General features: G+C 49.3%; 4 protein-coding genes across 4 annotated transcripts; 3 read left to right on the top strand and 1 right to left on the bottom strand.

Annotated features, from left to right (window-relative positions):
- Positions 1 to 54,798: 54,798 nt before the first annotated feature.
- PCBD1 (pterin-4 alpha-carbinolamine dehydratase 1) lies at positions 54,799 to 59,128 on the top strand. The gene is made up of 4 exons (XM_084264803.1): positions 54,799 to 54,879; positions 57,577 to 57,708; positions 58,071 to 58,151; positions 58,668 to 59,128. The coding sequence occupies exons 1-4, from the start codon at positions 54,877 to 54,879 to the stop codon at positions 58,764 to 58,766; spliced, it is 315 nt and encodes a 104-aa protein (XP_084120929.1). The 5' UTR covers positions 54,799 to 54,876; the 3' UTR covers positions 58,767 to 59,128.
- A 3,540-nt stretch (positions 59,129 to 62,668) lies between these two features.
- On the bottom strand, positions 62,669 to 93,347 carry SGPL1 (sphingosine-1-phosphate lyase 1). Its single transcript, XM_084264800.1, has 14 exons — positions 93,343 to 93,347; positions 84,651 to 84,816; positions 82,077 to 82,144; positions 78,705 to 78,852; positions 76,653 to 76,732; positions 75,028 to 75,156; positions 68,194 to 68,282; positions 66,892 to 66,997; positions 66,326 to 66,424; positions 65,160 to 65,309; positions 64,700 to 64,938; positions 63,895 to 64,041; positions 63,330 to 63,450; positions 62,669 to 63,241 (listed from the first exon to the last, which is right to left on the bottom strand). Exons 1-14 carry the CDS (start codon positions 93,343 to 93,345, stop codon positions 63,101 to 63,103), a joined length of 1,686 nt encoding a protein of 561 aa, XP_084120926.1. The 5' UTR covers positions 93,346 to 93,347; the 3' UTR covers positions 62,669 to 63,100.
- A 16,491-nt stretch (positions 93,348 to 109,838) lies between these two features.
- On the top strand, positions 109,839 to 120,866 carry LOC311192167 (microsomal triglyceride transfer protein-like; the record flags this gene model as incomplete). Its single annotated transcript, XM_084264591.1, has 18 exons — positions 109,839 to 109,905; positions 111,016 to 111,197; positions 111,399 to 111,542; positions 112,007 to 112,114; positions 112,533 to 112,640; positions 114,171 to 114,310; positions 114,496 to 114,649; positions 115,199 to 115,356; positions 115,950 to 116,115; positions 116,583 to 116,690; positions 116,808 to 117,020; positions 117,154 to 117,371; positions 117,991 to 118,088; positions 119,009 to 119,130; positions 119,307 to 119,534; positions 119,825 to 119,949; positions 120,270 to 120,440; positions 120,722 to 120,866. 18 exons carry the CDS (start codon positions 109,839 to 109,841, stop codon positions 120,864 to 120,866), a joined length of 2,655 nt encoding a protein of 884 aa, XP_084120717.1.
- A 5,702-nt stretch (positions 120,867 to 126,568) lies between these two features.
- LOC311192168 (steroidogenic acute regulatory protein, mitochondrial-like) lies at positions 126,569 to 129,809 on the top strand (the record flags this gene model as incomplete). Its single annotated transcript, XM_084264592.1, has 6 exons — positions 126,569 to 126,632; positions 126,894 to 127,016; positions 127,679 to 127,824; positions 128,418 to 128,576; positions 129,047 to 129,231; positions 129,464 to 129,809. 6 exons carry the CDS (start codon positions 126,569 to 126,571, stop codon positions 129,807 to 129,809), a joined length of 1,023 nt encoding a protein of 340 aa, XP_084120718.1.
- Positions 129,810 to 132,447: the final 2,638 nt, after the last annotated feature.

Here is a 132,447-nt window from a genome sequence, read left to right on the forward strand (position 1 = left end):
CCCACCTAAAACCCATGGCCAGAAGCTGGGACCAAGCCAAGTGCCAGCACCCAGCTCAGCTTTTTTGACCAAGACATCCCTTGGAACACAGAGGGAAGAGCCAATGAAGAAGGAACAGTTTCTGGTTTGAAACATTTAGAGAGTCACCACTTCCACAGGATGTATTAATTGAAGTTCATTTTTCAGTAAAATAAAAATAAAGATTAAAAAAGGTGGGTTTTGGAGGGTTTTTTTTACTTTTTTTTAAAATAATTATTGAAACTTAATTTTTGGTTCCCTGCAGCCCTCATGGACATGCCTCAGCTGAAAACACCATTTCAATGACACATCATTCATCCAGGGCCTGAGAGGGAGCAAAGGAACTGTTTGCTCTATCCTCAAACAAGCACAGGAAAGTCAATATTCCTTCCCCATTCCTGCTGTTTCATTAAACTAATTTTATGCATGAGGTGAGATCGCATCTTTTCTAATAATAATAATTTAAGAAAATATATATATTTTTCTCCAGCGACAGCATCAGAGATGGGGTTTAACTTTTCCACAGAGCAGACGTTTCAAGAGAGAACAGGTCAGAAGCCACCTGATTAAAAACCGCACCGTGAACTGACAGAATTAGGGTCTAGTGGAATTTATGAGGCTTTCTGGGTTCTTCTGGTGGAAGACACGCAGGCAGCATCCATCCAAGGGTGAATCCAAACCCACCAAACTAAGACCACCAAGGCTGAGGTTGACAGATACTAACTTTGTAGGCATAATCATTCCCAAGTCAAAAACATGACTCTCAACAAGGATGCAGGCAAACCCTACTGAAAAAAAACAACCATAATGAATATATACACAGTGAGTAGGGGATCTAAAATGCTCTACCTGCCCTGCAGGGAGCTCAAGGATAACTCTACCCAGTCCTCTTCCCGAGCCCTAGTTATAAGGAAGAAGGGGAGATGGGAAGATAAATAGATGAATCGAGTCCTTGCAGACACACAAGGGGGAGTGAAAGAAGCTTTTAGCACCTGTTTGCTTGTGCTGATAAATAAGGAATGATCAGTCAGAGAGGGCAGCAGACACCCATCTCCCCTTGAATTCTGGCTGCTGTCCCCTCAGTGAACTCCACACTTCACCAGGAAAGCACCAGCAGCAAGAGGAGGGGAAAAGTGAGGGGAATCACATCCCGCTTCCTAAAGGAGGTGGGCATGGAGGAGGCACAGCCCTAATCACACACGCAGGCAAGTTTCCCAGAAAAGAAAGCTGAGGGCACGAGGCATAAGTACAGCCACTGAATTAAAAGCAGAGATAAATCCTGAGCAGAAAAGCAGAGCTTGAACACAATCAAATCGATGTCCTCGGCTGCAGTACTTGGACCAGCCCTCAAACCCAGTCTGAATTGCCATCCCTCACTGGATGTGGTCAGGTCACAAAGCAGAGGTCCCTTTAGACAGTGGCTGGAATAAAGCAGCTGTTTGACATGGAAAGGTGCCCAGACCACCTTCTCTGCTCATCACCAGGCATCCCAAGCACGCAAGACTTTTTCTTGGGCAGTTACAAGCCACAACCACACTGCAGAGAGTCTGCAGATACAGCCTCCAGACTTCACTGCTGAATCAGCAGAGGACACATCAGCTCGGCCATCCTTCTCAGAGCCCCATGTCACTTGGCTTTGCATTATCTAGAGGGAATGCCAGTGAAAAGAATGACATCATGAACAAAACCAAGCAAGAAATAAAGGCACGGAGAGGGGAAAAGCAGGGGATTTGCAAGCCCAGATCTGTGGTCATGCAAAGGACAAAAGACCATTGCAGCACACAGAGCAAGTTCTTGGTTTCTTCTCTCCTGCATGAGAGCGCTCCAGAAATTCTTGCCCTGCAGGAGAAAGTTAAGGGTGTTCTCACCCACCATCAGCCCACAGGTAAGGAGGAGGAGGGCCATGCTTCAGGCAACAGACAAACCGGACCCAGCTCCTCACTCCCACTTGAGAAGAGCAACAAAGCTGGAAGATTTCAATCCCTCCGACAAGAAGTTACGCCTGTCACCTCTACTTATCCAGCACAGCTGGGCCAAAGACCTGACACCCCGCCTGCCAAAGGCAGCGAACACAACGGGTGCTGGGAGAGCTGACTTGCCTGTCAACGCCTGGTTTCATAGCATAAGAGGGAAACTGCCTCCCACTGCCTTGCAAGCCCAGTGGTGAAGCTGTGAAGCAACACCAGGGTGCCGTGATCTCCTGGTTCAGAAGACCAGCACACTCCTGTCCTTGATGAGAGGGACAGGGGAGCAGCCGGCAGAGAAGACACACCATCAGCTATTCCCTGGTTATTTTTAGTACTCAATGACTTCTCTGGAAGTGGGCCATAGCAGCAGGTCTCATAGGTCTGGACCCAGGGTGAATTGGCAGTGGCACTGCAGCACCTGCAAGGAAATCACACCTGCCAGCCAAGGTGACCACTCCCCATGGCTCTGACTGATCCCTAAGTCATCTTGGCATCTCCTGGACTGCTGCTGGCCATTAGGAGAAGGAGCTCAACGCTTCAGTAGGGATGAAGTTGAAAATTAATGACATTTTCCTTTACAGGCCAGAGAGGCACAAAGGGAGGCCGCTCAGCCAAGAGCTCCAGCAAGGAGTTCAGCCTGGTTTTCCACCTCATCTAACATATTCCCCCCAAACCAGTCTTCAGGACAGCCTATCTCAGAAGCAATGCAGCAGGGTAATGGCAGCGGGAGGAGATGAGAATCGGACCAGCCACGCATGGAAGAGCAGATGGAGTTGAGGGCAGCATCGCCTTTGGGTTTGAGTTACAGGAGGATTATCGATTTAGTCTCTGCTTGCATTGGGGGGCTGGAAGCAGAAAGGCTCCCATGCATTGCACAGCAAGGCTTGGCTGGTAAAATCCAAGTGTCAGGGCACCTTCGCTGGGCAGAGACAAGGTAATGCTAAATAAAGAAAGAGGAGGCACCAGATTTTCAATATTCCATTTGCTACTTTAGGACCCAAACCACAAAAGGCAGGAGTTGAGGGGTGGGGGGAACCCATGATACACAGCGCTCCAAAGTCATCCTACAGTTGCATGAGGGATTTGGGGTGTGGGGGGATGCACAAGACGCAGCCCAACTGCCTCATACTTGGCATATAAGGTTTGAAGGGGGTGGGATGAGAACATGTACAACACTGACAGTCATAAAGCTGCCTTGGGACCATACCCTCCATGTCCATGCAAACAAGGACCTATAAATGGGGTGGCGAGGAGTTTTGCAAATTAAATTCTTACCAGTTCACTCCCTTTAAGGTCTCCCACCATCATCGAGAAGTTTGACCAGCCCCACCCTGCAGCATCACCCCACCACCAGGATCTACCCCCAGCAGCACCCCATGAACTCAGGACCTCTCAGCCCACATCCCTCCATGGTGCTGCCAGGGAAGCTGGGACCCAAACCCAAAGCAGGGGGAAAGCAGCTCACATGGCTCTGCAGAGACCCACTCACCAGGTCTGGGTGCTCAGTTGCCCCAGCAAAGCCCGACTGCACAGAGGCTTCCTGCTCTGCTGAGAAACTCCATGGTTTTACCCTTCCGAAAACTATTTCTTCAACTTTACCTGCACCTCAACTATACGTCAAAGCACTGAGGGAACAAAAAAAAGCCTCGATGCGTGCAAACTGCTGCTTTGCTAATTTAGCTTGGTTAGTTGCATTGTTTAGGATTATTTAACACATTCTGATTAGATATCCAATCTATTTTGCTTTACGAAGAAAAGAATTGATAAGAATGAATCCAAAACCTGCAATAACGACAGGGAGAGGGAATAGAGTTTTACAAAAGACAGGCATTAACGGGGTTAGAAACGCGTGCTTCTGAGACGTGAGGCGGTCGGTTAGGAAATTAGGTGAAGCATCACAGAGAACAGGTTTTATTTTGGCTCCCCAAGAACTCCTGCATCCTCCCCCTATCCCCAATTTCCAGACGTGATAAGATTGATAACGATAACTAAATACATAATTGAAAGGAAACGAAGGGAGCGTCGCGTTCAAACAGATGCGCTCACCAGTCCTTTGCAGGAGCTGTGCGTATGCAGAACAGAAGCCTGGGCGCAGAAGCTTTGCTCCTTCATCAAGAGGAATTGTTTGACTATCTGATGGAGCGCGCGTGCAAGCTAAGGCTAGTTAAGCACCGACGCTCTGAGAATATGAATGCAGGCAGGCGTTTTTTAAGGCCCGAGAGGAATTAGGTGCCCAAAACACACACAGGCATTTAATTCCCCTGAAAACCCGGTATTTCAACTCCCTTGCTGAAGAGATTTCTTCAGATAATCCAGAAAGCTTACATAATACCTTACAAAGATTTTCTTTTTTTTTTTTTTGCCTTGCAGACATTTGGGATTCAACGTCATGGCTGGGTTGCAGGAGGAACTTGGTCTCCAGGCCTTTCAGGAAGTTCCAGAGTGTGTTTCCTAGTTATGGTCATAAACGAAAAAAAGATCCAGCCCAGTGTAAGGGGTACTATCTGCAAGCAAAGAAATCCGTTTTCTTCCTCACCCCTGCTCCCATCCATCCTCTGCCTGCAGTTTTACAGAGAAGGCAACTGAAATGTACAAGCTATGTTTCTGCATGTCAATCAAAGAGACACAGCCAGTCCTGTGATCCAAGCGCATCACATCCTGGAGACGCCCCTGTAGATAAGGTGAGCTCAGCAACCTCTCTGCCTGCATCCCCTCTGCAACAGTTTTGTAGGGAAACACGAGCACCCAGAGAGCTCATTAGTGTATTACGAAGCATCTCTGTTCCCAGTCCTGGAAAAGACCTGTGCAAATGTGGTGTCTCCTCCCAGATTGCAAAATACTGCCATCTGCCTCCTGTAGCTCCTGGGCATGCAGGTAGGAGTGACTTGGATTTCTAAAAGGGTCCTTCTCCAACAAATTATCTTCAGGGCCACATTGTGCACAGGCTGGACATCGTCTCCGCCCCCCATTTTATGGCTGTTTAAACCAAGAGCAGAGTCCCCACCAAGGAACCACTTACCTGTGGGGAAAGGGGGTGGGGTTGGCAGAGCCACCTTGGCTGGAGGACACCATCTTCCATGCAAGAAGGACAAATGGACAAAGGAGGACTGAGCCCAGAGATAAAAAAATTAAAAAGCACTGAGGATACTGCAGGCTCCTGACCACGCGGGCAAGTTATTACAGTGAGAAGAAAGCCACCTGCATCAGAAAGGAGCGAAGCCTGCAACCGAGATCTGTATCAGGGGACAGGGAGGAAGGTGGGACGTGATGAGAATTGCCATAAATAGAAGGCTGAGGTGGAAGCGGCAGGAAAATAAGGGAAGGAGAAGGAGCATCAGGCTACATGGCATCCCTGGGCATCAGATCCAGCCCTCCCGCAAGCACTGGGTAAAAACAGGAAGGGTTTTATCCCCTTCGTTCCCGTGAGGAGGCTGGTCCAAAGCCTGATTGCCCTCTAATTATGAGAAACAAACTTCCAGTTTCCAGGCTGAATTTATTCTGGGCCAGCTTATATACATCTGTTCTTGTGCTGACACTGTCCTCCGGCGTAAATAGCTCTCCTTCGCCAAAACACTCCCCTCCCTGTCTTCCACCCATGTATTTATAGGCAGCTATCTTCCTCAGCTTTCATTTCCCTAATTTAATTAAGACAGGCTCTCTTTGCCTTCCCTCCGAATGCACAAGCTTCCTTTCACTTATCGTGTCGGCAGCCCTTTCCCAGCCCCAGGTTCCTGGGGCAGGCTCCGGTGTCCTTTCGAGGCAAACACGAGCCGCAGGATAGCCAGCAGCAATCCCTCCTAGAAAACAGACGCTTATGAGCAGAGTGCCTAATTGCAAACTAACAGTGACAGGCTCCTCTTTTCCCCATCAGCTACTTTGAATCAGATAAAGATACCGAAACAGCGTTGCGAAGCTGTGGTTCTCTGTAATGTTACTCAGCTTACCTTCAGGCTGAAGCACCTCGCTGTTATCCCAGCCCCTTACTCTTTTTTCTGCAATTATACTACACCACTCTGTAAAAACCCCACATAACATCCGTCAGATTAAATCTTATCTTAGGGGTTCGCTCGTATTGCCAGAGAAAGCTACGGCCAACAGAGCGGAGGCTGGAAAGAGGTTTCATTCCGGCTTTTTCTCCCAGAAAGAGAGAACTCGACAGCAGACAGCACGGGGCCTGAGTGCTGCTATTTCCCTCAGCAGCTGGGGAAGAAGTCAAATCCATGGCCTCCCTGACAACTAAAGACTATGCAAAAGAGGCAGAACGCAGCAACTACAAGAGCTGGACACGCTTGAGTGATTGAGGCTTGGGAACTTGGACACAAGAATTTAGAGATAACCAGCCAGGGAGATGCTTGGACCATTCAATGCTCATTTTAGCAAGGGCCAGAACACCAGGAAAGCTTTCAAAAGATGAAGGAAGTTAATGTGGCATCACTATACATACACAGGGTATGGTGAGCAAACCTGGAGAGCTTTAACGAAACGAGACTTTACATTACTCAGTTTAAATATTTGATTAACAACGTTACCAGCATTAGATCCTTCCATGCCACTGGTATTTCTCCGAGTTTTAACTCAATGCCAGTACTCAGCCGGGCGTTCTTTCAAAATGAGTGAGAAAGAGACAGATTAATAACTGCAGCCGACTGCCCGAGGACTCACCCAGGGCACGGCTCGAACCCACAGCAAGGCAACTGCTGTCCAAACTACTCCTGTGATACAGTGAGCTCCCGGTCACAAACGCTGTAAGGAAAGCCGAGGCATGCAAGCTCCGTGTCTTTGCAGCTGGTGTTAGGCTGACATTTAAAAAATGATTAATTATAATAACAAAAAGGACCCTGGCGAAGAGCGGCTCTGCTTTTCAACCTACCCAGAACTGTTTGGTAGCCCAGCAAACCCTGTTTTCTGCTTGTCTCCCTGTCTCACCCATGCCCTGTGCCAGCTCTCCAGCTCAACTGCAGCTCCATCACACTCCACACAGAGCAACAAGCTTCTTGCACTCCATCTGAGCCTCTTGACAGCAAGGCATCCTCCATGTCACCAAAAGCAGAGCTGAAGGGTTACTTCGCTCAGGTTCGGTGGCCACTGACACTGGGAGGTGACAGATCTCTATAAGGCAGTGCAGAAGACAACGATATTGCCCACATGTCATCGCGTCTCTGCTGAGTAAGGCGTTATTTTAACACCATATGCTCCCATGGCTCATTGCAGGGCTGGGTACCATTCCGTGGCCTGATTTTTGATCAGCCCAGCAAGCAAGACAGGCTCCCTCCAGCCAAAACGGAGGAGAAAAGGTGCAACTGGAGACCAATTTGCCATAGTGCAACCAGCAGAAAGAGCAGAGAAAAATGTAAGTACCCTCACAGAATCCCTCGCCTTTTGATAAAGAAGGAAAGCTGTTGTGAAGGTGTAAAACAGGCAGGTGCTGTCCAGAGGACAGCAAAGGGTACAGGGTGCAATCAGGCCATAGGAACAGTTGTTATCTCCAGCCGCTCTTGCATTTCTTCACGGAAATCGCATTCAGTGCCACCCAAAGACAGGAAAACCAACACAGACAGGAAGATAAACACAACCGAGGCATCAACAATTTGTCAGAATGACAGAACTAGCAGGGAAAGAGAAAGGGAATTACGTTCATTTCCAAGCATCTCCATGGGGAATTCGCAGAGATTGGGTGCTAAAACCAAAGCAAACGGCCAGCATCCTCCACCACAACTCGCTTCGCTTGGGATTTTACAGTTCTGGGTTGCTGGGGCTTTTCTGAGCAAACAATTTCTGCTAGAAGAGAGAAGTGCCTGCTCAGAGGGACTGGAGGTGCTCTTGTAATGGGTTTTCTTCCACCTAGAAACGAGCAGTTCTAGCACAAACAGAAGATTAATACCAAGACAGCGACCGCAAAGCATTCGGCGCTGCTGAAATAGCAAATTTTAATTGCAGCATAATCCGCACCCCTCTCCTGCAAGACACTGGTGGGGAGCCCAAGCTCAGGCTGCCTGTCATGCCACAGGGGTGGCCAGGCTTCCCCCAGCATCTCCAGCACTGCTGAGGAAGAAGGCTCAGAGCTGGCAGAGATGGATAACTGGCCCCGGGGTGGCGTGATTGATTTCCCTCGTTAGCCTGCGCGATTAAGTGGGACAGAAGGGATTGCGGGCCAGGAACGGGGGTGCGGGGAGAGCAGTTTGTTTTGTGGGCAGGAGGAGGTGCAGAGGAGCAGAAAGCCCTCACTCGCTGCTTGGAGCTTAACGTGTTTGTGGCACAGGTTCCGTGTTGCACTGCAGCTGGAGAGCCACATGGGATGCACCTTTCCTTGCACAATACACTGGGTTTTACTGGTGTTCCTTCTACAGCAAGCTTTCCCCTTTGTGCCCATGGAGCATGGGTGGAATCAGGGCTCAAACACTGACGTTGGCCAGGCACAGCAGAGCTGAAGGACCTCTTGGTGATGAAGCAAGACATGCCTTCGAGTCATCACCCCAGGTTAACGCATACACAGCCTGGCTCAAAGGAAAGAAAAACCTCAGAGAAAAGTTTCTAACAGACACAGCTCAGTTTAGCTCACGAGATCAGTCCTTATTTCTCATTTCCATGTTGCTCTCACCCCAAAATAAAACATCCCCCTAGAACTCAATGCCCATGATGTTGAAACCAAGTCTAAGGGCGACGCTGCAGAAGGGAAGAGTAAGAAATCCCTAAAATCATCTCCGAAGCTTCCTATGGAGAATGAGTGCTCCTGCAGCATCAGCTGCAAAGGCAGGTTCAAACTGGTCTGGTTTGGAGTTTAGAGTGGGGAGAGGGGGCTGCAGAGGGTAGGGAGAAAGTTTTTGGGAAATCACAGGCACAGGCCATCACACCAGCGTGACGAATGTAGGAAGCAATCCCTAAATGCAGCTGCTGCAGCCCACGGTAGAAATGAAATAAGGAAGATGGTAAATTAGTGCAGAGAGGAGGAGGAGAGCGCACCGGAGGGCTACCGGCCCCATGGCCTCGGAGGCAGGCTGTCAGCTGCAGCAGGGTGCCCCTCACTTAGTGATGGCTAATGAAAGCAGAGCAGGGCGACAGGCTCCGTTTCTCATTGCTTCCTCCAAACCCCCTGCCATCCTTCACCCCAAATCAACAGGAGCTCAGCTCACTGCATCTCTCCAACCCCACCAAGTCCTTCCCCTCCACTGACACCCCTGGATCCGTGGGGGTTACATGAGGAAAAACTCTGCAATGAGTGTTTTGTTTTGTTCTGGCATTTGGCCGTGCCGGGGCTCGGCATCCCTTGCTCCAAGGGGAGGATGCAGGCATCTGCCTGTGCGTATAATTGGGCATGTATATAGGTCAGCGCCAGCTCGTGGGTCCAGGGGAGACATGTATGCATTTTCCTTGTAACCTCAGGCCAGCTGGAAAATGTCACTTACTCACTAGGTGATCACTAAACATTTTGGTGCCCAAAGTGACCACCTGCTCAGCACACACAGCTCCACTGCAGTGGGAGTGGGCTGAAGCACAGTTGTACAGCTGCAGACAGCCTTCCTCTTTGGTTTTCTTTTTAGAGATACATTTTGCTTGGTTTAGGGGCATGCAGAGTGATTTAGAGCCCCAAACTGAGGCAAACATCCCCACGCACATACTTATCCCTGTTCCCATCCACACCTCCGCAGTATCCTTCTCAGCCCTTTTTGGGTTAAGCCTGTAAGGGAACCCCTGCCTGCTGCCTGGCTTTCCAGCACCATAAAGCTTTCCTCTGAGGTGGGGCTGACACCAGAGCAAAGCCCACAGAGCAGAGAAATGCCAGAGAAGCCACTGCGCATCCCAAAGTCAACATCCTGACTGTGGCGTTGAAGGGGGTTCCTCACACAGCCCGTATCTACATGCAGAAGGACTCACACATGTGCCAGAGGGGCTAATTTTTTTCCTCAATCCCTGCTTGGGGAGGAACATCAACATCTGACATGGGAATGGAGTTCACAGACGGGTGTCTGCTGAAGAATCCCATGCTAATCAAAATAAGTGTGTTTGGGGAGCAGTCTCACAGCATGAGGAGGAACATGGTGATTCCTTCTTCCTTTCTTGCTACCGTGGAGGCAGGAGGAGAAAGGGGGACTAGAAGAAAGGAGAGGGGAGACTGTGCAAAGTTGAAGTTCTCCAGGAAGTTAGAGGGTATCTGAAGATGCTTGAAAAGGGAACGTGCTTTCCATCTCCTAGCAACAGAGGCCAGCAGAAAGCCAATGGAGATGGTCAGAAGATAATCACTGTTGAGAAAACAGAAGCTTTCATAGAATCACAGAAACCTACAATCTCCTGAGTTGGAAGAGTCCCATAAGGATCATCGAGCCCAATTCCTGGCTCCACACAGGGCCAGCCAAGTCAAAGCATGGGACTGAGTGCAGACACTTGTTGACCTCAGCCAGTGCTGTGACCACTTCCCAGGGGAGCCTGTTCAGTGCCTGACCACCCTTTCAGTACAGAGCCTCTTCTTAATCTCCAACATAAACCTCTCCCCTGTTGCAGCTTCATGCTGTTCCCTCAGGTTTTATCCCTGGTCACCAAAGACAGGAGATCGGTGCCTGCCCCTTTGCTCACCACTACCACCATCACCCCTCCTCGCCCCAGCCAGACTGCTTTTAGCCCCCAGGTAAGAGATTTGGGCATCTTCAGCCCCACTCAGAGCATCTCTCTTGTTCTCTTACAACCCAGCTTAACTCGGGGCAAGACGGCAACAGGTAGCCAAGCAGCTCACTAGCTACAAGGGGGACCCCAAGATTAGGCATAGGATGGTGCTTAGCTGGGGACAAGCTCTCTGCCCCTCAGGATCTTCCACTGCTCGGTGTTCTGGACTCCATGGGGAGGAAAGCTTTGCATCTGCGGAAAAACAACACACCCTCCCCCCACTGCTGTATCAATTACAGAAGATGCATTAAGAGGTTTTAGTAACGATTTCTTGTCAATAATCTGGATCTTCCAAGTCCCAGCGCCCTTATTCAGGCTCTCCTGGAAGCAAGACCTCCCGGCAAAAGGGACGCACCACAGATGCACTGGCGAAGGCAGAGGGAAGATACTAGAAAAAGAGATATCTGGCAGAGAAAAAAAAAGATCAGAGACAGCAATCTGTATGAACACAGACAGATCGCAAGTGCAAAGGAAGGTGATTCTTCACTCTACGCCTATACAAATGATTTCCTTCCCGTCGCGGCGCTCCCCTCCCCTCTCCCCTGATGATTTGAAGGCTTTGCAGTAAGCGTGACTGGTTTTTCTGTGCAAGCCAGCCAAAGATTTAAGCAGGCAGGGGAAAGCATTCTCTTTTTTTCCAATTGATGTTCAATAGCAAGACAGTAAAAAAACCAAAAAAAAATAAAAAATGAAAAATCAGGGAAGAGTCCAAGCTGAGACTCGTTAAAAGAAAACGCAAACAAGAACATAAAAACCAGAGAGATGGAGTGGAAAAATACACACAGGTGATCCTTCCAGCTCTGAGCCAGCCTCCAACACCTTTCAGGTACGTTAAGGTCTTAATGCAGAGATTAATCTGCAGGAGATGGGCAAACTGGGCCGGGAGCAACCTCCTTTACACCAGGCAAGATAGTCTGATAATCCCCAGTAGAGAGCAAAGGAGCAAGTTGGCCAAGGCATTTGCTCAGTCCTTGGGTGATAAAGAGCTAGCTGGGGAGCAGAGGGCTGTTGCCGGTTATGATAAGGCTGCCCCGTGAATGCTGATTATCAGCATGGCCCCGGCTTGCTAATCCAGATCTCCAAGACCATAACCCTTTGCCTGACCCTGCAAAACCCTCATACAGTACTGCTTGAGGCAAGTGTTTATGGTACAAGTAGGTGGTGACAGCATCCCAGCACACTCACTAGCCCGGTTCCCTAAGGAAACAGGGTACAGGCGGTCACTACGTCCATCCCTTCGCTAATCATTTCTGACCCTCTCAGTCTATAATCCCAAAAGAACAGAAAGAGATGGCCTCCAAAAAAAAACCTGGGTACTATAGATGTCATCCTTGCTGGTGAAAAGCCAGAAACTGGGAATTTCTCCTATGTGAAACTGCAGAGACACCACACAGGAACTTCACGCGAGCAAAAAGCAGGCTTTTTCATCTCGGAGATGACGGAGGGGACGGCTTGCTTTCCTTAGGTAAGGAAAACTCAATAGGGTGGAACGGAAGATGCTATTCCTGATGCAATCAAATCTAAGCCACAGACACTCAACGTTGCAGTACCTCATTTGTTCTGTCCTTCCCATGCCCAGCTCCCAGGAACGGGAATATCACGGGACGAGGGCTCAGCCGACTTTTTATTTTATTTTTTCTTTCCAAGACCTTCATTTTCCTTTGCCACCAAACACTGCCTGGAGCCCATCCAATGCTTTCCAGGAGCACAGCATCCTAAGCGTGCACCGCCTTGCAGCTTTTCCATTCTTCTTGACGTTGTAAAACTGTCTTGTAAAAGCAAAATTAAAGGCTTGAGTGCTGGCCACAAAGCCCTGACCCTGGACGTGTTTTCTGTTGTATGCAACTCCAAGACTGAGACAGGGGGGTGGAAGGGAGAGAGGTTTATGCATTGAACTTCTTTATAAATCTACTGAAGGTATTTCATCACTTTCCGACGTTCCTCTATAAAACCCATTCAGCTACGTTTACAAATTATAAAATTAGCTTTATGGGCAAGGTTCAGCTAATGGCACAGTTAAATCTAGGGGAGCAGGAAGATTAGATGCTTCTCCCTTCCTCCCGGTGGAATTTATTTCACAGCATCCCTGCACAGGGAGCAACATCCACTCTGGGGTGGAAGGTTTTTCCCCTTCCAAAGCAAAGCTGGATGTTAACCAAAGAGTTTCGGAGAAGCTGTGTATGTGGGGAGCAAATCAAGCGGGATGACTCAGGGCAGTGTCTGCGCTCCACACAGACAAAGCGCTGAAGGCTTTGACGTTGCTTAGCTGGTCCGCAGGGATGACACCGGCTTGCCCATGGTAGGCCAGGCCTACAAGGAGGGATGCTACAGCAAAGCAAGGTTGCCTCATGCTGCCAGCAGGAAACATTACAGGGCAGGAGGGGAAAACAACCCCACAGCAGTCCCCCCAGTTAAGGCCGGAGGAAGAAACAAAAGCTAATTAGCCTCAAGCATGGGGGACATGAAGGGAATAAGCTTCTTGAAGGTACATTCTCAGCTTTAGTTCTTCACTCCTTTCAACAACAAACATTTCCCTCTGTAGCGTATTAATCATTGCAAGTCAGCCTCAGAAAGAGTCCTTGCCCTGGTGCCACACAGGGGCTGCGAGGACACTGGTGTAGCAAGATTACTTGCCTTTATAACCTTTACAGAAACAAGAAATCAGGAAAAAGAACTAGCTCACAGTCAACAGCAGCGACCACCTGATTCATTCCCGTGCCCTCCCATTGCCAAAAAGGCTGACATTCAGCTTGCCACCATGAGAGTCTCATGAACTAGACCTGCCACCACACACAGGGTGGCTTTGAAGGGTGGCTTCTTCTTTCAGAGGAGCAGGGAGTAGCTGTCTCTCATCCCACATGGCAGCGGCACTCAAGGGCTCAGGACTGGCAGCCGCCCTGGGATGCCCTGTGCTCCAGGGATGTGGCACGGCAGAACAAGACCAAGCGGCTTGTGCAGCACGACCCTGGGAGCATCCTCATTGTTCCCCTTGGGTTTCCCTCTCCAGCAGGCACGGGTCACCAGCAGAAAGCCTCCTAAGGAGCTCTCAGCCAGAAGCTTTCCAATGGCTTGGCTCATTACAAGCCAAGAGCAAGCCTGCAACAAGCCAAGCTCCCTCCCCTAACAACCAGCCCATCTGACCTGCCACTTCAAGCGCAGTGCATCCCTCCAGCCAACACACAAGCAAGCTCTCTTCCTCTTCTTCCTGCCCTGTGATGCATGGCTGATCTTTGCTCCATGCATGGTATTTCCTTTCCCAGTGGCTGGCAGACAGGATCCGTACAGGGCAGCCTGCCCCACACTTCCCAGCAGGTTTTCATTCGAGGGTTATTGGAGATGGGGAGGTTTCCTATATCCTGCATGGTGCAGCTATTGCACCTCTCCATGTGGCAAACTTCCAGCAAATTCACCAAAACCAATTGCACCAGCAGCAGCTTTACACCCCCTACACTCCTAATCCAGCAGTGTGAAACCTCTCCAAAAACCAAACAAAACGGTTACCCCTCCAGTCTCTCTTTCGATGAGCCAAACCTCAAAGCAAAAGTGCTTTAACATCCCAGATTTTCATTTGCCCCTGATCCCATCTTGCACCCTCTGGAGCTGTCTCCCATTTCCACAGGGCTGTCTGGGTGACATCCTGATCTACAGGAGTATAAAGGAGTCTTTGTTTACAAGATAAGAGCCACCAAATGCAAATAAAGAGCCCCAAATAGCACAAGATCAAACAGGGGTTGTATCTACCCTTTCAAAGGCACCCAGGCTGCAAAGTTTGCTGCAAGCAATGGTTTTGTTTGCAACAATAAATACGATACTAAAAGCATCTTCCATGCGAGAGCAACATGCATATTAGTTTGTTTATGTTATAACTTTAATCTCTCCAATAACAAGTCTTTAAAGCTTATTTTAGGCTGGAAAAATAATACTGAGTAATGAATCAAGGCCTTAAGAGGTTGATAAGCAGCGGGGAACCATCACAGAGAGCGCACTTCTGATTTAATTAAAGTCTTAAACATACTCCAAGAAACAAAATCCACCCACCCATCAGTATGATGAAAAGACTGCAAGTTCCCTTAAACTCACCCAGTCACCTCATGAATCTCCTGGTGGGGAAAGCAAGGAAGACCACGGCCTTCTTTCACTTCATTCTTCAAACTAGCGATTTACAGACAAGCCCGAGAGATTTCGCTGCTCCTAGGACATGTTATACCTGTGCAGCAAGCAGGAAGGAGGCTCCAAAGCCTTCTTGCAGCAGGAGGATTTCCCCAACTGGACATCATCACAGATATTCCAGGTGAAGGAGCCTCCAAGTGTTCCCGGTTCAGGGTGAAAAAGGGCCCAAATCACCTGGAAGAAGAGACACCAAAGGGATTGAAGTCTGTCCCCATCATTAGGCATGCAAGTAGCATTTTCCCCACATCAGATCAAATGAGAACAGCAAATATTTGCTAGAACAAAAACATCAGTCATTGGGCAGCTTTCCTTTTGCCTTGTGGTTTTGTTCAGAGGTGGGGGGGCTTCAACCAGATAATAACCAGGGAATTCACTGCCACTTCTTGATTATTTTTAATTTTTGGTCAGGGAGGTGGGGTCATTTTGAGACAAAAGATTTGCTTATTTGATCCTAACAAAAAATTAAGTCAAAGAGAAAAATGGGGACTGGGAATATTCACTGGGAAGTGCTAAAAACATTTATTTACACACACACAGACCCCCTGCCACAAGTTAGCATTAGCTTCATTTTAGTCTCAAACGTGCCTTCAAAAAGCAGCAGTCAAAGCATCTCATTCCAAAAACGCACAAAGAAGCGGTTTGACTTTTTCAAAATTGCTACTCTCTCCAGCAATTTTTTTGTTGAGTTCAAACACAAATCATTCCAGCTGACCCAAAAACCTGGGTTGTTTTTTTTTTTCCAACAAATGCATTTATGTACGCTTAAGGGAAGAGAAAACTAAAATAAAGAAAGAAAATGCCAAGATCTTCAGCCTGTATTTGTGCAAAACCACTAATTTTTAGTTGTTGGCTTTCTGCTAAAGATAATAACACTGAAGAAGAGGCTGAATAAATGATTCTTCTCACAGGTGTATCAAAAGGGCTGATGGAAAGAAGGCAAAAAAATAAGAGGGTGTCTCAAAAAAGGAAAAATACAGTGTGCATAGATACAAACCACTAGGAACATTTAGAGAAATGGAGCAGCAGCATCACTGCTTAAACATTCACACTCCCGACCCCCTGCATTTGAGTTCCACAGCTCGTGGCACTGCGTACATACACCCTACGGTCTGCAAGCCTCAAATTAAGGAACTGAATTTTCTCTGGAAAAGCTTGGAAGGACCTCAAGAACACTCAGAGCTGGAGTTTTGAGTTTCTTTCTTGCCAAAAGGAGCGTTAGCGTCCCCCCCCTCCGGGGAAGCTGGGTGCAAGGCCTGGGGGATGGTTGCTTCATTTCCTCATTAAATAATTCTGAGTCACGAGCACATCAGAACACTCACATTGCTGGCCTCTGACAGTGTGCCTCTATAAAGGCAAAGTTTTGTCCAAGAAATCATTTTCTGCAAGTCACTCATGCAGCATTAGTCATGTTTGCCCGATCCTCCCAGCCTCACAGAGACAGCTCCGGTAATATGAATTATTTTCGTTGCCTTCGCCTACACCTTCATCTTGACCAAGGGATCTCACAACTTTTATCTCATCCTCCAGATCAAGACAGAGCTGCTTTGTCCTGCCCAAGAGAAATGCTAGCCAAGCTAGCATCTCTCATGCCCACAGGCAAAGTGGAATATTGGGGGAAAAAATCCAAACAAACAAACAAAAAAAGATGAATATGATAAAGGCGATCTTAAAAATAGTCTTAAAAGTTGTTCAACCTTGCACGCTTCTGGGCCCATGAGCATGTCACAGAATCACAGAATGTTAGGGGTTGGAAGGGACCTAGAAAGACCATCTAAGACCAACCCCCCTGCCAAAGCAGGATCACACAGACTAAATTACACAGGAACACATCCAGGCAGGTTTGGAATGTCTCCAGAGAAGGAGACCCCCCAGCCTCTCTGGGCAGCCTGTTCCAGGGCTCCATCACCCTCAGAGGGAAACAGTTCCTCCTTACATTCACATGGAACCTCCTCTGCTGCAGCTTGCACCCACTGCCCCTGTCACTGGTCATCACTGCAAAGAGCCTCACTCTGACACTCAGCCTTTACATATTTATAAACATTAATAAGGTCACCCCTCAGTCTCCTCCAGGCTAAAGAGGTCCAGCTCCCTCAGCCTGTTCTCATGAGGAAGGGGTTCCACTCCCTTCATTATCTCGGTGGCCCTGCACTGGGCTCTTTCAAGTAGTCCCCTGTCCTTGAACCGAGTGGCCCAGAACTGGACCCAGTATTCCAGGTGTGGTCTCACCAGGGCAGAGTAGGGGGGAGGACCTCTCTTGACCTCCTAACCACCCCCTCCTTCTAATACACCCCAGAATGCCATCCGTCTTCTTGGCCAAGAAGGCACATTGCTGGCTCACAGTCACCCTGCTGCCCATATACTTTCTTGGGCTACATCCTGGGGTAAGAAGCCAGTTTGAGAGCTTTTCTGTGACAATAAAGAAATAACTTAAACACCCTGGCATTCCCTCCCACCTGCCCCTCCAAACCCTGGCACATTTCTATCTGGCTGCTTAGCAGAGAAATGCTCTTCCAGAGCCATCACCACTATTTATTACCCACCAGTGGTTCATTATTGCAAGTTACTTTTCTTCCAGATGTAGAATTTATTCAATATATTGGAAGGGGAAAAAGAAAAAAGCACCAGGAAGACGTTAATTAAAATAATTAGAGTAATAAAAGGGGACAACATGACAGAGGGGCTTGACAGAGGAATCTCCACTTACCCAACTCCACTGGATGAATCCAAATACCCTCCTGAAGGGCATGGAGGCCAAAGGGACCAGAAGGAGCCCATGGGGCAACAGATCACGCTGCGTGAGAGAAGACGACATGGATAAAATATTACACCTGCCAGAAAATGCTCAAGAAAACAAGGAACCCAAGAGCTAGCCCATCTCCCATTGCGTGTGGCAGATATAGCAGTATCCATAGAAAATCCGTGGTTAAGGAAAGATCCGCTCCTCCCAGCAGCCAAGGGACATCCCATACACAAGCTCATTAACTAGTAGATTTGAGGCAGCTTTTTTATTCCCACCTTTGCCCCACTGCGAGGCAAGAAGCACATCGGTGCAGAAGAAGGGGTGGTGGGCTCCCCAAAGCATCACCACTCACTCCTTTCCCTAAGCCCTGCAGGGAAACCAGGGACAGCAGGCAGTCACAAGTCTTTTCCAGCTCAGGGGAGAGACCTCACAAGCCCTAAAAAAAGCCTCTTCTCATTTCATTCTATGCTTTGCAACCTGAAACTGAGTTTCTAAACATTTTTGCAAAAGGGACTTAAATTTATTTTTGTTCCTCTGCACCTATGTGATTCAAATAAAATAAAACCCCAACCAAACTGGAGAAAGAGGAGCTTGCACTACGGAAAGGAAAGCTCCTCAAACACCAGGCTGAGAGAACACATCTGCTTCCCGGCTTTTCTGCCTTGCAGACAGCACAGTGCCCAAGACAGCACAGACCTCCCCAAAGCAACCCCCTCCCTCCAAACATCCCCACATCCGTAGGGCTGGGAGAGAGAGACGTTGCCAGAGCCTCTTCCCAGTTACTACAGGGCCTGTGGTACCCACTCCCTTCCCCTAAGGGACCAAAACCTGCCCCAAAGGGCCAAGAGGCTCCCATGGGCACCTCTCACACTACCTATAGCGGAGGGTCCCCGGGGATGAGCATCCCGAATTCTCTGGAGGAGGCCAGCCAGCTGACAGGCTGCAGCTGCAAGGTGTGATGAGGCACATCTGCCATCCTGTTAATCCACAGTATTGGCAGCACCTAAAATATTAATGCCAGAGAACACCGAGCTCTCTTTCACGGGATCGATTTGCAAAGGTTGGGAGCAGGTCCTTCACCTCACAGAACAGGTCAGGCAAAAAGTCATCTCGGGTTGAAGGGGTATCAGGGTGCCTTCTACTCCCACCAGCCCGAAACAGGAAGTTCTCCACCGGTCCAGCTGCTAACACCTCCCTTAAAACACCACCCCATGCCATTACACTACTCCCCACCTCCATCACCCACCGGGATACAGGGGACACCAGCCCAGCTGAAGCCTACCTTTTCCCCAAAAAAACAAAAGTTCCCAGTTGCATCAGCTTCTTTATTTGCTCCAACTTCCTTCCGATGTTCTGTATTCTCCACACACCTAATTAATGATTCAGATCATTAATACTTTCGGAGCAGAATTCTCTTCCCATCTATAACAGAGCCGTGCCAATTCCTAGCCCTAATTTTAAACAACATATTTTGTTTAAGCTTTCCACGGAGAAAACAGCTTGAGACCAAAGACTTTTCTGTCTCTTCACAAGACAATTATTCAGAACGTTATCAGCAGATCTTAATGCACCTTCATCTGCGAGGAGGATGTCTCCAAAAGCTGCTACACAGCCCACCCACCTATAGATGAGCACAGGACTACAATCAATACATGTTAATTAAACTGTAAGCCCACTCCAATTAAAATTACAGGATCTGAAGGACAGACATTTATTTTTGTCAGTAAATTAATTTAAGCGTTCATTAATTTTAACTTTAATTTTTAAATTATATATGGCTTTAATGATAAATAATTCCTCTCATTACAGAGGAAACATATGGAAGAGAAAGATAAAATGGGAGAGACTTGGACACGGTGTGGAATATGTTCTCCAGCAATTCCTTCTCCTTCAGCACATCAGCAACCCCGTTTGTGTCAGCAAACTGGGCTCTTTGGAAAAATTTGGCTGGCGAGCGCGGTGCCGAATTAAGAACAGAGATTCTTTGAGTATCTCACCTCCCTCTCTGCTGGGAACATGAAAGCTTGGCTGTGAAATCTCAGCAGTTCAGAATAGCTGAAACTTTGTACATGCTACCAAAATAAACACTTCTCCACGGAAATTAAAATATTACCGTGTTAACAGGGTTTTTTAAACTTATATAGAAAAAGGGCACGGTGTTTTACAGCTTAACCCTTCCTGCACAGACCCCCAGCACACAGCGCTTATTTTTAGGAGCGAGGCTCGTGTGGCATCCTGCACTCGAAGATCATAGAATCATAGGATGCGTAAGTTTGGAAGGACCTTTAGAGACCACCTAGTCCAACCCCTCTGCCAGTGAGCAGGGACATCTTCACTAGGTCAGGTCACTCAGAGCCCTGTCAAGCCTGACCTGCATATCTCCAGGGATGGACCCTCCACCACCTCTCTGGGAAACCTGTGCCCGTATTCTCATAGTGAAGAACTTTTTCCTAATATCCAACCTAAAACTACCCTTTTCTAGTTTAAAACCACCACCCCTTGCCCTATTACTCCATGCCCTCGGGAACAGTTCTCCAGGTTTCCTACAGGTACCTTTCAGGGACTGGAAGGCCGCTATAAGGTAAAATAAAATAAGATCTTTTAAAATCTTTTGAAAGATAAACCTTTAGCTTAATCTTCTGGAAGATAAACCTTCCCTGACATGGGAATGGCAGCTAATTAAGTACAGAGCAGACCAGCAATATTTTGGGCCTTCCTTTCCCAGCAGGAGCTACACATCCAATAATCTGGGCTAGTCTGGAGAAGGGCTTCAAACCCTCCGCATCTACATCCCAACAGCTCACCTATCAGCATCATCCGTGCCGTGAATTTTCTCCTTCTCCACCTCAGCGTACCACTAATAAACATCCTGAAAGTCTGTCTGTCGGTCTTTCTTTCCTTTTTCCTTCTGTGTGAAGCAGAACAAGAGTGTCTGGCATCCTAAAACCGCGCTCCCTGTGATTGCAAGCTCCTCAACCCCATGGAGCAGCACTTCCCGTACCCGGGATGCTGTATAAATAGCAGCGCTGCATACTGAGACTCCTCCACACAGTCCCATACCCTGCCAGGGACCCGCCAAAAACCAAACATCAAAATAGATTATAACTGAATAAATTATTCAGGGGAGAGGAGAGCGCCGTCACTCCTTGCGCGCTGGTAAGAATTTATCAGTTTCGCGGGCGATGGTGGCAAACAAATAGCTGAGCCAGAATTGCTCAGTGAATAGACTAACTGACAAAAAAACGAATTAGAAGAGCGCCAGGTCTCAACCTTGGGGGACCTTTAGACCCGCAGTGCAATTACGGTCTCTTTTCATCATATTTCTTCCCTTGAAACAACTACTTAGCCCTCTTCCCAGCCCGGTTTTGCAAAGCAAACCATCACGGCTGCATTTTTAGGACCCCACATCTACAGGGAGACAAGGACAGCACATCCCTCTCTGCGCTCCGTCACAGGCACCGGTCAGACAGACACATCTCCGCTGCTTCTGATCCAAGACGACCGCGAGTCTGCAGCACAGCTCAGCCAGGACTTCCAGAGACAGCCCAGGACTCCCAAAAGCCAGACGAGTCATGACTACTCGTGGGCACAGAGCATCCCAACCTTCTCTGAGCCAAAATTCGCTTCTTCCAACTCCTCTGCCTCCTGACCGCTCCCCATCTTGCAGTGCGTCACCCTTCCATAGTGCCAAAATTAACTCTAGGCCTTTCTCCAGATCCACAGCCCTCCCCCCTGTGGAGGGCCATCCCAAGGCAGGTGGCTTTGCTAGAGCCAAAGGAATTCCCCCTGCAAGGAAGAGCCCTGCAGCCTGGAAAAACTCTTTAGCAGGAAGATACAGGTCCTGCGTTAAATGGAGAAGGTTCAGTCGAAAGGGGGATGGGGCAGCAAGAGAGAAACTATGCAAAATATTACTTTACTAATCATCTTCTGCTTACTTGACTACTGCAGATATTGGAGCTTTTTTTGGGGAAAAAAAAAAAAAAGCCTTTCTCCCCATTTATCTATTAGCTCTTCTTCCATCCAGCCGTGCCGCTGAATTCCCATATTTATGACATCAGCGCATGTTGCTATAGAGATAATTAATTAATGCAACATAATAAGTCAGCAATTTTACTACTTTGCAGGTTAACGCAGGACTGGAAGTAAGAGTGGGGAGGATAGAAAACATTACTTCTAAAAAGCAGTATTTTTAACGATTCTCCAAGCGCTGAAAGCGAGAGTCAGGCCAGAAAATCGCTTCCACAGTACGTGAAATGTGCCTCATTTGGTATAATCACCGTCATTAGAGGCCCAGAGAAGAATTAAGAGTAAGAGCAGTAAAGACAAACGAAGGTTCGGCTGAACAGTTGCGGGCGGAGAAAGAGTACCTGGCGTTCCCAGCAAAACTCTTCCTCTCAATCTGGTGAGAATGCACCAGCACCAGCTCACCAGGTATCTGGCCAAAGGTGTGACAAGCCGGGATGTCCTAGTAGCTAATTCCAGATAACCTTTTTCAAGAGCCCTCCAAAACAAAGTGCCCAAACAAACATCTTTCCAGGGGCAACCATTTTCTGTGGAAGAGAAGGTGAAGATGGGCTACAAGCAGCTCCTCCTTGTGGGACCTTCTGGGCAAGTTCTCAATGAGAAGTGGGCTGAGCCAACTTCTTTGCATCCCAGAAGACTTAAGGTGCTCAGCCAGGACACCCATGAGCCAGCAGCATGCCTAGGCAGCCAGGAGGGAAAGCTGTATCCTGGGGTGCATCCAGCATGGCACTGCAAGATAGTCCAGGGAGGGGATTGTCCCACTCCACACCAGCCTCAGCTCGTGTACTGGGGGCAGTTTTGGACACCACAGTACAAGAAGGACACAAAACTATTGGAGAGTGTCCAGACAAGGGCAATGAGGATAGCGAAGGGTCTAGAGGGGATGTCTTATGAGAAGCAGTGCTGAAGTCCCTTGGTTTGCTCAGCCTAGAGAAGAGGAGGCTGTGAGGAGACCTCATCATGCTCTGTGGCTTTTTGATGAGGGGGAGCATAGGGGCAGGCGCTGATCTCCTTTCTTAGGCAACCAGGGATAGAACCCAAGGGAACGGCATGAAGCTGTGACAGGGGAGGTTTAGGTTGCATGTTAGGAAGGGGTTCTGTACTGAGAGGGTGGTCAGGCACTGGCACAGCCTCCCCAGGGAAGTGGTCACAGCACCAAGCTGGGCTGAGGTCAAGAAGCATCTGAACAATGCACTCAGTCCTATGCTCTGACTTGGATGGTCCTCTGTGGAGCCAGGAATTGGACTCGATGGTCCTTATGGGTCCCTTCCAATTCAGCAGATTCTAGGACTCTATGATCAAGACAACCTGATTTGCTCAGTAGCTTTCTGAGCTGCTTATCAACGCAAGGTATTCCCAGCCTGGACCACACAAGGAGGCACTAGGTGAGACCTGACCCCTTCACCTCTCTCATACGAAGCTGCCTCCTGACAGTCAGGTTGACATTTACAGCTGACAATGACATCAGTGACTTGTCAATGTGTCCAAACAAGACAACTCTTTGATGAGCCCTCTACCTTCAACAAGGAGCTTGCCTTCCTACCAAGAACTAGGCCAAATTAAAAAAAAATACAAAATGGGAAAAAAAGGATACTGTGGAGCATTCAAGTAGGTGCCATGATTGTGCTTTGGTCTAGCTCCACCCTTCTGTTAATTTAGAAAAATGAGGCTCCATTTGAAGCAAGGCCTTGTTTTATTATTTGTCCTGTGCTAATTAGAATCTTTTTATATACTTTTCAAGTTCAGGGTCTCTGCCTTCTGAGGTTAGAAAGAAAAAAGGAGCGCAGATGAAATTAGGTCACTTAACCCTCAGGACGCTACCATTGCTCTGCACGCAACGAAGCAAAGGGAGAAATGCTTTAAGAGAAAGACATACATGGAGTAAAGGAGCAAAAGACTGCATTTTGGGGACAAGAGTGACATCATCAAGCAACGCCTGCCTTCCACAGCCAGTAAGGCTTTGTCACACTGATATTTTCATGGCAAGCTTCACTGCCATGCCGTAATCGAAGACACCCACACTTCCCAGAGAAGCGCCCAGTGAAAAAACAAGTAACCAAATTACTGAAAAATTTTAAAATTAGCAGGGGAAAAACCCAATACAGTAGGCTGGGGTGCTAATGCCCAATTTATAAGCCATCTCCACAAGACGCTATTTCAATAAAAAGCATGGGAAACCACACAGCTTTTACACTGCCTGGTTTTACACACAGCCTGGTTGAGGAAAATCAGGGCCAAAAAACCCCAATAACTACCTGAGTATTACATGCCTTATGATGCATTTGGAGACTTGAACATCAGCTACCAATTCTTTAACAGGCTCAGCTACTTCCAACAGGATGAACTGCACTGGAGGCGCTAAACCCCAGAGCTTACTGCATACCATCTGCAGGCGGAGGAGACGGTTCCTCTATTCCCAAGCCGTCCGCTGCTTCCCTGGCAGGCTGCCGCTCTGACCTGTTGCAAGACTCCTCCGCGTCTGTCTGCAACACGCTCCCCGAGGAGACGGGTTCCGGTGTGGAAGGGGTCAGATTAGCTGCAAGAGGGAGATTGGCAGAAGCCTGTTATGATGATTTTTCAAGGGAGACAATTGGAACAGCAACATCCGAGCTGCCCAAAAAACATTCACTTGAGCTGCACAAAAACCCCAGCACAAAATCCTTGCAGCCACCAGCTGCCACTTCAGTTGGTAACCAGAATAAAAAGAGAACACGTTTTTACCACCCCCTAGCCCCACACACGCCCCCCAAACCCAGACAACCACCCAACTCAGATACCAGAGGCAAGAAATCCATCTATGGCAAGAGCGACAATGTGCAATTTAGCTTGATTATATCCTCGCAGATCTTCCTATTTATAACATTTTTTTCCATGCAAACAGGTTATTTGTTGGTTGGTTCAGGGGGTTTGTGGGTTTTTTCCCCCCCTGCCCATCAGCTCTCGCAACCAAAAGTTGTCATTAGCTCCTGATTAAAAAGAGGCTTTAAATAGAAAAAAAGGGAAACAAGTCCAAACAAAAGAGCGCTGCTGCATTCCCAGTCCCATCGTATCAGACTGACTGCTGCAAATATCAGGTTTATTTACTGTTTGGAGTCGGCTAAGCTTTTTCTCTTGTAGGAGAGGAAACACTGAGAATTTTGGACCAAACGGGAGAAAAGAACAGAGGTAAATAAATAAACAACCACAGGGTCCCCCCATGTGTCCAGGAGGGTCCTGGTAGTTCGTACCAACAACATACATGCAAAGTCTACACACAGATACAGCAAACAAATTAAAGGAGTTTCACCAGCGAGAGCCTGACCTTTTCCATCACCACCACTCCACCCCCCCACACCCCCTCCCCCCCCCAGAAATCAAGCTCTGTTGGAGACAGAAAGGAGGGTTAGAAATCGTAAAGATAATCAAGTCAGCCATAGGAAGCACAGAAGACCAAAGGGGAAGAGACAAGGCAGGTGAAAGGACAACCTCAAGGAAACCTGAAACAACCCAAGTCAGCCTCAATTGCCGAAATTCCACAAGACACCACCCATCCCACTAACACATCAGCACTGGAGGAAGCGAGCAAGTGAGGCTGGAGCTCAGCTTCGACACTGAGAGGCGCCTTTCTCTGCTTTCTACAGCGAGCAGCTCGTTTCAGTGCACATTTGCTGTGTACCTCTTAGCAGAACAGAACTCCCCTCTAGCAAAGTGCAGGCAGACACCAAAAAACAAGATTACTCAAATTTTCCGCTCTCGATGGCATCCGAACTGCAGGAAACCGTGCTGATTATTTTCAAGGGGCAGGTTCCTAACCCTGGTGACAGCAGAGCCACAGCACCACTCTGGATTGCCTTCCCCTCCCCAAGAGCACAGGTACTCAACCCTGGTCCAAGCCCCACGAGCAGGAAAAGCTAACTTTGAAAACCACCAAGCACTTCTGTTCAATTCCACCTTTTAAACACGCCACTTAATTAACTCTACCGGGGCTTCTTTTGCTCTAACTGCTTGTGTTTCCATGCCACCGAGGTCAGGGAAACACCTTCTGCCTTCGCACAGAGGGGCCCTGGCTTTCCCTCCCTGCTTCCTACCAATATGACATCACCCACGAAGCAGGCCCTCAGGGGCACAAGACCCCAGTCCCAAACAGAAAGAGCTTCTCCTTCAGAAACCCATGACCAGCCAAGCAAGGTTGTTTTTGTACCACCCTGGCTGAGGCTCCAGTGATCGAGTAGAAACCAAGCTGTCAACCCACTAGATCCAACATTTAGAGTCAGTAATGCTAAAGTCCCAAAAAAAACCAAGAGAAAGGAAGAAAAGCAAAAGTGGGGACAGAGGGAGAACCACCCAAACCAGATGTTTCTAAGCAGCTGGCAGCTCTGATACTCTCAAGATGCTGATGAATGCAAACTCTGCGACTCGACAGACCCCCATTGGCTGCCCTCTTCCTGCTAACAGAGAATTCAAATCAGCTCTGCTGGATTTAATCATCTTCTCTTAAATAATAAACTAGAGGGAGGAGAGGAAAAGACTTTATTCATGTCACTAGCTGTCAAAAAAAAAAATTGTTTACTGTGCTAAAATAACCTGGACTTGAACTGCAGGGAGGGGAGAACAGAAGAAAAATAGAGAGACAAAACCACCCAGGAGGAGAGAGGGAACAGGGAGAACATCATCTCTAGGCACACAGGGCATGGATATGCCCAGGTAGATGGTGAGTTGGGACATACGTGAGGTCTGTCAGCAGGTATTCACAGCCTTGGCTGGCTTAGCTCAGCTGGTTGAGCTGAGCTCTGCTGCCTGGATGGAGCTGCATGTACATTTCTTTAAGCAGAGCCTTGTGGGACTCACACCAAAGCCCGGCACTAGCACAACAGTTTGCACGACAGCTCCCCCAGCCCTTGGCCTGCTGCCCTCCTCAGTAGCACATCTTCTCCAAAACTCTTCAGAGAGGAATAAAGAGACATCAGAAGCAAGGCTGTGAGGTGCTCCTCCTCCCAGAGGAAGGTCAGGGGATGCAGGAGGCCTTATGAGTAACCGCAAAAACTCAACACGTGGGGGGAAATACAAAGGCTTTGGAGCAGTGCTGAAACCCAGCTCCAGGCCCAGCAATGCGAGGCTGAACTGCAGAGCTCCTTGCAACAGGGTAGGTCACAGGCTCGTACCACAAACGTTTAAGCAAGCTGTGCTTGCTTAGTCCATTAAGGACTATTAAACACTGAGTTAGAGATTAAGCTTCCAGCTCAGGAAGCCCTGGAGCTTAAGAATGCCCCAGACTGGGAGGGAGCAAGACAGGGGCACAGAGTGTTTCTCAGGCACACCATCAGATCCCACCTCTTGCCTGAGATCTACCAGCGAACTCAGGACAGCCAATGGTTTGTACCAGCTGTAGATAAAACAGCTGATAGCCGCATTTTTTGGGTGCCAGGGCTGTAAGGCTGCTGGTGTGGTCCCTCAAGAGAGAGCTATACCTACCCATATCCAGAACCCCTTCATCACCGGCAGCATGTAACTGGGGGCAGGCACAGAGCAAACCCCACACTGAGCATCCCATCCTTTAACACATGCTAGCAAGAGCATCATAGTTGTCACAATAGATTTTCCAGAGCGGACATATGATATTGTTCCTGGATGATGATCAGCTTGCAGAGAAAATAAACATTTCAATTGATTTCCATCTTCTCATGCAACCCAGCCTGCCTACTTCCTCTCCCACAAGCTTCCATCCCTTTATACTGGTGCCCACAGCTGGAATCCTGCATTTTGAATGCACTCCCAACCTTTTGGAGCTCTCCTGTGCTTTTGCAAAGCTGGGAGACACACCGTTGGTGGGATCTAACAACCTAGAGAAGGTGCAGTGGGAGCCAAACCAGGTGCTCACCTCTCCAGTTTGAGGTTTAGAGGCAACAGCCACCTGCAGAAAACAGTCACCACGAGAATTAACCCCAAACAGCACACCCAGACCTTGATTTCCTTGCTCCCACACCAGCATTTGGGGAAGCTAAGAGGCCTCTCTAGATGAATGAGCACAAAGCCACAGTGAGACAACCTTACCATGGGCAATACGGATATAGCTGATCCAGTAACAAGTTGCTTCCCACTACACATCCTGCCTTTCATCACACTCCTTAGGGGGCAAGCAACAGAGCAAGATTCGCTCCTGTCAGCATTCAATCAGGACGCCCGTCACAAGAAAGTGGACTCAACCACTGCATGACATCCTTTTGACATCCCAGGTTTGCAATCTGGAGGTGGTCAGAACCTCCACGACTTAGCAAGCACTGAATGGCAGACTAGCCACCTGCTGCTCAGGCCGCCTGCGGACCACAAGGACGAGCAGGATGCTCCTGCACACACAGGCGCATTGAGAGCAAGGGCAAGAGAACCAAGAACCACAAGGAAGCAATTGCTCTGTGACAACTTACTCCAGCAGCAGGATGTCATTCCAGCTCCACCTGCAGGAATCTGTGCTGGGGAGAAAGCCTGGAGGGTTAGATGGGAAAGGTATTGCTTGGGGAGGCAAGGGAAAGGAGGATGCTGAGGATGGTGGGGAGAATCCAGCTAGAACAGCAGGCGAGGGGGTGAGTCTTGTGGGCTGCATAAAAATACCCTGAAGCAGCTTAGAGAAACAAGGGGTTGGGGTTTTTGGTATAATTCCATGGGCAAACACCAAATGCAGCTTCCCAAGAGCGCCTTCGAGCAACCTTTATCAGTTCCCTGCTCCAGCACGTACCCTTACCCGCGTTCGGTCTCCCCGCACGGTTCGGCAGCTGAAGTTTGCAGGAGGAACATTTGCTGAAAGCGAATTTTACAGGGATGTCGGAGAACATTCGCCAAACGAGATCTGAATTGACAGAAGGGGACATTTGCGATACAAATGCCATTCCTAAAAAAGTTACTCCTCTAAATCAGGAAGCAGACAATCGGTACCATCCTTTGCAAAATTATCCACCTCTCCAATTAGCGGTTTTCAATATTAGGAATTTATCACGACCATCTCCAAAGTGCTTCACCTCAAGAAATTAAAGAAATACTCCATCATGTAAACTGAGACGAGGCGTATGCCCAGCAAGCACATCATCAATGGTCACAGGGAACAAACTTCCTGCAGGAAACAGCCTTATTTCCCAGTGGAGGAGAAACCAATGTTGATTTCATTGCCCAGTAGGAATGGTTTCTGCAGGAGGCTTCTTCCCATCACACAAGAAGAGCAGCGGAGCTCCTGGAGAGACACATTTCCACGGCAGAGCTGCAAATCCCCATCTTCAGAGCGCCTTGGAGGCAGCAGATAAGCCTTTGACTTTGAACTGGAGACAAAACCGAAGGGGGTAAGTGAGCAACCCGTGGTGGGGGTCAATGAAGTTTCTGCGATGCTTCGAGCGAGCTGACGTGATTTGGGCATCAAGCTTGGGCTAAAAGCAGCAGCAACCCAGGCAGTTCTGTAAGTAACCCACCCTGTTAACTGGGGAACACTATTAAGGGGTACAAAAAGAGACCTTCAGTGCTTTCCCTCCAAGAGTAAAACTCTAACTTAAAGACAACCTCCCAATCTGCACGATTTAAATAAAAAATCCAGATTTGAATGTAATCTGACAGCAAGGAGGAAATGTATGGGAGCACAATGGCTCACAGGAGAAATCCCTGCAGATAAGAGACAGCAAAACTGGACCTTGAAGTATGAGAACTGAGAGTTCACAGCCCAGATCGCCGGTCCCAGGGCAAGCGTGAGGCACAGAGAAGCAGCAAACGAGCTACATGTGAGGAAGGAAGAAAACGGCGCCCTTGAGCAGAGAACATGTTTGTAATAGATCTATAAACAAACCAATCTCCCATTCCTAGAGTGGATAAACCCCTGTGCAGCTCCCCAGGAAGCCATGCATAGCAATTCTGCACCAAGCTCCTGAGAAAAACCCGAGCCCAAGACTTCACTGCTCCCATCTCCCTATCAATCCCCTGCAAAGGCATGCTAAATGCCTCTTTCCCTCCTCACTGCTAACAACACAAGGCCACAACACCGTGCATTTTATCTGAATTATCAGCCTTCGCCAGACCTGGCTTTGCCTATACGGACAGCAGTCCCAGAGGGGAGAGGAAAAAAACCCAAACAAGAGAGGAAAATTCCCATACAGCCTATTAAAAAGCTGGAAACTTCCCAGCCCTGGTTGTTACAGGGTGATTTTTCTTACATCTCTCTTCAAACGGAAAAGCAGCACGGGAAGAGCTAGAGATCTGAAGCAGCAGCCAGACTGACCGAGAAAAGGGTTTCGTGGAAAAGCAAAAGAGACTGAGGGCCAGGGTGATACACGCTGAGCAAAGCCAAGAGCGTCCTCTGTGGGAATTGCCCTAAATTGAATTGGTTTTACCCGCTTGCTAAACCAAATTTAGGCTCAGATCTCTAGAGAATAGTGGTGATTCAGAGTTCGAAGTGAGCCTTTTACCCTGTACTGGCCAGGGATAGGCTGAAGGGGATTCTCAGATGCTACCACCTCCACGGGGTGTCTGAGTCTTCCCACCACTTTGGAAACAACCAACTGTTTGGGTGTTCCCACAAAAAGAAGTTGGAGGAGCCCAAAGGGCTAAGATTAAACTTCCCGCCGCACCCCCCCAATCCCCCCCCCCCCGATAGCTTGCTATTATATCCTCCTTCAGTAATGAAATGCCTTCTGAGAAGCCAGGATTAAGGCAGTCTCAGCCCAAAAAGGCCACTTTACCTGAAAGAGTCCAGCACAGAGCCACTAAGATTGTTAAGGGAGTGGAACATCTTCTTCCTTAGGAGGACAGGCTGAGGGAGCTGGAGGAGACTGAGGGGTGACCTCATCAGTGTCTATAAATACACAAAGGGTGCGAGTCAGGAGGACAGAGCCAGGCTCTTCTCAATGTTGTTCAATGACAGGGCAAGGGGCAGTGGATGCAAGCTGGAGCAGAGAGGTTCCATGTGAACATAAGGAAAAACCTTTTCACTGTGTGGGTGGTACCCCCTGGAACAGGCTGCCCAGAGAGGTGGTGGAGTCTCCTTCTCTGGAGACATTCAAACCCTCCTGGATGTGCTCCTGGGTAACCTAATCTAGGTGATCCTACTGTGGCAGAGGGGTTGGACTAGATGATCTTTCAGGGTCCCTTCCAACCCCTAACATTCTGTGATTCTGTGAATTTCGACAGGTGTCTCAATACCCCTCACAACACCCACCTTTCAATTACCACCAGGTCTACCCCTTTAACATTCCAGAAGCACCAACAGATGACAGATAGCAGAGAAAATAAATTTTAAAAAAGCCAAGAGAGGCACTTTACAAAGGCAGAAACAGTTCTGGGAGAGCTGCCTGGGGAAAGCAACCCAACCAAACACCCAAGAAACCACCACTCCTCTGCTCTGCTCCAGCTTGGTTCCCCCATGCTCTGGGTTCAGCCAGAGCAGCTGCTCGCAAACTCCTGTCACCCTCCCAAAGTCTCCCCACACAAATAAGCACACATCATTATGAAGAATCCATTAAAACCTGCAGGAATGGAGAAGATGCAATTCCATCCAGTGTTTAACTTCTCTATCCCAAGGCATTTTTTTCCTTTCCCCCTCCCCCCCCTTTTCTTTGGATCAGTACCTTTTTCCTGTGAGCAATGATAAAATTACTGATTAAACTTTAAAGTGGGAATATCTTTGAACCAGGAGGAGAGGCACAGCAGGGAAGGGATACATTATTTAGAGGGGGGTTTGTGTTTTCCACCCCAGCAGCCACCATGAGATTGCCAGGCAAAGCACGGTACCACAGAGTCAAAACCCAGGTGCCCCAAGATGAACGTTATGTGGTAATGCATGCTTAAATAATCTGTTTATTACATCTTCCCATTGTAACTTTAACAAGGCACAAGTTTTACAGCTAATATTTTGGAGAACTGCGATGGAGTTTGTGGGTTTTTTTACAGCAAGCCAAGAATTTGGAGGAGAACAAGCCTCACCTAAGTTTACTTCTTCCATCAGGGGACTAAATAGATTTTTTTTTTCACATAAAATTACCTATCACACAGTGTCTATAAAAAGAAGCAACTGTAAACATCCCGGTTTCAACCCCACAGCTGAAAGTCAGCATCACAAGGAGCAAAAACAAAACCACAAGGATAGACTAATTCCTACAGCAAAATGGCTAACTGCAATAGATTCTACACCTGCCTGGAAAGCTCTTCCCTCGAAGCCGTGTCATCCCATATGCTACGGCCCCCCACACACACACCCCGCCCCACCAGACGCTGGAGCGCGGCTGTGCTGTCAATGCGCAGCACAAGCCGTCTGTGTTTTGCCCATCGTTTCAAGTCAACGTTTCTCAATCGTTGTGGGTTGTTTGGTTGGGGTTTGGTTTTGTTGTTGGTTTTTTTTTTTTTGTTACAATCAAATAAGGATTAACCTTGATGGGGAAGAAAACACAAACCAAAGCCACACTGCATGGACCACCACCTCCTGCATGGTTGACAAAAGTTTTCATTTGCAGGCAAATGAAAGGTGAACTTACACCGTCAAATACTCAGCTCTCAGCATTTAACCTAGTTCCCCCTCGCCTCTCACAGGCTTTTTTTTCTTCCTTGTTTTGTTTTAAGCTATTTTGTTCCTTTCCCTTTGAGAACGCTTCCCTCCGATTACCCCCTGAACTCCTCCCAACCCTCTATCTGTCCCCCTGTTCTCAGCAACAGTTACTTAAAAGAAAAAGCAAACAACCCACCACAAAAACACAACCCCGCCGCACAAAATGAGGCTTTCAAAACGGCTCCCATTGACGGAAATCCATTATCATTAATGGCAAGCCTCCCAGAATCTGTTCTTCGCTTCTTTTTCATTTTAAAATGTCAATGCATGTTGTCAGAATGCAATTGTTTTCCTTAATCATCCGCAGCAGCCAAGTAGAAAGTACTCATCTTCTTGGTGTGGAAAAGTCACTTGCTTTATTCACACCACACTCAATTTTGAGAGGATGTTTCCCAGGCTGGCTTTGCCCTCAAGAATCAAGGCTTACACACTCACCTTCCGTAGAAGCCTGCAGGAGCGATAAGGATCCTTCTTCTTTCCGTCAGAAAATTCGGGTTTCTTTGCAGGCACAGGTATGAGGACACGTGTCAGGAGGTGTCGGTGAATCCTTAAGGGAAAGCCAGCTAGAAAGCTGGGTATCCTCTTACTTTAAAGCTTGGGAACTAGGGAAAAAAAAAAAAAAAAAGAATTGGGGCATTGTTGTCGGCTCAATTCTCATCAAAACCGGCAAAGAGAACTGCCCGTCCTCATTCCGCTCCATTATCGCTTCTCAAGAGTCGCTCCTCGGCACATCTCCCTCCATACAATCTTTTCAGTTTGGTAATTATTGTTGGGTTGGGGTTTTTCCACCACCCCACCCCCCTCCAGGAATCACAAAGAGAAGCTGCTGAAAGGTGGAGGCAACAGACTTCTTCAAGAGCTGTTGACAACTCCCAAGAAACTTTTACATTTCGAATGCATTCTGCCCACATTTCCTATATTTTCTGTGGTTCTTAAGTTCCTCAATTTAGCACACAAAGCTATTTGCATGAAAATAGCATCTTGAGAGTTTCTTCTGGAAGACTTACAATGCCTTTCTTTTGAAAAAACACCACATAATTGTAGAATTATGTGTTGAACATCTCAGGTAGCTGGGGTAAGAGGAGAACGAAGCGCAAAACTGATTGCAAACATTTTTCTTTCATTTTAGATCCCATCAAGTTCTCATTCTCCAGCTGCCACTCACAATGGTACTCCTGGATACATTAATCTAGTGCCATTATCATTCTCTAAAGGCAAGGAGAGCTTTTATTAAAGCAAAGACAAGCGAATTTAATGGTCTGACTGTCTGTGTTTCTAAAAATACACGCAGACTTCCTCTTGACCTGCAGGTAAGAAAATGTTATATTGATATATTCTTGAACTAAGCCCACTTTCCTCAAAGAAAAATACAACATCCCATCCTGTAAACACCCCTTTCCTGTAGGCCCAGAAAAATGGCTGGAACCTATGATGCATCTGACACATCAGCAGAGAGTTAGGCAAGGGATGAAGCCTGTTTCCAAATGAGATGGTCCAACACAAATCCACCAGACCACGACCTCTGCCAAGCCTGTGATCTGCTGAGAAGTGGTAAGCAAGCAAGGAGGTAACCTCTGAGGTAGCCACCAACCACCTTACCTAAGGATGCCACACTTCCAATCGGCATCTTAAGTCACAGGAGATAGCAAAGAGGCATTTAGTCCTTCAACACGCTCCAGAGATGAAAGAAACCAGTATGTTTACCAGGTCTCATGCTTGCCAGGGCTCAGGAGCATGTTACAAGGGCAGTCTCACAAAGAGATTGCTCCCAGTGCTGGATGCTGGGATAAACAAGGACAGGGCAGGGCTGGCAGCCAGCCTGGGCTCCAGGGAGATGGCTTTGGCCAACAGGAGCTCCCTAGACCTTTCTGTAATTTCTCAGGTCACATGCAAATACAGGGGGCTGGGGCCAACAATTCGGTCAGCCCCACCTACCTCCCTGTAAAAGAAAGGTCTTCAAGGCACAACCTCTGTCACACAGTTGATTGTACTGGTGTGTCATGCTGCATCAGGTAGTTCAAACACCAGAACTGAAGGAGAAATACCAACTACGTGCCTTAGCCACCTACAAGCTCAAGTGAAGTCATCTACAGTCATTTCACTACACTCAGCTCCATTACCATCAATGGCTGGGTGAACCAACTGCAGCTACGTGGGTGATGTTGGAGCAGTTATAGGAGGCAAGAGGAGACGGAGCGCAATGCAGTGTACCTAGCTGCAGTCTACCTACCTTTTATCACCCATGGGCAGACAATGATGACGTTTCAAGTTGCCCACAGCTCACACAATCACAACACTGGAGAAGACAGCCAAGGAAGAGGAAGACAACCCCCACAAATGTGGGCCTACAGTACGAACAACCCCAGAGACACCCTGCAGCCTATTCGCTGCCTGTCTCAGCTCACAAGTACCTCCACATGGTGACCTGCTCAGAGAGCATGCCTTGTGCTCCCTCTCACCTTGACCTGAGTGCTGGAGGCATTCCGGCAGGCAGAGACCAGTAACCACCCCACCAAGGGCTGTCCCACTTGCTGGCTGAAGTCCTCAATTGAGCTCCGCGATTCTGTATCAAAGCTCCTGGCAGAGGAGACTGTTCCTGCATAGAAAACTTGAACTCCAATGGGGAAAAAAAATCATTGTGGGAAGGCAATATAATATACTATAATATACTATTTACCCACACAACCAGATGCTTCCAGAAATGAAGAGAATGCTTTGGGCATCCAGTGGGAACGTGATCTGCCATAGGTTGATAGCAAGGGAGAACTGCCAATGAAGAAGATAATCAATATTCTAAGGCAACCATTCCATTTAAGATCATTGGAAAGTCCTATGAAAGAATCATTGCCACCACCTTCCAGAGCAGACCACAGGAATTGTGTATGACGTTGTGTTTCAAGAGAGAAGGGTAAATGGCATTTACCCCAAAGTCTGAATCACAACAGGGATAGAGTGTTCAAAATCCTTCCAGGATTTTAAGGTCTAGCCTCACTGTCATTTGATCTACAAGATTTCTGCTGCACCCACATGGATACCCCCGAGCAAGACTCCCAGAGTTTATTCTAAGCAGATGCCAGAGGCTTTACAGATCCCCATGAGCGCTCAGATCCACTCCAGACAACACACACACCTTCAGCAGCACTGATACAATTATGAGAGGCCATCACAGCACCAGGAAACTGGAGGAAAAGAGGGAACAAAGAAAAAAAGAAGGAGAAAAAAAAGCATAGGACATCACTCCAAATAAACCCAGGCAGCACCTGGACTTCCCTCTGTGGAAAGTTCAAGATCATCTCCCAAAGTGGCGCACGGGAAGAATTCCTATTTGCATGAGCAAATGCCAAATTACCTTGATGGCTGGCAGCATTTAGCACGTCAGCACACATACTCAATTCTTTTTTTTTTAAATTACAAAGTCTCCTCCATGCAGCTCTTAGGTAGGTATTCTCGTGTTCTGGGCTCCCTGGTATACAAGAGACAGGGATCTCCTGCAAAGAGTCCAGAGGAGGGCTACAAAGATGATTAAAGGACTGGAGCATCTCCCCTACAAGGAAAGGCTGAGTGAGCTGTGGCTGTTCAGCCTGGAGAAAAGAAGACTGAGAGGGGATCTAATCAATGTTTATCAATATCTGAAGTGTAGGACACAGGGGGAAATGGCCAGCCTCTTCTCACTGTCTGTGGGGACAGGACAAGGGGCAATGGCTGCAAGTTGGAGCACAGGAAGTTCCGCACCAACATGCGGAAGAACTTCTCCAGGGTGAGTGTGACAGAGCCCTGGGACAGGCTGCCCAGGGGGGTGTGGAGTCTCCTTCTCTGGAGATATTCAAGACCCATCTGGATGCCTCCTTGTGCGAACTGTCCTAGGGACCCTGCTTTGGCAGGGGGGTTGGACCAGATCTCTGGAGCTCCCTTCCAACCTCTACAATTCCGTGATCCTCATGTAAACGCTTGCATGTGTAAAAGCAAGAAAGCCACAAGCAACACCACATACACTGAAAAGTTGGGGTTTTCTTTTTAAAAAAAAAGAAGTAGTAATCACTGCAAGTGGAGGAGCTTGCTCAGGAGAGAACAGGAGATATTTTTTAACACTTCCTACTGTTACAACAACGGCAGGAAGAAAAGACAAATTAGAAAGCTGAGAGAGTAGCAAAACCCAAGGTCAGCAATAACGTGACTCCAAGGCATTACTAAATTCAGCCAAGGTTAATCAGGGAAGCCAAGTATTTACCTCGGTGCCTTCATCAGGTGCCTAAAAGTGATGTAAGGATCCAGCCTGAGAAACATTAGATTCTCTCATTTTTCGCCTCACAAAGAAGTATTTGCAAGACCCCGGTTAATTAAACCAATAAACCACAAGTGAAAGCCTGGCCTCGTGCCACATCTTTACTAGCATGTTGTGCAGGGGTGTTGCATTAACAGCTGTTATCCTATCATGGGGTGGGGATGGGGGACATGAGAGCGGAGGAGAAGGAGCAGCAGCAGAAAGAACAAGATGAGCCAGCTGATTTTCAATTAACAGCTGAAATCAAAATGAAGTGCTTTTAGCACTCGGCCTTCAAAGTGCCAATACTCTTAAATAACACAGATACCTGGCCGTCCTACAGCCCTATTAAATCAACTTCATTTGTTTTAAGCAAAGCTGAGCGGTGCTTATTTAACAAGCACTTCTTCAAGCATGACTCAACACGCAGGGAGGAATCCTTTCAGGGCAAAGATGAATGTCTCAGAGGGACACCGCGAAGAGAAATTTCTCTGGAGAGTAGAAATCACTCACCACAGAAGCTTCTGGCCAGGCTAGGAGTGTTTGGAGATGGCTCATATCACCTCCTGCTGCTCAGGATAGTCTTACTTTGTCCCGTGAAGGTACGCTGCTGTCCCCAGACATTAAGAGGTGATGATTAGGATGGCAAGCTCCTGGAAAGAGAAGCAGATGCCTCTGTCAGGATACCCTAAGCAGGTACCTCTTTCACCTTAACAGCACTGAAACTTTCCTACCACCTCGGTTTTACGTGAAGTGGTTGATATGAATCTGAAGCATCATGCTTGGGAAACATGGCACCATGCATCCAAGCTGTGAGGGAAGCTGAGTGAGGGGTAATAATAACAGCTTTAGTGCACAGTAAGCCTCCAAGCACGCCTGAGGGTCCCAGCCTTGCTTTTGCTTGGAAAAAAAAAGGATTTTGCTCACCACAAGGGTCTGAGGAGAGGCATGCGTGCTATAGCCGCACCATCCACAACCTAATCCTTGCAGAACATCACCTTGCCCCTCCTCTGAGCACGTCACAGGTCAGTTCTCCCCTATCCTAGTTATTTAGGGCTCAGAGAAGCTCCTGGAGCTCCTTCACCAAGTTTTAAGTGGTCAGGGCTTCAGGTTTCATTAGAGGTAGCACAGTTTAACCCCAACTGGTAAGCTGAGCACCACAGGGCTGCTTGCTCACCCCTCCCCGCTCCAAAGGGGCAGGAAGTACAGGAAACAGAGCAGGCAGACAGTTTAAGAGGATAACAGAGGAAGGGAATAACAGCAGCAACAGGAATAAGGTATATAAAACAAGTGACACACAAATGTATCTGCTCACCACCTGCACACAAGTAAAGCTCTGCTACCCAATGTTTCTGAGCAGCAATCCCACCTCCCAGCTAGCTCCCTCTGTTACATCTGGAGCCAGACCTCACAGGGTATGGAATACCCCTTTGGCCAGGCTGGGAGAGCACAGCCAGGACAGTCGACCCACCTGCGCGTGCACCTGGCAGGGCATGACAAGCCCTTGACTTCGTGTAAGCACTACAACTACCTAGCAACATCAGCATGTTACCAACATCCTCCTCATCCTAAATCCAAAAACATGGCACTATACCAACTTCTAGAAAGAAAATTAACTCCATCCCAGCCAAAAGCGGGACAAGTGGTTACTCTTACCTGTCTTTTTCTTTCGCTTTAGTCTCTGCATCCTGATCTCTTAGATCCATTTACCCTACGATCCACTTACTCCACTCCCCGACCCCTTGCCTTTGGTACAATAAACCACTGATTCTTAGCTGGAGTATCTTCCCTTCTGCTAAGAGCTCTCTAGCAACAGCTTTGTGTCACAGCCAAACCCATTCAAAGGCCCCTTTCACACACTTGGCCTGAAACTGTCTTTTGCTCTCCACTTCTCCACGTGCAAGTAACTCCTGTCCACAACGTGAGTGAGGCTCTCGTGTGCCTCGGCCCATTCGAAGCGGTGTTTCCGAGCTGGCACGCATTAACCTCTCCCCTCAGAAACCTGAACAGGGAGAACAACTGTTATCCAAAAGGCCTAATAACCAGCTGAGAGCACGAGGCATGGCTGAGCCTCGCGCAGTGCTGAGTGGCTTTCCCGGGATGGTTTGATGAGGGATATAATCACAGGAGGAGTAGTTTGAAAGAGCACGTCTTCATCTCTCTCAGAAGCACCAATAATCAGCAGCTAATTTTCTCCGTCCTGTTAGAGCTCGTTAGACTTCTTGAGAAATTAATACCTGTCCTTAAGGTTAGGCTGACACAAGCACCACTGATTTTTCAATGGCTCAACTTCAAGGCTGCTAGAACAGTAAAATTATCATCATTTAAAAGGTATCATTAGTTAAAGAAGAAGTTTCATTATTTAAAGTAAAAAGTGGAGGGAAGCAGCATGAATATTGTTTGCAATACAGGCAGAAGCACACCTCGCTTCACACTTCTCAATGCCAACATTTTGGAAAAACAGCCCCAACTCTCACGCAGTATCAGTGTAATCCAAAGTAGAGATTAAACTGTACATGTGGGGAAGGAGCAGCACCATGCTGGGAACACAAATAGTTTACTTCTCACCTGCCTCTACACATCTAATTTTATATCCTTCCTCTGTGCGTTGCCTGCAGGGCACTCTGAAGTGCAGCGTTCACATCCCAGGTTTAAAGCACCTGTTGTCCAATGTTACATGGCCTCCATCCTTCACGATGCTTCCATCCTGCAGGAAAAGAAAAAAAAGCATTGCAGAAGGCATCAAACACTTAAGAGTGCTCTACTTCTCAACCCACAGCACCCGGAAGGGTAAGAGGATGCCCAACCAACCACCCCACTCACCACCGCCCACTTTTTATTTCACCAACGAGCTCCAAATGGCAAAAGACATCATGCACAGGCATCCCCATCCGGTGCCCCCCACCATGAGCCCTGGGAGCACACACAGCCCTGAGAGGCAAATGCTTCCCAGGCTCACCCGGCTCAGGGCTGACCGCATCCGTGGGGACAGAAAAGAAGTGCCTTGGCCCCTCCAACCCCCTTCTCCCCTCCATTTCAGCAGCAGCAAGTAGCAAAAGGGACAAGGCTGCAATTATTATTCAAGGTTTCAAAACCGGGAGGGATGGGGGAGGCTAGGAAATGTCAGGGGCTTCTTGCAGACGTGACACAGGCTGGCTTGTGGGCAAATTAACACAACCAGGAGAATTCACTCAAGCTCATCAGGGTAATGAAATGTGATATCCACTGGAGAAAGCCAGGGCAGGGACACGCTCCACTTTGCTGGAGCAGCAATGCCCTTTAGCCAAAAGGCTCCCCGGTGAAATGCAAAACAACTCCGGGATGGAGTGTATTTAAACAGGATCCAAGGACAGCAAACGCATCACCACGTAAACGGATCTCTTTCGGCTTATTTCCATGCTGCACAGGGATCAACCAATATATATTTGGTGAGAGGATGCTCAGACAACCCCACCATGTTTCTTTTGTCCCACTGCCTGTTCTCCTAATAGTCCTGGTGTCTAAGGTCCCGATAAAAAGGTCTCACACAAAAAAAACCCCTTGCTGGCGGCATCTAACGAGCCACGTTCATCATCAGCAGGTTCTTAAACTGACTCAAAGCCACTGCTGCACCATACAGGGAGGCAAATTCACCTGGCAAACTATTCTTCCCACCCAGACCCCACTTTTTTCCAGCAGATCAACCCGAACCTGCCTGCACTCCTCTCCTGTGAAGACAAAGTCCAGCTCTTCTAACACCCTCACATTCAGGATGGCAGGCTGTTGAGATGATAGAGACCACCCCAAGACCACACCAACACACAGGGTGACCCAGCTAGCACTCTGCACGCCAAGAGCAGCACTGCCAGTTCAGAAGGGCTTTGAGGCAGTGTGTCCAGCTTTTATCCCACTGCACATCCTCCTAACAGCTCCCAGCTGACCTGACTCTCCATGCTTGCCAATGGAAATGAGACTGGCCTGTTGACTCTATTATGGTCTTTCTGCAAAGCAGCTCTATTTCATGGCCTTCTGCCTTCTATGTACCTCCCCATTTTCTGGTGTTACTGTCAGCAGATTAATTTTTGCTTAAGTGAGGTCCCAGAGAGCTCTTTTCAGAGGAACTTCAATGAGATCCTAGGAAAGGGTCTCCCAAAAGTACTACCCTTGCTCTAACACCATTTGAGCATCGCACATACGTTATTAAGCATCTATACAGAGTAGAAAAATACCCGTTAACCCTGTGAATAGCACTACCTGAGAGCTCCTCTGCATGAGTCTGGCGTAGCTCTGAGTAAAAGGGAGAGGCCGGTCCTAGAGAGAGGGGAAAAAAACCAGATATGACAGCTTTAGCTTTACTTTTCACACCTTCCCTCACAGAGGAAATGCTGCATTAAGATGTTGGATGAAGCATAACACATCCCACACTCCCCATCGCAGTTTGAAACGTGTAACCCTCCACTACAGAATCCCAAATTGTCACACTCAGGCAGGTCAGCATAAGGCGATTCATTTGTTAAATCATTTTTCCAGTGCTGTTCAGACCTGAATCTATTTTAATGAGCACACAACTAGATACGCCAACACTTGTCCATTCAAGACCAGGCTGTCATGACAGCCTGGCACTGGTTTTCCCCGACATGGTTGGTCTCCAAACCACCTCCTGGACCTTGACACCAGCAAACAAACAGCCATTTGTTTCTCCAACCAGCCTGGTTTGGGGTTTGGTGGGTTGCTTGTTGGTTTTTGGGGTTGGTTTGCTGGGGTTTTTTAAGGACTTTTAAAAGGCTGCTGGAAAAGCATTGACTTTGCAAACAAAGTTTCTACACAGAGCAATCTATCTGACACGTGGCATCCTAATTTGGATGAGTGTGTTAAGAATGCTTCTTCAGGCAGCAAGGAGCTAAGCTTTGGGAAGTTACATAAATCAGAACATTTACATTTCTATGTGCTAACAAGAAATGAATGCCTCCTTCCCTTCAAGTTAGCATTTATGTGTGTCACGGGCGCTGCTCCCTCTCCCCACCTTTTCCCACTGTCTTCAGGATACGACCGTAGAAATTGTCATATTGAATTACACTGATAACCCATCTCATTTAATGCCCTCTCCAAAATAATACCCCGCACCAGCTGCTACAGGGGAACATTTAGCACTCCTTGTAATTGAGGATGATGGAACAGCACCACCATGAGGGACAGATTTCCTCCACATTAGGGGAACCCCTCCTTTCCTTAACCATTCTGTCACACATACTTACCTGTAAATGTTGTACTTTGAGTAAAAACGGCTATGGTTTGGGGGAGGGTGGGAGGAGGCACTCAGCAGAATCTCCTGGGAAAGAGCTTTGCAGATTAATGGGGCACACGACATATTGGCTCATGTATCAGTCAGTAGCAAGCGGTTCTCTCAACCCCACCACCAGAAAGGGATACACAGGAGCACAGGCTGGCTTTGCCATGTCATTCAGTGACTTGCATGCCCTGGTCATCTTCTATAGGAAAACAGGAGTCATCCTAATCACTAATGAAACCTCAGAAAGGGCAGCTTGAGAAAAAAGTGACACTTGCTGTAGCAGGGAAGCCTTCCCTTGCCTCTAATCACTGTCAGAACTTATCTCATAAAGCCTTCTGCTTGTGCTGGATCAGCAGTAATGGTGCTAGAACTTTCCTGACTTCATCAAGATTTTTCAGTAGGGTGGGATAGTAAACGGCATGGGTTTACACTCTATAATAGCACAGAACATGACACTGGTATGTTAGATTAACCCAGGGAAGGGGTTGAGTCACCATCCCTGGATGTGTTTAACAGACAGGTAGATGAGGTACTTAGAGATACAGTTTAGTAGAGGACAGGCACAGTTGGACTCAATGATCTTACAGGTCTTTTCCAACCTAGTGATTCTGTGTTTCTATTTCTCAAGGGCTCCAGCCGACAGACCAGCTCCCACAGACACTTCCACAAACAACTTCAAGACCTCCCTTTACCCTATGGCAAGGAAAAGAGAAGCCCAGACCAGATTCAGCCTGGCTGGAAGTCCTCCTTCTGTGGGCGAGAGACATGCTGGCAATGTGTACAGCCCCGTGACTCACTGAAAATGAAACCAAACGCACGGTTAGTTCGATGCTCCCATGGCAAGGAGGGGACAGGGACGGGGTTGGGCTGGCTCGCAGAGTTCAGCTTTCTTCCTCAACAGGGAAATTTGCAGCGTAATTAAAATGAAATGCTGGCACCTGTGTTGCATGTTGAAATATTGATGGAGGGAGGAATAAAGCATTTTATGAACGCGTGCTTCCATCTCGTGATTTACCACCCCCAAACACCATTTCCACAGAACCTACTCGGGAAGAAAGGCGGGGGGACGTGAAAGAGCAAGAGAGGTTTTATCACTGCAGAAAAAGGGAACAGGACTGGACAAAGTTAAGCACGATATATTGAAAGATAGTCCTTTGCGGATGGAACTCTGAATACAGCGGGAGCTCCTCATGCCTGGGAAAGGTCCACTGAAGTCCACGGAGGTTCTTTTCCCCTCCCCTTTTCCTTGTGCCCTACCAAATAATGGTGGGAAGGGGCTATGCTGCTTTTAACAGCAGATTAAAAGGGGTCAAGCTCCTATCAGTAATGAAGCTTGGAGCAAAGTACTTCGAGCTATGTGAGAAGACACAGAGATAGGACTCTCCGTCACTTACCTGCCATTGAGCCATTATTACTCAGCCCCACCGAGCAGGGTTTGGCCAAACCAAAGCTGACTCCATACTTATTTCAAAAAAAAAAAAAAACAAAAAAACAAACCAGAAGGGAGAGAAGAAATATTCAGAGTTGTTTAATTAATGAGCTAATTACAGCGCTGAGAGGGGTCTTTGCCGTAGCAGCTAACTCTACCCCAAGTCTATTTGCCACAGGAATCAGGAGAAATGTGTGCCTCCAGCATGAATGAAATCCCGATTCTTAGCCAAAGATGAGGCTCAGCTTCCATCAAACATCAGGCCAGGGAGACACGCTACAGCAGGGTACCGAGACAGCAACCAGCTCCAATGAGGGTGAAGGAAATCTTGCCGGGATCCAGGAGGACAGCATAAAATGTATACTTCCACCTCCTCCAGTCAATACTGTTTTGCTTTTTGCTCTGACAAATCAATTCGTGAACCGCAGCGAGCAGTCTGGAGTCAGAGAAAACATTATCTGCCCTGGTGAGAGTCAGGCAGATGGGCTCATCCACACTGCCCACAGAGAACCCTCCTCAGCTTCTCATTTATTCCTTCCTGTTCCCTTCCTCTGGTCCTTACAGCCAGGATAAAGCAGGACAAAGGAGTTGCCAGCCCCACATCTGGGCAGGGAAAGGGCAGCACGGAGGTAAGGCTGTGCCTGCGCCCCAGGGTGACCCCCTGTTAACACAGCACATCCCTCATTCCAGCACTAGACTCACATCTTTCTCTTGCCATCAAACCCCATGAGAAGATGGGGCTCCAACTTTGCCAGCTGAAACACCGGCCTGTCGCTCCCCAGACCTGCTCTTGTTTAGGGTCTGGACGACTCACCTCAGAACCAGCCTCAGAGCCAGGGGGTGGATGTGGACATCCCAGTCACAAGGTAGCTGTTGGCTATCAAGGCAGCTATGCAATGGCAGGGAAAGCTGGCAGGTCTCTGCTAAAACATGCACAGCTTGGGAAAGCTCAGTGTTTTTTGCAGCATTTTACTCCAGACCATCTGAAGTGCAATGTTTTCAAACGCAAACAGCAAAACAGCGGCCCCAAATTCCAAGCTGAGGACTCACAAATCAAGCACAGCTCTCCAGACTGAGCCAGGCACCCAAAAAAGGAGGATTCTGCATTGCACGTACACAGAAGCACTTGAAATTTTAGGCTGGCACTCAACCTACCCAATTTCAGGTCTAACTGAGGTCACAGATAGACCCTCACAGAGCAGTTCAACGCACCCGGGATCTGAATCATCCCTCAGGATTCATTCAAGCCGCCTCACTTGACCACAGGGGTGAGATTAGGTACCCAGATGCTTCACTTCAGGGTCTGTGCTGGCTTGGGCTCAGTGCAGCCCTTGGTGCTACTCCACTTGGAGAAGCAGGCATAATCTTATCCCACTTCTTTTATTTACTACTTGTTCCAAAAAACAAGTTCATGGCATTCGACTTCATATTTACTTTTTCTACCTAAATTTCTTCCAGGTTCCTCCAGTACACCCAAGAACTCTGCTTTCTGAGCCAATTGAGGAATACTAAATTTCCACCACTTCTTTACATTCAAACATCTACAGGTGCAGTTCCGAACCCCTCGTACAACGCAGATGTTGCCCCGTGAACATACCATAAACTGAGGCAGAAGAGGCAAAAAGCAGAAGCAAATTCAACGAGTCTGATCATTCAAAGCTTGAAAGTGGGGAGAGCCCTTACTTAGCTACATAGGCTGTGGGGGCGGGGGGAAATACACTTTGTTTTAAGGTTTGATTCTATTTTAACATGGAGAGATGGAATTTATACAACAGAGCCAACTATTTTGCAAGGTGAATTTTTATATTCCCCGTTCTCTTTGCAAGTAATTTGCTCACTGCAACACAATGAGATGCCTTTTGAAGGCCCTGGATTTACTACTTACTCAGCAGAAAACATCACCATGAGCAGCCCGGGGAAAACTAAATATACACACGTTAAGAAGGGCAAGCGATAGGTACCGCTCAGTGAAACTTTATGTGACCAAGAGCTGCTGGTGGAGATGTGATTTAAAGGTTGTGCTAAATAACTGAAACTTTAGCTAATCACTGTGTAAATAACTTATGGTAATGGCTTTGGGCAAGCAATGGATAGAAGGGTTTCTCCGCACACACAGACAGAAGCTTATCGATGGAGGAGGCTCTGAGGAAGTTCTAAGGGAAAAGGGGGAAAGATCATCCCAGAAATGCTACTGGAAAACCAGGGAGTAAATCACGAAGGCTCAAGCAGTGCTGATGCACAGCAGCCTGGAAGGAGTGAGCCATAAGAATGACATCTACTGTTCCTCTCTGGCACCCCAGGCGCAGGAGGGAGTGAGGCTCAAACAGCCTCCCTGGGCCACCCATGGGACACAGTGTCAATGCTGCAAAAGGTCAAAGGAGCACATGGAAGTTTCCTGGTGCTCAAAATGGGAGCTCTCACTTTTAGCCTGATGAAACACCCTCGCAACACTGCAGCCAAGTACAAGCCATCTCCTCCCAGCATGATGAGTGAGCCTGACGCAAAACTCGCTCCGTGTTCCTGCAGTTCTTACCAAATCCAGATGGGTAGGGGCTCCCTGCCCCACAGATCACCACCCTTTGGGATGGCCAAACAGGTCTTTGGGCCGCACACAGCACACCACTGCGAGGTATACAACACCTGACAAGAGCACGGCAGCCGCTCACCCAGCTCAGTTCTTCCAAGCTTGGCCTTTATTCTCTTGTTTTTCTCCCAAACTAACAGGAAAGGATGCGCTTTAGGAGAAAAAGTAGTTAATAGGGGCCAAACCCACCAACCCCATGATGTTCATGGATTGGAGGACCCCATCATAAGCAGGGCACAAACTTTAGCATCTCAGGAGGCTTCTCTGCATCCTTGTAGTTCTTTAAATCCCATTAATGTGACAAAAAGAGAAATTGCATCAGGGCAGATTCAACCAGCAGGAAGGAAAAAACACAATTTCCCAAAAGGACTATTTGCCATGTCACAAGAGTGCTCAGGAAATAACCTCACAGATGAGCCTGGACAGTGATGCCCTCTCCTTTTGGAGAGCAAGGCTGAGCATGAAGCAGTCAGTGGCTCCTCATCACTTCCAGGAAAACACTAGATGTTTCTGTCAGGTCAGGAAACACTTCCAAGAAACATTAAACTTCTCCTTCCTGGTTTTGAGGCTGTGCATACACTTTTGGCCAATTTAGGGTTATCTGTGCGCAGATGCAGCCACATCACTGGCAAAGTTAATTTTTATTATGGAGGAAGGTAATTCAGACATCAATGTGTATTGATCTTCACTTTCTTTCCTTCCTGACCCCAGAGACATTCTGAGATTACTTACAAAATGAGGATAATCATGTTATTTATCTACCTTTAAAGAGGATCCCATCCACTTTTTTTTTTTATACCCTAAGGATAATCACTTGAGATAAGGAGAGGAGCTGAAGTTAGTGCTCCTCATCTCCTTTAACCAACACACAACAGGGAGCAGCAGGAGGAGAGGAAAAACAAAAAGAGAGAAATAACAGCAAGGTCAGTTTTCACTGGGATGAGGAAGGGACTAGACAGGAAACTGCTTGTTTACTGGCACTTCTGGCTCCTGTTCCTGACATTGAAATCCAAAAGCTAATGAAGATAGATGGGTTCATCCATGCTGTGGGGGTCTGGATACTAATGAAAATTGTTTAATGGTCAAGAACTGTCGCAGGGTGCATTGATTAATTAGCAGAGTTAGGAGGAGAGTGACTCTACCAGCACATCAGCTACTAATAATAGAGCCCTGATCAGTTGGGGAGCGAATCCAAAAGGAAAAATGAGGCAACTGTCAGCTTGCAGCTCACCTTCACTGCAAGCAACAAAGGCAGAAACTCTTCCAGAGGACTTGTTTGCATCTCCCACCTCCCTCAAGGAAGGAATGCATCCAGAATGAGTCGCTACTGGGTCAGGCATCCTCAGGGAAGAGCACCCAGGGGATGGAAGTGGCCCCACTCCGTCAACCCAAGGAGAAGGTCAGTGGATGGGTGACATTTCTTCAGGGATCTTCTCTTCTCAACCCAAGGTGAAGGTCGGTGGATTTCTTCAAGCATCTGCTCTTCTCAGCACTGCTTTTCCCTGTCTGCAAAGGGATCTGCAACCCTTTTAGACCCACCCAAGAGACCAGGGCACAACCTCCCTATACAACCATTTTCTGCCTTCCACCACCTTTTGTGGATACAGACTTTTGCTGATAACCGGGTCTTCAACACCTCTGAGGTCTTGATTTCTCCTTGCCTCAGTTTCCTACCTGTACCAATAAAGCCTCTGCCCCCCCTTCATTTCAAGCATAGCCTACTCGGAGCACAGAATCTCTCTCCCTTTGTCTCTCCAGGGCCTGGGAAAAAGAAATATTTTTTAAAAAGCAAACCCAACCAAAACCACAACAAGAAGCAGCAGCTTGTTCTGGGGCACTTCTACACCACTGGAAAACAAACCAAAGGCAGAATTAACAGAAGCAACTCCTGGGAGAGGAGAGCTGCACTTAAGATAAGCTTTCCAGGTGTCTGGAGAAGTGCAAGGAATGATGATGAAATAGCTGTATCATATATACACACATTTGTTAGGGCACATACTGACACAGCTGGGAGACGCTGACAGCTCTGCAGAGTAAGACTAATTTCCAAGCACCAAAAAATCATATTGGTGGAAGGCTTAGGAGTTAAAAATGATCCAGCTAATCTGACAGAGTGGTCATAATTTTGGCACCTTAACATCCCAGTAACGCCCGAGCCACAAATTATCATTCCACATGGCGGGAAGTGGATGTCTTAATGCTTTTTGTTGACATGGCAGGCCTGATCGCTGGCTACAGCCATTGGGAAAATGAGACAGGAGCTTTTTGCACCACACACTTGCCGCCAACAATACAGGCACAGGGAAAAGAGGGCAAAATCCTGACCTGGCCTAATTTCCAGGTGGCTGAAGTTTCTTCCAAGCTCTAAAATACCTTTTCCATGGCTCTGTAGGGTAAAAACACAACTCCACGCTCTAAAGCGGAGCTGGACCTTCCAGCAGCATACATGACAGCAAGCAAAATAAAACCCAGTATACTACTTCTGCCACTCAAACTAAACATCGAACGGATCTCAGGTAGCCTCAAAATTCCATCAGAAGGTGGTATCACAAAGACAGCATAAAGCCTCCTACCCTTCTGCTGGTTGGTCACTTTGGCCATTGAACCACACACAAAGCTTGACCCAGAACAACAGCAACTACCATCTGATTTTTCCAGTTCACAGCCTGCAATGCAAATATTTCACAGCATTAAATTCCTGGTTTGGTCTCTCTCTTCTTCTGCCCTTGGCCACCGGGTCCCTGCTCCACTTCAACCAGTCGCTCCTTCCTCATTTTCCTTGCAGGCCGTCTGCCCCAAGCCATAGCCACCAAGTAGGTCAAGGAGGGGAAAGCAGCAGTAGATGTGCTCTCCTGAGCCTGATAGTGTGTCAGAGGCTGTTCCCTAATATACCCTCACATTGGAAACCCTCCCGTCCCCATGAACACACATTGTCTCCACACTGCGGGTGCCACCAAGCAACATCCAGGACCTCACAGCACCAGTGATACTCCACTTCAGGTCAGAAACCACCACCTCCACTTCTCCTTACTCCCAACCACTTTCAACGCTTTGGCTTTGCAGAGTCCTAAACCCAACTGACACAGAGTAGCAAGCAATTTCCACGACCAGTTCAGGGTACTACATGGACAACCTTCAGCACCACCTCAGAAGGACGTCAGCAGAGGTCCAAGAGCTGAGGCAAACCATTACTAGTAACAGGTCCATTCTTTTGAGCCCAAAGCCCCTCCACAATACAGCTGTGGCAGTAGTATTTCATTTCTCCTGCCAGGGGAACTCTTTATCCTCAGATCTGGAAGCGAGCTGGTACATTATTGAGTTTCCTACGCCCAACAGGTGAGGCACAGTGATATTTTGGTTTCTTAAAACCACCCCATAGGCAATTTCCCCTTTAATTTTAATCCTGTTTCAAACAAACAGTGCAGACAGCATGGTCCAGCAGTCATTCCCAGTAAGAGCAAGAACAAGCAAAGCAGACGAATTCAGCTCATAAGAAGCAGTACAAACTCATTAGGCTGGGGAGAGAGAGGTGATAATACAAATAAGAGACTAACCTCATCAAAAGAGCGTGCTTAATGCTAACAAGGGGGAAAAAAATACCAGCGCTGCATCTGACATGAATTTCACACAAGCTTCTGCTGAGATTCTGCACCAAGCAAAAGGAAAAACAGGGTCCCAAGTATCTCCAGCAACTCCCCCTACACCTCAGCTTCACCTGGATGCTAGCCCCATGCCTCTAGTAATGTGCTACACATCACCCAGGTCCCCTGACACCCTTCGGGGAAGGCTGGAGGTGAAGCTGAGCACCCGTACATCAAACCACTCTTTCTTCCTAAAGCAACCACGCGAGTTAAGTACCCCACTAACCCGTGAGCAACTGTTTTCAGCTCACCTAGCTTCGAAACCTGCCATCTCTAGTGCCAATCCAAGAAACACTTTTATGCCCAAAAGCCTGTCTACCTTCTCTAATCCTGCCTTCTAATCCTGCAGACCCTATGATCTGCACAGACAGACCTCACCTTTACATCCAACACCCTTCTCCTGTCCCTTACTGCAAACCCAGCCATTAGGAAGCTGGAAATAAAACCCAGGGACTTCCAGGCCCTGCAAACAGCAATGGGAACCAAAGACCTCTGGATAGACAGTCTCAACACTTACATATCTATGGGCAAGCACGCCCCAGGAATGACAGCGATGCTTTGGCACACACCAAAGGATCTGGAGGTGCTTCCCACAAGAAATGATTAGGTCAAGAAGCACAGCCATTCTTCAGCAGAGCTGATCGTGTCAGCCATCACTCCTGTTTTTTGGGGACAAAGTGGGTTTCAGACAGCCCAAACCCTGCGCCCTTCTGTCAGGTGCCGCAGTTTCAGGGAGCTCTCCCCGTTTCTCAGCATTTTCCTGACCCCTAGTGACAAGACATTGGCTGTTCAGCAAACTGCTTAACATGCATTGCCCAACTCCCCCTGCATAAACAAGGAACAAAACTCACTCTAAGATGGGAGAAAGGTTTCCAGATTTGTCAAGACACTCAGCCTCCACAACCCCTGCAAATGTGCCAGAAAATCCAACCTGTTTAGCAATGAAACCTCAAATTTAGACTGGAAGTCAGGAAACAAAGCAAATACAAGAAGTTTCGCTTGCACCAGGCTCCAGGGAGTTACACGATTAATCCATCAGCAGGCTGGACAATGGAAGGGGCGGGGAGAAGGCAGTTTTGATTCATTGTCTTCCCCCGGGGCAAATACATCCTCATTGCAGGGAACAGAGAGGCCTTGACAGGGCTGCCAACTGCATCATCTCACCGCTGTCAACCACAGAACAAAGTCCTGGAGACCTGGAGGACAAGACTTGTGACACAGGAGTACATCAGGTTTCAAGGACAAGCAGAGTCAAAAGCAGACTTATTTTTGCCCGATTCTTGAGTTCCCCAATCACACTCAGGCCAGGCTTCCCAATGCATCAGCTAGCAACGAGTTGTCTCCTCCACCACCGGTATGACACAGGAGAAGACACCTGTGGCAGCACACTCTGGGGTACTCTGGACATGGGTTTGCATCATCCTCCACCTCTGGGAAACATCACGTCAATGTTCCGTTTCTTTGCTCCCAGATGCTAAGATATTCCACCACCTCACACACAGTCATCTTCCCACTTTGGGATTCACATTTTCTACCTGTTAGAAGCAGTCCAGTCCTGGCATTTTTATTGCCAATTTTTTCAATCCAGCCTTCTCCGGGGGTACTTGCCCACTGTGTGACACCAAACCCCTTTACCTAAAACATCATGTGAGCAGCCCAGAGAAGCCCCAACTTGTACCAGCCCCCAATTTATCCCATCCATTGTGCTGGGGCCGGTTCACATCCCTCCATGACTTTGATAAAACAACACTACAAGCAGAAGTCTCACACAGGAATAATTAACAATTTGTCTCTATTGGGCCCTTTTGTCAATTTAAACTTGTCACAACTGCCATAAATTCCCTGCAGTACTAAACAAACTCTTTCATTAAACCTATTGTGACACAAGAGTGTTTCTTCAGATACCAGCGAGGTGGTCAGTGTTGAAAGCGTTTGGCCCCACCCCAGCTTAAACTGGGAACTGAGGTTCACCAGGAGATCGCGACCCTCTCCCAAACTCCTTGCTCCAGCACCATTAAATCATAGAATCATTAAAGTTGGAAAAAGCCTCCAAGATGATCTAGCCCAACCATCTCCTTACCACCTATATTACTCACTAAACCTCGTCCAACCTTTCCCTGAACACCCCAAGGGACAGCGACTCCACCACATCCCTGGGCAACCCATTCTGATGCCCAGCCACTCTAAGTTTCTCCTTATTTCTAACCTGAACCTCCCCGGTGCAGCTTGCAGCCATTCCTTCTTGTCCTATCACTGGTTATGTGCTGACCCCCAGCTCACCACAACCTCCTTTCAGGGAGTTGCACGGAGCAATAAGGTCTCCCCTGAGCCTCCTCTTCTCCAGACTAAACAGTCTCAGTCCCCTCAGCCGCCTTATGACTTGCATGGATGCAAATTCTGAAAACGTATTCCTGCTGAATTCCTGAGGCACTGTAGCTGGTTAAATGTTTCCCAGCTGACTATGCATTTGGTCCCCCCTGCCCAAAGCAAAGGAGCAACTTCAAAGTTTGGGCAATAAATAGGCAGGCAATTCAGTCTCCGCCAGGCAAAAATCTGTTCCCTCCTCCTCCTATCAAACAGGTGGCTAAGAGTCCTGCCCTGGGCCTCCTCATTCATGGAAAAGGAGTGAGCCACAGCACAAGCCCTTTCTTCTCCCTCCCAAACAGTGGTACAAAGGACTGGCAGACAGTGCTAGGGTCAAAGAACCAAGCTTCACCTACTTTCAGCCCAGAAGATCTTCACACAATGTGTGTTTCCTATTTAGCAGCCCCTGAATGGGGTCCCTCCTCAACGTGCCAGACAAACCTCTCCCATGCAACACTGGAGGACACCCACCCCTCTTCCAAAGTACAATATAAACCAAACACCCAGCCCTGTAAACTGCACATAGTTGGAGATAAGAGACTCCTGCCGGTGTCATCAGCAAACATCCTGCTGCTGAGCCAGCAGTTCTGCTAACAGCTGGTGCAACACAAACTCCCACAGCGGCAATCATGGGGGGCAGAAGCCACCACCTTCTTTGCTGGTTAATCACACGTGCCCAGAGACAGAGGGCCCAAAATGCAAAGTCAGAGTGAAAATCAAACCATGGGGTGGGGGGGACCACCAAAAAACCCCACCCAGCATGCTGGAGAGTTTTAAACTCCTGCGGGGACAACCTCCGCTGTGGCTGCACCTGCGCTCTCACAGAAGGAAGCCAGTATCCCCCTTCCCTCAAAGGTATGAAGAAAACATTTTAAAGAATGTGAAGTGAGAAAGGAGCCAGGGAGAAATCCAAACAACAAAACCTCGGAGATAGCACATGAAGCACATGGGTCTCAACCAAAGTGGCCGTCAGGGATCAGGTACGTGTTGTTAAGATATATTTACAGCATAAAAATAATAATGACCACAGTAGGTGAGTGGTACAAGAGGCACCTCTGAATACACAGATGCAATGCTGACCTAGCATTGAATACACAATTGCTGCCACGGACCTAGCCCAAAGCAGCACAGCAAGGGAAAAAAGAACAAAAAGGCACCCCCCCAAAAAAACCCTGTTGGCAATAGAGAAGTACACCCCTCGCACAGGGCTGCCAACTGCTCTGAGCAAACACCTTGCTCAACATCACCTAATTAATCATTAAAAGCAAATCTAGAGAGACCCATCTCAAAAGAGAGAAAGGAAAAGCTGTCTGGAGGGGGAGTTAGGGGTTCAGGTGTAAGAGTCAGCTGCCATTTCATACTATAGACCAAGAAAAATCCCAACTGCCCTGCTGACACCTGTCAGCAAAGGCACATCCCTCTCATGTACGGTTGGGCAATTAGGACTTGATTTATAACCTAGGAGAGAACCGCCATCACTAAGGAGACCAGTAATCAGCAGACACAGTGTAATTAATCGTTCTTCCCCTGATGTTCTCAGACCAGATTAATTCTCACCTCCGAGGAGCCGAGGTGCCTGCCGGTTGCTCTGTACTAGCAGCACGCGCACCAGCAAGGTAAATCCCCTGTGCCGGAACAAACCCCAGCACAGGGAAAGCTGGGTAGCCTGAGAAGTAGGGTATTCACTTCCTCCCCCATCTCCACATCAACAGGAAGGCTGAGGCACTGTCACGTAAGCCAAGGTGCATTCGAGGCCCTGACAAGCCACCATCCAAACCGCCACTGCGTTTTCTGAGAGAGAACCGCAGCTGAGACCCCCCTGAACATCGTTGGCATCCACAGCACCCATATCTCCACCTGCAGCTTCCCAATGACACCGCTTCCTTCACCTTCCTGCTCCGGCTGTTATTTACAGGCGTGCTTCTGCTGGGCTGTGCCGATGAAACTGCCGGTCCTGCAATTCAAACTTACACGAACGAAATACTCTCCTAGCCTTTGCAAACCTCACAAACGATCCCACCTCCTGATTGCTGGAAGCCGTAGAGCATCCCTGCTCTTCTCATCTAGATCAAAGCTTCCAGCTTCATATCCACCCACAATTATTTTCTTCTCAGGTGCTGCCTTGCTCTCCAAGTTCTTTTCTCCCTGGAAAGACACTCAGGGTCTCCCAGGACACAGAAGATGCTTGTTTATCCTTTTCATGACCCTGGCAAACAAATCTACAAGGTGGCAAAGAAGGGAAGGAAGAATTTGCCTCCCTCTAATTTGCCTGCTGGAGAAACAAATCACCTCTGTGGCACCCGTGAACCCTAACGGTAGCAAACAAAATGTGCACAACAGTATATGCAAGGGATGTATTTCACACTACATTAAAAAATTTCCTGGAATCATTTGCTTCAAGGGTAAAGAAAGCCGTGAGGGTATAGCAGGGTGCTACATTTCTGTCTACCACGCTCATCAGCGCAGTGCAAAATTGTTGTGAGCACTGGAAAATTGCCCATCATGTGAGTGGGTTTAGCAGACGATGAGCTGCAGGACACAGGAACAAATACAGCAGGCCTGGAGAGAGAGAAAACACACCAGGGAGCAACATGCGTGCAGACACAGTCCCCTTGGCAACAGGGGAAAACATTTTAAAAACGCTCAGAAGTCTCGTGCCACACACACACACACACATTCCCCCACCCCCCTTTCCTCCCTCCCAGCTACCCCAGCTCTTGGTCCCGGTGCTGCAATATAATCCAGGCTGTCCCCAGACAACACAGCCTTCAGCTTGTGGTTATCATTGCACAGAGCTCATAGGGCCGGGAGCCTTACGAGTACATGGCTCAGCCAGGACGACCGTCACACTTCATCACACGTGTTGCTAGTGTCCTGTGCTGCCAGCTTTGACTGCCCCTCTCCATCCCATTCTGCCTTTTCCTTATGCAACAGGTTAAAAACAAAGCGATGCGTGGTTCATCGCCGCTTCAGCGGTCACCATGCCCCTGTTTTAGCATCCCCCAAGCCCTGCAGCCCCATAGGTCCCTGCAGACGGGTGACCCGCTGGGAAAAGCGCGGGCAGCACAGGCAGCAGATCGCCGTGGGTGGACCCGGCCCCCTCGCCACGCCTCCCACCGCCCCGGACAAGACGCAGTTCCACCGGGTTACTGTACGGCGTGTACCACCCAGCCTGGACCAGGGACGGAGGGCACGGAGACCCCCGGGCGATGGTAAGTCAGAAATCCGGCTGCTGATTCACAAGCGACGGCAAAGGACAGGGCAGGGAGGTTTAGAGCGGCAGCTCCAGCCTCCGAGGAGAGGCAGGAGGAAAGGGAGAAGGCAGCAGCGAGCTCTGCACTGTGGTTAATAAGTAACACGGGGAGCTCCGCCGGCTGCTGCTGAATTACCAGAGCCGGTTGCTCTCCAGGCTTCGGTTCCCCGGAGAAGGGGAGGGAAAAGGGTCTGTCGGTAAGGCTGTGCCGCCAGCGTGACACCCCCACCCCCCGCGCTCGAATTCTGCATGGCAAGTACGTGCAACTCACCCGGCCCAGCCGGGAACCGGCTTTTCCACGGCAGCGGAGGGGACGGGAGCGAAAGACAGTGGGGCCTTGTGGCGTACCTCCTTCCAGCCCTGCCTGCAGGTCCCGCTTACCTTTTCCTAGGTGACAAGTCAACATGTTACCTGCAGCTCCAAAAAGGCCAAAGCTCTCCCCATGCCAGTTCCTTTCCTTTAGTTGCACAATGCATCTATTTGCTTTCCTGCTGGAAAGAAAAACAAAAGCCCCAATGCCTTGGCAGCTGAGAGCCAGCTAAAGAAAACAAAATAATTACATTTCCTTAACGAGAAGATTGTGTTTGGAGGGAGTAAGTGCAGATGAAAGCATTACATGCTATACTGGCTAGCCAACGTGCTGGGCTGGAGGAGGAGGGAAGGGGAAGGGAGTGGGGGGCAGCAGAGGGGGCTCTGGAAGAGGGTCTGCCACCACAAGACACAACCAGAGGAGCTGGATTTTGTGTGGTCTGCTGGCCCACCCTCAGCCTGGCTCGGCCAGGCGCTGGGCTCATAGAGGAGCCTGGTGTAGAAACCCCCAGGGCCCATCCTCCCGCAGAGTCTGACAAAAGGGTTGGGAGAACAATTGAACTGCATCCCTCCCAAGCAGCCTGGTCTCCTGCTCTGCCCGGAGGAGGCTGGCCAAGCACCCTGCATCCATCCCCCTCTGCTTCAGGCAAGCCACAGCTCCGGCTGTACGCTGCCTTTCCTCTCATTAGCACACCCACACAAAAGCAGAGGGTTTCAGCCCCAGCTCCCAAAACCTGGTGTATCCCCTGCCCAGCTCCCATCATCCCCAGGGGAGCCCCCCTGCCAGCGGCCCCCTATGCCTCCAACCCCACATTATCCAGTTGCTAAGCTACCCATGCCCAGCTTATCACGCCATCAGTGTGGAAGTGCAAGGGCTGAGGGTTTATTGCACCTAGCCGTGTTTACCTGCTGCCTTCCCACAGCTCAGGAAGGGACAGGATTCACATCAGCAAGGTGGAGGGCGTTGGCAGAGCTGGTGGGGGGGGGGGGGCGCACAAAATACCGCACAAACTCAAGGGCATGTCACCAGTGAGGACAGAGGACAGACAGCATCCCACCCCCAGCACCTTGGCACTCTCCATTTTGAAGTGCTCTGCAGCTGACAGCTTGCTCTAAGCTGTCATGGCTGCACTGATGGCTAGGAACCTGCACAGCCCAGTGAGACAGGCATTGGGCAGAATCTTTCCAAGCCCCCTCAAAACATGCAAAGCCAAAGAAGAATCTGGAAAAACATCAGCCCCGTGGCTGCTTGTTTGGTTCCATACAGCCTGCAAGTTGCTGAACCACAGGAAAGGACAATTTGCCTCAGTAGCTCAGCTGTTTCAGATGCTGCTTCTGAGCATCAAAGGCCAAGGGAAGCATCTCTGGGGGCTGCTGACCATGTACCCATGAGAACCAACAGGCCATAGTCATTGGGGTTCTCATATAACTTGCCACACTTTACAGCACAGAATGGAAAACAAATTGCAAAGAGATGTTGGCCTTTGTCACCGAGAAACAACAATCCTCACCAACTCAAAAGATTAGATCACCCACCAGGAACAATACGCTGGTCTGGGCGGCCCCCACGCCAACAACTCCATTTTAATTTCATCTTCGCTTATGTTCATCCCCCAAAGCCATGAACTGCTGCTTTTCCCCACCACCGCCTTCAAAACCAAGCAGCAGCCCTGCCCATGAGCAGAAGACAATGCTAAATCACAATCCCTCCCCCTCTGCCCTTTGTTACTGAAAGGGAGAAAGAGCCTCTTAAACTCCATTATAACTTAAAGGAGATGGAATAGGAAAAGGAGCTGTAGCGTGACTCATCTCTGATTCACATGGCTTCCCTTCTCTAAAGCAGATGACCTGCAAGTAAAGCCCCCCCTGCTTCAGGGAGGTACTTGGTGAACCCCAAAAGCAAGCAATTCTCAGTTCTAGAAGCCAGCACAGAGTTTCAGGGGTGGGTTTCTTCCCCCCCAGAAAGTTTATATATAATGTCTTTGGGAGCTTAACCTCAGGCAGCCATCAATTCTCAGAGCCTCGAGTTACAACAACAGCTACACACATACACTGGTACAGCAGTAGGTGCTGAGGGGCAGAACACAGGAGAGACAAACTGGGCTTCACCTGACCTAGACACGCACAGGACATACCCAAGGTATGCAGAGGATAATATTGATACGTCCGTAGCATCAGCAAACCGCAAATCAGGTCCACCCACATCCCCTAACCCTCCTGCCCAGTCTGCTGCTGCCCCCACACCCCCATAACTCCACAATACACAGGAGACCTTGCTGAATCTTCACTTCGTCCTACCTCTGCCACACTGATCTGCTCTTCTTCCCTTTCCTTTCTGCGGCGTCAGGCAGGAAAAGCTCACAGGCTGAGCACGGAGGAGAGGGAGCAGCTGCTGCCGAACCTGAGAGCCGTGGGGTGGAACGAGGTAGAAGGCAGAGATGCCATCTTCAAAGAGTTCCACTTCAAGGACTTCAACCGGGTACGAGCATCAGCGGTTCGGGGTCTTTGCAAGGCAGGAGGCTGGGTTTGCAGAGCCAGGGAGTCACACTTGGGAGGCTCAGCCAAAGAAAGCTCTCCATGTTTCTCCTGAAACGTAACGCCTGACTAAGATAACCTGCCCGAGACACTGAAGTGCTAGACACAGCACATGTTTTTTGTCTGGGAAAAACTCCCCCAAAACAAGGATACCCACAGAAAATCCCCCCAACAAAGATACAGAACATCCCAGGGTGGGTTAGCTAGAAACACCTGGTGTAAAATTAACAATAACAGGGTGAAAAAGCAGTGTACCAAAGGGGGAAGCAGTTCAGAACTAACTTTTCTTCTCACTCTGCTGGGCAGGCCTTCGGCTTCATGACCAGAGTGGCTCTACAGGCAGAAAAACTGGATCACCACCCCGAATGGTTCAACGTGTACAATAAGGTAAGAATGAGGAATGGCAGGGGCAAGCAGAGCTCTTTAGGGAGCAGATCCCCTTTTTTGAGGCATAAAATAGGAGCAGCAAGTCCTGTTCAGATCAGCAGGACCCCCCCAGACACTATTCCCTTGGCACATGGCAGCAGGGCAGAGCTATCACTTATGGAGCCTTTGGCCCTCCCAGTAGCTGCCTCCCAGTAGCTGCCTGTAGCACCACAGTTGGGTTTGGGGTTTTTTTCCCTAAAATCAGAAGTAAGCAGCAGAGAAAAAGGCTTCCAGAGAAAGAGCTGGCTTCGGGGGTGACAGTGACAGCACGTGGCCAGGGTGAGCTGTAGGAAGGAGAAGTCAAGCAAAATGCCAGACCCCTTCCTCTCCCACCCCAGGGAGGTTGCGCTACCGAGTTTAGAGCAAGCAATAGCACCACCTGCCTCATCAGACATGAGCTGTCTGCAGCGCTGGAGGGGGGAAATGGTCCTGCTCTGTCTGCCAGCAACACTAGGTCAGTCTGTCTGTCTGCTTTAGGTTCACATCACCTTGAGCACCCATGAGTGTGGAGGCTTATCGGAGCGAGACATCAACTTGGCCAGCTTCATTGAGCAGGTTGCAGCTTCTCTCTCCTGACTAGAGAGAGACACATAAAAGCCAAAACAACAGAAAGTCAACTCCACCACTGCCACAGCCCTGCTCTCGCCTAGACAGCCGCACCTACAGCCTTCTCCCATTTCCAAGCCAGTTCCTGGATCCAGACTGCACAATGCTGCGCCAAACCCCCCACCACAGCTCCAGAGATGGATGCACTTGTTGGGTACCATGTGCACATCCATCTCTGGTCCTGCCATTCCTGTCCTTAAACCCTTTCCTTAGCTGTTAACTCTACCAAGCCTGCAAACTGCTGAGCTTCTGGGGCTTTCAGCAGACGTGCCCTTTTCCCAGGAGTGATGTTACACGATTGCACCAGTAAATCCTACCAGAGCCTAACCCCATCCAGCTGCTCTCTTGCTGCTTCTTACCTACTACAGTACGATTTCCACCTAAACCGCAGTGTGCGAACCCTCTGGTGTCTCTCTAACGCACCAGCAACCATCACGTGCAACCCGCTTATCACTCTAACCTCTCTCAAGCAGTATTACAAGCAGGCATGCTATCTCACCCCTAGCGTCACTGGTCTTTAATAGGGTACCAACTGGAAGTGTTTACAAGTAACAGGTTTGGGTTCCTGGTGTCTTGGTTAACCTGATGTGAGTTTGGGAGGAGGCCTCACTGTCAAAATTAACACCAACAGGTTTCCCCCCCAAGGCAGGTAACTGGCCTGATTGCTCTCAAGGAATTGCTTCTGCCATGGAAAAGCTTCTTGATGAAGCAAGGCGGAGAAACAGCACATGCCTTCGCAGGCCTTTGCGCCTCAAAAGCAGGCAGGGTCTGAAAGAGAATGAGATTGTCAACACCAGAGCAGATCAGATTAAAAAGAGACCAACCCACATGCACTAAAAGCATCAGAAGCATACGTAGCCAAGGCACAAGCACAGGGAAGGCACAACTGAAAGGCACAACAACAGCAGCTGTAGGTGGATTTGGGGGTGCAAGATCCTTGCTCTGGTAGCAACAGGCTCAGCATTCAGGGAGACCTCAGCCAGGCTGCTGCCTGTTCAGTACAGCAGGAACAACCAACAGCAAAACAGTCCAGGAGAAGCGCTACAAACACCCGACTCAGGTCTGGTCTCATTTTGTTTTAAGCCTTTAAAGTTCTATAAAGCATTAGGGGAAAAATCCAGAATTCTTTAAGTGCCAATTCTGAGCATCACCCGGACACCACCTTCATACCCTGACAGGAGGCAGGAGCAGTGCTTGGGCAGAGCAAAATTCACAAACCCTTCCCCCCACTGCAGACATAGGCTGCACCTGAGCAAAAGTCAGGAGCAACATGGCCCCGTTCACTCAAAGGAGCATCAAAGCAGGTAAAAAAAGACATGAAAAGAGCGAGCCTAGGTAGCTAAATGCACTGTTTTAATACAAACTAGACCCATTTTCACCATCTCTTCAGCCATTTCAGTGCAGTTTTACAGCGGTAAATCAGACCAATATAAAAATACTGCCATTTGTTCATTAAAAAGTCAACGTGTATTTATTGGGCAAGATACCAGCATGTCGTACGCAACCCTCCCAACTCCCCCAAGTCATCGGAAAAGTGTGGATGAAATCCACAGCACAGAGACAAATATCTCTCTCTTCTTGGTCCTTCCCACTGGAGAGTCTTCAGCCAAGTACCAAAGAGCCCACGATTCCCTCAGGAGTGCTTCGTACACACAACAAATGCAGGTTCTCACTCAGAAAACCTGGACAAGTCAGGTATCTCAGAGGAATCAATAGTCCCAAAGATCCATTCCAGGTGTAAAGTACCATCCAGTTTCAGATCATAATCCAGTCCACAAAATTCTTCTTTTTTTTTTGCTTTTAAGTAATTATACAGCTTGTTGATCGCACTGTTTTTCCAAGACTGTGTGGCATGGTAAAGGAGATGCAGATTACATGTTAGGTGACAAAGATAAACAAAGACTACATGCCAGGAAATTACAGTGGCCTACTCCTGACCAGAAGATTACAGTTACAGTATAGAACAGATACACATAAAATAATTATACCCACCGATATATTGCTAGTTAAGTGAAGCCCAGGAAGAAATACAATGACTTACAAATAACATCTTCAAATACATCCAAAAACATGAAATGGAGCACTGATCTGTTCCATCTATCTGCTTCCTCAAAGGAGAATGCAACCAGGGAAGAAAGGGGGAGTTTCTCTCTCCTTCACCCCATCTCAATCCACACACACCCCACACACTTTCCCCCCCACCCCCTGCCCCACACCCCTTTCTTTTAAAGCAGAAACATAGAGAGTGCCTTCCCTTTTGGGCTCTGGTTTTGTTTTAAAATCTGGGTTCAAAAAGAATCATCACAGTAGCCGGACACTTAAGACTGTCTCCAAAGTGCAGCAAACTCAGAGATGCAGTAATGGTCACATTGGTGAGACATTGAGAGAATAAACAGTCCCAACAAACCGTCGGAGCTGGTAATACCATCAGGAGACTAGCAGGCAATTCAAATGCCTTGTTTTCAAAAAAAGGGCTCCGAGATGTGAAGTCACCAATTTAAGTAAGGGCAGATGGCCAAAATGCTTTTCTCTCCCAGCACTGAGCATAAACCTGTTAAAAAGCAAGTATTCTTCCCAGGATCACTGCTGCACTGGTTTGTGCAGTGGCTGTTAAGTAACCTCCCCTTTCCGTACTACTATTCTGCAAGCAGGTGCCTGAGCTGTGTGAGGGTCAGCTTCAGGCTAACACACCCAGGACAGCAGACAGACACCTTCAGATGCCCTGCACAAGGCTGAGCAGACCATGCCACCAAGGTTTTCTCTCAAGTGTTGAATTCTGCCTTGGGAGACTCTCAGTAGCACACAAAAAGCTGGGAGGAAACACACAGGAAAGCCCCACAGGAGTGACTCCACTGCTCGAGGAACTCAAGAGATTCTAGTTTGTCCTGAAGGCCACCACCGCCTCACAGGTCACCTCAGGAAAACTCTCTTGCTGTAAAAAATTAGGAAGGGTGAGCCATATGCCCAGGGTTTGGATTCCTCCACCTTGATGCATCCTAGTCCCTGTCTCAGAGCTCCACCAGTGTCTTCGTAACACTGTGAAGGGACTCGGCTCCAGTGACGGGACTCGGCTCAAAACACCTATTATTCAACCTAACAGGCAAGAGAACTTTCTCTGAAGCCAGTCTGCCTTTGAGGTTTTAGGGTTTTTTCAGTATAGTACCAATAAAGAAACAACTGCAGCAACAGCTGAGCCCTCAAACCCTCCCTGGCATCTCACAAAGAAAGAAAAAAAGGCAGCCAGAGAAGCAGCAAGGCACAGTGGTGAATGCCCTTTTGAGAATGTGCCTTAAAACAAGCAGTGCAAAGAGCAGAGATCAGTCCAATTACAAAAGTCACCTTTTTACATGGTAAAAAAAAAAAAAGGGGGAAAAGGTCAGCTTTGGCGCCATCCGTTTGCACACCGAGTCCCCAGCCACGGTGCACACCAGGGCTTGGCCCGCTCCCACCACAGTGCTGGGAGACTGGGCAAAACCTTCAAGTCACTGAGAGCGAAATCAGAGTTCCGCACAGAATCGTACAAGGTGCGAGCGGCGCTCCTGGCATGTCTTCTAGGGGAGGCAGGGGAACAAAAGCAGTGACTACGTACCTAGGATCTTCAGTACCATCCAGTTCCCATTCCTACACCACCTGCTTGGTTTCTATTTCTGCTGTTACTCAAAGCAAGAGAGTCCAGAAAAGGATTTTGTGTTTGGTTGGGGTTCCCCCCCCCCAACAGATATTGATTGCATTCTCACCAAGATCTCCAGAGGGGATTTCAAAGAGAGTACACAACTACTGTTCCTTTGCCAATTTATCAGTTCTGCATTACACAGATAGAAGGCTCCCAGCACAGTCTGTTAAATGCAGCAGCTTAGAGGAACACTCAAAAGAAAACAAAATACTCCATTTATTTTCTACCTTCAACTTCAGGGAAGATGGAAGCTTTGGAACACAACACGAGAGCTCAAATCTAACACTTGGCTGGACACCAGCTGAATAAACAGGTCTGAGGAGAAGAAACAGCCAGGAATGAAGTGATGTGCAGAATACCTGAGGAGTTTGGAGTTGTGGAATGGACAGTTGGTTCACCATCAATAGTCAAGATGAAAATAAGCAAGGGCCAGGGAAGAAGAGTCCTAAAACTAAAGCTGGGCATGAAAATAATTCAGATTTCGGAACAGACTAAGACAAGAAGTTTTCAAGATCAAGCCTCCATCAGACCTGCAATCATAGGGACAAAGGCTCACTGCAATCTCTTCCCTTAGGAAACATTTATAATCACCCCAGGGTTAGCTGGCAAGGCACCGATCGTTGCATGACAATCAGCAGTGGCCGGGAGAGCCATTCATGTGCTTTTCACTGCAAGGAACATCCGTGCTGTAGAGGCCGTCCAAATATGCCTCAGAAATCTCCGCCACCAAGCTCCTGTCTGGGACAGACTGGGCCATTCCATAGATGGCTCCCTAAGCAGAGAAGAGGAGTTCATTACATGGCGTTGTTAATGCCATCAGAGAAACATGCTCACCCCAAACTATATGCCAGCCTCCTTACCATGCCTGTGGTCTTCTCATGGAGGTTCTTCATGATCTCCTCAATGCTGTCTTTGACATCTTTCAGGAACTGTTCAGCAACACCGGACTGTGTGTGCAACTGGGTGATGCAGAGATGAATGCTAGCAGGCAGGGAAAGGGGGAACATTAGCCATCTCAAGTACGCATAGCTCCGTGTTTTCCAAGCGACTGGCAGCAATTTAGTCCTTCCCTGACCAGTGACAGCCGCATATCTCCTTAAAACAGCATTTCAGCAGTGCAATGGGAAGATGATTCACTCCCAATTAAAGGTAACCCCTGCAAGAACCAAGCTGCCAGAGAGTTCAGTTCTTCTTTTTGCAGAGCAGCAACTCCCCCTCCCTGACCTCAATGTCAGTAATTTTCTCACCTCATACCAGGTACAACAATCAGCAATTACAAAAGTAATTCCTTCTCTGCAGGGTAAAGTCTAAAAAGATTTATCAGATACAGACACCACTCAGTAAATCAAGCTTTTTGATTCTTGAAGACAACCATCTCACATACCCTGACTATGCGCATCTCTCCACTGTTCTCCAGAAACTCACCTGGATGGGAACTGCAGGGCGTTTAAGTTCCATCCTTTTGCAGCTAATAAATTGGATAATCGATAAATGTCGAAAATGTCCGAACCGATGGAGAGGACAGAGACCTCTGGTTTCCCAAAAATGAAGATGCTGTCAATTTTTCTCAACCTTAAAAGGAATAAAGGAGACAAGAAGTGACTGACTGGGCTACAGGATACAGACATCCTGCCCATCTATCTGGAGCCTTAAAGAGCTACAGAACAGCATATCCCTTTTTCTTTAAAGGAGAAGCTACACAAAACAGCATATCCCTACCAAAAAGAAAGTAAGTCCCACAACCAGCCCAGGCCATTGGAACTCACTAGAGGACTCGAGTCACTCGGGGCCCTAAAGTCAAACACAGCCCTGAAGAAACCGAAAAGGACGCAGCAAGAGAGCACAGCAGCAGAAACGGTCAGCTTATCAGCTCACACCGCAACCCAAGCACCCCAATGAGAGAGACCAGCAACCCTCCTTCCATCACCTTCACTAATGTCCTTCTAGATTCCTTCTCAGCCACAACTGAGGCAGAAGAAACTCTCAAAGGCACATCAGGTAAATGAAGATGCCCACACCCCTCCTCTCCATGCCTCTCAGCTGTCTGGCACAGGGCAGTAACAAAGCTGCTTCTCCCATTGCTGCCTAGCGGATTCCCACCCAGCAGGTAACACGCTCCAGCGGGCAGGAGTGGGGGGGAATAAAACACAGGAAAACAAACAAAATTTGGGAGAAGGAATCCAGAACTGGGGTTAAAGAACATGATTGCATCGCTAAGGCACACACGTACTCTGATTCAAGGAAACGAGACGTTTTAATTATCCTCTTCGTAGCCTCAACGTAGCCCGATTCCCCTATGTGCATCAGAGTTGCCCAGCACGCGGCTATGATCCCACCAGGCCTGGAGCCTGCCACGGAGGGGGAGGCATATATGCCCCCTTGCCAGTCGGGTGCTATAAAGAACTGGTATCTCCTATACTTCTTGTCGCTGTAGAGCACCACCGAGGAGCCCTTGGGAGCGTAGCCATACTGCAAAGGGCACAGAAAGCATTAAAAAACTCAGCCAGAGGACACAGGAACACATTCAAGCTCTCGCTGCGCACAGCCACCAAGATCCCACTTGCCAGCCCATACCCCCACACTGAGCGCTCCTCCACATCGCAGTGTGGAAATACCCGCCATCCCTGCCCTTACTGGGAATTGCCCCCCAGATGTTAAAGCACTGGAAGACTTTTCTCCCCATTTCTTACCTTGTGGGTGTCAGCAGAAATGCTGGTCACCCCTTTCACACGGAAGTCAAAGGGACGCTTTAGCGGGAAGCCTGCCTTGTCCATGAAAGCGATAAGAAAGCCACCCAGGCAGGCATCAACATGGAACGGTATTTTGTACTTCACCGCGAGCTGTGTGCGAACAAGAGACCGTGGTGAGTAACGATGCCGTCAGGGCACCCAAACTCCAGCCACCGAAAGCTACTCTGCCTTTCACAATTCTGTGTTCCCTGGACCCTTTCGGAACATCATGCCGCTCTCAAGATGTTGAGGAAAGGAGACTGGGAAGGGCTGGCTAAGGGCAGGATGCTTTCTCCTGCCTTCTACATGTTTGAAGACTGCCAGTGAGACGGCAAGCAACGTAGCTTTTTGGCAGTCTGCTGTATTTGCCAAAGAGACGTGACAACGTGGTCTGAAAAGAGTATCTGCAGTAAAGCATAAGGGTGTGATCCAAGGGAAAAGAAGGTCAAGGGCCTCAGCTGAGTACACACAACATAAATAACTGGAGCACCAAGAGAAAAATCAAGAGGCATGTTTGAAAAATAAGATCCCAGCCCTATGACTCCTACGCCTTCTATTCATTCCTCCGACTTCTGCATCCAGCTTGCTCAGCCAGGAGTCCCTAAATCAAAGCCTTTTTACCAGGCTGACTGTTTTGCTGCTGTTTCCTCTCAAACAGGAAGGAGAGCCCTTCCAGTTGGTCTCGCAGTGGGTGTGACAGAGCCCAAAGTCATGTACACAACATACACTTCGAGTTACAGCAGAAGTTTATGGCACAGACTTGGGAGTTCAGAGACAAAGCCTGCTCAAAAAGCTTGTCCCTCTGCCTTGCTATGACACACCACATGTGCCAGGTCAAGCCCAAAATCCAGCCCTACACGGACAGCTTGATGACACTGCCCAGAGGTATTTCTGGTATGTCAAGCCCACCTTGCCACAGGAGCTAGAGAGCAAGAACACAGTCCCATATTCCTCCCTGCTTCAAAATCGCACACAACATACCCTGCTGTTGGTTAACACCTGATTCAAGGACTGCAACACCCTCCCAACCAGTCTGCTCCTCCCACCGGATTCACCAGCTGACATCCTGAACCCCTTTTGATGGACATGCTGGTTTTCCTGCTACAGAAGTCCCAGGGACACCTTACCTCTGCCACCTCTTCGATCGGGTCCATAATTCCATGCGGGAACTGGGGAGCAGAACAGACGAGCATGGCTGTGTTCTTTGAGATAGCTCTCCTCATTGCCTGAAGATTTAAAGAGAGAAGATGCTCACATTCCACTCAGCAAGTGCCACCCTGCCAAAAAAATGATAAAAAGGGAAAACGTGCTGTGTCTGGTTTTAAAAAATACCACACAAAAGCCTACAGAGAAAGCAAAACAGCGAGCTATGAGCATCAAGATGGTGTCACTGAGTCATTCAACTCATCCACTCGGAAATACTAGAGCACTTTAGTTTGTCCTCATCTGAAATCTGGGGCTATTTGATTCCACATGAATCACACAGGACAAAAGGTACAGTTTACATCCATTTATTTCAAACAAAACCCCATCTGCAGCAACAGGCACTTACTCCTGCCATTTTTCCTTGTTTCCAGGAAGAATTCATCCCTCTCTATCTGCTGACTTGCTACCCAGATAGGCAGATTTCTTGCCATCCGTTGTCCAATGCTAAGTTCCCACTGAAAGAGCGCTGTGCTGCCTAAAGTGGTACCTGAACATCCACTTCCATGGCCTTGGTCAACGGTATGTGAACCAGCTTCAGTCCAAAGTAATGCGCTGCCTTGTCAAACGCTGCGTGAGCACTCACCGGGACCAACCTAGGGAGGAAAAGGGTAGCATACATCAACCTAGGCAGCACCCTAAGCCTTGCCATGAACAGGAAGGGGGAGAAGAGACAAAAGACACAATTTGTAGGTATTTTCATGTGACAGAGAGGTCACAAACTGGTCAGCTGCATGTTGGGGGTTGGACTAGATGACCTTTAAAGTCCAAACCCAATACATTCTATGATTCTATATTTCAAACTAGCCAAAACTCATACAGGTTAAAATAAACATACTGGGGAAAATGTTCTCTGGGACAGATGAGAGGCCACATGCTGTTCTGAAGTGACAGTCTACCTTGAACACCCCAAAGAAAGCCTGCTGAAGTTATTCTAATACACTGCATGGTCTTCTGGGAATCAGGAACCAGACTTTCCAAGAAAGTTAATTTGTTGTCATATCAGACAACACTGTATTGCCTCCGACCAGTTACCCTCCCTGAGAGGGGCAGATGGCAATACAAACAGGAGGGAGCAGCATAAATACACCAAGCGAACACAATATTTGTCATCTCTCCACCTCTAATGGCAGTGGTTGAGCAGCCTTAATTGGTCTTGTTTTCTGAGGCACCATGTCTTTATCAGCATGCCAAAACATTAAGAGAAGGAAAAGAAAATCCCCAGGAATTCAGCAGATGAACACCACAGCATTTCATCTCTATGTTCCCCTCCATAAGCAATTAACCACAGAAGCATTTCTTGATTCATTATCTAGAAAACAGCACATTTAGAGAAAGCAAAACCTGTATTAGCAGTGTACTGATTAACACAATTCCTCATCTCAGCCCCAACTCTAGGCTCAGAGTTTTCAGGCTAAACCCTCTTTGATCTGAATAAATCAAACCCCTTAAACACTTCAAAGAGTCTGACAATTTCTGCTCGAGCGCAGCTCAAAGCTGAAATGAGCAGGCTCTGCCTAGAGCAGCACACAGGTATTCCCAAAATGCATCTGCTCCCCACCAGACATTCAAGCCTCCTGCTTAAAAGTTCCTGTGCTTTTGGACCACTTCTTTCAACTCAGGTTCCTCTCCTTCAGAGAGATGGACAAGAAGGAGGTGGTAGTGAGCTATGAAATGAAGGAATATTGGGGTCCACCGGCCACCTACAGGAATAAAAAAGAGGAATATTCCAAAGGAATAAGAGATCCCACAAGTTCCGAAGCACAAACCAAAGTACAGAGGTAATGCTCACATTTCTGGCTGCTTGATGCCTCTCTCGTAAGCCAGGTCCCGGTACGCCTTGCAGGCCATCAGAATGCTCTCTGTCCCCCCCGATGTCATCTGTTTTGAAGGAAAGCAGCAAACAAGAAAATAACCACTTACATGGATGTTGTGGAAAAGTAAGGCAAAAGAGGGATGCTGGCAGAGCATCTTTGCCCAGAGATGTTTGAGGCAAGAGATGCATGGCACCAACACTTTGGTTTTCAAACAAACTCTGCGGAACAGCTCGAGGTAGGTTTCTGACAATGAGCTTAAATAAATGTTGACTTCTTTAAAGGGGGAGAGGGAAAAGGAAAAAAGACACTGGGAATATATATATTAAGTATATCCAACTCAAAAGCCTGATGAGAAGGGACCATGCTGCCTGGTCACTAGCTGCCAAGCATGACTACACCTTGTGGAACCAACTAGTACATGCTTCACTCTTGATTACCTAGGGATTGTTTGTCTGGATTACAGACTAATCATGCCATATATACGGAAACAACAAAGTTGATTCTGTATTAAGTTAACTGAAGTCCAGCAGGCTTCATTAGGTCTGGAGCAGTGCCATGCTGAGGCATGGAGCCAGCTCAGGGTTGGCACCACTCCTGAGCTACAAAACCTTCCCAGAACCTGCTGCACCACAAGACACAGAGCCCTCTCCCACCCTGTCTCCACAGAGACCAGGTCTGGGTCACCACCAAGCCAGAGCTTGTAAATCCTCAAAGAGCCAAGAAATTTTACACCTAGGGGCATTTCTGCATTGCACTCCGCAGTGAGTCTTGCAGTATCCATGCAACCCAGCCACCCCCCGAGCTGTCCCAGCCCCCTTTGCCCTGACCCCAGGACAGCACAGAGGTATGCACCAGGAGCTGGAATGGAGGAAGGTACATGCACAAGCCGTTCAATCCAGTTTACTATTGCATACTGGCACTCCAATGTGGATGCCAGTAACAAATTGAACTCTTCAAAGGAAAGAGTGTCTCTTGCCAGCCTGCCTTCAGGACCCCTGACGTGCAGGGGGGATGGACATGTGTGGGCCCAAACCCATCAAAATAAAATTTTAACCCAGAAAAGTGCAACATTGCTCTTTAGGACTTACTGCTACAGCGGGTGAGCTGTAACCCAAGGGTGGCTGGTATCTGGGACAGGTATGCAGAAGTGCAGGGGAAAAAGCAGGAATCAAAAGCTATCTAACAGTGCTTACAGAGGACTGATTTGGTCCTCAGATCTGCAGAACCAACTGGAACTTCCCCTTTTAACCTCTTCCTCAAAAAGCACACAAACATAAAGAGGATGCAATCACATTTCCATGCCTTACAACATCTGCTAGCCCAGGTTTTCCTTCAGGGTTTTTCCCAGCTGGCATAGCTACAAACCCCCAAAAGCGCAACCGCGTGACAATGACTAACCATTAGGTCCAAAGAGAAGGAACAAAGTTCACAGGCACGTAGAACAGCCTGCCACATTTGTTCCTAGTGCAAGCCAAGCCAGCAGCAGCTGCCACCAGAGGCAATGTGGAAGTGACTGCCGCACCACAGACCATTTCTGCTTTTCTGGTAGTTTAAAAGCAACAGCTGCCACAGACAGACCGTAGGAGAGCCGCATACTGGATAAAGAAACCATTGCATTTCTCACAAAGCAAAGAGATGGTACCAGGAACACAATGTCCTGAGTGTTACGGGTTGTGTCACTCACTTATCAACCTTTCTTTTAAAAGATCCATGAAGTTGTCAGCTATTTCCTTTGGGAAGTTGGGGGGAAGGTGGGTTGGGGAAGCCAATATAACAAGGTCTGGCTTCCTACTGCTGGGTGGGAGAAAAGGAATGGCACTATTGCATACTTGCATTGCTTACAACATCACAATGGTTATGAAAGCTTCACTCAGCGTGATTCAGGGATCTTGGGACTCCCACTAACAAACACCAGGCGCTTTGTGCCTGCTCCTTGTTGAGCAAGCAGTCCCTACTTCTCACCCAGCTAATCTGCTCTTTGAAAACCAGCCTCTGAACTGTCTTCTTCTCAGTGATGTCCAACAATCAAGGGGCAATGGGTGCAAGCTTGAGGAGATTCCATGTGAACATAATGAAAAGCCTTTTCACTGTGAGGGTGACAGAGCCCTGGGACAGGCTGCCCAGAGAGATTGTGGAGTTGACATCTCTGTAGACATTCAAACAGACCTGGACATGTTCCTGTGATCTAGGCTGGGTGATCCTGCTCTGGCAGGGGGCTTGGACTAGATGATCTTTCGAGATCCCTTCCACTCCCTACCATTCTGTGATTCTTCCCCTTTGCATCTAAGCACCAGCATCTTATCCTTACAAGCAACAAACCTTTCTTCCAGTCTGGCTGATGACTTACACAGGAACATTGAGCAGGTTTTTGAGAGGTCAGAGTCAATGCTTCTCAGGAGTCAGATGCAAAGTGAAAGACAGCATCCAGGATGGATCCCAGACACATAAGTGGCCACAGAGAAAGCTTGTTCAGGCAGCTGAAAATCCACCCAAAAAGATGCATTTCAACCAGCTCAGCCTCCTAAACTGGCCCGCATCAGTACCAACATGAGTGTACACCATGGAGATGTGCCAGAGCAGCTCGACCTGGTGCAACTGGGACAGCGAAATCCCTTTTGGTCCAGGCAGTTTATACCTGCAGAGGGAGTCTGCTCCTTTACAGGAGGCTTCATCGGGTCCTCTATCAACTCCAAACTCCTGCTACAGCCAGGGATTGAGTTGCTGTCACGGGATACAACCTCCCTGCCGCCTGCGGCATGCTGGCACCCAGCCAACACGCAGTGATTCAGCACCTGCCAATAGCTTGCACAAATATTTTTATGGGTTGTTGGGTTCCCCACCCCCACCCCACCCCCTCTAAATGGAAGTCCACAGGCTCAAGCAATGCCATGGGCTGGAAACGAGCATTGTTTCAAAGCAGCTTTCCAATCCAGCGCTATCTTCAAAAGCCAGGCAAAGTATGTGGGAAAAGGCAAGCAAGAAGGCTCTTTTGTTCTCCATTTCACTTCTACCAACTGGGAGGGGAGAGGAGGAAGAGCAGGGAAAAAAACATCCCTCTCCTGCTTTCTAAACTAAGCATATCCCTTCCGCTGCTCCTAGTGCTCAGACCCTCAACACTAAAACACTAAACCAGCAACAAGAGTACTGTCCTTATTCCAGGATTTCTTTGGCCACACAACTCAGGTGTCACTGTCAGGAGTAAAAGAACCACTTCAGTCCCAGTTCCCTAAAAGTTTTGCTCGTGTTTTCACCTTCAGAAATCCATCCATTCAAACCCTGGAGACAAAGCTGACCAAAAGCTTTCACCGAGCCAAAACACACTGTGGGTAAGGAAAGTGAACTACTATTTATTTCTAAGGTAGCATTAGAGTACAAATATATCCCAATCCGCTGCACAGTCGTAGCATAGTGGCAGACTCACATAAAAGCCCCATAAACCTGCAGATTGCAAATTCTATTAGTGGTCTTTCTCATAGTGACCTGCTCAGCCCTACAGATAAAATCTGAGAAGGTCTGGAGAGTTTAAGGCCCACCTCCAAGACACATCACTCATGTTTCACTGCTAAAAGTCCTACTTCAAACACTCAGCTCTACAACAAAGTTTGGAAGCCCCAGAGTCTGTGAGGAAAAGACAAACCAAATTCCATGGGGACCTTAGATGTGCACCCACTTATTTTACCTCTCTATCCTGTTCTCTGCTGCAGAGTAACTGTAGAGATGAATTTGTAAAGAGACTGGCATCAAATACCCCCACACACACACCCCATGTGATTTTCACCCTGCACTTCAAAGCTGCCCTTTTTTTTCAAGTTCAAAAAAACAGCTAGAAAAAGAAAATAATCATTTAAGCTTCCGTAAAAGTGGTGATATTTCCCCAAAAATCAGAGGGGAATCCACAGTGCCAGCACCATGTGACCAGGAACATGCACACACACCAGACAAGAACAAACTCCTTCCAATTCCTCCTCTACACAATTAATTAGTCTTTCTAAATCACTGCAAGGATTTGATTAGAATCTCCTGGGAGCACGCGTCCCCCCCACCCCCCCAAAAAAAGGAAAGAAATCACCAAGTCCTGTTTCTCTGCTCTTGCAGAACATGATTAGAAGAACAATGGGTAGTAATTAGTGAGAAATAGGAAGCACCCATCTTGCTGCTGAAAATTGTTACCTTTTAAAACTGCTCAAAAAACCTAGATCACCTCTCAGTGTGATTTAAGGCCAAAGCCATGCCTGCACACCCCCCACCATAAAGGTATTGTCAGGGGTTTCATGCCCACTTTCAACCCAAGGAGAATTACAGCCCCTACATCTCAAATAAAGGCCCCTCCTGCAAATAACATGAGCTGCTCACCTGCTTTAGCACTCAGATCTAAAAGAAGAGACACGTTTCGTTTGAGCATTTATTAACACAGCAAAAATGTTCCAGGAGGAAGTAAGGGACTGCTCTCCAGGTATCCTGCCTAGGAAGATGTCCACATGGCAGGACCACCCAGGGATCCCCAGGCTGCTGCTGAAGGTCCTGGAAACAACACAAACACACCACTGCGCTGCCTTTTCCCTAGTCTGAGCAACAATTAGCCCCCCAGAAAAGCACTGTTGTGCACCATGGCGTGGAAATCAAGAGCACAAAGGAAGTGAAATCACCTCCCCCAGAAGCACAGACAAAAACTTTTGGGTTTGGTTTTTCCCCACGTAGCACAGCCAGACACACTCTTCACAACCACCAAACATCTGCCTTTGGAGACCAGCACCAACAAAATGGGACAGGCAGTCCCAGATGCTTATATCAGGTTAGTAAACCCAGTGGACAGGGACCTAGCACTACAGCACACTGCTCCTCGGGCAGTGATGAGATTCAGGATGCAGAAGGGTGGGAAAAATTCTCTTTAAACGTCTTTATAACTATCCAAATCCCCCAGAAATAACTCTGAAATGTTTAGTTCCGTTTTGGGGAGAAGAAAATAAGTCTTTAATCCCAAGTACTGAAAGAGCATGTACCCCCTAAATATCCACCCACACCTCTCCATCAATGATTAGCAGCTCTGGGCACTCTCCAGAGTCAGGAAGAGCAACATGGGAGGAGGACAAAAAGTCCACTGGAGAGACTAGTTTGCACAAGATAATTACGAGGATGCAATTAATCTTCTGTTTCCGGCTAATCAACTTTTCAACCCTCCCTCTCAGGCTGCAAATTTGACTGTTCAACCAGCTAGAAGGTAACTCCAAGGGAGGTTGCGTGCTCGGCTTCTGCCTACATCTCAGCTGCAGCTCTGTAGCACAACCCTCTGAAGGGCGGGGAAGAAGGAAGGAGCAGAGGAGAAAAGCGGGGTTCCCCACAGAACACACGGGCCCTGATGGCCACCTGATTGTTTCAGCTGATTTTACCTCATTCTGAGCCTCCCAAGCAATTCTACTTTGCTATTTCAGGGACAGAGCGCACAGGACGGAGAGCTGGCACTTTCACAACAAACACTTTGTGTAACAGAAGCCAAAACACACATGTTGCAGCCTTCAGTGAGCCAAGCTCTCCAAGCACACAGTAAGTGCCACAGAGCTATCTCACTGGGGTATCCATTGGCATCTCAATTCTCCACAAAAACAAGTTTCAACAGCTTGATGCCTCTTCCCCCCCTCCAGGGATCATCACAGCCGTGTTCTCAGCACTGCAAACCAGGAAGGAGATGAGGTGTGATGCTTTTTTAGTAAGCAGAGGGGCACATGCCCTTCTCTAAACTCTAAGGTGGCACAAGGAATATAGTCCTGACATGCCAGGCCACGGGGTGCAACCTCCTACTATCAAAAGCAATCATGTTCCCTGGACACTGTACGATCAAGGTTCATCTTCACACAGCTGGAGTTTGGTCCCAATTACACCTACGATAAGGTTACTCCAGTACTTACCCTCCTTAACACAACCAAGCCTCCAAATGTCAATGAAGTTCAGTCAAGGATAGTTCACCTCCTAAACTTGTGTCAACATCTCATCTGGATTCCTCTCACCAACAGAACTACTTCTTTGCAAGCTATGAAGCAATCTATCCCAGCTGCACCTGACCACCATGCCAGGAGCTAAGGCCTCACCATCCCACGTAAACAGGGAGAGAATCCAGCCTGAGGATTCTTAACAAAAAGGTAAAGGAAGAGAGAGGAGCAGTAAGAAGCCACGGCTTATAACAATAATTCACCATGCAACTTCCTGTCTTTGGCTCTTTGACCAAGCCTCTGTTTAAAAACACACATCAAGGCTCTTGCCATGGACTCTATCAAGGCTTGAAGTACAGTTTCCACACTGGAAGACCATGTAAGCCCGGAAAGACAGCTTCCCAGCTGGACAGATGACAATATGTGCCATGCCTGCTTGATCATCAACACTTCGAGCTGCTTGTTGGTGACCAGCCAGCCAGCCTTGTCCTCAATCTCAGCACCCTGGCAGGCTCTCAGATTTCCAGTTCAGAGATTAAAACTGAGGGGAGCTACTCAAAGCGACACCGTTCTGTTCATCATCCCCCACTGCCAGCCAGCCAGCCTACACTACGCTGGTTCTCTTTTCCAAGCACCATCAAAGCCTGTATCATTTAAGAGAGTGAAAAAAAGCTGAGGTAAATAGTCTCATCTAAAGACCTACTTCCCAGAGTTTTACTGTCTCTCGTAAAGCTTCACTAACAGCAATTAGCAACTGTCTCCCATACAGAAGCCACAATGAGCTCAGCTTCAGCCTCTGCTGGATACCAGAAAGCGCATTTGTGCTGAAATCAGTCAGAAATATCCAAAGTGTTCCCACGGGACACCTGAAGGCAGGTTACTTACTGCACCACAGGAGTTGGGGCCCCCGTTGAAGAGCGTGCAGGCAATCCTCACTACTTCCGCTTCCATCTTCCTCAAGCCAGGGAATATATCCGGATGGAGAGGGTTACTCCAGGCAAACTCTTCATACACCTTCAGGAAACAAAGGCAGAATATTAGCCTTGCATATGAAAAGCTGGATTATCAGTGCAGGTCTGAGGACTCACTATACACTCTATAGAAGCAAATTAGATGCATTTAGCCATAACGATACTGCAGATCACCTCAGACTTCTGCTGCAAGTGAATTCCACACGCAGTGAAGCTACTGCTGAGGGGTTTAAAAAAAATAATTTGTTCTTCTAGGGCATCCTGGTCTCTGAAGCGATCCTACCACACAGCAATATTTCTTGTTGTAAACGCAGGTTTAAGCATTTTGCTGTTTTTATGAAAGAATGCAATATGCACCCCCTGACTGCTTTACACAAAGCAGGCCGAAAAACAACCAAACCGGTTTTCCAGCTGACTATTAAAGGGGAATTCTAAAGCAGCTAGTAAAGCAGAAATGCCCACCCAGACCACCACAAAAGTGAACATGGAAACTAATATTTCATGCTTGTTCTGCAGGAGTGGACTCGTGGGATAAGGCTGGAAGAGGCCAGATCTGATCTCCTGCAATCGAGATCAAAAAGCAACTGCAAGGATGTTAAAAGGCATATAGAAGAATAAGGCAGCCAATAATCAGCACAAACAGGAAATCTTTCCACAACACTTGCTCCAAGCTAAGGCCCCTCTAGTAAGGTTGCTCTGAGCTTTATGTTTCCCCGGAAGCAGCAAAGAAACATCAACCCACAGAAGAAAACAGTGATATCAACCACCAAACAGAGCTCATTCCAGCTGTTCCCAAAGCTGCTCCCAGGAATGAGGGGCCTGGGCTTCCCTTTCCAGCAAGGAGTGGGGAAAAATAAAACCAAAGACACAATAGCAAAAAAAAATACTCTTGAATTATTGGAAGACATTCCTTGGGCTGTTTAGGTTATTTTTCAACCTTCTCAAAGGGAAAAGTTCTGGGAAGGTAAACAGAACTAACAAAGACACCACTGAAGCATGCCAGCACTCCATTGTTGTGAGATTTGGACTGCCATGAAGCATTTTACAAACTACTTTTTTTTTCTGCTTAAGCCAAGAGGAATTCAGTTTTTCTCAGCGAAGCTGTTCCAGTCCAATATCCCAGAGACTCCCAGTAACAGGACAGCCACGGATGCTTCTGCTCCAGCCTGCAGCAAAGGCACATCTGTCAGGGGAGCTTGCTGAAGCTGATCTATGGCAATTTCATCCCTCCTACCATTCCCTGAATTACTGTCAGCACCAGTTTCCAGTACACTTGTAGCCAGCTTCTTAACTTTCTTACTCAAAACATATCTTCTCATCCGATTGGATCCCAGTTGTCTGCTTTGAGGGACCATCCAAACGCTTTGCTAATGATTCCCATTCCATCTATGTTTACCCTAGGCTCTGCCTTCATAGTTGGGTTTAGATCTTCCCTATTTATTCTGAAAGATGCTGGAACAGCATTGAAGGGTTTCTGGTCACCCTGAAAATGTTGAGGATATCTGCAAAGATGGAAAGGTCCAACTGCTCATGTTTTACCTTCACTAGCAGACGGGTGAGTTTCTCTTCGCCGCTGTACACAGTCCCTGAAACCTTCCCATCCTGCCAACGTACATCTCCTGAAAGAGAAGGGAGAGCACACTGCTCACAAATGCAGCCCTTCTCAGAAACCACAAACCAAGTCCTCCCACCAGTTCTGTGGATGGGCATTCAGCTTGGGAGATTTCAGAGACAAGGAACGTGTATGACACTTGTGCCACAGAGCTAGCTGCGTGCAACGCTAAGCCTCTGGCATCGTGCACCCCGTGAGCTCCACAAACACCAAGTAAAAGACTACAGTGTCAGCACCTAAACAAGATCTAGCTGCAGCAAGCAGTTATATTAATACTAAATCCACTTACTCCCCCAACTGCTGCCCAGCCACCCGAATTCTTACAGCGGGTACAGTCAAGGCTGTTTTCACAGAGCACCCACCACCACTGTGAGCTGAGACGGAAAGGCCACACTTGTGTTGCTAAAACCTACAGTGCCAGGTGCCTGGATTAAATCTCACCTAAAACATGCCACTGCAGCTTTACCCAGTGACAGCAGGTGGATGGAACAGCATCAGCATTTAAAAGTCATTTTCATCCTACTGCCCAATGTAGCGATACTTAACCAACTAAGTTTTTGCCTCCCCAAACACCCCAGCAGTGTATTTCTGCTTGTTTTGGTTATTTGCTCTCTCCTGTTAGCATCCTTCGTGGGAACAAAGCCACAATCCAACCCTCATTACCAAACAACTTCCAAAGAGGAGTGCACATGGGTAGGAAGGAGAGGCACACAGGGAGAGAAGAAACAAGGAATGAAGAACCCAGTAAAGGAAGGAAATAATTGTTCTGGGGGAATGCAGACAGAAGCTACATAAGCAATAAACAGAAGTAGAAGAGAAGGAAGTTGTTACAAGATCCTCAACTGCAAAACTGTTTGCTTCTGAATTTGGAGTGGATGCCCTGTTCGAGCAGAAAATTCAAGGCATTTCTCAATCCGGGATAGGAGCCAGGCAGTCACATCATCTCCTCTGGATGGCAAGTCACCCAAATTCGCTCATTATGGGCAATCAGTACATGGATTAGTCTGAGAGAGTTGGGCTTGTTCGGCCTGGAGAAGAGAAGGCTCGAGGGGAACCTTATAGCAGCCTTCCAGTACCTGAAAGTGGCTACAGAAAAGCTGGGGAAGGACTGTTCGCAAGGACATGGAGTGACAGAACGAGGGATGATGGTTTTAAACTCAGAGAGGGGAGACTTAGGTTGGATATTAGGAAAAAGTTCTTCAACATGAGGGTGGTGGATCACTGGCACAGGTTGCCCAGAGACGTGAAGGAGGCCCCATCCCTGGAGACATTCAAGATCAGGCTTGATGGGGCTCTGAGTGACCTGACCTAGCGAAGATGTCCCTGCTTACTGCAGGGAGTCGGACCAGATGGCCTCTAAAGGTCCCTTCCAACCTTACACATTCTATGATTCTATGAATCAGGGTGGAAATATTTACATGAATGAGACAACTCTAAGTTTCAGACACCAGTTATGTGGACTCAAGCCAGGAGAACATAACTACCTTCCTTAAATGGTATTTTCACAGTGCAAAATACTATGACTTTGATTAAAAGAGGCAGTCTGGGAAATTCCCTAAAAATCCTGCTTGGAAGTTGGGGACTTATCACAAATATTCCCTGAGGCTTCACAGAAAAGACATTTCTGGTAAACGTCAAGCATCAAGGCAACTGCTCAGAAATATTATCAACAACGCATTCAAATAGCTTCCTTCGTATTTCTCCTCAGCTCTTCCATCATAGGTCTGTAAGTCTGGGGTAAGGGAAGGGATGAAATTTCCCTGTAAACACCCAAATACAGTATTAGACATCATGAATTCTGACCTTAGTCACTTCCAACAGGAAAACAGACAAAAATCTGCAAGCAGAGAATATCAGAGAATAAATATTTAAGATGAAACCATGAGCAGGAGTCATTAGATCTCATTTAAGTGAGTAAGTCTAATGTTAGGCCTATGAAACAGACCCACCTCCGCTGCTGTACAGGCTTGCACTCCTACCTTTTGAGCTGTACTCTTTCATCTTCTCTAGCACTTCAGGCTGGCTCATGCCTTGTTCCGGCAAGGCTTTGATATAATCCTTTTCATCTTTCAGGAAGGATAAACTTGAAGTGACATCGTGCAAGGCCTCATCGATCTTCTTTTGAATCTAAAAAGAAAGGAAAACCCTATCAACAACAGCACTGGCCACATTATAAGTAATTGCTGAGTACATGCAAGGTTGAACTCACTACCTACATCCATCCCATCGAGCAGAAGGAACTGTTGCAGCTCTACGACCACAACATGTATCAGAGTTGACAGCCACACAGTTCAACTCTCCCATCCTACCAACCTCTCCCTCCAAAAACCAAACTGCCTGGAACGGTGAACTGGCACACACTAAGTCTCTAAACCAGACTGGTAATTGCTGAAGAGAATGCCAGCTGGAACAGCCCAGACCCATGCCAAGTAACTGCTACAGATGATTGTGGAGAGTAGAGAGGGAATTGTCCTCCCTGTCCCTGCTGGCCACCCCTCTGCTGATGGAGCCCAGGATACCATTGGCCTTGCGAGCTGCAAGAGAACACTGCTGGCTCATGTTAAGTTTCTCATCCACCAGAATCCCCAAATCCTTCTCAGCTGGGCTACTCTCAAGGAGCTCTTCTCCCAGTCTGTATCTATGTCTGGGATTCTTCTGGCCCAAGTGCAACACCTGACACTTTGCAGTGTTGAACCTCATTAGGTTCACCCGGGCCCACCTTTCCAGCCTGTCAAGATCCCTCTGGATGGATTCCTTTCCTTCTATTGTGTCAACCACACCACTCAGCTTGGTGTCATCTGCAAACCTGCTGAGGGTGCACTCAATTCCATCATCGATGTCATCAATAAAGATGTTAAAGAGCACCAGTCCCAAGACAGACCCCTGGGGGATCCTGCTTGTCACCGGCCTCCACCTGGACATAGACCCATTGACCACCACCGTTTATCTACGTTCTGTCAACCAGTTTCTTATCCACTGGATCGTCCACCCATCAAATCTACATCTCTCCAATTTAGAGATAAGGATGTGGTGGGGGACTGTGTCAAAGGCCTTGCACAAGTCCAGGTAGATGACATCAGTTGTCTTCTCTTTATCCCCCGATGCTGTCACTCCATCATAGAAGGTCACCAGATTGGTGAGGCACGACCTTCCCTTGGTGAAGCCGTGCTGGCTGTCCCAGATCACTCACTCATCCCTCATGTGCTTCAACATGTGATCCAGGAGGATCTGTTCCATGATCTTCCCAGGCACAGAGGTGAGGCTCACCAGCCTGTAATTCCCTGGGTCTTCCTTGCTCCCCTTCTTATAAATGGGAGTGACGTGACCCTTTCTACAGTCCCCAGGGACCTCGCCCGACAGCCACGACTTTTCAAATATGGTGGAGAGCGGCTCAGCAACCACATCAGCAGCTCCTTCAGGACCCTGGGATGCATGTCATCCGGCCCCATAGACTTGCAGACATTCAGCCTCATGAGGCGGTCTCAGACTTGCTCTGCCCTTACAGTGGGGGGGGATTTACTCCCCCAGTTCCTACCTAGAGGTCCAGGGATGCAAGGTTCTGGGACCTGAGAATTAGGAGAATCCTGGCTGCCAGAGAAGACTGAGGTAAAGAACTCATTCAGTACCTCAGCCTTCTCCACATCAGTTGCAGCCAATTCTCCTTTCTCATTTACCAAGGGGGGTACACTCTCTTTGGCCTGTCTCTTCAGGCCAATGTACCTGTAAAATCCCTTGTTGTTTTTAACATCCCTCACCAAGTTCAGTTCCATCTGTGCCTTGGCTTTCCTGATGCCATCTCCGCAAAACCAAACAGCATCCCTGTATTCTTTCCAGGCAACACACCCTTGTTTCCAGAGCTTGTACTTGCCTTTCTTTTCCCTCACTTTGGCCAGCAGGTCCTTGCCTAGCCATGCTGGTCTCCTGCCCTTCCTGCCCACTTTCTTATTCAGAGGGACAGAGAGCGACAGAGAGCTCTTGAGCTCTCAGAAAGGCATCCTTAAAGAGTAGCCAACTTTCCTTAATGTTTCTGTCTCTAAGGACCACCTCCCAGGAGATCTTGGCCAACAAGTCCTTAAACAGCCTAAAGTTTGCGCTCCTAAAGTTCAAGGTCCTGATCCCACTCTTCACCAGGCCCACATTCCTTGAGCTCAAAAACTCAACTAGGGCATGGTCACTGCAGCCCAGGCTGTCTCCAACCTTAACACCTTTAATGATCTCCCCCACATTGGTGAGCACCAGGTCCAGCAATGCATCACAGTTAAGAAATCTCTGCTACAGGCACAGCTGGGAGGTTTCTTTCCTCTCACCCACACCTTAGGTTCAGACTTCTCCCAACACATTGGAGACACTCTTTTTCCAGGGAACACAGGTGACAAGATATCAGCAGCTTTAAAGACTTTTGGACATTGGAATGCCTCAAAGTCAAGGTCTCCTGAAAGCAACTGATAGGTTATCATGTACCAGTCCAGCAAAGAGCAGAAATGGTACACAGATAGGACACACCAGGAGTCCTTTGGCACAGGATTGCTTAACAGCACTCATCCCAGGAAGGTAAGTCTGGACAAAACAGGGAATGTATACAAGAGGCTCAGAAGGTGTCCTTTGCCAATGGGCAGACATCAGATACAAGCAGAAGAGAACAAGTAATTAATTCCTCTCATCAACAACATTCAAGTCAGAGGGTGAAAGCTGGGGCACTTCAGATGACATAAAAGGGGCTGGGGTGAGAAACTTGGGAACCACTTCCATAGAATGCTTTGGGTTGGAAGGGACCTCAAAGATCATTTAGTTCCAACCCCCTGCCACAGGCAGGGACACCCCCCCATCAGCCCAGGGTTCCCAAAGCCCCATCTAACCTGTCCTTGAACACTGCCAGGGATCCAGCAGCAGCCCCAGCTTCTCTCGGCACCCTGTGCCAGGGTCTTAATGCCCTCACAGGGAAGAATTTCTTCCTGAATTCTCAACCACAAAGTTGTTAACGTGCCAAAACATGCTGACATTCACAATTTCATAGTTTTATGCCAAACACTAAAGCTTGTCTCATTTTGATGATCACACAGACTTCCAATGCCTTTGTGTTCTAACTGCTAATAGGTATCCAAGCTCTAATCACAGCCAGTCACCTGATGAAATAACTTCTGTGTCGCACAACAAGCACCTGGCTCTCTCTACACTTGCCTGAGAAAAAAACACTGTTGCTTCAGAAGAACAAATCCAATTCAATTTTATTTGTAGAAGAAGGGGCCAGACTATCTTCTTAAAAATCTAACAGTGAGGAAACATTCCTGCAGAATCCTGCACCTGAAGCCAGGACCTGGGTCAACACTAAGGCAAGCTGTTCAGACACTTACTATCGCCCCCACGAACGGCATTCTCCTCAGCAGTTTGAAGAACTGTTTCTTAGTTCGGGATGTTAAACCTGAAAGATAAAAGTCAGAAATTAGCCTGAGACTGAAGGAAGAACACACACAAAAAAATAAAAATCAAACACAGAACTTCTGGAGATCCAGGAAGCTTTGAACTTCTGATATAGCCCGTGATACAGGCTCAGCATTTCCAAGCAGAGCTAAACCAACGCAGGGACCAAGGGGACACGGTGAAACAGGTGAGCACTGGAGCAAGCCTCTGCCAGCACCTGCAGCCCATGCAGACAGACAGAGTGATGACCAAGAGAAAGACATCCGTGCTGAAGCAGGTTTGCTAGGGAGTGGCTTGTGACTCTGTGAAGGACCAGGCTGGAGCAGTCTGGGCTCGAGAGACTTGAGGCACACTGTGATTTGTGACTGTCCACCATAGCAGTGACCCACACCAGGGCAGCTGGTGAAGAGCTGAAGCCCCGTAGGAAAGGACTCATGTTGGAGAAGTTTGTAGAGGACTGTCTGCTGTGGGTGGGACCCCATGGTGCAGCAGGGGAAGGGTGTGAGGAATGACACTCGAGTCAAGAAGGAAAACAACTCGTGACGAACTGACCAAAACCCCATTCCCTGCCCTTCCCCATCCCACAATGATGGGGAGGGGAAGAAGGGAGTGAAATCATGACTCAAGTGAAGTTTTGCCTGCGACACTGATTACAGAATGATCTCTCCCTGTCCTTATCTCAATTCCTAAGCCTCTCGATATATATCGTCTCCCCTGTCCAACTGAAATGGGGAGTGATAGAGCAGCTTTGGTGGGTGTGTGGCCTCCAGCCAGGGCTAAACCACCACAGCATGCAAGAGCAAGGTTCAGACACAGACCATGCCACAGAAACATCCCGCTTGCAGCACAGCAGCCATCTGTAGGAATCCCCACTCTGACTCCTTTCCTTCCTTACAAGGAAATTTGCACTTGGGGAGTTTTACAGGAAAGAGCGACTTTAGGATTTGCTAATGGAAAAGGTCTCCAGCAAAAGGGGAAAATGCTTTTTTGAAATTATTTTCTGCATCTTCAAGGCAGAACAGTACTGCAAGATGACAACACTCATCAACATGCCACAGGCTCCTGGCCCAGAAGAGGGAAAAGTAGTTCAGCAATAACAGGGCAAGGGTTTGCCCCGCATCCAGCCATCCGATATAGGAAAAGGCCTGAAGCAATGGGAGGCAACTTGAGGGAAGAGCAGAAGTGACAGAAATTACTGATGACAATGACTGGAAAAACTCCCAGGATAGCTCTAAAGGCAGGAATGAAAGCAGGATGACACAGATGCTTTATAGCCACCAGCAATGCCTTGCAAGTCCTACAGGCATTCCAACCAAGCGCCAGCAATTGCAGGACACACCAATAAATAACTAAACCAGCTTTAAAAATCAACCATTTGAGGACTTCACAATTGTATCATTCCTCTCCCCCATTCATATCTGTCACTTCACACATGTTTTGAGAAGCTATGAGAAGGACAGTGACTGCAGTTTGGCTCACCCTGTATCAAACACTCATTAACACTGACAGTAACATTCCCATCGCACATTCCAGCATGAACACTGTTTCATTAACAGCTTCCCCTGTGGAAGAACACCACAAACTCCTGTAAAATTCAGACAATCTAATCAGATCTTCAAAGCTGTGAGTCAATACTTTAAAATACTGTGCAACAGCCAAATACTAGCCAAGAAGCTAATATCACCCAGAGCTGCAAACCATTTTGTTCCTTCCACAACTGAGTAGTAGGAACATCTAACTCCCAACTTTCAAAAGGAAAAAGGCTGGTTGAGGAACAGAGAGGCACAGAAGCAAACATCAAGTTAAAACTAGGCTATTTTAACAAACTGCCACTGGAGTGTAACCCTAAGGCCTGTGGGAACTGCAAACCACCATGTCCTCCTCAGAGATCTCTGCCCATCACACAGCCAGAGAGAAACAAATTATATCTCCCTGAAGAGCTGTCAGTATCAGAAACTGCTCAAAACAGGAAGCTGCTCTGCAAAAACAACAAAAAAAAGATAATGGCACGTGGTATTGTGTTGATTTATATCCTGAACGTCCTGAGGATGAAACATGCCTTGAAACATGCCTCCAGACATTGAATCAAAACCACATCTCCTCCACCAAGTAGGAAGAGAAGCAAGAGTTACCCAGATACGTTTCACCAGTGACTAAGCTCACAAGAACCCAGTGCTCAGCTGAATCTCCCCAGGCTCTGAGCAAGAGAGCGCCGAAGCAAGTAAATGGTTTAGCCAAAAGCAAGAAGACCAGAGGAAGGGAAGGAGATGCAGGTGCATTCCAGGCTGACCCTACCCCCCCTCTGAAGGAATGGAGGAGTTTCATTGATCAGACAGGCCTTGACCTTAATTTAGAAGAGGTGTTTGTTAATACTGATTGACAGCAGAAGGCCTGCATTAACAGGCATTCAGCCTCGCTTCCTCCTCTTCCCTCCACAGCTTCAGAACCCCGTTCCCCCCTCCCTTCCCTCCCCCAACATAGGAAAATCCCCTGTTTCAAACACTTACTCTCAGACTGGAAGAGGAAGCCGTGCAGCCATACACTTAGAAGCGTAGAAGAAAACGTCAGGCCCACCAGCTGCCAGGGTTCAAGCCCAGCACACCGGGCATTCACAAAGCCCGTTGCCTTCTCCCAGTACATCTGGAAGATTTCCTTGTAGGGAGTAATGGCATCCTGCACAGAGGGAAACAAGAACGGTATTGAGAGGAGTTCAAACAGGACACACCAATGGGGCATCAAGAAGTTCACTGGTCTATTGTCTATTTTAAAAGGAGCTTTTTAGGATGCAGACCTCCTGCTTTCCTTAATCCCTGTAAACAGAACAGGTAGGAGAGAGTTGTCATTCATTTTCTACTGATAAAAATACGTATCTGGAGAGATTTCAAACATTCAGAGAGAAGGGCAGAGCGCAGACTTCCAAGACGGGCAAGCTTTGTGGTCCCAAAGCTCAACCCCAGATTTTATCACAGCCCAAGACACAGAAGTGTGTCCATCTCAGCACTCTTCTCCAAGGAATTATCAGGTGGCAAGGGAAGACTGAAAATCTGTCAGAGGAGCCACCATTCATCAGGTACCACCAAAACAGGTCTATTAAGTACTCAGGGCTAGATTTTTAAAGATAGAAGTACTCAGTAACTCCTTAAGTTTAATATTAAATTAGTACTTTCAATACAAAGGAAGGATGTAAGAGACAAACATTGCTGTTGCCAGAAAAAAAAACCCAAACCACACCACAGCAAAGTGTGATACAATAACAGTTAAAATGTCAAGCTAGCAAGTACTGTCAGGACAGAGCCCAAGTACCTCATCAGTATCTTCACAGCACACTCTCTTCAAGAGTCTCAGAAGATCAGGGTGAGAAAAACAAATGGATGTACACAATGGAAAAATGTAATTTTTTCCAGAAACAGGGGCCTTCAGTACAACTCTCTGGAACAAAAGGCTTCCAGAGATAAGAACGACCTAAGTAACCCCACCTTGTTTGGAGCTATACCCAAAAATAACTATAGGGGGGACTGTTGCACATTACAGACAAAAGCTTGTGCATTTCACTGTTTTTAAAACTTCAGCCACCCCTCAACACTCTTCCCAACCCTTCTCCTCAGTTTAACCCACCATCAAACCTAGTCTACCTGGGCAGCATCTTTAGCTCTACAAAGCTTCACCCTCCAAACCACAGAGAACATCCTCAATACCAGTGCCATCGTACTCAGTGGGTTTACAGCTGCTTGCAGAGATAGATATAAATAAACCACTAAATTAAAAGCTGCTTAAACTTCCCTTCTCAGATAAAATAAATCCCAGCAAAATGCCAGTGTTACCCCATCACAGAAAATTAATCTCACCCATGGCCCAGCACAAGCTGAAGGGACACAGACTGAACTGGGCAAAACCAGGTCTCACTCAGCTACGAGAAGTCAAATTAGCACCCATCCCCTTGGGCAAAGGGCAATTGAAAACTACACCAGCTATTTCAGCCTTGAAAATAAGACAGCCACATACATTGCCGGGATTATGCAACATCCTACCTAATGCCCACTCACCACAAAGCTGATTTAACCCTAAAACTTCAAGAATCATCAAATGCTTTGGGTTGGAAGGGACCTCAAAGATCATCTAGTTCCACCTCCCTGCCATGGGCAGGGACACTCTCATCAGACCAGGTTGCCCAAAGCCCCATCCAACCTGGCCTTAAACGCCTCCAAGAATGAGGCTTCCACAACCCCTCTGGGCACCCTGTGGCCAGGGCCTCAGCACCCTCATAGTGAGGAATTTCTTCCTAACATTTAACTTAATCCTGCTCCCTTTCAGCTTGAAGCCATTGGCCCTTGTCCTATCCCTGCACTCCCTGGTGAACAGCCCCTGTCCCACTTTCCCATAGGACCTCTTTACATATTGGTACGTTGCAATTAGGTCCCCCAGGAACCTTCTCTTCTCCAGGCTGAAGAAGTCCAACTCTCTCAGCCCGTCTTCATAGGAGAGGCGCTCCAGCCCCCGATCATCTTCATGGCTCTGCTCTGGACTGGCTCCAACAGCTCTACATCCTTCCTGCACTGGGGTCCCCAGAGCCAGACACAGTACTGCAGGTGGGGTCCCACAAGAGCAGAGTAAAGGGGCACAATCACCTCCCTTGACCTGCTGGCCACACTGCTCTTGACACAGCTCAGCACATGGCTGTCCTCCTGAGCTACATTTTTCAGCTAACCAGAGGTGGTACTTAAATCTCACAGAGCTTGCACAATTTTCTCAGGGGCAGGGGCAGAAGTCCCTGGAAAGGTGCGTTTAACCATCAGCAGTGACTTTAGTTCATTGCCTAGGAGCAAAGGCCAGGATATCATCTGGTTTGGGATCTGCACTTGGAGGATGGAAACAGAGCTGCTAACATGCTGGTGTCTCGAGAGCTGTACTCAACTGACAGCAAGAAAATGCTGCAGCATCAAATATAAAGTGAGTCGTGCCTTTCTTTCCAGGAGATGGAGAATACTGTAAGCTATATGCCCAAAACAGACCATGACCCAGTAGACAGCGGTCTCACTTAAGTCAATGGCCAAGTTAAAACAAATTAAACCAGCAAGATACTGATTTCAGCTCTTGGAAAAAAGCTCTGAACAGAGGACCCTAAGCCAACTGCAACTTTTGGTGTCCTATCACATGCTCACCTCTGAAACCACCGCGTCCTGCAGCACGTCAGCTCTCTGCTGGGATGGGAGGCCAAAAAAAAAAGGAAGTCCACCATCTAAACACAATGAATACCAGTAGCAAATCTCACATCCTGTCACAGGGATGAGCAAACCCACCAGAAAGGCTAACACCACCAACAAGCCAACGTTCACCATCAGTTTACCCCAAGCTAGAAGCGTGCAACACCACCACTGACAGGCAGTAACTCAACAACACCTCCAAGTTTTGAACAAGCAAGGAAACATTTTTGTGGTGTTAGTCCTAAACCACTGAAGAATCTCTTTCCCTGTCTTGCTTTTGACAAATAACCTGGGACCACTCCACAAAGAAGAGTGCAACAGGGTACAGTTTCTCTCTTGTATTTCTCACTTCTTTGGGGGTTGGACCCAATGATCTCTTGAGGACCCTTCCAACCCCTATGATTCTGTGATTCTTCAACCGCACCGTGCTTCCAAGAGTTTGAAGGGTGAGACTGTTTGAGGGAGGAAGATGCAACACAGAAGGATTAAAATGCAGTACAAATCCATGTGGAAGACCAGTTAGCAGGGAAATACAACTTCTCAGCGTACTCAGCCTTTTTTTGAAGCACCTCTTTAAGAATCCAGCAAGATAGGAGAGAACTCCTTTTTCAAATTACTGACCCTATCCCAGGGGACCTAAAGGGCATTTAAGGGGTGACACTCAAGTGTACTCTGGTTGTATTGCACCCACCAACATGCGATTGCAGCCTCACTGCCACAGCCCTCCACTGCTTCCTTCTTTTATGGGGAGGAGGCAGGGCTAACTGCGCCGATGTTTTCCCAAGCCATTTCAATCCCAGCCCCTGAAGGAGCTGTGCGTAACAGTAAAAAAGCTTAAGTACAAGAGAGGGGTTTGGGGTTTTTTTCTAATTGACCTCAGCCAAAAAAAGAAACGTTAATCACGTGCAGCAAGGCAGGATGTTCTTCCAGCTTTGTGGGGACCGTAGCATCACTTCACCCCTGCTATTACCGCTCCCCCAAGCTGGGCTAAAGACAAGGAGCGGGCCTGGTTTTCAGCCTATCTGCATGACAGAATTTCACATTAGACAATAAACTGCTTATTTGTGAAGGCATCAAAAATAAAAGAAAAGGTTTCCCTTTCCATTACAGGAGAGCAGGCAAGCTGGGTTTATTTCCTTAAGAGAATCTCCCCCCCCTGCAAAGCTTCACAAAACACAGGATTATTTTTGAAGCAGTTTAAAAGCTCAATTTATGAGCACGATGAAAAACACTGGGGGAAAATCTCCACTGGAGGATTTGGTTTTAATTCTCAGAGCATTAAGACAGACCCAAGTATCAGATAAAATACTAATTGCTATCATTAAGACTCGCAGCATTTGTTTGTACCGATATTAATGCACTCAGCAACCCAAGCAGTTTACATATTGAATTTTTAGCTCCAGAGATTAGGAATAGATCCTTAGTACTTTATTTCTAAAAGCCATTAGCTAGCTGAGCTGGTTCCAGGGATAGCACTTCAGCCACTACAAAAGAGGACAAATTAACTGCAGTAATGCTCTTCTGTCCCAGTGGATAGAAAATGCGGTGGGGAGGGGGGTTAATGCCAAAGCTAACGAGAGCACATTTCACAGTTTTGCCAGGGCAGCATTTCCTCAGCTGCGAGTTTTAGGACTCAAATAAACCTTTAAAAAAAAAAAAAAAAAAGGGAAGGAGAAAGAGAAAGGTAACAAACAGGAAGACCTCTGGCTTTTGTTGGGAGTGCCTCTTTCTGACACTGTATAGTGGAAGGACAGTTAAGCTTTGCCTGGGGGGGTGGGGGGGTGGGGGGGATTGAGAATAGAAAAGTTTTAATCAGCAGAATCATCCTTCCCCAGGGAGAGCATTTAAAGCAGGCCACGGAATAAAAGTAGCTTTTAAAGGCAAGTTTATTTTAAGCAACTGCACAACTGAGATCAAACAGCTTGCTGAGATCAAACCACATCCTCAGCACCACCCAGTTTGGTGTTTCCCCAAACCAGGGCCCCCCCCCCACCTCCCTGTGCCCAAACATCAATGTCTGCTTTTGCCACTTGTCTCTGCATGGCATGTCGCTAAAATCACGGCAGAGTGAGATTGCTCACAGGTCAGCTCCAATTAGGGTAACGTGTGGAATACAGGTATTGCCACTGTAATTAATGCCTGTGCTCCCATGTAACGAGTTTTTTTCCCCAGGAGAAGGCAGCCCGACTGAAAATAAACCACACAACCTGCAAGACACAGCAACTTCCTCTATTTATTCTGCTCATGAGAAGGAAGACTTCAATTAGCTGTGCCTTAGCTAACACCTCATTGCTCATACAGGCTCTGGCCACGTCCGAGCTGCATAAAGTACGCATTAGAGCTGGGTTAGCCAGGGGTAAGTACCAGACTTAAAGCCTTCAGCCAGCCAGGTTCTTGCTGGAGACAGGGATTGAGCAATGCCACCTCAGCCTCAGCGACTGACTGCTAGTTGCTGCATGTGCCTGCAGTGTTTTGATTCGCACCCCAGTAATGAATCTGCTCCCTCCCTGCCACCCCCAGCGTGACAAATATATTTACATAAGCACCAGGCAGAGAATATTTGTGAGGCAGCTCCTAATTACAGCTGAAGGCTGGGACTGCGTGCTGTGCTGCCCACCACCACCACCACCGGATGCAGGCACACCAAGTGACACCAGACATGTGATCTTGCAGAAATCAAGCATCACAAACTTTCAGATGTGCAGGCTGAGCGATGTGAAAGAAAAACACATTGAGGTAGTGTTCATCTCACCACAGCTTCTTGGTACTGCCAGTTTCTTCCCTGCTACACTTATTTCCACCAGTGCCATACCAAAACCCATTTGTCTGGGGTGTTGGGATTTTTTTTTTGCAGAGGGACAGCAATTATTTTTTGACATAATCCATGTATGCAAAATGAATGCACATGTACTATCCCACAAGCCCCGAGAGTTCAAAGGGAGTGGCCAGACAAAGGCTGATTATAGCCTCAGCACAAAAAACAAAGCAGCAGCTCAAGAGTTGAGAGTTAGCTCAGCAGCATCCTGGCTTCCACTGCAGAGAAGGGCTGTAAAATGACAACAGCAAGATGGAAAAAGGTTGACTGAAGGCTCAAAAAACATGTAGTTTTATGAGAGCCCAAAGGACTTTCAAGATTAGGTGCTATTTCAAGTTTTGCTTAACTCAAAACACGCACAATGTATTGTTACCTACAGCTCACTTCGCTAGTGTGACAAAAGCCAAGTCCCTGAGCACTTCTAGGCAGGCTCCAGGTAGCACAGGGCTCAAATCCCCTCAGAGACAGGATTCACTTGACAGACGCCCTACGTGAATGCATCTCAGGTGTCCTTGTGGGTCACCAGCTCCAAGAAGGTGCAGTTTCCACAAGAAAACCTCCTCTCCCAGCATCCCAAATATTTAGGATTAAAGAAGCACTCAAGTTCCCTATATTCTGGGACTCATCCAGACATACCTGTTCCTTCCTCTGCTCAGCATCCCCTGGGATGCTGAACACGCTCTTTCTGCACGCCTTCTGGAGAACAAAACGAGTTATTTATTTGAAACACTTTGCAAGTAGCTTGGTGCCATGCACAGGTATGAGCAGTGTTAAAAGATAAAGAGTCTTGGCAGGAGCTGCCTGGAAGCAGACAATAGGATGGCAGTTGTTCAGGGAATGGGCATCCGCAAACAGGCAGTGCTGAGACCTGGCACAGCTTCCTAGGAGGGTTATGCAAGCCTCTGACAAAACCCCTAATATCAGCACAAACTGAATGCTGCTGTTACACGTTAAGGGCTCCGATCTTGGGCAATTCTGACCACAGCGCAGAATCCTCCAAGACTATCTTATCAACATCAATGTGCAAAACTCTTTGGCCCCTGTGTTCCCTAGTCGCATGCCCTTCCCAATACGTGGCACGGATGAATCTCAATGAGCCCAGAGGGGTATGAGAGCTGGAAAAGCTCAGGAGACACGGGCTTCCGAGAGACTTTAACCCACAGATTTCTAGGAAACACAAATCTTTCCCAACAAAAGGACAAAGAAAATGATACCGCAGTTGCCACGGAAAGACCAATGTACCAGCCACTCAACAGAATCCAAGTCTCAGTGTCCAAGGGCAGCACTAAGACTTACCTCACAGCCCCCGTTGCTACGCTAAAGGGCAACAGCCATATAGACAAGGAGACTTCAGTACTAAAAACTCCAGAAGGAAGATCCACTAATACTTGAAACGGAATATCCTCGATCACCTTGGATGCAGGGAACGAGAGCAACAGTTCTCTGTTTCCAAACAGAGCAACACATCGCTCTGTTTCCAAAGCCCCAAGACCATGAACAGACCAGGCCTTCTGAAACAGCCCTCACTGCACGCTGGGGTCCATGTTGGAAGACACGTGGCACAAGAGCAGATGAGACCAAAGCTACGCAATTTTATTGCCAGATCCCTGGGTTTGGCAGAAGAGACAAGCATCCCCCCAAAATCCTTATTCACAGAAACAGGCTCTACCACATCCCTTTTACCAAGACAGTCGCGGCGAGGTTCTGATCACTGCCACCCCAGTCAAACCACACTGCACCGCAATTAAAGCCATGATTAGGTTTATCTTAACACTGCCAAACAGTGGAAGCACACGCTGGAGAAATCAAAAGGCAAGAAGCAAGGTATCATCTCAGCAGATCTTCCCCCTGCTCGGGTTAGCAATTCATCTATGACTTTTCAGGGCAGCGGCTGCGGGAAGCAAGACTAAAAAGTCTTTTTATTCATGTAGGTAGAAAAGTTTCCAGTGCCTTGCAATCCCTTCTGCTAAGGTCACAGGAAGGGTCAAAACACCATTTAGGAAAAATGCTATGTATCAGTATTACTCTATTAAAAGCTTTGGCCCCCTAAGTAAGCAGCTAACTTCGTTAGCTTTCCAGAAGCCAGGAACCAGCAAAAGCTGGTGTCTCGTCTAAAGAATAAAATAACAAACCTGCACAGGTCTTCCAGACACAGCAAGCAGCAGTCCTCCCTGTAAAGCCTTGGCACGGAGACACTACGGTGAGAAGAGCCTGACCACACAACACACTTCCAGCAACCCCAGGCCAGTCTAGACCACGCCAGGCACAAAGCGCGTGGTATTTACTCGGTTCCAAGAGAGCTAACGTTCTGGCAACCGGAATAAGCCGTGCGAACTCTCGACACTGTCAACAGACGCCAAGGCATGCCACAGGCCCTGTCTTTGTCCCCTAGGTGGGTGGAGGTGGTGACATGCTGGCGGGGCACAGCTCCATGCCAGGGTGGGAAGCGGAAAGGGTACTTGAGTGTTTTGGGCACTGACAGCCCTTCACGACCCAGGGGGAAAAAGGCAGTCACCCAGAGACGATGCTCTTACATGACTGGTGGTAGCGGCCATGATTTCAGGCACCTTCCTAGGGCGGGAGGGGGGCAGATCACACCCCTTTCTAGGCTGGAGGACTGGCGCTGCACCGGCACCAGCTGTGCTTCAAGCAATCCCGGTGGGAAACAGAGTTTGCTGATCTATTTACTTCCATTAAAAAAATACCCACAATGAACAACAACAAAGACGGCAACACGGTCTCTATCGCTCAGGTAACTTCTAGCAGAAGCTCAGGCACCTTCCCCAAAACCCAAATCGAAGCGAAACGCGTTGCTTCTACCCCCAAGGGCAGAGAACACGGGGCCTGGCCCCGTTCTGGAACCGGGCGCCCCTGGGGGGCAGGGGCAGCACCGCGCCGCCGGCAGGCCTACGGGAGGGACGGACACACACACCCCTCCGCTTCGGGACACAGCGTGGGCCAAACCCGGCTGCCGGTCCTTCCCCCCCCCCCCGCCCCCCTCCGCGCCCCGGAGGGCCTCGCTCGGCCAGGCGTCCCCTAAGAGACGACCGAGAGCCCGCCGGACCACACCGGACAAGGCCCCGGCCTGGCTGCCTTAAGGCCGGGACAGCACAGGCCGCGTCAGAACACCCCTCCGTGCGCTGGCCGAACCGGGGACCCGCCACCCCGCGCTCCCCCGCTCACCATCTTCTCCGCCGCCGCCGCCTCCCTCCTCCTCCCACGGCTTCGCAGGGTCCCGGCGGCGCCTCCCCGCCCCGGTACCGAGATTACCCGGCACCTCCCCGCCGCTCCCGCACTGCGGCGCCCCCTGGCGGACGCGCCGCGGGAACCAGGAGGGGCGGGGCCGGGGAGTCTCTCCCTCCCCACGCCCCCCGCAAAGAGCGCAGGAGCAGCTTCAAGGCCTAGGGAAAGCCCCCCTCCAAATCCCCCGCCTATATCCTTGCCTTACCTCCCCGGGGACCGAATCCCTCGCCCGCGACGCCCTCGTGGTATTTAATTCCTGGTTACCCCAGCATCCCCCTGCTCTTACCCCCCCCCATCCCCGCTCCCAAACCGCTGCTTTATGTTTTAACGCCTGCGGCCATGTGCAGACACCAGAGCAGCATTAAACCCTCTCTTGCAGGAGGTGCTAACCCCACCTCTATCCCCCTCCCCATGTGCCCGGAGTTGGGGGCTGGGGTTCAGCTGGAGCCAGCAAGACAGTGGGACAAGCCTCCTGCCATTTTTAGGCATCCTGGACAAAGATTCCACATGTGCAATCTTGAAGTTGTGGGAGGCAGTGCTCATACAAAATTAAGAAAAAGTCATCGCGTTGCTCACTATGACACTGCCAGGGGCAAGGGACCTACAGCAGTCACCCAATCCAACTGCTCCAGGCTTTAACCAAAAGTTAAGGGCAGTGTCCACATGTCTCAAGCAGGCTTGGGGCAGTGGCTGTTGCCCCAAGAAGCATGTTCCAGCATTTCACCCCCCTCTCTAGAAATAAATGCTTCCCTGTGGCTGGTCTGACCCTCCCTGACCCGAGCTTTAAACCCTTCCCACACATCCCATCACCACATCCCCAGGACAAGATCTCAGGAGCATTTGGCCCAAAATTAACCTATGGACCAGCGCCTCTGCTGCAAATCCATTGTGTTACCACCCTTCTTCCCCACCCCCACCCCGTCCCGCAACTGCTCTCCTGGGAAGGGCAGCAGGAGCAAAGTGCCCATCCCTTGGAGAACAGCACCCAAAGCCCACACTCAATCCAGTTATTAAATAGCCATTGATGTCTTGGCCAGAGCGGAAGAAGCCTACAACTGTTTAATGCCCAGCATGCCCATAGGGAGCGTCTGAGGTGTACCTTTCATCCCAAACTTCCAAACCTATTTAGAAACTCAGACGCATCATGACTAAATGTAAAGACTCCAGGTTAGTCATGTCTTGGCTTCAACACATATAAACCTCTCAAAACAGACTCAGGTGTGGCCTTTTAAATGACCACCTCCCGCATTTGAGGTGTATACACCTCTTTCGAAAGGCATATTCTAGTACCAGCTCTGGGCATTCGCAGTTAGCACAAATACTCAACCCCGCGCTGTGTTACAAGCCGTAAAGCCTCCAGCAGCTGTCACCGTGCCATCCAGGCTGCCTCCTCGCAGAAAACAGCGTCTCACACAAGTCACCAGGGAGTGCTTTTATCTCCAGAAAATTGCCCACTCGGGATTGTTTTCACAAGTATTCCTAGATACCAGATGTTCTCTTTTAGCAGAGAAGGGAACAAGCGGATCTGTGACTAACCCGCTATCAGTCTCACAAAGTAGGTCTTCTTCCTGCGTGCTTACCAAGCAAGAAAGTGTTTGAGATGACCCTGAATGTGCTGCCCTTTCTGATGGAAACAGCCTTTGGAATAAGCACCAAGGCCTCTGTGTGTGCAGGAAAGTGTTGCTATTTGAAAAAAAAAGCCTTTAAAAAAATTATGTCTGAGTAACAGCTCACTCTCAAGGGGGTGATAGGAAATTGTTCCTTTGAACATGAAAAAAGCTTCATAGGATGCTTCTCTGTGAGCCTTGCCAGACATTACATAGACCTTCGCGTAACACCAGGAAGCTGAAAGCTTGGTTTGTTTAATGTGGCTAGAAACACAGGTAGAGAGGCATACTGCATCACCCACACCCCCCATCCCCCCCATAAATACACAGGTCAGGAAGAGGAGTGGTTGGAGTGAAAGGACAAGGGTGGCATGAGTCCACAGCAGTATGGGTTGGCCCTGTACCCATTCAGGCTGAGACCTGAGAGAGGGGTTGTAGCCCTCAGAGAGGTGAGGTTCTGCCAACAGCCTTTCCCCTTCAGAGCAACAACTTACAAGCCTCAGAAGTCAGAACCCCCTCTCCAAAGCACGTTACAACAGAGGACGACAGCATCTTCACCTGGGAGACTTACTCCATGCAGATGAGCCTTTTTCCATATTCATTTAAACTAGGGTTTTGTAGTTTCCCCTGGTCCACCACACAGCTCCTCCACAACCCACTTCGAAATGGCTTTGCCCTCCTCAGGTGAACAGCTGTGCCAAAGAGGCTGCTGTCAGAGAGAAGGGAATTGCCTTTCCCAGGAGCAGCCAGCCATCCCGTGAGCTCCTGGCCCTGCCCTCCATCCATCCCCAAGAAGAGCTAGGAGCTATCTGCTTGCATGGCTTGAGCCAAACTAGAACTGGATGTAGAACAGGGCATAAGAATAAGGTGTAGAATAAAAGAGTGGGTTTGCTGGAAGATGACCACCCTTAGCATTAACACCCTCCCAGCAGTGCCAGGGCTGCACTGTCAGCAGCACCCATGCTAAAGCAAGGCTTTCACACCCCACTTTGAAGGCTGGTTTGGAAAAGGGGCTGGAGAGAAGGGGGGAAAACGCCACGAGAGTCCTGGTTCTACACTGTGCTGTGACCATCCCCACTGGCAGGGCTGTTAGCGTTGCACTACATGCATGGGTATTACAGGTGACTTATAAATAGTGCAAAACAGCGTCACTGAGAGCAGTCCAGCTGGACTAATCAGTTGAAGGGCTGATGCCAGAAGTCAAGTTTGAAAAAAGTGCTTTTTTCTTATTCCCCAAAGCAGGGGAAAGAGGGGATTATAACAGCTTTCTGAACAGAACAAACCCCTCTTTCTTCTCAGCCCCAGCTCTGCTAGCTGGCTCCCGCAAGCCGGCAGCCTCCAGTTGGCCAGGGGGAACAAAAGCAGCTGTGATGGAGCAGGGACTCTGGGTTCGGGTGTCAGCAGCACCCTGGTGGGACACCCACACAACCAGAGGGGAAGGCAGAATATATTTTGGGTGAGGATTTTAAAGGGACATTCATTCTCGAAGCAGAGCTGTTACCACTTCACCTGTTCCAAACCCTGCTCTGCTTAGACCTGACCTTCACTTCAGGACTGCATGGGCTGACCTGAGACAGGGAGAAGTAACAGGATTTAATGTTGATTTAAGGTTCTTCATCTGCATTCCGTCAGAGGGCTTCTTTCAGAAACCAAATTGCTTTATCTCTGATCCCATAGAACTTAAGATCAGTCACATTTGCCACTCACAAGCAGCTCAGTGTTGCCTACCTAAGCACATCGCCAGCACCACATTAAGAAACAAATCAATAGGCAAGTCATTAGCAAACCTCCAGCTGTGATTATCAGACCTAAGGAAGGTGCAATAAGCTCCTGCAAGAAACATTGCTCCCCACGCTTCAGCAACAGGCAGGAATTACAATCCCTGCTCCAACCAGCCATGGCTCGTAGCAGATAGAACAGATCATGACACACACATTTCATCTCACCCCAGACTCAGTTCCTTCCCACACATTCCCTGCTGACTGAGTAAAGACTGCAGTCTGTGGCATTGGGAAGCCAGTAGCAGCTACTACTGGAGCCCCAAAGGTTCATCCACCTGTGCACTGCCGTCAGGAATGCAGCTGAAGAACCCAGTACTGCTGGACAGTGTGCTATCAGAGGACATGAAGGTCCCATGAGGACCTGAAGTTCACAGCCATACAGCAGGAGCGTGGGGCTGCTGTTCTGTTTGATTTCAAGATGACACCCTTCTGAAGTACAAAAGTGGGGTCAATAAAATTGAAGTCACACACATTGGCTGCTGATGCCATTTTAGCTGAGGCTTAAGAAAGGATAGAAATAGTCCACCGACTGGTTTCACTTGCCTGTTTGGAGGATGGGAGAGACCTAAGTAGGAGATACCATCCCTTCTGGCTTCTCTCACCCTAAGTCAAAGAGGTGCAATACCACACTGAACATCCCCAAGTGTCCCTAGCTAGTATGGAGCAGACACAGGCTTTAAGTAGCTTGTCAGGCAAGCAGGTAATCTCAAAAACCTGGTGATATAGTTCATCAAATCATTTTAGGAAAAGAATCTGATGACTATTTAGTAAGAGAAAGTAGAAACAACACCACTCAGAAATTTGGGGTTCCCCACAAGTCATTTGTGAGGATCAAGACCCACACGTCCATCCAAACATCCATGATACTAACACACCCCAAATTGCACTTCTGTCATTTGTTCTGTTTTGTTAGTGTGGTGCTGTACAAGTCTCAGCAGAGCAGAGAACACGGAAATTTGATGGCAAAGAGGACCATGTTCCTCCCCCCTTCCCCACTGCTCACACCAGGCAGATGTCCCCAAGCCTACGCAAGCAGAGATAGATGCTCAACCCATCACAGAGGATCCCAATTCACACCCCCCTTCATCAGCTTTTACTACCAGACATAGACCAAAAGGGCAATGGATTTCAGCACAGCCTGCTCTGATCCCTGTTACACAGGACACTCGTACATCCAGCCTGACTGCTCCATGAAAGTATACTTATTTAGACCTTTGTCAACAGGAGCTTCCTTCCCCCAGCTCACCCTGAAGACCTACAGAGGCAGGTCTGATTGTGGACAGATGCTCTCAGCCCCAACTTAGTCAAAGTTTACAGTGCATAAACACATAAATACACCTTTGAGGGATGAGGACCAGAAGAAAACTCATACCAGCAGGAGGAACAGACTTCTGACCAGCAAGGGAAACATGCACTCAATGCAATGGAAGCCTAACATGGTTTTACACTAAAGGCATTATACGTGGTTAACCTAGAATTGTCCAGTCAATGTATTTGATCTCATCTGGTTAGAGAGCAAGAATGGTAACTGTTTACTGTACTTTTTTGTCCTGTATCTTCATTGATGCAACCCTATATTGTGCACATCTGGGCTTAGTTCCTGAAACAGCTGTACCATATTCCTGCTTTGCCAGCAGCACAGGTTCTCATCTTGCAGAAGATAACACTGGAATTGATGGAATTAGAGAGAATCCCATTTCTTTTCTGGCTTCCACGTCGTTCAGGACAGAAGCTACTCAGAGTGCAGTAGCATAAGGGCCTGGAAATAAATATTTGCCTTGTACATTTTGTGTGTATATTAAGGAGAAAGCACAAAGCTCCAGTGTTACATAAACTCTGCAGAAGTTAAAGAACACGGTGTAAAACATTTGCCCCCTGGAAGCTTAGGAAATTGCTTGGCTCAACAGCCACAGCACAAGAACAGCAGATAAAAAAGCAGCAGTTCTCTGCAAGAAACACAGACACAGGGGACTTCCCTCCTCCCCACCCCTGCTGGCTTCCTGCCCAGTTTTACAGCCCCACATGTAGCTCCCCAAAATAAGTTTCTGTTGCTTTTCCAAAAAAGAAAGAGAAGCCTGTCAAGTACAGAGCAGTTAGTGTTAGACACCATCTCCCACGAGCTGAACACAGGAAGGGTTCAGCTCCTCAAATAACCAAGCTGCTGACTGCAGCATCTACCTTCTCTATTCTAGCACCCCCAGACCAGACACTTGTGACTGTGCTTAAGGCAAAGGCACTTGAGGCTTTTCTTTCCTCAAAGGACACATCCTGCCCCAGACAAGCACCTCTTCTGTGGGTGCTAAGGGTCACTGGGGAAGTGGCACACCATGGTCCTGCCCTACCCCTTCCTCCTGTCACCGTTCTGGACTTTGCCCCATCCTGGTGTCATGTCAGCTTTCATATCTCTGATCTCTCCAGGTCTGACAATTAGCCTGTCCTGATCTTACCCTCAAGTTTCATCTCCACTGCCCCAAGAAAACCTCTACATATGTACTGAGGGGTACCAACAAAAATTAAAGGTCACACTGCTACTGGGAAGCAAGCCCTAGCACTCCAACACACTTTGGCACCACATTACCACCCTCTCCCTATTGATGATGCTCTGGGTGCAGGACTGGACTTACCTGCACAGCTGCAAGAGTTTGGAGGTCCAGGTTTGGAAGTCTGTGGGACCCCTTGCAGCGCTACAGCCCAAAACAGCTCAGGGAATCACTGTAACACATCCTTGTTTAATCACACGGCACAAGCTACATGCAGAAGACCATCTGACAAGATTTGGGGTAGATCCTGCTGACTTGTGCACAAGCACTTCAACAAGTGTCTTGCAAAATCCTGCTGCATGCCACATCCTGCTGCATGCTGACTTCAGTCAGTCATCCAAGTCACCTACTAGCATCACCCTAGAAAGTTTTGAGTTGTTCGTGGGTTTGGTTTTTTTAAACATGACATCAGGTGATGCTCTCAGGGGTTGCAAACCAGACAAATCAAGATGACAATTGCCAGTGCAATGGCACTTTACCAGTGCAATGGACTGAGTTAGCCCAATAAATGTTAAAATACTCTGATACAAACATCTCACCGCTCCATTTGTAGAATAAGTTCAGGCTAAGGAGCAACACAAGCTATTACCAAATAATAAGACAACAACCAAAACAGCTTCCAACAGCTTCCCAGCTCTTTTAATCCAGAGAAAATCCTGCTTGCCAAGGACTAGGTAGAGGCACTGCTCCCTGCCAGAGGCACCTTTCCAACTGGGTTTGGATTAGCGCAACAAGTTCCTCACAGTCCTGGCTTCAGAGCAGCTGTAGTAGCAGTTGCAACTTTGACTTGCTGTTTCAGTGTCACAACTGGTTTCCCCACTGGTTTCTTCAGAGTTACTTGCCAGTGACAGACTTTCCAGCTTCCCTCAGGAAGCAGGGGAGAGGAAAGCAACCACCTCTTCCTTCAACACGGAGACCCCAGCATTTTGCCAGGCAAGTGGGCAGAAATTAAGAGCCATGCTTTTTACCAAACAGGGCCAAAATTCCCTCAGATGTCAGGCACCTGCTGCCAAAGAATTTCCATAGCTGTTTCTTTGCTTGCACACGCTGATACCAAACATATTCGGTAACAGAGAAATAAAACATTGACTACCCCATATGGTGCAGCAAATTGAGCCTCAGCATGGTGAGACACACACACACACACACCCACACACACACACCCCCACACACACCCAAAAAAAAAGCTGACTGCGAGATGGGTACCTAGAAATCAGTTAACAGCCCCATCTCAGAAAACTCCATCATCCCCTAGTCACAAATACTGGTTTATTACTTCTGAGCATCCCAAGGGACCTGTTCCTTTAACACAGCCACAGCTGCAACCACTGTATTTGGTGCATAGACATGTCTTAGTGCTTATGGTTCCCTTCCAAAGCCTAATGGCAGCAAATTGCTCTCAACAGCCCCATGGTGGGAACTAGCCTGAGAAGACTAAGTAATGGCTCCTTGCTCTCTGTGCGGCACCGCAATCACAGCCTGGATTTACCCTGCTCTGGTCAAGTGCCTGAGCACTTGGATCAGCAGCAGGATCTTCCTGACCATGAATGGGCTGTGTTGCCTTCAGAGGTGTGCTTTGCTCTCCCTAGCTCAAAGGTGACCAAGCCGCTGAAAGAAAACCAGAACAAGCCTTTAAAATTTAAGCCCCCGACGCAAGGGAGGAGGAACCCCTGCCCACATCACAGCTTACAGCTCTGCCAGAGGCATCTGGGGACTCCGAACCCAGATGTGCTCTGCAGTGGAGGATGCAAAGCTGAAATCCCACCTCTGCATCGCTCCACAATCCTTTAAGAGGTTCCTACTGTCTGATAAGCCACAACCTCATGATTACAGTAAATCCCCACGGGCTCCTGTCTGAAAAACCCATGTCCTTGTGGTTCCTCTGCATTAGCTCCATCTCACCTCCAACAGTCCCTAGGCAAGGGTGCCCAACGTGGTAGACAACTCCAGTCCTTGCCAGACCCCCAGTGCAATACAAAGGCATGTCAAGATCTACCACAGCACTGTTTCCATACCAGTCCTGATGCTTCTTTAGTCATTCAGAGACGCTTTTGCGCCTCTTGCCACACCATAGCAGGTGTATGATTCAAATCACAGCTCAAACATCTGAGAGATTTACCACCTGGTGTAGTAACTACAACGCAGTTTTAGGAGGTGGCAAGACTTCAGCTGCGAAACAGTGAATATCCAATTCTGGAGGAGCATCATCTGGACTGAAGGACCGCCTTCCCCCCCCCCCCCCCCGCCCCGAAGGAAAGTGTCTCTCCTTCTTTTGACCATAGAGGGAGCTGAGTCTCCAGCATTAACCTCTTGAAAAAAAAAAAAAAAAAAGTCAAACATGCTTCAAGTCCCAATACACAGCCCAGAAATTACACTGGTCCCACACCCCAGCACCGTGCCCAGACCTCACATGTAGAGGAAGAGGGAAGGACAGATTAAATAATTAACACCTCAGGATACTGTTTCCCCACCCCCCCACCCCACCCCCCAAAAAAAAAAAAAACCAACCACAGAGATCACGGAGGGGGGAAAAACTCCTTCCTTAGATATGATTGATTGCTCCTCGCTGGCACAAGAAGAAAAGGAAACCAGCACATCTCCCATCGTTCCGCTGGGGCTGTGTCAGACACCATCGCTCCTGCGTTTCAGATGAATGATACATTGCTTTTAAGAAGTGACTTTTATGTCAGCAAGCATGTTATTATTGATTAATTTCACACTGGAAAAGGAACCTTCATGCCCTATTGTTCTTTAAATCACCCAGAGAGTTTAGAGATTGCTGTCTAACAACATCCCAAGCCTTATCTACCTCGTCAATCTTATCAACCCCTTGTTACACTTTTATAATTAAGCTAACATGCAGCAAGCTCTGGCCCAACTCCTCCCAACTCTTCCAGGGAGAGAAACAAGATTCTTGAGCTGCTGAGCATCATTTTAATTCAAAGCAAGTCCTGGCTTCCTCAGAGCCCCATCCAATGGCAGAGCGCAGCAGTGGTTTAACAGGCAAGATACAAGTGTCAGAGCCAGCAAAGCCTCTGTGACTTCCTCATATCTGAAGAACATCAGCTTAAACACCAATTAAAGAGCGAGACACAAACACCCCCTGGACCACCCATGACTTCATGCTCTGTCTTCATTATGCAACATGGTGATGCTTTCAGTGGCAGCAGAGATGAGGAGCCACTGAAAGGTGACCCCAGCACCAGCTTCTCTGGCTCTGTGGAGCCTACTCTTGTATCTGGCCAGTTTCGATTACACTGATATATAGGGTATCTTGCTTTCAACATTGGGACTTTCAGAGTAATCAAGCAGTTACATCCCAGCATGTAAACAAAGGCATCACTGATGATACCACATATGTTGAAAAATTAATGACCAAGGAGGACTTAGATGTACACCAACACAAAGCTTTTCATGTCCTCTGGATACTCTGATTTCTGCAAGGCACACACCAGCATCCTCTCTCCTCATTAAGTCTTGGACACTAGATGCTATGAAAAAAAAGTTCCCAGCATTTGAAGGAAGGCATCCACTGAGAAGAAGAGCTCCTGGGAGCTCTGACTCAACAGCAATCTGCTCCCCCAGCATTGAGCAGATTAAGAAGTGACCACCAGAGATGGAAAGGCATGTGATATTCTAAAGAGTTTCTAAAACACATTACTGTGCCATCAAAAATACACAGTTTCTCTCCAGCAGAACAAGGCTCCTGACTTTCTGACAGCCGGATCACTTCAAGGGACCCCAGTTCAGGAGGCCATCTAATGACAAGAACAAAGCATGTGAATGAAGAAGCCACTAAAATTGAACAGCAACAGCAGGATTATGAGGTTTCCTACAGTGTTTCTCTCAAGACACTGTTAAAAAGTTCATGTTGTATGTATGATTTATTTTTTTAGAGATTTAAACATCAATTACTGTGTCAGTGATGCTCTCTCCTGTTCTCTTAGATTCCTGGAACACCTCGAAAAATCCTTTTATTTACATTGAATTTAACCAGACCCAATCTGGCTTTGGGCTAGTGATGCTCCACCACCCTACCTGCAACAAGGAAGCTCATATCCCCTCTGCAGTTATGCAACTAGATCCCCAAATATGGAGGACCATCTCTCCCCCCCCCCCCTCCACCCCCCCTCCATTTACCTACAAGAGAAGCTGCTGGACAGAACAACCACGCTCCAAGTGCATCAGTGGGATTTCACCTGCACAGCACCCCAAGCTCAACTCACGCCTTTTCCTCTGCATTGCTGGGTTTAACCCCAAACCAGGCACATTTCTTGAGGGGGGCTGGACTGGTATTGACCAAAGGTACATGCTGGCCACCTACACCAGGTGAAGAGCTTCTGTCTACACTTCACAGAGCACATCTACCCTAAATGGACCATTTCCCATGGTAACTCAGAGCACCTCAGTTTCACTGAGCACAAGTTACATGAAATGGAATCCCAGAGAAATCCCATTTAATACACCACGTTTATAAACGACTCCAGGCAGCACTTCTTCCCTTCTCTGTAAACGTTGGGCTCTGACCCTTGGAGGAAGGAATTAAAGAAGCGTAGGAAAGATCTTGTTAAGCTGCAGCTTACTAAATCAAGAAGCCAAATCAATAGCATAGGCATAGCCTGGCTTAAAAAACCTAATTTAAAGCTAAATTAAAAAGACAGTCCCGCTGCCAACTGACAAGATTAGAAAGGTTTCCCAAGCAATTGTTGAGATTACAAGCTAACGAACCATGCAGAAAGATGGAGCACAGGATGGGAGACACGGACCTGTATTTGCACTGCTGTTTAACAAATACTGTCACTTCTCAAGGACTCATAGAAAGCATTTTAACCTTAAAAATAAGTTTCCCCAGAAGTTTTTCTTTCCAGCAAGTGCTTTTAAGGAAGACCCTCATTGGGGCCAAAGTCCAAAGCAAGAGCAGAGGGAGATGGAAGGAACCAGGAGCAGGGTGGGCTCCTTGAAGCCAGACTTTCCTGCACAGCTCCCAGGAGGCTGAGATGCAAGAACACCCCAGAGCTTTAACCAGGGAACTGGGCCCTCTGGTTGCCAAGGGTTTATGGGGAAAGAGCAGGGGTCTGGAGGACAGGCCCTGCCAGGAGGGAGAGGAAAGAAATAGGTCCTCAGCCAAGACATCTTCAAAATTCCACTAAAAGGAAAAAAAGAAACAACTTCCCACACCAACAGGAACTGGGATTAGAAGCAATAAGGTAAAAATGCCACAAGAGGAGACGTGTACAGCTAGAAAGCTCTGGAATAAATTCACTATAGAAACTGAGAAATCTCTATCAGCAGAGGCTTGTTACCATGATGAATGGACACCTGACCTCTTTGTAAAGCCAGCCACAGGGAATCAGGGCCAGGCAACATCTTTAAGTCAATCCCAGCCCTATTTCCCTGCAATCACACAGAATATATTTAGGCATTAACACAGCACAGTCTTTTCTTTAGCTCACCAGACCTCAGGAGGCCTCAGAGACACAAACCCAACTCCTACCACTGGACCATGCCCAGACTCTCCCCCCAGCCCCATCTACTGGGTTCCCCACCCCAAGATATGGCTATGGAGAGCTCATAAGGGGCCAAGCCCAGGGGTCACTTCACAGCCCATCTCAGGCAGTGGAAGGGAGGAACAAGGAAGACAAAAGGGAGTCAGACTTCCCTGTTGCCCTGAGAAACACAGCTTAGCAACCTCCACACAATAAAGCACAAAGCCCACAGAGGGTGCCTTGCAAAATGGGGGGTCACAAGCCTCTCCGCAGGGCTGCCCAGAGATCCTCTTTAGAGATACCTTATAACAGATCCCTCACCGATGTTAACTGCTCTCCTCCACCCAGGGAGCACAAGCTAAGTGCTGTTTTGTGGGAAGCAATCACCTAAAAAAGGGGAAAAAAAAACCCCAGTCTGGGAAACGAACACTTCTGGCTGCCAGACCCGACTTGGGGGAGCTACCTTAAAGAGGGCTGGTCCCAGAGCAGAGCTGTGTAAGAAAGAGACCTAACCAAACGCCACATTCACAAACAAAGCCCAATATTTACTCTTGCTACTGGAGCTTTTTTCACTTGTTTTTGAATCAGGTTTGGTTTTTAAGCAGGTAACAGCAGCACCAGACAGATGCTTTCCTGCTCACAGGGCAGGTAATAGGCTGCTTTACAGGAACATTTATCATCTCTTAAGTTTGTGTAGTAGAAAAAAGCCACAGGATTAATCCAACCTAAATCAGAGACCTCTGCGAGGGGAAGCAGGAGGAAGAGAAAGATGCTTTAAGAATGAGAACAGCTCCTTGGAGGATCCATGGGCAATACAACTGTATAAGACAGTATAGCAGCACCCTCACTGGCAGGGTCTGCCTGGAAGCATCTGAGGCTTTTCTACAGAAAAGGCTCCATCAGCTCTCCCAATGCCACAGGAACACAAAGCAGCTGTGGGAGAGGCAGGCACAAGGGCAAACACCAAGGCCATAACACAAGCTGAAACACTCACTTAGGTTGAAGGCTGAGCTTAAATATGCTCCTGGGCTCATGGGTGTGTGTGGGGGGCCCAGGTGAGGCTCCTTGGGGCCATAAGGGCTCATTAGTGCCTTCATCTTTACACTGGGCACACTTGGCCCCTGCTTCTCACCACCCAGCAGATGCTGCAGGAGGGCTCTCTGTGTTAAAGCCTGGCTTTTTAGCTCAGGATTTAGAGAAGCACCAAGGAAGCACCCCTGGGGCACACCTGAGTGAGTGTTTAGAAAATGTTGTGTGGCTGTATTTAGTCTCCAGTTATTCTAATAAAGTGCTACGTGCTTTTAGAACGTTGTAATCTGGTTCTGAGAGGCTGTAGGAGACACTCCTTTGAGCTTTCTCCATTATCTCTGTGATTTCCTATGTGAAGGAGTTGACTCCAAGCTGGAGGTAAAGGGCACACAGTCCTAGCTTAGAGGGGCAATCTCTCTGAGGAGAAATGGGCGGTCCAGGTTCTCCACCTGATGCTCAAGAACTGGCCTTTGTAGGATGGCAGCTCAGCTGCTGCACGAGCAAGCAACTCATCAGTGGTCACTGCTCATCACTGCTTGGGGGACCTGCTGCAGGATGTCCTGGTTAGCGTGTCCCCTGGGGAGGATGACTCGTCCCTGGCTATGGAGGTGCAGCCTGCATCCTTGGCCTTTTGCTTTTGCTCTTTCCCACTGAGTCACCCTGTGAAAATCTACTCCCCAGGGGAACGTTACGCGCTCTTCTTTACCTTCTGCTTCTCCCTCTGGGCTATCTGCATGCTTTACCAGCAGGTTTGGTTGGGTTTCTTTTTCCCTACTTGCTTCCAAGTCCTTCCTAAAAACTCCTGAGTAATAAGAGACTGGAGTGGGTGTGTAACTATACAGGAAAGAAAGGGGAAAGGAACAGAGCCCTTGGGGAACCTTCCCTTTCACCCTCCCATGCGCCCCAGGGTGATCAGATACTGGAAACAGAGCTGGAAACCCCACAGCTAGCCAGGAGCTGTGCTGGGGAAACACTGAGGTGGTCCAGCGACCTGCCTGGTTCAGAACCCAGTACAGTAGCCTCTAAACCTTGATACTGGCCCCTGGGACTGGTGTCCCCACCCTGGGTAAGGAGTGTTTGGGTCTCATTATTTCTGCTAGATGTTTATTGGTGAGAATCTGCACCCACATATCCCCCTGAAGGCACCTGCGGGTTGGGTCGATGAGCTTTGATGCAACACTCCCCATTGCCCTCCCCATCCTGCTTTCACCAGGGCGAGTTCGGCTGCCGGGCGAGATGACCTCCCTTTGCCAAAGTCCACCCTGACGTCACACTCAGGTGGTGAGGTCCCCACATGCCTCTCTGACCCTGGGGCACAGTGACCTGGTGATGCTGACCCACTCTGCTCCTCTCTCTTGCCAACGGGTTTGGGAGGCAGGTCCTGTAGCCAGACTCCCCCACAGCGATTAGGCAGGTTGGGTACCAGGGGTGGGATGGGGAAGGCAGGGGGGCTTAGCATCCCCATTCTGTCCACAAAGCTTGTTACTGAGCCATTTCCAAGAGAATTAGACAGCAGCAGAGCATCCAAAGATGACTGTGAAAGGACAGAGAGGTGCTGTTGACCAGGCTATGTTCATTTATTAGAAGAGGTTTGCCACCGAGGGGGCTGAGCCTGGGTGGCAACGGGAGAGATCCCGTTTCCCTTGGGTGATGCTGGAGGAGCACCTGGGATTTCAGCAGTGCCGCTTTTTTAACACCATCCATTCCTGCATGAGGCAGGCATGAGGCATCCATGGATGGTTTTAAAAAGGTTTCATAAGGTATCTATCTCCCCAAGACCGCAAAAGCCCTGGGGTGGGGTTTGGGAAGAGTGCTTAGCAAACCGGAGGCCGTGTAAAAAGTTGGTTAAATCGAAGGGAGTGGAAATGAGAAGTGAAGGTCCAGAAGAGAGGATCAGCTTGGGACGCTGTTATCAAAGCTTTTAACGCAAGGGTGGAAACGTGCTTCCTTCCAGCTCCGTTCTGCCACCTTCTTACTGAAAAGGGCATCATACTGGAGTTGCTGGAGATACCAACCTCCAGCCTGAGCTGCAGGCTGTGAGGGCAGAGACCAGGGAACACCAGGGAGGAGGAAGGACCAGTGTCTGGGAAGAGACACGTCAAGAGGGTGCTGGTGAAGGTAATCTTGCACAAATGCTTTGATTTCCCCTTCTTTTGGTTCAGCTGCAGGATGGATTCAAGGCTCAGTGATCCTGTCCCTTGAGCAGAGAGAGGAGAGGGGGATTTGTGTCACTTCCCATGCAAATCTCAAGCAGGACCTCATCAGCTCATCGCCAGCAGCACAGGCAGTAGATACACTCCCTTCCTCAGGACCGCCAGGAAAACCCTGCTGAGGGACTACCACAGAGTTTCACCTCTCTGACATCCCAGCAGGGACAACTGGGCAGTCAAGAGATGCCCACGGGAAAGCAGGGTGCAGCTTATCAGCTTCCCACACCCCCGTCCTGGAAGGACTCAGCAGCCGAGTCTAAACAGGCAAACCTGCCAAAGTCCAGTTCCAGCCCAGGACCTCCTTATCAGCAGAGTCTTCTTCAAACAGCTAGTGCTGTTTGCCTTTTCTCCCCAGGTAGCACATTTAGCTGCACCTGGCAAACACCCTGGGACCTTTTTGGGGGGCCTAGACCCTCAACAGCCAAACCTTTCTCAAAGATTTCATTCCCACCCTCCACCCAGCTAAAGCTTTCCACGTTCAGCAAGACTTCCACCCATCCTTAGGGTGCTATGGTCTCCCCAGGCACACCGTCAGAGCAGAAGTCCCCCAGGCCCATGCATCTAGGGGGACGAGCTGATACAGGCAGACACTCCCAATGGCGTCACACGCTTCCGCGTGCATCTTGAGCAGCCGAGTCAAGGGTGGACCTGATGGCCACCACTCAAAGGAAACCAGGGAATGACAAGCCAACAGATCAGGAGGTAATAAAGAGGAGAAACGGCTTCAATCTAAACATGGGATATCTGTCCACAAAGACCACCAGAAGACCAAGTGGAGACAACCATGTATGGGAAAGCTGTAGCTGGGTCATTCACAGCTGGGTCTGCCTTGCTTTTTGGGTCACAGCAGCAGCCCAAAAGCCCAACGGTGATGCAAGGCTGTAAGAAAAAACTTTAACACCAAATCCATTTGGTTTTGGTCCCGCCACAGTATGTGGATTGCTTCTGTAATGACCTTACCATGAGAAGGGTGCAATGTGCCCCACTGTCTCCCACTTGCCCACTCTTTGTGGCAAAAAAGACACCACAAGACCCTAAGCCACCCCATTGCCACCTCAGGGGGAAGCGGAATTTGGCCCCTTGCTGTCTGCAGCTCGATTAAACTCAGCAATCTGAAAGCTCTTGCATGGAAAAACCAAAAGAAAACAAAATAAGTGCATGGTTGGCAGGCTGCACGGGGCACAACCCACCTTCCACACTGCTTTTGGGGGGGGGGGGGGGTACCAGTGCTCACAGCCCGCACGAGCAGGCTCTCTCTGTCCCCCTCCAGTCTGTCCCTTTAAGTAACCTGAGCCGCCGAGCTGCAAGTCCCAACCTCTGACTGCAAGGGGGGAAAAGCAGGGGTTTACCCCCTTCCTCCATGTCTGTATTTAATTATTTAATTTCTTTTAAAAGCAATAAATTCTTCATTTCTTCCCCTTTCCCTTCTGGCAGGAAGAGATGGTTCACCGAGGGGTGGAGCAGCTTTACCAGCATCCCCCTCCCATACCAAGGGAAATTTCTCCACTCCAGCGATGCTTCCAGCAGCGTTGGGTTTTTTCCCTTCTTTTTTTCTTTTTTGAGTTTTTCCTCCCCTCCTGCCTGTATTTTGCAAACCACAGCTGATTTCCAAACCTTCCCTGGCTGCTGGGGGTTGGTGTGAGGGATTAATTATTTGCTTTTCCTTGGGTGGGTAAGGCGGGGATAGGGAGAAGGTCGGGGCCCCATCGCCTGACGCTGCAGATCTCGCCCACTTTTGTTGTACAGCCCCACCCCCACCCCCCTTCCTTCCCAGTCTCCCACCATGAATCCACAGGCGGTTTCAGGATACATTTCCCTGCTTTGCTTTTCCTTCGTGAGCGCAGCCAAAGGTAAGAGATTTTTGGGGTGCTTTAGGGTCTGGGTACAAGACAGGGTCCGGATACTGCAGGACGCAGGATCCTCATCCCGGGGTTTTCTGTGATACAAGATGAGGTCAGAGAGGGAAGAGTTATTGCCACAACAGCTGCAAAGAGTCTGAGCATCCCCTGAGGCAAGGAATTTTTTCAGGATAGTGGAAATCCTCCCTGAGGGGGTGAGGAAAACAGGAGAGCTGGAGCTTTTTTAAACCACACACAGTGCAGAAGTCTAGATACTCTTTGGCCTGAGTGATGGAGGGAAGCCCCAGGGAGCGAGCTGGCTTTCTGATGATTTATTTAGCATTGTGACAAAAGTAGCAAAACTTGTAAAACCTTTTTGAAGCCCAAACGAATGTATCAGACTTGCAGGAGAATTTCATGTGACTTCAGAAAAGAGAGTAGACTGGTTATAGCACAGCAAAGGCAAACACCCACCCCCCTTTATATATAAAGAAGAGAAGGGACTCCAAATAATACTAGGTAAATAGAATTAAAGCAAAGAGGTGTTTTGATCTAAAACTGCCCCACTGACTTCATTTTGCCCTATCCCAAAGTCCAGGATTTAATTAGGAGTGAGCAGCTCCGATGGGAAACACACAATATGAAGAATGTGGCCACCTTCTCCCCAGAATAAAAACACTACCACTGCCCCAGTTAAAGCACAATGCTGAAATAAAGCCTTCAAGACGTTCCTCCTGCCTGTGGGTACACTCAGGAAGCTTTACTTCAGGGTTAAAGAGTGTTTCTCAGACACTTTCCAGGGGTCCCCAAGCAGACCTCTCACTCAGGCCATCATTATTCCTAAGGCAGGGCTGGAAATGCAAGCAGTAATCAGCTGTCACCCCAATATCCAAATTGCTGCCGCAAATGATTTCCCATGAAAACCTCCCCGTGCCCTCCCCAAAATGTGTCAGCTATACCCACTGCCCAGCCTTAAAGTGACCCTTCCAGGAGGCAAAGTGATGTGGGTCACAAGCATCCCCAAGAGTCTAGGTCCTCTCTAGGATGGGGGATGCTGGCTGCGGCGAGCAGAAGGATGGAGGTATGTGACCGTGTACCTTCACCCTCCGCACCTTTCCTCAGGGGACTCGCAGCCACTGTCTTTCCAGCCCGGGACCCTGTACCAGTACCACTATTCCCTGGATGTCCAGCTGGACCACATGCCCACAGCATCCCCACAGGGAACACAGCTGCGGGCTGAGGCATTGGTCCAGCTGCACCAGCTCTGGAGGGACCAAGGCAGGGAAGAGCTGCTCCAGGTGCAGGTACGTGATGTAGGAAAGCCCTTGCAGCGGGTTACTCCTCCCAGGAGCAGGGATTCTGTCTTTAGCCCCTTACCTTTCCAGCCCCAGACATCTGAAAAACAACCTCTCGGACCAGGATGCTGTTGCTTGCGGGCACGATGCACAGCATCTCTACCACAGGCACGCTTGGGCACTGCTTTCTGCCATCTCCTCCTGTTGTAGATCCGTGACCTGAAAGCCCAACACAAGCCAGGAGAGGAAAGGAGCCCAGGCAGCACTGGAGGTCCCTGGGCAGAGATTGCCCTGAGCCAGGAGGCACAGGCAGAGCTCCAGCAGCCAGTGTTCATCTCCTGGAGCAGCGGAAAGGTCAGTTGGACATCTCCTGGGATTGCCTATGCCCTCCTATCTGCATCCCAAATTTTTCCAGTTATAAATCCCATAAAAACCCTGCTCCACCTCTGATTTCATAGCACAAGGGTAGCAGCATGATCCTAAAAGCAGCCCTTTCCTCTGAAGGGGCAGCAGACTCAGCCAGAGCTGCAGCATCCCATGCAAAAAGGACCTCAGTCCTATCTGTGGGAAGTGAGCGTCTTAAAGGCCTTGTCTAAGGCTTGGGAAAACCATTGCAGGGGAGAGGAGGTAGAGAAATTTTTCAGCCATGCCCATGGTCTGTTGAGGGATTCTGTCCTCCTAGCAAAAAAAATCTTTGGGTATCTACAGGGTATTGCTTAGGTTGTGGGAGAGATGCCCTTCAGCAGGGAAGGCAGCAGAGAGCCCATAGGGCCACCAGAGCCACCCCCACAGTCAGGCATAACCTCTTGTCATCCCAGGTGAAAGCCTTCTATGGAAATGAAGCAGAAAGCATCCTGATCTCAAATCTGAAGCGAGGTGTCATCAGTCTCCTCCAGCTCCAGCCCAACACCGGCACCACAGTGGAGGTAGGTGCAGAGCCAGATCCTGCCCAAAAGCCAGGGACCACGCTGCAGCAGAAGAAGCAGCCCTGAAGCGCAGCCAGTCCAGGTGCTATAGCAGAGGAGGCAAAATCAACAAGGATTTCTGCAGGGAAATCTCCATCCTGAGCTCCACTGATGCTGGAGTGACCTGTGAACAACAGAAAATAACCCCAAAACTCAGGCACAGAGATGCTGCTGCAGGTGTTCACCTGAATTTGCAAATGGAAGTTTCCTGCCCAGATGGCCTTGGAGCTGTCTAAATCCCCCCCAGATGTGTCCCACTTTCTTGCTTTTTGTTGATTTTTCTGGTTTTTTGTTTGCCCTTTATGTCTGTCCCCTGCACAGACTGTCTTCTCACTGCTCAGAGCCGATCACCCTCACTCATAGCCACTTTGTGTTTCAGGAGGATGTCTCCGGGAGCTGCCAAGTCACATACACCGTGTCCAACCATTCCACCACAAAGACAAAAGATCTCCTCAGCTGCACAAAGCCAAAGTCGGGATTCACCTCTGTAAACAAAGCAAGTCCATTGTTCTCATGGTGGTGGGCTTAATTTAGGTTAAGTACATCAGGGTGGTCCTCAAAATCTTCCTGCAGTTTGGCTTTGAGTCCCACTCCCTGCTGGCTTCAGCCTGGGATGGGACTCAACTCTTAGACCCACACACAGTGGGATGCACCAGCATATCTCAGGAGGAATATATGGTTTCAAGGTGGTTAGGAACAGAAAAAGCCTCTTGGGTTACCCCATCCCCACCCTTGTCATTGCTTCTGACCTGTCAGCTAATAACTGCTTGGGAAGGTGGAGATACAGAGGTGTTTTCAGGACCTCACTGGGTTGGGGATCAGGTTGACAAGGGGACATAACCAAAGACTGCTGCTTGTTTCCTTTCAAGCAGCAGCCTGTGTTCAGCCCTGTGACTGCTGGACTCCATGCAGCTATAGCAGATTCCAATAAGTGGACTGGTGGGTTTTTTAAATACATAAATGCTACTGAGCTCAGTGTAGAAGTGGACATCGCCACACAGAGGTCCCACAGGCTTTGACAGGGGTCACCACACCTGGAGGCCAAACTCTGAGTGTCGGTGTAACAAATGCTCTCTGGGGTATGAATCATGGCAGACTTACCCAAGCAAGCAGCAACCCCTGCCCCGCACGCTTCCAGCTGTGGGGCTGTCCCCAAGCCTGCTGCCCAGGCAGCTCTCCAGACCTTGCCCATACCCTCAGCTGTGACAAAGCCTCTGGATAAAAACCTCTCTCAAAACGGTGCCACTGTTACTGCTGATGGCGTTTGCTGTCAAAACCCACTGCTCACACGTGGTTCAGCTCTTCCCCAAACCTGGATGCTCCGATAACATCTCCCAGCATGACTGGCATTCCCCCTTTGCCAGGGCTGGGAGAGGAGGCAGGGGTGAGGTCTGGAAATAGCGTCATTTCTTCCGGAAGGGAAAGCCAGGTAGTTTCCCCAAGGCCATCACACAGCACCAAAGCTGAGCGTGTTTTGGCACAAGCTCAGAGGAAGCCACAATTGCTTAGCTTTCCCTTTCACCTGGAGAAATTCCTTGCTGATGCTCTTCAGGACAAGGCAGGTCCTAATATTAATGAAGAGCTCATAGGTCTCGCTCTGTGCAGCTGCCTTGGAGCAGCTATGGACCTGAAGGAAGGGTAAGACTTAGGGAGGCATCTCTTCCTAGTTTGCAGTCTCCAGGCATCATCCACACCAGGCAAGAGCATCCCCCACTCCCTCTGCTGCCCTCTTCTCCTATGACACCAGGGTGATGCCTCCTTATAAAGAAAAAGTCCTATGTGGCACCACCAGTCTGTCCCCTATACGGTGGGTCTTCACCTGGTGCTGCCTCCTCCCACATCTGGGGCAAGTTTGGGGGTCTTCTGCTTTTCCTTTCCCAAGTTTCACAAGTGGAGCAGGTGACCCTGTGGACTGGAAAACTCTTTTGCTGCTCATAGAGAGGAGATAAATGTCTCCAGGGAAAAGGGGGAAGAGGAAAAAGATGGCGCTTTTCCTCCTTACTTTTCCTTTTTGAAGATTTTTGGAGTCAAGTGGCAGCCCACCAGCAAAAGCCAATACATGGTGAAAGACAGCCTCCTCCACTCAGTTCTGGCAGAGGAAAGCCACGTGGTGTCTCCAGCCCTGAGGTCTACCTCCAGCATCAAAATCAGCTCAAGGTGAGTGATGTCCCCATACCACTGCCCAAACTGGACAGCCTGGGACAGGATGATCTGTTGGGGGGAACACCAGACACCTTTCCCCCAACATCTCCTTCTCCAAACCTGCACGAGCCCAACCAGCCTCTGAGCCACAGAGATGTAAACAGCAAAATGCTTCCCAATGGCTTCTTCTCCCTCCCCAGGCAGCAGCTCCAGCTACTGTCTCCTCCAATGCCCAGCACGGTTGAGATGGACGGACAAAGCCTTGAGGACGTGTTGGCTGGCACAGAGGGACAGCACCAGCCCCTGGGCATGGCCAGCCTGCCTTTCAGGAGGGTCTGCACCAATTGCCTGTCGGTCAGTGATGCTACCTACCTCCAAAACTCAGGAGAGGGCTGTAGGGTTCGGGGTGAGACCACAGTGGTGCATTTGGAGGGGCTGGTTACCTCTATCAAGGCAGGATGTGGCCCCAGGAGCATGGTGGAGCAGCAGCCTGACTTATTACCTCTCCTAAATAGCATTTAGTCTTGCTACTCATGGTGGAAAGACCCCTCTGTCATTCTCCTGAGGCATAGCTGTGTTTCTTTGATGGGGGAAGCAACTCAGCACATGGCTGGCACTTCCAGATGGTTTAAACTCAGGTCTGAGCTCGGGAAACATTTCCACCACAGGTCAGGTAGTGGAAGGACAGAGGAGGGGTTAACTTCTGCCTCCTCAAGCCCTCTGGGCTTTTCTCCTGGGAAATCTGGGATTGCAATGACTTTCCAGCATGTACCACAAGCTGGGGCATTTGGGCTCCAGCACAAGTCCTCCAAAGTATTTCCTGAAGTATAAACATGATCCCCCCTGATTCTGGATCAGGGGTAGAGGAGACTCTGTTCCACCTAACAACCCTTGTCTTTGTAGCTGAGAACCTACCTGAAGGCTTTTGACAACCAGAGAGTCAAACTGGACACCTCGAAGGCAGCCACCATGCGTCAGTTCCAGATGTTCATCCAGATGCTGCGCAGCACCAAGAAGAGAGATGTTCTGCAGCTGCTGAGGAGAGCACCTGAGGAGATGCTGTGAGGCTCCCAGGAGCTACCCTGCTGAAACCCACTTTCTGTGCATGTAGAGCCCCAGCACATAGGGTCGATCCCAGCCTTGGCATCTGGGGTGGTTTGGTGCTGGTCTCTACACCATAACTCATCTAGCACTTTTCCTTAATACCTGCTTTGTAAAAACACTACATGGCTTTTGCCTTTTTTTTTTTTCCTCTTTTGTTTATTTGTTTGTTTCTTTGCTGGAGTGGAGAGAACAACCCAGCGAGGTTTCCTGCAAATACCACTGGAGGTCTGTCACGTACAGACCATCCACCCACAGCCATAGCATCCATCCCTCATCAGTGCTAGGGCCAGGCTCCTCTCTGCAGTGAAATACCCAGACATGGTTGTGCTCAGAGCAAGAGCCAACCATCTGGTTTTGCTTTTGGGTTGGGGATTTTTTGTTGGTTTGGGGTTTTTTTTAAGCCATGAACTGATGCTTCTGCAAGTTTTAACACAAGAGGACACCGTGAAGGAGGGAAAGAGGGGATGAGGAGCTGGCACAGGGCGCTTTGTTTCTTCTCCAGCTCTATCGGTGGGCCATGCCACTGATGACCTCCCTCTTCTTCCCCCAGCCCCTTCATTGTGGAGGCAGCAGTGGCTGCACAGTCAGCAGCATCCTTGGCAGCGCTCTCAGATTTTCTGGATGTCAGCAAGGAGCCCAAGTCCCTGCTGGAGAAGTTTCTCTATGCAGCAGCTTTCTCTCCCCGGCCATCAGGAGAGCTTCTCCACTTGGTATTAGTAAGTACGGGCATCTCTCTCCACCCCTGAGGGTCCTGGGGCCAGGATGGATCCTCACCCTGTTTCAGCCAGGAGGGAGGAACATGCCTGTTTTCCTGGAAAAGGTGTTTCTGTAGAAATAGATGTCGTCCCCCCCTACTCACACCATTATTTTATCTGCCCTTAACGGGGCACTGGGAGTAGATACTCCCAGGAGGAAAAGCATTCAGCAGGAAGTGCTTTATATCAGTGCATTACAGATAATAAAACCTTAATTAAAAGCCACCGTGGAAAAAACCCAGTCTTTTATCCAACTAAACCACGCATTGCCTCCTTCCAAGCAGGGAAGATTAGTTTTCCCTTACTTTTTCAGTAAATGCTTTGGGATAATAAGTAAAACGTACTCTTCATCCCTCTTCCCTCTCTGACCTCCCCCTGCCCCCTTTTTTTGCTTTCCTACATTGTAATGCCCCTTTCCCTGTGCCTAGGACAAGCTGGATGGGAAGCAGCTGTCCCCCGAGGTCTGGGAGACGGGGATAGTTGTCGTGGGCTCTCTGGTCGGCAAACTGTGCCAGCAGAAGTTATGTGGGCTGCAGGTGGGTCCTCTGCCAACCCTTTTTCAGACACTCCCTTCTTCCCCAGGGATGCCCAAAGTATTACCCATCCCTCCCCTCATCCTCTTTTGCTTCTGCCCACCTGCAAACCCCAAGCAGGAGGTGGAACGTGGGATGGAAACCATCCTTGGAGGGCTAAAAGGAGCCAAAGAGGAGTCCGAGGTGGTCATTTACCTGCTGGCCCTGGGGAATGCAGCACTCCCTGAAACCATCCCCATCCTCCTGGACCACGCCGAGGAGGGTCCCGTCGCCATCACCACCGCAGCCATCTCTGCCCTGCAGCGATTCCCTGCTCAGCACATCTCCAGCGAGGTAGGAATGGAAGCTGCCAAGGCTCTGTGCTCCCCTTCCTGTTCAAAGCCGAGCTGCTGGGGTGCAAAGGGAGCCACCCTACCCAACATCCACCCCCGCGACAGCACCATTTGAATCACCCTCTTGTGTGAAGGTGAAACGAGCCATGAGGAGGATTTTGCATGAGAAGAGGAAAAGCTACGACAAAACATGTCGCTTGGCTGCCGCGGAAATCCTCCTGGAGAGTGAGCCCTTGCCCATGGATGTCATCAACATCCTGCTGGCCACCAATGAGCTGGAGGCAGAGACAGCAACGTTTCTCCTGCTGAAGGTCCAGAGCAGCCTGCGTGCCGACCACCACCACCCAGCAAGGTGGGTCTGGAGGGGCAAATTGCATCTTTTCCCCCCTTCCAGCTCTGCATCACTTCTTCCCTCTTCCCTTGAGCTGTTGCTTTTGACCCCATGTGCCTTAAAAGTGTTGCTAGCATCACTTATCAAAACCCCAGTTCTCACTGGGGCTGCTCAGGCAGATAACACCTAAGCAGCCAAAACCCAGCACCTCAAATCCCAGCATCCCTCCTCATCGTGCCCCACCACAGCAGAGGGCCGGACGCTCATGGCCTCAGCAGAGCCCTCAGGGGCCAAAGCTCTGGCTGGCAGCAGGGCAGCATGCAGTTTGTCCCTGCATTACTCCTCCTATCTGCACAAAACTCACACAGCACTAACACTGTCAGGGTGTTTTCCCCCCAGAGCTGAGCAAAAGCTGCACAAAAATACCTGGCTGGCTTATCCTAACCAACTGGAGGAGAGGGAAATTCCAGGGCAGCCCACATCTGCTCGTTTTCTTGCTTTGCTCACACTTCTCTGAGCAACCAAGATAAACATTTTTGAAGTTTATATTTCCTTTTTTGTCCAGATTTCGGTAGCAACCGCTGACATTTTCCCCTTCTTCCTTCCTGGTGCTGACATACCCTTTCCCTCTTGCTTCCAGGAAGATAACAAAAGACATCCTGAGAGACCCACGGATAAATAATTACAACTTCTTCTCAAAAGCTGGCATCTCCTCCTCATTCTCGGGACCTCTGGCAGGTGACACCACAGAGGACACTCACCCCCTCGTCCTGTCAAAGGGACAGAAAGGCAGATGGGGAAAGGCAGCTTTCACATGAGGCCTTGGCTTTATAGAAACACCCCCAAAATCTCAGGGCAAGGTTTCTGAGCACATCTCCCTCAGCACCAGCTGAAGATGTCTGGTTGCTGTCACCCAGGGTAGATACAGATAGATATATTGGCATAAACACTAACTTCTGCCACCCCTGCAACCACCCAGCTTTCTATAGCAGGAGGGCCAAGCCTCACCATTCTTTTCCAAAACCTTCCTAGCTCCCAAGAGGACCTTCAGACAGAGGGGAGACCAATAGTAGATTGTAGGTGGGAGTCTCTGTACTTTTCCTGATAAGATATTCAGCTCCGTTCCTTGGTTCCTTAGGTATTTTTAATAAGCTCTTGAAAGAGGAGAATCCTTGTACTGAGATTAAAGCAGTCACCCAACTTCAGAGGGACTGAAACAGACAATGATTGCTAAAGGTCTGTTTAAATCCTCACCCCTCACTTCTGCCCCTCTCCAGATTACCTTGGTCTAGCCTTGTAGACAGAGACAAGACAGCTGGAAGAAAAACACCGCTAAGCCCTTTGGTGATGGCGAGGGCAGCAGGAAATGGTGCAGAGCAGCTTTCCCTTCAAATCATTTAGCTTTATCCAATATTTCCTGGCTAACACACGAAGTCTGTGCAGGTCAGTCTCCCTGACCATTGACTGGACAGCCCAGCTGAGCAAAGGCTTGGTGGCACCAGGCACAGGGGACCCATTTGCTGGGACCCCAGCCTTGCACATCCCACCTATGGGCTCTCAAAGGGGTTATGGTTCAGCACCATTCAGCAGCTCATTCACTGAGAGAGATGCACCAGACGCTGCCTGAGGATTCTCACAGGCTTCTCTCTGCCTTCCAGTCACCCAGGACCTGCTTTCCACCTTCAGGCTGGACCTGCTGTTTTTGGAGGGTGGATTCCTGAGGAAGAGCATCTCTGATTTCTCACTGCTCAGCCACAGCCAACAACTTCACGCAGCTCAGGTTTATTGCTGGGAGAGCTTCTGGGGTTGACGAGCGCTCCAATCCAGGGGTTCCCCTGCCCCATCTGCATCCCTAGGGTGTTCGAGCTCACCTCTGCACCCAGCGTGCCCCCAGGGCACGAAACAGACTCTCCAGCTGCTCCATGCAGGTTACACTTCTCCACCGCTGTGTTTTAGGTCACTATTGAAGCACAAGGGATGGAGTCAATGCTGGGAGAAAACATCTTGGAAGGAGAAGAGGAGCCAGAGCTCTCAGCCAGGATGTCCACCGTCTTCTTTGATGTCCAGCTGCGGCCGATTGTCTTTTTCCAGGGATATACAGACTTAATGGCCAAGGTGCTGTTAAGCAGTGGAGAACCCACAAGTGTGCTCAAAGGGAACCTCCTGCTGATGGACCATCACCAGGTACTGGATGGGAGGTGGGTGTGTGACCTGCCTCCATGCCAAATCCTAGTGAATCCCATAGTACAGGCCACTGGATTTTAGGTATGTTGCTCACTGCAGATACGTATCTAAGAACAAGGTGGCACTTCCAGATGTCCCTTGGGGTTGGTAAAACAGCAGAATGGCTGATCCCACCATGGGATATAGGTGGCTCAAGTTCTTCCCATGCAAGCCGAGCTGCGGGGTGGCATCAACTGCTCAGCCAAGAGTGGTGCCCAGTCACAGCAAGGTCTGCCTTCTCCATCTTCCAGGTCATTCCTCTACAGTCTGGTCTCCAAGTGGCCATCAAACTCCAGGGCGGGCTGGGGCTGGACATTTCAGCTGACATGGCCGTGAGCATTTGGGAGCAGGAGCTGAAAACCAGCATCAACGCAAGGTCAGCAGGCAGGAAACTGCTTGGCTCTGGGGACACAGCATACCTTGAATGTGCGGGGGCATAGCACCAAGCACAAGGGATGCTCCACCATAAGCTGGCTTTCCACAGCCCTGTGCTCTCCTCCTGCTGGGTCTAGCCCTTCCTGGTGGACATGCTGGGAAGGAGGGTCTGGTGGGCACTGGTTACACACTCCTTTTCCACAACCAGACCTAAAATTGTGATGCTTATGTGGTTGTTTGGTGCCAGTACACCTGAGCACAGTGCCCAGCTCAGGGCCATTGCTCGGTGACCAGATCCACGTGCTTCCTCCTCTCTTGCAGGGGAAGCCTTGCCATTGATTTCCAGGCAGAACTAGATGCCCCTTTCTTCCAAGCCACCCTGAGAAGTCAGACGGAAGCCGAGACCTCAATCCACTTCGACACCATGCTGAGGTTTTCCAGCACCCCGGTGCTCATGTGCCTGCAGCTGAGAGAGGAGCAGGTCCCATACAGGTAGTCTCTGAACACGACCAGATACTGTAGAAACATCATGATGCGCTTGAGACAAAGGAGGGCTTCTGGGGGAGAGGAGGGGATTAATGGCTGTACACTTACTGAGCAGGGTGGCCCGAAACCTGCAGGGATGGGGGAAGGACATGGCAAGTTCATAATGACACAGGAGCACCATGCCTAGACCATGAGGAGGTGGTCAATATGCTGGTCTGGGTGGAGGATGATGTCGGTCCACCACCATTGCAGTCTCTTGACCATCTCACTATTGCCTTATCCCACAGAGAGATCTTCACAGTTTCCAAGTCTTCTGGGAGCCAGAGCAGCACCACTCGAAAAGGCAGGCAGGGCACCGTGCCTGGGAAGGAGTTTGCCTTGCACCAGGCCAACTCCAAGGTCTGCAACCTCCTGAGGACAGCAGGAGAATAGGGGAGCTGGAGCACTTTGGGACCAGATAACTGCCCGCTCTCCTGCCACACCCCCCAGTCCTCCATGAACTGTCCAGGACTCTGTCCAACTCCTCCACAACCATCAGTTAAACAGAAAAATACTGCAAGAAGGGGATGGGAAGAGATCACAAGAGGAACTGCTGCAGGACAACCAGAGGCACCCCTTGCTTGGGGCTAGAGAAGCCAAACCTGCCTTCCCCAAGCAACCGGCTGAGGTTCCCTCTGCCTGAGCTCTTCCCCTCAATGGGGAAGTGCCAGATTAATTGGAGGTGCTTTCATTTATTTGCACACAAGGCAACTCAACTCCCTCTTACTTCTGGTAGGGATTTGCTCTCTCTTGCCAGGGATGTGGCTGATCATCAGGCACCAGGATTGAGGCAGAGGCAGGAGGGGGGAACAGCTTGTATTTAAGTGGGGTCAGATCCACAGGTGGAGCAAAAAAAAGGGAGCAAGGCAGAGGAATGGGACTCACAAAGCTTTCCCAAAAACTGAGGAAACAAAGGCAAAGTTAAAACAGAGCAAGGAAGGGCACAGCAAAGTGCGAGACCCCCATCTAAGGAGCACGGGCCAACAGTCTCAGTCCTCACCTCAAAACAGGGAGAGAGTTGCCATGAGGATGGAGTTTAAAAACATGGAAAAAACCAAAAATGCTGGAGACCAACAGGCTGCTGGGGAGGCTGGAAGGACATGGGGGAACTCAGTGGAGACACTGGTGTCTACACAACATCTCATCACCGCTCTGCGTATCCCCCTTGCGATGCAGATCCTCAACAACTGCTCCCTGCTCACCTGACTCTTTCCCCAGGCGTTTTTCCCCCTCAAAGCCAGGCAGGGCCACACAAAACACCTCATAGTTAATGGACATGGGAGCCACAAGTGCTTTAGTGTTTGCAAGGAGTGGATTGAAAGAGGCATTTTCAGCCTACGTGGATGCCCAGCATGGGCTGAAGATGCTGGTAGCAGAGAAGTTACTACTCGAACAGGAGTGGCACGTGGAGATGGAGCTGAAGGGATGCTCAGCTGCCAAGCCAGGTGGTTTAGAACCCCAGGCACAAGCTGCCCAGGCACTTGGGAAGTTCTCCACCTTTTGAGTATTATCTCTTTTTAATGAGTTACTGCCTGTTAGGCCCGTCCTACAGGGCAAATAGAGATGCTGGTTGCCGTGGAGGGCGACACAAGGCTGGCTTGATGAGGTCCTTTCTGAATTTGAGAATCTATCCTGGAAGGATGGTTACCTGAAGCTGTTACTTCAGCTAATCATCCTTCAGGGTGGACGTGACCCAACCCAAACTGGAAGGGTTAAATATAAGGGTCACACCTCTCCTCTGCCTTTTTGATCCAAAGTTTACATGTTCACAGAGAAGCCTCTGGCCACTATTTTATCACCCGAACAGCAGTTCCCCTTCTCCTCTAATCGAGGCAGCAGATGGAGATAAGATCCCCTCAGCCCTCCATGCAGGAAGGCAGTGTTCCAGCAACAAAAAGATACAGCAGCTCCCCTTCTCTGCTCATATTTGGGCTCTTTTGGTGACCCACATTTGTTAAAAAATTAAAAATGGCAATTAGCTGCAAGTAAATATCGTTGTTCTGGTTTGCATTCACCTCTCAAGTTGGGTTGTTATCAGCCACAACCACTGCACACCTCCCCAGCGCTGGAGGGAGGCTGGCAAGGCTAGAGAGGATAGCAACATCTCTTCATTCCTTCCCGATAAGGACATGCCTTGAAAATAGTTCCTTTTCTGTATTATAAAAATGTGATTTTTAGGGAAAAAAATCCAGAGGGATGTGTACCTTTTTCTTTTTTATTTTTAATTACTAGCCTGACAACATAGCACCAAGGTTCCTGGTTTGGGGGAAGAAAATTCACCCAGTTTTCCATCCAGACACTTAATTATGAACAGCATGGTTATGTACCTAAATAAACACTGTGTGGTTTTATATTTCCTCTGTTTGACTCTTAGCTTTTCTGGACACACATCCAGGAAGAAAGCAGGTCCCACAGCACAGGTGTTTCCAACAAGAACAGCACAGCCAAAGGCACCTTTAGATAAAGTCACTGTCTCAAGGTGCTCTCTAGGTCCACACACAGGGTGCCCTGAAGATGCATGGCTAAATGCCCCATGCAAGATGGGGACATGAGAGCTACCTCTACTCCCAAAAAGCTCCAGAGCTTCATTGGGTGTAACAGCAACCCTGCAAGAGGGTTCCCATGGGGGCCAAAGATGCTGCCTCATCCTCTCCTGCAAAGGTATTGGAGGCCATCCAAGACTTTGCTTGAGACTGGGGCTTCCCCCACATCAAGGCTGAGCTGGTTACAGCATGGTCCCGCTCAGAGCGAGCCCCAGGGACACAGAGCGATCACCCTGGGACTCGCCCTCGGCTCTGAACAGGAGGATCCCTGCGTGACCGTGGGAGGAGGGAGCACACATCACCCTCCTCACTTCGCTCCCAGCTCTCTGCAGGGCTGCTGATACAGGGCAGGACTGTTCAGACTCCAAGCCTCCCTCAGTGTTTGCTCCTCAGCCAACACCAGGAGGCCCCCCCACCTGGCATTTAGGAACTCTCCCATTGCTCTCTTTCCCCCTTCTTCTCTAAAGGAGACCTACAGAGGCATTCAGCTGAGATTTGCATCACACAAGTGAAGTCAGAGACCACCATCCTTACCCCTTTTGGGGGGGGGGAGGGGGGTGGGGGGAAGGATAATATCCCCAATGGGTGACCTCTTACAGCAGAGAGAGGACCAGTTTCACCCTAAATAAACAAGCCAGGTTTGCTCATTACCTGCAGATGAGGCAATATCAGCACCTGGGAATCCCAAAAAGACTTTTAGCCCAGGTTTTACTTAGCAGAGCAAAAGCATTGCCCTAAATCAGCTGAACTCCTAAGCGCTGCCAGAGGGGATGGGTGCTTCACTGGGACTGGAAACAGGTGCACAGCCCCCTTGGAAACAGCAAGGATATTCCAGTGGGGATTTTACCACCTGGAAGTACAGCTCTCCTGCTGAGTCAGCAAAAACTAAAGTTTCCCAGGTCCCTTCTCAGGAGATTCTTTTTTCCCCCACCTGTCCTGTTCTGGTTGGATAATCAAGCTGCTGAAGAGAGCAAAGGGACATTTCTGTAACATCACCCATCTGCATCCCTCCTGGAACAGGCTGGTCAGCCCCAGACCCTCAGCACTGACTGTATTGCCCCCACGGAGCAGGAGCACAGGACACCAGACCACCTCATCAAAGGGGGCAGAGAGGGACCTGGGCAGGCCAAGGAAAGGAGAAACACCTAAGAGCATCCTGCAGAGTTGTTGATAGGAACGCCAAGGGAAGAACTAGCTGCTGAAATCCTGCCTTTGTCTCCCAGGGCACAGGTTATAGGCTTGGCATCACCGCTCACTCTGGAGCAGCGGGATGTTCCATGGGGCAGCATCCCTCCCAAGAGCTCCTACACTGAGCCGTGCAACCAAGAGGTCCCCAAAAGGTCCTTCCATCCAGAGGCAGAGGACAGGGATAAGAGGGGAGGTTCTGGGGGCTTCCCATCTTTTTCCTAACGGAGGTCCTGTGTGTCAGCAATCACCCAGCTCCCAAGGGATTTTTGCGGGGAGTTAGAGGGGGAGCAGCCTGCACCCAGCACCTGGGAGCAGAGAGCCCCAGCCCAGCTCGCCCAAAGCGGCTTCGCACACAGAGCTGCAGATCAGCAGTGACCTCCAGTGGCTGCAGCCAAAGCTGGTGGAGATGCCAGGCTGGAATCCTCTTGGCACCCAAGAGCATCCCGCAGAGTGGCACCAAGGATCACAGGGCCCATGGCATCAGGAGGTGACCCGCAGCAGCCCCTCACCGCTGCAACCTAGGGTCTTGGGCGACAGCACCATCCTCTCCTGGCCTCCAGCCTGGCCAGCAGAGCCCATTTCTCAATATTTGCTGTTCCCCTGTAAGTCACCCTGTTCCCAGGACGCCTTGTACAGCCCTCAGGAGAGCACACAGACACCACTTACCAAGCAGGGAGACAAAACATTATCTGCCTGCCTACTGCAGCTTTCTGCAGAGACAAAACTAACCCCAGGGAGCGTGCACAGAAGCAGGGGGTGTTGTGTGAAAGGATAGACAAGTCACAGGGAGCTGGCAAAGGAACAGTTTCAAAGCACTGGGGCAGGTCTCTTACCACCCACCACTTTCACCTTTCTAGGTAGGTGATGAAAAAATAAAAATACTGTATTTTTTTGTAAACTGCTGGGCCCCAGATCCCATGGAAAAATCCAGGGAAAAAATGGTTTGAAACTTAACAATGTAGCAGTGTAAATCCCAGTAATGAACAGAGAGCCCTGGCAGCGGCAAATCCCCCCACCCAGAGCCACAATTTGGATACAGCTCAGCTCCCAAACCACCTTGCAGGCTGCTTTGAGCCATGCACATTACATGCCTCTATCTACAAGGCTTTCCTGCGAGCACAGGGTGCACACACCAGCACTTACCTGGGTACCACAAAGTCATCCTGGCATAGACTGCAAAAGCCAAACACCCAAAGAACAACACCTGCCGGGGGTTGCTCTTATAACCCACCCAGCAATCAGGAATGGAAGGAGAAAGCTGGGAAGCTGCAATGGGACACAGTTGAGCAAGCCACAGAGACTGCTGGGAGGTTATCCCTGCAGAGGGTGGGGGGAGAGCCCAGGGCTGGTGGCTCAGGCTCAGATTAAGTCCCCAGGGCTGGGATAAAACCCTCTGGTGCAGCAGGGCCAAAACCCATGGGGAAGAAAGCTGAAGTTTTCCTAGGAGACTGTTCCACCTGCCTCATTCTCGCCAATAGCCAAGGTGGTGGATAAAAGCAATGCTTGCTGTAGGAAAACAGGTATTGGCAGCACAGGAAGTGTTTGAAGAGACAGCTGGAGCTCCCAGCTCTCAGGCAGGACTGTGAAGGGTGACAGGGGATGAGACCCTCTGCCCCAAAGTCCATCTCCCCACTCTGGCAGGGGATGCTGCCACTCTTGGCTGCCCAGATGCCGGGTGGAATGCAAGGGTCACTCACTGCTCCTGTGCAGGGCCGCTCTCTGGAGAAATAATCGTTTAATATTGAACTCCATCTGCTTTGGGTGAAAACAGTCATTTCCTACTGCTGCTTTTCCTAACTACTCAATTGCCCTCTGCCATAGTTCTCCTGCTATGGCCAAAAGCCGCCCACAGGCCTTCCCCCTTGCCACCCCACACCTAATAATACATTTATTAAAGCGACACACGGTACTGTATAGATCCACCAGCCCGTCCCCATCACTGCTGTGACAGCCCCAGAGCTGCCAGCAAACAGGGCAGCACAGGCAGCTGCCTGCAGTGCAGGGAGGACTGTCCCCATCCCCACAGGACACCCTCTGGCCACATCCACACCAAGTGCCTGTGGGTTGCCTTTGCCAGCTTGGCTTTGCCACTGCAGCCCTGGATTGCCTGGTACTGGAGCATCCCATCGCAGCCGTGCCCTGGGCATCCCGCCTGCCCCGGGGCAGGAGGAAAGGCACTCCTTCAGAGGGAAGCATCGCCTTTCCCTCCAGCCCCTCCTCTCGCTCGCCTCGTCCTTGAGCACTCTGCATTCCCAGCCGCTATTTGGCAGCGTGGTCCTATCATCAGGTGCTGTCCTTCGGGATCTGCTATAAAAGGCACCCTGGGATGCAGCGTGCTCCCAGAGGCAGCCCTGCTCTGGCATCATGCTGCAGGCCACCATCAAGCTGTGCTGTGGCATCGCCCACGACCATCTCCGACGCCTGCCCGGTAAGCACCGCTCGCCCCCTGCTGCGACCCGGGCCCAAATATCCACAAAATGAGTTCACAACCGATGGGCATCTCCTTGGGAAGCACTCCCTTGGGAACGTCACATCTAGGCATCTATTTCCCCCTCTCCGCCGTGTTGTATCATGCTTAGGGTAGTCTTGGCTGCAAAGAAACTTCCCATGGAGGTTCGGGGCACCACGGCACCTTCCTCACACGCTCACCGCGCTCACCAGGGCCCACGCATCTCTGTCTCTCCCCTAGGCTTGAAGATCATAGCCGTTGCGGCCATACAGAAGGATGTGAGAGGGCTGATGGTGAGAGGATCCTGCCACCTGCCGTCCAAAATTCCCCGCTGTATTCAGAGGGTGATGGGGAAGGAGACAGGTAAGCTCAGCCCAGGCACTCGGGTACTACATTTTCTAGCCCCGGCGTTCCAACACAGGACAGAGGGGTGTCAATTAAAAAGTACCCCTCCCTGTATGATTTGACCCTTGCTTGGGGGGACAGAGTTAATTCTCCTCTCAGCGCTGGGCTGGTCTCCAACCCTCTGGTAGCTTAAAAGCCTATCCAGCACCGATGGCAAATTGGGTTAGCGGGGAGACCCCAGGATGCACATTAGCTCACTGGAGAGGCGGCCAAAGTTTTTGGCAGAGGTTACAGGCACTTAGCAGGCTTTTGTTGCACGTCTGCTGTACTGTCGCTGCCACTCCTCTCCTGAAGGCTGGAAAAATCGGTGAATTCACTGGTCTGAAGCACAGCTTGGTCGGAAGGCTGCCTGTGCAATGCTGACAATACCCAAGCAGCACCCAGTTTGTATCACTACATTCCCGGGAGTTGATTCGGGAGGCACAGCGTGAGAATGCCAGGGGATGCTCCCCAAGGCAAGGTTTTCTGCACCAGTCCATCCCCCAGCCTGTCAAGGGATCGGTCGCCAGGTCAGAGCCAAGACTGGCTCAGCAAAACCCTCTGTTCCAGCCACGTGGGCGGGCAAAACTGGGTTTGGTTTGTGGGTTTTGGTGTTTCCCTTTTTCACCTTGCCTCTGCAGCCGCCTGCCCCGATCCCACTGGAGACGTCAGCCCCAGCCAGTTCTCCAGCACGGACCTCTCCTACATCACCCAGGGAGAAGAAGCCCTGCAGCAAGCGCTGAGCATCCTACAGCAGCCCACCGGCTGGCAAGCAGAAACGGCTCTGGTAAAGCCCCGGGGGGCGGGCGGGGAGGGAGCGCGGGCGGGGTGGGGGGGAGGGGGGGATGGGGTGGGCTGCCTTTTGCTTTCACTGCTTCCTGCCAGGAAAGCTCTTGGGAGGAGAAATGAGTCTTTGGAGGGCAGGTTTAGTTCTCTTGCTCCTCCTGCTTGAAGGGAAACTGCAGGAGCAAGGAGGAGACACATGGCAGAGGGTTCCCAAGCAAGCCCTTGTTAGGCATGTTCCCAAGGGAATCAGTGAAGCAAGTAGGCAGCAGGGGGGAAAGGTTGGAAGGGGAAACTCAGATAGTCGTGTTCCCAGGGAAAGCCAGGAGCATCCTCGCAGAGAAACCCAAGATGCCATGGCTTTTGTGGTTAGTGATGCTCATAAAGCCGGTGGCTGAATTGTTTGGTTCAGCCAGAAGGGGGCTCAGAATTAGACACAGAAATAAAAGAGCAATGGCAGCGGCATCATTTAGATACAATGGCTTTCACCTGCAAACCAGCCAGAGATCAAAAAGAGGACTGGGACTATTTATTAACAAAGCTCTTCAGCTCATAGCTGATGTGTTTGGGGCTGATGGAAGCTCTCTGCTCTCCCAGGACGCCGGGACCAGCGTGTCCAGTGCTGCCCTGCATGGGCTGGGCAAGGTGTTTCGGGTTGAGGTGGTCCTGGCCGTGCCGGTGGCACGGTTGCACCAGGAGTTGTTTGAGAGGATCGAACAAATGCCCCAGTGGAACCCAACCCTCAGCCGAGTGAAGGTAAGGTGGGGAGGGATGCCGCCATGAGCGGACAGTGTGGGGCTTTGCATCCCCAGGGTGGTTAGCAGTCTAAAGAATTGTATTTAGCGAGGTTTTTGATAAGGATTAAAGCTAATTCTGTGCTGCTGCCCAAGCGGGTTATCACACTAGGGAGATGGGATGTGCTTTGCTGGTGTGGTGTTGAGCAATGGGTCGTTTCCTGGCTCTTTTGTCCACCGGTGGGGGGGGGGGGGGGGGGGGGTTGGTGTGGGACGGACGGACGGACGGACGGACGGACGGGGAATGCGGAGAGGGGGTGAGCTCTGATGTTGCTTAGACTTTAATATCAGGTGAGAAAAGGTTCAGGGAAATGCGCTGCCACCCCCAAAGTGGCTTAACATCCCCTTGGCAGGAGGGATGGGGTGGTGGGGATGTCCCTAGTGGTGTAACCACGAGGATCCTGATCTGCGGGGTGCTCCTTGCTCTGGCAGGTCCTGCAGCACGTCGGGCCAGACACGCTGGTGACACACGAAGTCACCGCTCCCAGCCCAGGTAACCTGGTGGGTCAGCGGGACTTTGTCAGCGTGCGGCATCGCAGGAGGAGCGAGACGGGCATCTACTTGGTGGGCACTGCCACGCACCTTGAGCTGCTGCCCTCTCACGAAGGGTGCATCAGGTACAGCCCCCCCCCTTCACCTCCCCTTCCCTAAAAGTGACTGCCATGAGGCATCATGGGGAGACCACCACTGCAGCCGTGAATGTTTGCCATGGCATGGCAAGGGAGGCATGGCAAGAGCTACCCCCCGTCTTGCTTTTGCTCGGGGATCTCCATACCACACCCCCCCCTATATCCCTCCCCTCCCTCCTCTGGAATGGACCCCAACTGCCCACCCCTTTGCCCACCGCAGGGCCGAGTCCCGGCTGAGCTGCATTGTCCTGCAGCCACTGGCGGGGGACCCCAGCCGTACCCGCTTCACCTGGCTCCTCAGCATGGACCTGAAGGCAAGTGCTACCCTCCTGCTCAGGGTGGGGCAGCCAGGAGTGCGCATCTGGCGGCACCCCAACCCTCTTAGGCCCATCAGGACCAAATCCAGGCCATTTTCTCTCCCAAAGGGCTGGATCCCCGCATCCATCATTAACCGCGTCCTGCCACAGTCCCAAGTGGACTTTATCAAGCACCTCCGCCAGCACCTCTCCACATCCCAGCGACAGGAGGGTGAAGGGCTCTGCCCCGGCCCTCACCACACGACCTGAGCTGGGGACCCGCTCCCACCCCCAAGAAGCCGTGTCTGCCAGCGTCGGGGCGATGCGACATGCCCACCGAGCATCCCAGAGCTTAGAGGAACCCCCCCCCTTCCTTCACCCCGCTTCTGCTTCAGGGACGGAGCAGGGCATCTGCAGCACCACCAAACCTCACCTTAGGAGGGGTTCCCTAGAAGCCTCACCCACAGACTCAGGGTGCCGTGACGTGGAAGGGGATGAGGCAAAGGGGAAAGCAAGCTAAAGGAGCCGAGCGGCAGTGAAACTCCAGCCAAGCTGGGCTCAAAGCAGCGGCGTGCCCTCCAAGACACTGCACCTGGGGAGGAGGAGGAGGAGGGGAGTCGCCGCTGCAGACCTGCGGCACGATAAACCCCATCGCATCCCGAAGCGGCGATCCCGACGTTATCCTGCCCCCTGGGGATAAATAAATACGTTGGGCCATACAGGTAGAAACAAGCCATGCGAGAGGGAAGCTCAGCAGCTGGGGAGGGGGTAAAGAAATGTCAGTACAGCCATGGCAGCGTGAAAAACATGGGAAAAACACCCCTCCACCCCCATCTCCTAACAGCCAACATGTGATAAAGAGGAGGGGCTGGGTTGAAATGAAAGAGAGTGTGGGGGCTCACTGGGGATAATCCGTTCCAACAGGTCATGTGTTATTCCCCCCTCCCACACCCACTCCCTGCAAACAGATCAACAGGAGCTGGGGATGTGGATTTTTTTTCTTATTGTTTTATTTTTTTACATCATGTTAGAGTTCTGGGGGGAGGGGAGGGGGGAGAAAAAAAATAAAGAAAAAAAAAAGAGACCCCAACAAAATTAATAAATATTAAAAGTTAAAAAGCTCTGTTTCTTGTATGTACAAAACTTTATACATCATCGTAACACTGGACAAGGTCACACGCATCACAGGAATGACTTGGTGCATCCACCCAGCCCAGGAAGATGCGGAGGGGGGTGGAGGGACTGGACCAGACGCACCTTCTCCTCCCCCAGAAGGGGTCAAATCCCTGCCCGGAGCTGGTGTACCTCATCACTACATCTCCATGCCATGAAGCAACACGAGCCCCTCCACCTGCCTAAGGTTGCAATAAGCACTCAGCGCCGGGTCCTGGACCCTCAGCATCCCCACCACCACCCCCGCAAAAGAGCATCCATATGTGGCATGGGGGGAGCGGGGGTGGGTGGGGGGTTGTTTATGAGACCTTGCTTGAAATAACCTCGCTAGAGGCAAGGGTTAGCACCTGCAGCACAGCAGCCCCCTTCACCCCCACGCTCCCTGCCGTGGGGAAATGGCTCTCCCCAGAGGTAGTGCAGGGAACCACTGCAAATATTCCTCACATGACGAAGCAGAAAATGGGGGGGGAGGGGGACAACTGCGAATTTGGGGGGAAGGACCGAGCACGCACACATACATTGTGTCCCAGAGACTTTACAGCTTCTTGTTTTTGTGGGTTTTGGGTTTGGGTTTTTTTTCTTTTTGGGGAAGGTTTCAGGTAAATCCACAGCTCTGGGGGCTGAACGCTGGTGAGAAGCATCATGCTTCAGGAGGGGAAAGGGAAAGCAAGCTCAGTCCTGCCCCGAGCCAGCCCAGGGAAAGATGCTCCTCCAAGACTAAACAAAGGGTTATCTTTGGCATGATAAATAAATGCTGGCACTTTTGGTGGCATCAGTGGCCTGAGGGATGAATCCCACCCTGGTACCCTGGTACCTCCCCTCTCAGCATCCCGTTGAGCATGTGGGTATGATGCTGATGCTCATCCTGCCCTGACTCAGAGGTGAGCTGGGTGAGGGGTGGGGGGCAGGAGGGTGCATGACATCCCCCTTAACATCTCTTTTGCAATCTATATGCTGAGCCTTGCCATCCTCAGGCTCCTCTCCAGCCCCAAAACCTCCTTCCTACCAGCACTCACCCCGCCCAAGGGAACCCACCGTCCCCCCTGCCATCCTTCTTGGAGGTGCTGGCTGCACACCCCAAGGCACTGAAACCACAGACACCCCATGGGGACACTGCAGGCTGCCTGACTCCCGCTCTTGGGAAAGGCTTTGAGGACTGTAACTCTTCAGGGCAGACCCCTCCCGCCCCCCAGTGCCTGGAGCTGACCCCGAGCAAGCCGCACACAGCCCTCAGCTCCTAAAGTGCTGTGCATATGGTTACTTCTTGGCACAATATTGTTTTGACAGCATTAATTACCCCTCCCAAGCAACAAAAAGGATGCAGATCGATCTTCCCCTCCTTCATTTCTTTGTAAATGCCCCTGAAACCTACTCCCGGCTTCCCAGTTGCCCCCATTTTGATGTCCCAACAGGCACTGGGTATGAGGCTGGTGGTCCTGGGTGGGGAGATGCTGGGCAATGGTACGAGCTCAAGGCTGGCCAAGGGCAGTAGAGGCTAAAAAAGAGTCACCACTGGGAGATGGGCAGTTTTAAAACGTATTTTTGGTCTTTGACCTTCTCATTGCTCATGGGAGAGGTGCTGGGGCCATCTCCTGCCTGTCCCTTGTGGTTAAGACAGACGCTGGGCTACAGTTTTCACACTCTATCCCCACCCCCCCCAGTCTCCCCCAACATATTTCCCAAACTCCCTACCCCAACAGAGACATCCCAGGGCAGCAGTTTGGGCTTTTCCTGA

The sequence above is a fragment of the Gallinula chloropus genome, assembly GCF_964237585.1.
Source record: "Gallinula chloropus genome assembly, chromosome: 5".
In the NCBI taxonomy this organism is placed as follows: domain Eukaryota; kingdom Metazoa; phylum Chordata; class Aves; order Gruiformes; family Rallidae; genus Gallinula; species Gallinula chloropus.

Bases quoted from the DNA above. Each gene is read 5' to 3' on its own strand.
- PCBD1 (XM_084264803.1), top strand. The intron at 57,709-58,070 runs GTACGAGCATCA...TCTGCTGGGCAG, and splicing joins ACTTCAAGGACTTCAACCGG to GCCTTCGGCTTCATGACCAG. The intron at 58,152-58,667 runs GTAAGAATGAGG...TGTCTGCTTTAG, and splicing joins GGTTCAACGTGTACAATAAG to GTTCACATCACCTTGAGCAC.
- SGPL1 (XM_084264800.1), bottom strand. The intron at 78,853-82,076 runs GTAAGTGTCTGA...CTTTCTTTTTAG, and splicing joins TGCCGTTCGTGGGGGCGATA to ATTCAAAAGAAGATCGATGA. The intron at 76,733-78,704 runs GTAGGAGTGCAA...CTTCTCTTTCAG, and splicing joins GAAAGAGTACAGCTCAAAAG to GAGATGTACGTTGGCAGGAT.